General features: G+C 53.3%; 3 protein-coding genes across 6 annotated transcripts; all 3 read left to right on the top strand.

Moving 5' to 3' along the window:
• The first annotated feature begins 7,982 nt into the window (after positions 1–7,982).
• SPMAP2 (sperm microtubule associated protein 2) lies at positions 7,983–19,601 on the top strand. Its single transcript, XM_058537789.1, is given in 9 exon segments — positions 7,983–8,030; positions 8,032–8,360; positions 8,782–8,898; positions 9,163–9,234; positions 9,688–9,749; positions 10,510–10,579; positions 11,793–11,910; positions 15,039–15,198; positions 19,170–19,601. Coding segments are annotated over 9 exon segments (1,215 nt in total). The 3' UTR covers positions 19,409–19,601.
• A 12,737-nt stretch (positions 19,602–32,338) lies between these two features.
• On the top strand, positions 32,339–68,208 carry MIER2 (MIER family member 2). Of its 3 annotated transcripts, none has more exons than XM_058537763.1 (14): positions 32,339–33,089; positions 39,845–39,935; positions 41,303–41,445; positions 46,894–47,019; positions 47,583–47,706; positions 48,247–48,317; positions 48,750–48,819; positions 61,491–61,642; positions 62,702–62,783; positions 62,869–62,963; positions 65,011–65,135; positions 65,245–65,372; positions 66,417–66,846; positions 67,236–68,208. In XM_058537763.1, exons 3-14 carry the CDS (start codon positions 41,311–41,313, stop codon positions 67,255–67,257), a joined length of 1,560 nt encoding a protein of 519 aa, XP_058393746.1. In that variant the 5' UTR covers positions 32,339–33,089; positions 39,845–39,935; positions 41,303–41,310; the 3' UTR covers positions 67,258–68,208. The 3 variants fall into 3 exon arrangements, with proteins under 3 accessions (XP_058393746.1, XP_058393745.1, XP_058393744.1); XM_058537761.1 differs by lacking the exon at positions 32,339–33,089 and adding an exon at positions 66,991–67,023; XM_058537762.1 differs by lacking the exon at positions 32,339–33,089 and having other exon boundaries at positions 39,367–39,935.
• Positions 68,209–75,264: 7,056 nt separating this feature from the next.
• PLPP2 (phospholipid phosphatase 2) lies at positions 75,265–87,528 on the top strand. 2 transcript variants are annotated; one of them, XM_058537730.1, is made up of 6 exons: positions 75,265–75,343; positions 78,603–78,754; positions 78,977–79,254; positions 82,868–82,925; positions 83,134–83,310; positions 83,391–87,528. In XM_058537730.1, the coding sequence occupies exons 2-6, from the start codon at positions 78,719–78,721 to the stop codon at positions 83,538–83,540; spliced, it is 699 nt and encodes a 232-aa protein (XP_058393713.1). In that variant the 5' UTR covers positions 75,265–75,343; positions 78,603–78,718; the 3' UTR covers positions 83,541–87,528. The 2 variants fall into 2 exon arrangements, with proteins under 2 accessions (XP_058393713.1, XP_058393712.1); XM_058537729.1 differs by having other exon boundaries at positions 75,293–75,384.
• The last annotated feature ends 40,747 nt before the right edge of the window (positions 87,529–128,275 follow it).

Raw genomic sequence — 128,275 nt, 5'->3', positions numbered from 1 at the left:
AATCATGGTCCGTCCACTCAGTGCACTCCCCGGCGATGAGAACGAGCACGGGCGAATCTCACAGACGTACTTCTGAGCTTAAGAGGCCAGACACAAAAGAACGCAAATACTGAAAAATTCCGTTTACATCAAGTCCCAAACCAGCCAGAAGGAATCCGTGCTGTTATGGGTCAGGATGGTGGTTATTCTCGGAAGGAGGGAGTTGGGAAGGGAGAGCAGATGGCAGGGGCCCGAGGGGGCTTCTGGGGGCTGTGACGCGGGCGTGGTCGCTGCAGAAATCCATCCAGCGCTGCATTTAGGACGCATGCTATTCAACACGGAGAAGTAGAAAAAATACCAAGAGGGAGGGCCCAGCATCTGCCCCTCTGTCTGGAGCTGGGTGAGGATGCACGGACCCCAACTTCGGTGAGGAGGGGAGAGACTCCTATTTTAGAAAACCCCGGGCCTCCTGGGTCTTTGTGGAGCCAGGAAACCAAACTCTGGAGTTCCCGGTCTGGCCCTCCCTCTGCCGACTCCAGGGCCTCTGTGGACCCGCAGGGAACAGTCCTCCCGCCCCCACTCAGCTGGCGTGCAGGGAGCCTGTGGGCGCTGATGTGAGCTTCCCGCTAGCCCCTCGGCCGTACCTCCTGCTGGGGTCTCACCGCGTGGGGGAAAGATGGTGTCTCCTCATAGGGTCGGAGAGACCAAACCCAAGGGTAGCGTCCTTTTCAGGGTCGGAGTTTCTGAAATAGGAGTGAAGGATGTTGCTATTTTAGACAAGAACAGACGGCGTGCGTTTCGTCCTGCTGTCCTGCTAACTGGACGTACCACACCTGGTCTCACTGATGTGGGGGACGCTCCTGCCCACCGGGGACCCTGGGTGACGTGTGGGGACATCTGTGGTTGTCACGACTCGGGGAGCTCCTGCATCGGGTGGGTGGGGGCCAGGGAGGCTGCTCCAACCCCCACAGAGGATGACCTGCCCCCACCCCAGAGAACGGTCCAAACGTCCAAGGTCGAGATGGAGAAGCCCGCCGTGTGTTAACAAAGCACACAGCAGATGGAGACCCCCCACGCCGCCTCCTCCAAGCCTCTTCTGAGAAGCAGTACCGTCCACCCCCCTCAGATCCCGCAGGCCTTGCCAGGTCCTCTGTGGTCTTCGCCCCCTGAGTGGGGGAGGTGGGCGGGGCCCCCACGTGGACTCACTCCCAGCTCGCCGGCCGCTCCCGTGTTGAAGAACTTAGTCTGGTCTCAGGGTGAGGGGGGTGTTCGCTGCTGTGAACGGGGAACGGGGCTGTACTCCGGAATTCAGAGGTGGAGTGTTCGGGACGCAGAAGCCGTGTTTCTGCTTCCTCTGCACGTCCCTTCGCCGAGGTGATGGGTACTGCGGTCCAGCCGCCCAGGGGCAGGAAGGGGACCAGACCCCTCGGCTTTTGGCACAAAACGGCTGCGAGGCAGACACCCCGGTGCTGCGTCCAGCAACAGGCCCTTAGAGCTCGAGGGACAGCGTCGTCCGGGCAGCCGGCCTGGTCCCGGCGGGCTCGCCCACACGTCCGGGTGGGGGCCGCCGTGACGCCACTGTGCCCTCGTGTCTGTCTCCTGGTCACGGGTGGAGACAGACGTTTTGCTCCAGAGAATGAACAAGAGCGTGCGGATGGAGGGTGCGGAGCCGGGCCTCTGTGCAACCTCCCGTCACAAGGTTTGGAAAGCATGGCGCCGTGGGAGGCTCTCCGGGAGCCGAGAGGGGAGAAGCCGGGTGTTTCTCCGTCTCCCCTTCTTGTATAGACGGCACCACCTCTGTGGCTCCAGCCCCCGGACAGGCCCGGGGGTCCCAGCTCCCGCCAGTGGCCTCTGCTCAGCCCCTGATGACACCGTCCCTGCTGGCCGTGGCTCCCTGGTGTGGGTTGTCTCCCCGTCCCCTTCTGTCTTCTCACCTGCGGGGACAGCTTCTCCCCTGGAGCCTCCGGAAGGAACCAGCCTTCCGCTGCCCACTGCCCTGACTCTCGCCCACCGAGGCCGTGTCAGACCTCCGACCCCAGAACCATAAGAGAATAGAGCCGTCTTATTAAACCACTACATCTGGGGTGATTTATTGCAGCAGCCGCCGGAGACTCACGCTGCACCATTGGGTGCCGGGTTCCAGGGGAGCCGGGCCCAGCAGACCCACCGCCTTCCTCCACGGCTTGCAATAAAGTGACCACAAATCTCTAAAACCGGGGAAAACTGGGAACTGCCCCTGGGAGGCCCATCGTCTGGGGGAGACACTTCCACTGAGCAGGAGGGCGGCTGGAGGAGGACGCACGGCCTCGATCCCCCCCTTCCATCCTGGACCACCGTCACGATTCTCACCACGTGCGCCTGGACCCTTGCGGGTGATACGTTTCTTCAAATCAGCCCATCGACCCATTTCTTCGACCCAAATAAATTCGTGCGTAAAGGGGTGTACCGTCTCTGTAAATGGAAAACCGGTACAACTTGCCATAAAAAGAAAGAAGATGTTAAAAAAAGAGAAGAAAGTGCAAAACTAGTGGATGACAGTCTGAAGAGGGAGGACAGAGGATGTGCACAGTCTCAGCGTATCTGCCCAAAGATTTGTTATTAATCTCAGCGAGAAAACCTGGTACCTCACGGCGGAGAAACCTGAAGAGGCCACCCCGTCAGAGGATGGAGATGAATGTCAGCAGCGATGAGACTCGGGGACCCCACGACCCCCGGGGAGGACACGGCGCCAGCTGTAAAGGGCGTGATTGGGACACCTCCTGAGAGCTGAGTAAGAATTCCTGATTAGATGGGAATGTTGTATCCACGCTGTTTTTCTCTGATTTCGATAGTCACGCTCTGGTTACACGAGAGAACATCCTCGTCCTAGAAACTCACGCTGGAGTGTGTAGAGCTGATCAGGGGCCGATGCCCGAAGTTGCCTTCAAATGTGCAGGAGAAAATGGAGACGAAGACACAGCGGGGAAAATGTTAACAGCCGTGAACCTGTGAAGGGTCCACGAGTCCTCGCCGTGCTCCGGCAACTTCTCTAGAAAGTCTGCAATGGTTTCAAACCACTGCAAAACAAACGCAGAAACGACGGGTGCAGACAGACACCCGTGAGAACAGAGTGAGGGGAGGAAATTCTTGCCCCGGGCCTGGGCCGCTCGCTCCATCAGAAAAGACCCCCCCAAACCGGAGGAGGCGGAAGGGCGTGAGCTCCAGGCCGAGCCGACGTAGCCGGGACCCTAATAAAGGGAAGGGAGCAATTTCTCGTCACCATATTTGATGTCCACTCTGGGCCATTTCCCGAGAGAGGCATCCTGAAGAAGCCTGTCTGCGTCCTGCTTCCGGAAACACCTTGTGGAAGGTGGGAGCCACAGAAGGTCGCTGAAGGAGGGAAGGGCACAGCTGTGGCTGGTCAGACCCGGGAGGCCCTGCTGCATCCTAGTCTCTGGTCGAGGGCAGCGAGTTTTGCAAGTGCGGCCCCAGCTGGAGGCAGCCTGGCCTGAAGGCCGTGGGTCCCGCGGGATCCGGGCGACGACAGCCTCTCTGAGCCCTGTTTCCTCCTGCGGGGAATGGGGACGACGATGCCGAAGCCCGTCTCGCAGGATGGACTGTGGGGGCGAGCTTCAAATAGCCCAGGCCGGAGTCCTGGGTCCAACGTTACCGCTCGGCGAGGGGACCACCGTGCCCTGGAGACGGGCGGCATCTCGTGGCCGCGCATGGTACTGCTGGCGACTGAGAAATGCTTCCTCCCGCCGGTAAGGAAATCCCACAGCGGGCGGGCCCTGGTCTGGGCACAGAGTCCAGGCCCCATCAGATTGTGACAAATGCCGTGAAACCACAGTGAAGTCCCCATTGATTTGGGAAGAAGGAAGCCCTGCCTTAGATGGGTGGTCAGGGAGGGCCTCTCGGAGGAGGTGATGCTTTGGGTGACTCGAGACTCTTTCATGTGAGAATCGAGGGGCAGGCAAGCGCCCAGGCTGGGGGGCGGCGGTGGGCCTGGTGTGCGTGACAGACGGGAGGCGGCTCGCGGGGCTGCAGGGTGACGAGAGGGAGGGGAGATGACACGGGCAGGGAGAGGGTGTGAGCAGGCCAAAGGGAGAGGACGCTGGGGCAGCGGACCCACTGGGGCGGCTGTGACACACTCACTTGGGACCCGACGGGGGTGGGTTCAGTTACGCGTTGTCACTTAACAGGCGGCCCCAGGCTGGTGGCTCCACTCCATGAAGATTGTCCCGGGCTCGGCGGGACAATCTCGGTTCCACGCAGTGTCTGCGGGAGCTGGGACGTCGAGGACGGCATCTTCCCTCACGGTCCGGCTCCTGAGCCGGAGGGTCTGGGTCTCCTGCCGCCGGTGGGCTTCCCCACAGCGTGGTGGACTCTCCCCTGGGGACGGCTCGCCCGACAGTGCCGTCTCTGGAGAGGAGCGGCCGCGGGATCCAGGAGGAGCGGGCGTGTCGGGGGACGCGGGTCCCGGTCCACATCCTCCCTCCTCAGGCCTGTTCCCCCACGTGAAATGAGTGAGCGTGTCAGGCGCCGACCAGAATCGGGGTGCTTTTCTCTGCAGGCTGCTCGATCTGGAGTTATTTAAAAACAGATCTGGTGGAGGAGGTCTCAGGGACTGGAGAGGGTTGTTGGACTGCTCCTTCATTTCTTACCCCCCTCTCTTTTCTTTTGTGTGGATCTCAGTGCACAGAATTAGGTTAACAATCACGTGTTATTCCTAACATACGCTCATCATGGGTCCACACGTGACCCTCTGGTATCTCATCATCACGTCGTCTGCCCACGGGGTCCTTTACTCCTTCATAAAGGAAAGGACCCCAGGAGGTCGTTACCCAACCCGAGAATAAGAACAAAGCAGAACTGCCCTCACGATCGCCCAGCAACACCGTCCCTGCTCTCTCCGTGCAATCTTATCACGTGCACATGCGCACGCGTGGACTTCATTTTCCTGATTATTTGTGGCCCCCAGTATCTGCTCATGTTTCCATGTAACTTTTCCGCTGCGAACTGTCTCTTCATGTCTTTTTCCTATTTTTCACTTGGTTTATTCTCTTTCTTATGGACGTGTAGAAGCTCTTTATATATTGTGGGTGCTAATTTTTTATGTGTGTGACAAACGTCTTCCCATTTGTGGCTGGAGTTTTCATTTTATTTCGACGTCTTTTGATGATCAGAAGTACTAAATTAATAGGGTTGAATATTGGTCATTTATGATGAGTGCGTTCTCGTCTTGTTAAATAAAATCCTTCTCTACCAAAGGGCAGAAGGATGGCTACCTTATTTTTTTTCCGTAAGTTTTAAAGTTCTGTTTTGACATTCAAGTCTTGGGTTCCTGTAGAGTTGATTTCTGTGCGTGGCGTGAGGCAGGTGTGATAGGAACAATGACGGCCCCAGAGACTCCACATCCTAACCCGTGGGCCTGGGAGCATGTTCGCTCACGTAGCAGGGGGACCTGCTGACGTGGTCACGGTTACAGACCTGGAGGGTCCAGGCGGCCTGGGTTAATCGTGCGGGTCCTCAAAAGCCGAGGCCCTTTCCCAGCTGTGCTCAGAGAGATGAGGAGGAGGAGAGAGTGGACTGGAGATGAGGCCGGGGCCACGGGCCGAGGAACATGGGCGCCTCTGGAGGGTGCGAACAGCCCCCCGCTGACAGCCGTCAAGGAGATACCCCGTCCCCCACCTCGAGGAGCTGATTCTGCCAACAGCTGAGTGAGCCGGAACGGACCCTCCCTGGAGCCTCCAGAGGGAACCAGCCCTGCCAACGTCCTGATTTGAGCCCAGCGAGACCCACTTCAGACTTCCGACCTCCAGAGCTGTCAGATAATAAATTCCTGCTGTGTAAGCCTCTAAGTTTGTGGGGATTTTTTTTTATGCAGCAATACAAAAACAGTCCAGTGGGGATTCGATTTTATTTTCTGCTGCACGCGAGCCCCAGGTCCCAGCACCATGCGAAGAGCGTCCCTCCTCTCCCGCCACCTGCCGTCCCCTCTGTCGCCCATCGAAGTTCCCCACCCCCTCAGCCTATTCTGGTTTCCCTTTATCTTCTGCTCGGGACAACGTCGCCCACGTCCAGAAATCCCCAGCCTGGACTCGCTCCTTGGCTGTGAGCTTTCTTGTTTTTCCGCGAGTCTGGGCAGCACAAATGGACCCTCTGGCTTCCCCTTCAGGGGCTGGCAGGGCTCTGACCTCTGTGTGACCCCAGGTCAGGGCCTGGCTGGTTTGGGGCAGCGGGAGGGTGATGCGGCCGGCCGGGAACGCCCCTCTCTTGCAGAGTCATCCCAGGAGCAGAGCGCAGAGCGACCCCGGCCTTGGCGAGCGCCCGTGGACCCCAGAAATGGCAGATACGGCCTTCAGCTCATCTGAGTTTCAGCGAGCTGCCTTTAGTGGCAAAGCGAACTCGTCGTTGAACAAAGATTTCTTGTAGGACTTGCAACAATGACAGATCCGTCTGGTTGCAACCACGTGGATTCATCTTTTTGTGGAAGGCGCCTGCCCATCTCAGTCGGGTTTAGCTGGGGAGGGACATAAGTCAGCGGGCGCAGGTGAGGGTTGGGACCCTTCGGGCCAGTGGAGGGGGTTTCCCAAGGGTCTCCCAGATCTGACCAGATGCTCAGAGGCCCTTCTGCCTGGAATCCTCCAACAGTCCCTTCCCTCTCCCCCTTTCCTGACGGCTGAGGGCGAGTCCCAGCCCAGAGGGGCGGAACGAGGAGCTGGAAGGGGCTCTGCAGACGGCGGGTGATGGACTTGCTCCAGCCCTCGGGACGGCCAGCCTGTGCCGGTGACGCCATGTGCCCAGGGAGGGGAGAGGCCCTCGAGGAGCTGCCCGTGTAGACTCGGGGGCAGGGCTGGTCAGGAGGGCCCAGGCCGCCGGACGGCCACGGAACTTGAGTCTTGACCGGTGAGCAGGAAACAGCCAGGTGAAGAAGGGGAAGTTGTGCTGGGCAGGGGCCCGGGGTGGCAGAGGCAGGGGATGCAGCTCCCGGGACATCCCTTGAGGAATCCCCTGAGGCTGGAGCCTGGCGTGTGGGAAGCGAGGATCCTTCGTAACGATCACTTTGCTTTGACAACATAAGACAGTCTGTTCTGAACACCTGCTGAAAAGGTGTGTGTCAGTCAGGGGGCTTTTGGCCGCAAGGAACAGAAAACCCGCTGCAACAACTTAGTCCTAAGAGATGAATTATGTCGAGTGACGGGAAGCCCAGATACAGAGAAGGCTCCAGGGCTGCTAAGTTCAGAGGCTCAACAAGGACACCAAACACCCATCTCTCAGTTCAACGTCCTCAGGCCTCATGGTCACAAGGTGGCTGCCTGAGCTCTAGACATCACAGACAGTCCCAAAAATGACCAAGAAGAGACGGCATCCCTTCCTCATGTCTCCTTTCAAGAGAGAAGAAGCCGCCCCTCCAAGCCCCCTGCAGATCCCCCTCAGGTCTCATTCCTAAGCTGACCCTGGTGAGCTATGACACCAGGACCGACTCCTCCGTTGGAGCACAGATGGGGTCTCTTACTACGAAAACATGCAGAATGGGGTCGGGTACGTTCCAGCACGGACCCTGCCCCCAGTCTAACCATTCATTCAACACCTCCTCCCCAAGAGCCTCCTGCAGGCTGGGCGCGGCTCCAGGCACCGGGACACACGGAGGACGGAGGACGGAGGCTCTCGGCCCCTGGTGTGGGGAGGCGGCTCTCCACGAGGCAGAGACAGACACTGAAGGAGAGAACAACATCGTTTTAGGTGATGCCAAACGCCACGGAGAAATCAGGACGCTGGGATGCAGAGAAACCCGGGGATGCGGCTGCCTTTCCAGGGAGGAGCCCGGCCGGATGTGTGTGGGCAGAGGGACCAGCCAGTGCAAAGCCCCGAGGTGGGTGCAGGCCGGCGGGCAGAGTGACAGGAGAGGACAGAGTGAGGGGCTGAGTCCAGGGTCGGGGGGGCGGCCCCCGTGATGAGCTTCTGTGACGTCAGGTGAGGGGCAGCCGTGGGCGCTGGGGGTGGAATGCGGCTGACGGAGAATGCGGGCGGCCATTCTCTCGTTGCCGGGCGACCACAGACACGCTTGGGTGTTGGGGGGCAAGGCCGCAGGGCCGGGAGGCCCAGTCCATGGGGGACCACTGGCTGAGTTCGCTCCACAACCCCCGAGGCTCGAAGGCTGAGGGTAGGTCAGAAGGGGGGCAGGACGATGACGCCCTGGGCCCCCGCAGCACCGCGTACGAGAGCCGAGGGTCCAAGGACCCGGACGGCAGGGAACAGGGATCCCCAGACCAAGAAGAGGAGGTTCCCCCGGAGGAGGTGACCGGGGAGGCGTTCCTGGACCCCCAGGACTCGGAAGACGCCCTCCAGGAGCTGGAGCGAGTCCTGCAGAAGGACGAGGATGGCATGCAGGAGATGAGGTGGGTGGCGGGCTCGGGGGGCAGTGGGGAGTGGTCTTTGCCGTGGTGTCCTGGAGAGAGCCAGGCGCTCCCTCCCAGCAGATATCCTGGTGCTGACCCTCCCATGGTCCCTGGGCCTCCTGGGGGCCCCTTTGTAGCTCAGTCCCCCCACCCCGGCGCCTGGCATACAGTCGGCACTTCACACGTGCTTGTGCGATGAGTAAACGTCTTACTTTGTAATCACAACCGTCCAGGGGTGGGAGCCAGTCTCTCTTCCGAGGGAGCCGAGGGGACCTGGCCGGTCACACGTCCGGCTGGTGGTGGAGCCAGGGTTTCAGTCCAGCTCTCGCCCCTCCGGAGGGCGAGGAGACCTGGGGGGCGGGTGGGAGCCCAGGAAAGAGGGGTGCAAACAGCTCCGACCTTACGGCCCACTCTCCCACAGCCGGCTGTCCATCACCCAGAGGTCCCCGGGCGCCGCCACGGCCCGGGGGAGGAGGAAGAGGAGACGGCTCTTCGAGCTGGCGAAACCCAAGCCCAACTGGCAGGTCCTGAGAGACAGGTGAGGCTGGGGGCGGCCTCACCGGAGGCTGGGGTGGGCCGGCGAGGAGGAGAGCAGCCCCTGGTGTCCCCTCCGCATTCTCCCCGGGGCCGCCCGGGTCCCCGTGCTCGGCCCCCTTCTCCATCGTCCCCCGCGCCTGAGGCAGCGAGCAGTCAGGCGGCCAGAGGGGGGACTCGCGGGGCACGGGGGCCCGTGGCGGCCTCAAGTGCTGGCGGAGGAGAGGAGACGCGGGAGAAAAGGCGGGGGCCGGCCTGTCTCACCCAGGCTGGGATGCCGCTGTAAGGGCTTTGCCTGGATCTCCCCCTGCATGAAGAGCCTGCAGTTCTGTGTCTACTGGTGAGTCCCGGGGCGCCTCCTCCCTCCGTCTCCGCCCACATCAGGCGCACAGCCAGGCTCCAGGGGTCCCCACACTTGACCACCCTCCCCGCCCCTCCAGGGACAAGCATGGGGGGCTCCCTAAGGCCCCCGGTGCTGTGGACTCCGGCCCTCCCAGCCGCGCAGGGGTCTGCTCCCGCGAGGTGGCCCTGGGCTCTTTGTTTCCCAGCTCCCGCTTCTCTGAGCGTCAGCCTTGCTCAGAATAACCCCCATTTCCCCGTGGCTCTAAGAGTTCCCCCAGCCCCCGTCAGGGCTGCCCCCTCCTGCTACTCCACGTTCCCTCCTTCCTCCTCCAGCCTCCCCGCCCTCGCCTCGCCGCCTCCCTCCTGCGTGCGTGTCTGTGCGGACGGGGCGCCCTGAGTTCTGTTTCAGAGCAGCCCCCCTCACCCTGAGCCACACCTGGCTGTGTTCCAGGCCCTCCACGTACTGGACGGACAGGTTTCTGGAGGACACCACCCTCACCGTCACCGTGCCCGGTAGGTCGGCCCTACCACTGCCTCCACCTCCCCGTCAGGGGCTGTGCCAGCCCTGGTGCCCGGCCACCCGTCTGTGTGGGGTCCCCCCATCTCCCAGGAGTGTCTGTCCCCCCCCAGACTTCAGGGGTCTCATCTCTGGACTCTGTCCCCTGAGGAGCAAGAGCCAGCTGGAGGCTGGTCCTGGGGTGAGGGTGTGGGGCAGACTCTCCGGGGGGACCCCAATTTGCACCAAGAAGGGGGTTAGTGTTGACTTAACAAAAGGACCCTTTGTCTTCCCTTCCACAATGGTTTCCGCACTTTTTGAGAGCAATGGATCCCTTCAAATAAAGCATTTCAAGAAAGCTCGTTTTTGGAGAGAAGTGACAGGGCAGATCCCCTCCCGGGGGTTTTAGAATCACCCACAGTGAACACGAGGCCCCTGGAAACCCTAGGCGTCTAGTAACTTCAGACCCAAACCCCCTTTCCTGACGGGCGGGTCGTTGGAGCGGCCCGAGCCCTGTTGAGGAACAGACGGGCCTGAGCTCCCAGTCCAGCCTGAGGCTCCCATCCCGTGTGCCCCGAGTACAGGGCTTCAGGCCTCAGAGCCCGTTGTCCCCAAAATGGGGACAGCAAGTCGCCCCTCTGCGAGGTGTCTGGCGCTGAGCCGTCCGGCCCGCAGTTCCTCACGGGCGCCTCTCGCTGGAGCCCGTGGACAGAGCTCAGGGGGACAGACACCCCGGGGCGGGCGGGTTTTCAGCTGGCGCTGTCTCCTTTTGCCCAGCGGTGTCCCGCCGAGTGGAGGAGCTGGCTCGACCCAAGAGGTTCTACCTGGATTATTACAGCGGGAGCAGGTAGGAGGGCGGGCGGCCGGCGGGCTGCCGAGAGAAGCCGCTCCCTGCCCTCGATGGGGCGTGGCCGGGGCGGGTCCAGGTCCCGGGTCTCCAGTCCTCCGGGCCATGCCCGACCGGACGTGAGCTCGGCTCTGTGCTCCGAGGCTCGGCTCTGTGCCCGTAGAAGGGGCGGGAGGGGAGATCGTGCGCAAAGGGTGCTTAGCACAGTGAGTGAAGACTGTGTGCAAAGGTGCTTAGTACAGAGTGACAGGGTCCGTGTTCCGTAATGTCACTTGTCACGAGTGTGGGCAGTGTTGGCTCCGAAAAGCCAGCAATTGTAAGACGTGGTTATTTTACGTGCAACAGAGGACACAAGTCTTTATCACCTAGAACTTTCACGCTCATTAAAAGTGATCTTTAGAGCTAATTAGACACAGATTTTCATCCCCTGTCTTGACGTGTACACAGAAAGGAAAATACGACTGGAATAAACTAGCTCGTGTTTCGAATCACTTTTCAGCTCAGAGAGGCTGACGTGTTCCACACGCTGTTTTCATGCCTGTCTTGGTGACAGTGGCTTTACATTTAAGGCCGAGTAGTAGTGCGATCGGGAGGTAATTTAAACGGCAATTAGACTCAACCTCTGCAGGACCAGGAACGTTGTTTCAGCGTAAACAGCTGCCCCCGGCACACACCGGCGACGGTCACGGTGACGGTGGCCTGGCTGACAGCGTTTATAGCCGTATCCCAGCCTCAGAGAGGTGGACACACGGGGAGCGTCGGCCTCAGATCAGAAATGCGGCTCCGTTTCCGGAGCCGAGGCGTCGCTGAGCCGTGATGCTGGGAGGCTCCGGCCCAGCCAGCTCAGGGGAGGTCCACTTTCCTGATTCTGTGGACGCCCCGTTTATCCCGCGCCAGACCCGACCCAGCCCCATGACGGGGTGGGGAGGAGGCCCTGGGAGGGGCCGTCACCGAGGAGCTTGAAGACGGCCCTTGTACATCGGGCGCGGCGGCCTCAGGACAAGGTCGCTCCACCCTTGAGCACACCTAGGGCACCTCCGTCGGGGATCTTTTGTGAATCCCTCCTTGGAGGTGTTTTCAGAACCCTCCCCTTCCCAGTCCCCCCCCCCCGTGTCCCCAGAGTCAGAGCGGGGCTGAGGAGGAGGGGCACACACAGCAGTGCTGCCCCGTGCCCCTGGGCTGGCCGGGGGTCTCAGACGTGGATGTCCCCTAGGACCACGTCCGTCTGGCCCATCCCCAAGGCCACCTCGGTATGCCAGCCGTCCAGTCGCCTGCGGGAACTGGCCACCCCGAGGGTCCGGAACAACATATGGAGCATAAACATGTCCGAGGTAGGTGGCTTTTCCGGGAGGCTCCCCAGTGGGCTGGGGGCCAGAGGCCCAAGGACCAAAGGGAACAGACGCCAGCACAGCAGACGTATAGCGGCTCTCGTGAACCCTCGGAATTTCTGGGACTCGCTCGGGAAGAGAGTCCCTCCTCCTCTTGTCGGCCTTGAAGCCCCCTGGGGTCGTCCTCCCCGCCTACATCAGCTGAGTGGGGCCCAGAGCCTCCTGCCCCCACGCGGGCGCCAGACAATCCCGTTTCAGAGACGACGGAAACGTTCAGTCCTTTCCGCACCACATGCTTATCCCTCTCCCCGTAGAGGGGTCCCCTTCTCCAAGCTCAGGCCAACAGGTGACCTCTGAGAACCCTGACCTTCTCCCCAGGACCCCACGTGGAGGGAGTCCCCCAGCCTGTCGTCTGCGTCCACTTTCTTCCCTCAGCGTGCCCTGTCTGACACTCTCGCATAGGTTAGAGTCCGATCCTGTTGTCTGGGTGGACCACACTCACCCGCTGGAGGACACGGGGGTGTTTCTAGTTTTTGGCGATTGCAAACAAAGCTGCTACGCACACTTGTGCGTAGGTTTCTGTGGGGGACGTTTCCGCATCCCCAGGGGAATTCTGGGTGGGATGGTGGGGTCTGGGGTTCATTCCACAGCCTGCTCTCCAGAGTGGCCGCCCCGTTGTGCGTCTGCACCAGCGTCGCATCATCTGTCGAACTGTTTTTGTCTGTTTATTCATCGACGTAGGGCCGTCCTGACAGACCTGTGGTGTGTCTCGCTGTGGTTTATGTGCATGAAATGATGCATTGGTGGATCTTTTCGGTGGTTGTTTACAGATCGCCCACTTTGGAAAACATTTTTAAAGTAAAGCCAGACATCAAACCATTTCTCTTTTATTTATTTATTTTTTTTGTGAGGAAGATCGGCCCTGAGCTAACATCTGCCAATCCTCCTCTTTTTGCTGAGGAAGACTGGCCCTGGGCTAACATCCGTGCCCATCTTCCTCCACTTTATATGGGACGCCACCACAGCATGGCCTGACAAGCAGTGCGTCGATGCGCGCCCGGGACCTGAACCGGCGAACCCCGGGCCGCCGCAGCGGAGCACGCGCACTTAACCACCTGTGCCACCAGGCCAGCCCCCTTTTCTCTTTTAAACACTTCGGGATGTGTTTCTAATAGACGAGGACGTTTTAAAAACGCAGCCAGAATAACAATGATCACACTAAAAAAATTGAACAGTAATACCTCAATATCAAAATACTCAGTCCGTGTTCAGTTTTCCCAGATGTCCCCAAATTGGCTTTTTGTGGTCAGTTTGGCTGAATCAGGATCCAAAGGAGGGCACCGCCCTTTCCACCTGTCCCTCCTCCGTCCGGCCCGTCCCTCCTCTGACTGGCCATGCACCTGCTCTGTCCCAGCTCCCTGCCTTCCCTTTGCTGTTAAGCCTTCAAGCCCCTGACACCTCGTCTCCTCTGGGCTCCAAAGCCCTCTCTGGCTCCCCAGTACCCCTGGGAGAGTCCAGATTCTCGAGCCGGGAATCGAAGACTCAGCAGGATTCAGCCCTTCTCAACCTCTCGACCCCACAGGAGGAGACCAATGTGGGTTCTAAACGCAGGTCCCTCCACAGGCCTCCTGGCCTTGGCACACGCAGGTCCCTCTGCCCACAAACCTCTCCCACCTGCATCCGGCTCCTCTGCCCTCAGGACCCTTCTCCTCCCCTGCCCTCCATTCCTGCCCCGTCCGCCGGGCACACAACCTCCAGACTCTCACGCCCACCACGCTCCATCCCGGCCCCGGTCACGTGTCTGTGGACGGACTGTACATTCTTCCACCAAGCCGTGAGCCCCCCGAGCGCAGGGACGGCCTCCTGTGGTGGTTGTGGTGTGACTTCAGAGCCCGCCTGGCCCGCGCCGGTGGGGTGGTCATCACCGTTAGTCGATGCGTGAACGCGGCTGTCCACCCCTCCTGGCAGGGCCCCCTGGAAGGCGGGACTGAAACCCCGTTCCTCTCTCCTCAGGCCTGAGCTGGGCGGCCCCAGGGGGAGAGGGGAGGGCGGAGGGAGAGAATATTGATTGGGGCACGAAATTTTCAACCCCAGGATGTCCTTGAAAAGAGCGGTGACCATCATCTTTAAGGAGGACAATTTCAGGAGGAAAGAGACTCAAGTTCAGAGTGACCTTAGAGGTCATTTCAGCCCATCTCTGCCTCCACGCGGGCTCCTGCCGGAGCTGTATGGGGCAGGGGGCGTTTGCAGGACATTAAATACACAAACACGCCGGCCCCATCAGACACGTGGGCACCCGCTCCAGCATCCGGCGGATTTGCAGGAGGGGACTCCTCCTCCTTTTCTCTTTTTTTGCTGAAGAAGATTGGCTCTGAGCTAACACCCGTGCCCATCTTCCTCCACTTTATATGGGACGCCGCCACAGCATGGCCTGACAAGCGGTGCGTTGGTCCAAGCCCGGGATCCAAACCTGGGAACCTCGGGCCACTGAAGCGGAGTGCACGAACTTAACCACTATACCACGGGGCGGGCCCCTAGAAACAATATTTCACAGCTGCGTTGCATCGTATCGTGTGAAGGCAGCACTATTAACTTACCCAGTCCCCTCCTGATGGACAGCCAGCTTGTTGGCTGTGATAAGCAAGCTGAATGATCTGTGCTCACCTCCCCGTGCTCTGCTGTTGGCTTTTCCTTACACGGCGTCAGCCCGTGTGCACATGAACTGTGCTCGAGACGGACAGGCTGCTCTCAAACTACTGGTGCTAATTTGCTCTCCTCCCTGCCAGGCACGAGGATTTCTCTCCTCCCACATGCCTGCCAGGGCTTGGTAGTGTCAGACTTTCGCATTTTTGCCAAATTTGTTGGTGTGGAGTGACATTTTGTGGTTTGAATTTACCTTTCCCTGGTCCACAGAGAGGAGGACGGACCATTTAGGTTACTCTTGTATATGACTAGCCCAGTCCCCTGCTGGTGTTTTGGGTTATTGATTTAGAGGAACTCTTTATATATGATGGCTACCAATCCTTTGCTGAACACATTAGTCTTTTCGTGTTGCTTATGGGGTCTTTTCAATCCGGGGGCCGCTGAGGAATCATGGAGTGCTCTGCTCTGCCCTCTAATTCTGTGTCTAGGTGTCCCAGGTGTCCAGGGCAGCCCAGAAGGCTGTCCCCAGTCCCAGGATCCTCCAGCTGGCAAAGCCCAGGGCTGCAGCCCCCCTGTTGGCAGAGTGGGATCCCGTGCTGAAGCCCAAGCCCTACGTGTCCGACTATAGCCGCCTCGTCCACTTGGCCAGTGAGTGGGGCCCCTGGGGCTCGGGTCCCTACGAGGCTCTGTCCTTCCCCACTGGACACGGACCGTGGGGGGCTGCTTCAGCCAGGTTCCTGCTCCCTCTTCCTCTGGCTCCTCCCGAAACTGCAGACCAGTCGCCCAGATCCCCGGGGACAGTTCCCGCCACAGCCTGAGGGCTCTCCTGGGGGCTGGCAGGGGGTCGCCCCCCAGGGAGGGGCAGAGAGCTTAGGGGCCGTGGTCCTGACCCAGCGGGTGTCTCAGCGGCTCCCCTGCAGGGTGAGTGGGTGCAAAAGAGAAGGTCAGGGGGCCAAGCTGGGGCGCAAAGGCAGCTTTAAAACAGGGGGTCCCTTTCCTCGCCTATGCTTTAGAACAAACGGAACAGCCGGTTCCCCGGACAGAGGTAACATGTGCTAATCGTAGAGAGTCTGGGAGACGCAGAAGAACATAAAGAAGAAGGAATCCCGCCCCCAAAGACAGTGCAGTTTGTGGGTGTCCTTCCGGGCACAGGGGGCATGGACAGAGATCCGCAGTCGTGCACAGCCACGTGTATACGCTCGCAAGTGTCCATCCTTCCCTGCCCGGCCCCTCCCGTCGCGTGTCACACACCCCACGTCCAGGGCACCGAGAACTCCCAAGGGCTCTGCTCTCTGAGCAGTCAGGAGCCCAACCCTGCTCTCGCCCGGCCGCCCCCTCCTGGGCCCGTCGTCGGACCCTGGACCAGAGCCGTCACCTCCGCCCGTTTCCCACGTGGCGCCCGAGGGGTCCTGCTGAACCCGGTTTGGGTTACACCCTCTGCTGCATGAGCCCCCGGGGCCCTGCCTCGCTCAACCCCACACGCCCTGTCGTCTGTCCTCCGGCCTGAAGGCGCCCCGGGATCCTCTGACCCCCACACACTTGGCTGTAGCCTGCCCTCTCGGTGAGGCCCCCCCCCGGGCACCCCGCTTCACTCCACGAGCCAGGCCCACCCGGCCCCTGAGAGCCTGCCCTGCTCTCCTGGCTCTCTCTCCGCGGCGCCTGCCGCCATCCAGTAACTTGACGGTGTATTCTTGCGTCTGTTTACTGTTTGCGGTCTGTCCTGTGCGGGCCCACGAGGTCACAGGCTTTGTGTCTGTGTCCCCTGCTCCGGCACATAAATGCCAGAGGGTTCGACTGGCAGTGCGGTCACTCTGCAGCCTTGATTCCTCACTTCCCCTTCTCCGGTGTTTTTGGTTGTTGATTTCGGGCAGCTCTTTATATAAGATGGTCACGAATCCTTTGTTGAGCACATTGCAGAATACCTTCTCCCAGCCGGTCTCTTTTCTTTCAACTTTGCTTATGGGATCTTTTTTTTTGTTCGTTTATTCATTCATTGATCCATCCTCTCGATATTTGTTAACGGAATGGTTAAATGAGCAGAAACACCTGAAAACAGGTGCACTGCTGTGTTGGACCGTCCTGCTGCTCTCTCTTGCGTACGCCACAAACGCACGTCGGGAGTATGAATAGATGTACGTTCGCACGCACACGCAACGTTCATCTGTGGGTCAGGTGTCCGTGTAAACATACCCCCGTGTGTGTGTGTGTGTGTGTGTGTGTGTGTGTAAGAATCACATCACGTTGTGCTTTTCAAGCAGCAGACTCCCTCCCACTAACGGCTGTGACCAGCGTTGTAAAAAGTGGAATGAGGCAGCTGAGGTGCTGGGCCTCCGTGGGTGTGAACGAGTCCACGGCCACTTTGTGTGTCCACGTGTGCTGCGTGGCAGTGGACTCGGTCACTGCTCTAAGTTGAGGTCAGCAGAGTTCAGGAGCCCGGATGTCCAGGGGCGGACATGCTCCTGAACCCTCACAGAGGAGTTCAGGGAAGCTGGTTCAGGCCTGGTCCTCCCAGCCCCCGACGGCCACTGAGGCCCAGCTGCTCGGCCCCTTTCCTTTGGCTGGGTCCCTGCACAGACCATCTGCCCAGCAAAGCTCTGGTCCAGCCCTGATGGCCTTGCCCAGCCATGTGCCCGGCGTGGGCTTCTGCCTTCCCGGCGGAGGGAGCCCCACTTTCTTTCCACCCAGGGCTCTCCTGAGGCCGGGCTTGTCTGCTGAGAAGGGGACGGTCCTCTCCCACGTGCACAGAGGCTCTAGGCAAAGAGGGGTTCGGAAGGAGGCTGTAGCCCTCAAAACCGAGGGTCTCGAAGCTCCCAGAGACTGAAGGCTGAGGCAGTGTCACCGTGGTCACCTCTCTAGGCCCCGCAGGCCGTGCCTTGCAGCTGTCGCCCCAGGAGGGGTGGCGGAGAGGTGGAGAGGGGGGCAGACCAGGAGGAGGGGCCGGGGCACCAGGAGGGGAGACGCAGGGGCCCGGCTGAGCCGCGGGTCTCTGCTCGTGGGGGCTGCGTGTCCACCAGGGGCCACTCCAGGGACATTAAAATCAACCCATCAGTTGACTTAAGTAAATTAATTGATCTTATTGACATTTAATAGAATGGAACTCCAGCCCCTGGCAGGTGCTCTGCAGTCTCGTGCAGCGGGAGCCATGTCGGCCGGGGCAGAAGGTCGAGAGGGCCCAGCGGTGCACCGAGGGCAGGAGCCCCAAGGGACGGGGGGGCCGAAGCCGAGAAGCTGAGGCCGAATCCTGAAAGGGCCCCTGTCCGGGGCCTGCCCCCTCGGTCCACCCGCCAGGCCCGCAGCCCCGGAGAGGGACGCCTCCCACACCGTCCCTCCCGCCGTCCCCACTGTGACATCAGAGGAGGAGTAGAGGGGTGACAGGGCCACCGAGCCCGTGCTCGCCCCCTCCCCGCCCCCGGCCACCAGGGTGCTTTTGCTATCCCTGTCTGGGACCTGTGGCCATGTGAAATATTTTTTTCTGTACAGTTCACCCTTTTTTTTTTTTAAGATGAAGATTTCTTTTTTTTAATGAAAGCATTTTTCTTTATTGAGGAAGATTGGCCCTGAGCTAACATCTATTGCCTGTCTTCCTCCTTTTATCCTTTTTTTCTCCCCAAAGCCCCAGTAGATAGTTGCATGTCATAGTTGCACATCCTTCTAGTTGCTGTATGTGGGATGCGGCCTCAGCACGGCTTGATGAGTGGCGAGTAGGTCCTCGCCCGGGATCCGAACCCACGAACCCCAGGCTGCCGAAGTGGAGCGTGTGAACTTAACCGCTATGCCACCGGGCCGGCCCCACAATTCACCCTTTGAAAGTGGGCACTTTGATAGTTTCTAGTACATTCACAGAGTTGTGCACCTGTCACCACGATCTGTTTTAGAACATTTTCATCACCCCAAAGAGAGCCCCCCGCCTGTTAGTGCTCACTTCTGTTAAATAAGCAAAACTCAACTGAGTAAATCCTGAAGGTCGAGCTGGCTTTAGTGAGTCATTCACGAATCTGGCAAAGAGAAAGGGGCTCTGAGGACCCACTCAAAGTGGAGACAGAACGGGGACAGGGGGACAAGTGGGTCACGGCGTCCTCCTTTGGGGGCTGGAGAGGGTCAGCCTGGCAGATGAGCTCACTGTGCTGACCAGAAAGCCCCAGAGTGACCAGTTAAAGGCTCCAGTCCTGGGAGGTGGAAACTGCAGCTGGGTTGGGTATTAGGTCTTGGTTTGCAGCTGTGGGCTGCGCACAAGTGACTCAATTTTGGGCCTGTTGTCTCTTTTTTAACAATTCCCCCATCCCCCCCCCACCCCCTGACAACCACGAACCCACTTTCTTTCTGTGGATGTGCCTGCTCTGGACATTTCACATCAGTGGACTCACACACTGTGTGTCCTTCTGTATCTGGTTCTCTCACTGAGCATCGTGTGTTCAAGGTCCGTCCGTGGTGTGGCTGTGTCAGGGCTTCACTCCTTTTCATGGCTGCATTGTATTCCACTGGGTGGACAGGCACGTTGTGTGGATCCGTTCTTCCATCGCAGGACGGGCCACTGGCCTTGGGAGCTTAGACTAGAAGGTTGGTCTTGTAGGAGGAGGGGCCCCAGCCCCTGACGCTGTCCCTCTCTCCTGCCCCTCCAGTGCCCAAGGCCCAGTCGGACAAGTGTGTTCCTGACCGAGATCCGCGCTGGGAGGTGCTGGACGTCACCAAGAGGGCAGTGGCCAGTCCCCGCATCGTCTCCCTGGCCCAGCCCAAGGTGCGCAGGGACCTCAACGAGGGCTACGATCCCCACTCCATCTCCCCGGCCTCCCTGGTGGCCCGGGCGTCCCCTCGCCTCTGCGAGCTCGCCACCCCCAAGAGCATCACCAGAAAAGTGTGAGCGACCCAGGCCCGGCCTCCGAGACCCCGTTCCCAGTAAACGCCCAAGTGCATCCTAACCCTGTGTGTGTGGCTGGCTCCGAGCGCCTGGGCCTGGAGGCGGGGGGTGGCTGGACGGCCAGCACGTCGAGGAGGAGGAATAATAATAATATTTATGTTGGTACCCAGCCTGTGGTTTGTCCGGCCCTTTTATTCTCCACGTCACTTTCACCTGCCATCTTGGGCTTCTCTGAGGCTGGACCTCAGCCTTCCCCAACTCCAGAATTTTCCCTCTGGCCCTCTTACGTCCACACTGGCTCATCCAGCCACGTCCCGGGGGTCCGCAAGCACCTCAGACTCAGAGAGACCTCCAGGAGAAAACCAGCTAACGCCTGTGGCCTGACTTATGATCTTTACAGCAACTCAGTGATGGGGATTGTGATTGTCCCCATTTCACAGAGCTGGAGACTGAGGCTCAGAGAGGTCGGGAAAGACCCACCGTCCCTGTATGAGTTTCCTGCGGCTGCTGTGAGAGACCACCACAAACAGGGTGGCTTCAAACCACACACACTCGTCATCTCATGGTCCTGGATGCCGGGGGGGGGGTGTCCTACACGGGCCTCTGTGGACTAAATCCAGGTTGGGCAGGGCTGTCCTCCCAGAGGCTCCAGGGAGAACCGTCTCCTGCCTTTTCCGGCTTCTAGAGGCCGCGTCCTGGGCTCGGGGCCCCTTCCTCCGTCTGCACAGCCAGCAGCGCAGCGTCTCCCATCTTTCTCTGCCTCTGACCTTCCTCCTCCCTCTGATGAGGACCCTGTGATGACACTGGACCCCCGGGGATCCAGGGTCATCCCCATCTCAGGGGCCTTGACTTAATCCATCTGCAAAGTCCTCTCTGCCACATGAGGTGACACATCCACAGGGCCTGGGACCAGGACGGGGACGTCTTTGTGGCCGTTACTCAGCTGACCACAGTGAGACAGACATCTTTTCTCTCTCTGAAACCCTGGACGAAGTCCCATATTTCGCCGGCTCTGACTGGGCCACTTGGGGACCAGCGTCTGGGTCGGGATCGTGTGATGTGCTGATGGCGAGGCCAGCCCTCTACCAGTGTTCTCTCAGAGACGGAGCCGTGAGATTGAGAATCCAAATTATTACCAGACTCTCAGTTCTCTGAGGATATCAATTCATTCAATGATCAAAAGATCATTTATTGAGCACTTAGAGGAGCAGACCCAGACAGGTGTCCAGAAGAAAAAGGTTAAAAAACCCTCATCCTCTTGAATGACAGGAAGATGCAAATCGACAAATAAGTGATGTTTGAGGAGGCCGGGCACCTCGCTGAGTAAGTGGCTCTTGAAGACGGGCAGGGAGGTGACCCCTCATTTGTTGAATGAAGGGATGGGGTCGCGGACCCTCTCTGTGTTGCTCTGGTGGGCACAACGGGAACAGGAGGGAGAGCTCTGCAGGAGGCAGTTGAAATAAGAACATGAGCGGATCCCCCAAGACTCCAGCCCAGCGAGGTCGTGCGTTCCCATCCCGGAATGGGGCGTCCTCAGTCCGAGCTCGGACTGTGTGGTCAGCTGAGTCCAGCTCCAGAGACGCCCGGGTCCTAACCCCGAAAATCGGGGAATGCATGACTTTATCTGGCAAAAGGGGCTTTGGGGGATATAATGGGATGTATATAAAGGGACAGATGGAGTTAAGGACTGTGACATATGGAGATTATCCTGGATTACCAGTGGGTCCAAGATAATCACTCGTCCTCTTAAGAGGGAGGCAGAGGGAAATCTGGCTTCAGAGAAAGAAGGTGTTATGACCCCAAAGCAAGATGTTATGCCCTGGATTTGAAGCTGGAGGAGTTCGGCCCCAGAAGGAAGCACATCCTCCCCCCGGGGCTCCAGAGGGAGCAGGGCCCTGCCGACACCCGGACGTCTGCCCTGCGAACCTTCTGACCTCCTGATAACAGACGTGCGGAGTTTTAGCTACTCAATTAGTGGTGGTTTGTCACAGCAGCAAGAGGAAACTCAGGCGTGTCAGAAGTCATCAAGGTTGACCGAAAAGGCAGAGTCTGAAGACACTTTCCTGTGACTGCAGTGGGGCCGGCCCCTCAAATGACGCACTTCAAATGACACGCTTCCACCAACACGGGGCGTTGACCTGGGGTTCTCAGCCGTAGCGACCTTCCAAACCAACAAAACAGGACTTTAAACCAACCGAGTGTCCAAAATGGCACGCACGTTCTCTTGCCAAAGACCACCTCACCTTGCAGTGTTCTTGTTCAAGCCGAGAAAAACTTCACGCTGATGGAGCTTTGAAAATTGAAATGTAACTTTAGGGGAGTGACGTTAGCATCAAGGTGGAGGGAGCTATCCCCTCTGTCTCTCCCCCTAAGTTACGACTAAACAGAGATCCACTAACCAGCAGAGGATCCTCCACACAGCACAGCAGGACGCCTGAGAGGTCCACGCAGCCGTGCATCTGGAGGTGGGTGGGCTGGACCCCCGGGAGCCAGTGGGACCAGGAGAGTGGCCCCCTCCCCCTCCCTGGGGGCAGCGAGCCAGGTCAAGGTCCTCACACAGTGGCCAGCATGACTGTGAGTGGAGGTGGGGACAGCCTGGCCTGTGCACAAACACTTGTGGAGTGGCAGTGGCCACCCCATGCGGGTGCCCACTGAGCCATGGTGAGTGGCGGTGGTCTGGCCTGTGCCAACACAGAGTGGCCCGACCGGCACAACTATGAGCAGATGGGGCAGGAACAGGAAAAACAGCCCCCTGCCACCCCTGCCTCTGCCGTGGCAGGTGGAGTCTGTGGCCAGAAGCATCAGAAGCCACAGCAGAAGAGGTGACCCAGCCCCGCTTCACCAGCCAGGGGGGCTGCATATGAGTCCCTGGGTCCCTGGGATCCCACCAGTGACGGCTCCCACTGTCACTGGACCCCACCAGTGATGGCACACCTGTGAACGCAGCACCCCTGGCAGCAGTGCAACCAGCACCCCAAGACAACCTGGGAACAGCAGTGCAGGTGGTGCACGGGACAGCAGTGTGTGAGCCCACGGAGAGCCAGTGGAGGAACACAAGACCCGGGCAATCAGAACCAAAGTAACCGGAGCCTGACCCAAATAAGAGAAGGCCATGACTACCACAAATGTGCCCCAGCAGAGGATCAATTCATCAAACAGCATGAAGATCGACAGTACAGTAACACAGCAGAACAGAAGGAAAATGACAACTCTCCAGAAACCAAACCTGAAGTCACAGAAGATTACAATCTGACAGAGAACTCAAGACAGCTGTCATAGAGAAACTCAATGAGCTACAAAACACTCGGAAAAACAGTTCAAGGAGCTCAAGAATAAAATTAATGAAAGAAGGAATACTTCACCAAAGAGATTGAAGCTCTAACAGAAAAGCCAAACAGAAATTCTGGATATGAAGAACACAATTAATGAGATTAAAAAATAATGTAGAAAGCATAAAAAAAAAAAAAGAGCAGACCCTATGGAGGAGAGAATTAGTGAGGTCTGAGATAGAAGCCTAGAAATGCTTCAAGTAGAGGAGGAGAGAGAACTAAGATTTTTAAAAAACCATGAAATTCTTTGAGAAATATCCAGCTCAATTAGGAAAAGTAACATAAGGCTTATAATCTCCCAGAGGGAGGAGAAGACAGGGAGAAAGGAGCAGAGAGCTTCTTCAAAGAAATAATTGCTGAGAACTTCCCAAACCTGGGGAAGGAACTGGACCTGCAAGTGCAGGGCGCCAATACAACTCCTAATTGCATCAGTGCCAAAAGGCCCTCTCCAAGGCATATAACATTAAAACTGTCAAAAGTCAATGACAAAGAAAAAATAGTAAGGGCAGCAAGAGAGACGAAAATAACCTACCAAGGAACCCCCATCAGGGTTTCAGCAGATTTCTCAGCAGAAACCTTACAGGCTAAGAGACAGTGGAACGATACCTTCAAAATACTGAAAGACAAAGACTTTCAGCGAAGAATACTCTATCTGGTGAAATTACCCTTCTGATGTGATGGAGAAATAAAAGCTTTCCCAGATGAACAAAAGCTGAGGGAGTTCACTGCCACTAGGCCTGCCTTACAAGAAATGATGAAGGGACCCCTCCTACCTGAACAAAAAGGCGAGGGTTCACAAAGCTTTGAGCAAGGAGATCAATAGACAGACAACAATCAGAAAGTTGCAGCTCCCTATCAGAAGAGGTTAGCAAACAATTATAACATAAAGGATAAAGGGAAAGAAAGCATCGAAAATAACAACAAACACCTCCATTTGGTCCCAAACTCACAACGCAAAAAAGAATAATTTGTGACAACAAAAACATAGAAGGGGAATAGGAAGGGATGGAACCTGCTTAGGCTAAGGGAGATAAGGGGCTGTCAGGAAATGGGCTATCTCATCTATGAGGTCTTTGATACAAACCTCACGGTAACCACCAAACAAAAAATTAGAGCAGAGTCACAAATCATAAATAAAGAGAAAACTGTTACAGAAAACCACCAAACTGAAATGGCAGTCAGAAAGACAAGGAAAAAGAAACAGTGGAAATATAGAACAACTGGAAAACAAGAGATAAAATGGCAGTATTAAGTCTTTATATACCAATAATCACTCTAAATGTAAATGGATTGAATTCCTAAATCAAAAGACACAGAGTGGCTGGATGGATTAAAAAACAAGACCCAACGATATGCTGCCTCCAGGAAACACATCTCAGCTCTAAAGACAAACACAGGCTCAGAGTGAAGGGATGGAAGACAATACTCGAAGCAAATGGCAAACAAAAGAAAGCAGGTATTGCCATACTTGTATCTGACAAAGTAGACTTCAAGATTAAAAAGGTAATGAGAGACAAAGAGGGGCAATATATAATGATAAAAGGGACACTCCACCAAGAGGACATAGCACTTATGAATATATATGCACCTAACACAGGAGCACCAAAGTATTTAAAGCAACTATTAACAGACCTAAAGGGAGAAATTGACAGCAACACAATAACAGTAGGGGACCTCAACACCTCACTTACATCAATGTATAGATCATCCACACAGAAAGTCAACAAGGAAATAGTGGATTTAAATGAAACACTAGACCAGATGGACTGAATAGATGCCTGAATGTTCTCTGAACATTCCATCTGACAACAGCAGACTACACGTTCTTCTCAAGTGCACATGGAACATTCTCAAAGACAGACCATATGTTGGGAAACAAGACAAGCCTCAATAAATTTAAGAAGACTGAAATCATATCAAGCATCTTTTCCAACCACAATGCTATGAAATTAGAAATCAACTACAAGAAAAAAGCTGGAAAAGTCACAAATATGTGGAGAGTAAACAACACGCTACTGAATACTGAACAACTACTGGATCAATGAAGAAATCAAAGGAGAAATCAAAAAATACCTGGAGACAAATGAAAATGAAAACACAACATACCAACTCTTATGAGATGCAGCAAAGGAGGTTCTAAGAGGGAAATTTATAGCAATACAGGCCTACCTCAACAAATAAGAAAAATCTCAAATAAACAAGCTTACCCTATACCTAAAAGAACTAGAAAAAGAACAAACAAAGCCCAGAGTCAGCAGAAGGAGGAAAATAATAACAATTAGAGCAGAAAATTTTCTCTTTTGGTCTCTATGTTATTTTGAGAAATATCTCATTCACATCTCATCAAAAAAAAAAAGTAGAAAGGTTCAATGAAACTAAGAGCTGTTCCTTGAGAAGATAAACAAAATTGACAAACCCTTAGCCAGACTCACTAAGAAAAAAAAGAGAGAAGACTCAAATAAATAAAATCAGAAATGAAAGAGGAGAAATTACAACAGACACCTCAGAAATACAAAGGATTATAAGAGAATACCATGAAAAGCTGTATGCTAACAAACTGGACAATCTAGAAGAAATGGATAAATTCTTAGAATCATACAACCTCCCAAAACTGAATCAAGAAGAAATAGAGAATCTGAATGGACCAATCACAAATAAAGAGATTGAAACAGTAATCAAAAACCTCCCAAAAAACAAAAGTCCAGGACCAGAATTCCACCAAACATTCAAAGAAGACTTAATACCTAGCCTTCTCAACTATTCCAAAAAATTGAAGAGGAAGGCAAGCTCCCTAACTCATCCTATGAAGCCAACATTACTCTGATACCAAAACCAGACAAGGACAACAAAAAAAGAAAACTACAGGCCAGTATCACTGATGAACATCGATGCAAAAATCCCCAACAAAATATTAGCAAATTGAATACACACCATGACCAAGTGGGATTTATTCCAGGGATGCAGGGATGACTGCACAGCTGTAAATCAATCAATGTGGTATATCACAATAACAAAATGAAGAATAAAAATCACATGATTATCTCAATAGATGCAGAGAAAGCATTTGACAAGATCCAACATCCATTTATGATAAAAACGCTCAATAAAACGGGTATGGAAGGAAAGTACCTCAACATAATAAAGGCCACATATGACAAACCCACAGCCAACATCATACTCAATGGAGGAAAACTGAAAGCCATTCCTCTGAGAACGTGAACAAGACAAGGATGCCAGCTCTCACCACTCTTATTCGACATACTCCTGGAAGTCTGAGCCAGATCGATGAGGAAAGAAAAAGAAATAAAAGGGATCCAAATTGGAAAGGAAGAAGTGAAACTCTCACTATTTGTGGATGACATAATTCTATATATAGAAAACCCCAAAGAATCCACTAAAAAACTACTAGAGATAATCAGCAAATACGGTACAGTCGCAGGATACAAAAACAACATACAAAAATCAGTTGTATTTTGACACACTAATAATGACCTAGCAGAAAGTGAAGTCAAGGATACAATCCCATTTACAATCGCAAGAAAAAGAATAAAATGTCTAGGAATAAATTTAATCAAGGAGGTGAAAGACCCTATACACTGAAAACTATAAGATATTATTGAAAGAAATCGAAGAAGACAAAGAAATGGAAAGATATTCTGTACTCATGATTTAGAGGAATAAACATAGGTAAAATGTCTATATTACTTAAAGCAATCTACAGATTTGATGCAATCCAAATCAAAATCCCAATGACATTCTTCATGGAAACAGAACAAAGAATCCTAAAATTTATATGGAACAACAAAAGACCCCAAATAGCCAAAACAATCCTGAGAGAAAGAACAAAGCTGGAGGCATCACAATCCCTGACTTCAAAACATACTACAAAGCAAGAGTAATCAGAACAGCATGGTACTGGCACAAAAACAGACAGATCAATGGAACAGAATTGAATGTCCGGAAATAAAACCACACATATACGGACAGCTAATCTTTGTCTAAGGATCCAAGAACATACAGTGGAGAAAGGAAAGTCTCTTCAATAAATGGTGTTGGGACAACTGGACAGCGACATGTAAAAGAATGAAAGTAGACCATTGTCTTGCACCATACACAAACATTAACTCAAAATGGATTAAAGCTTGAATGTTAGACCTGAAATGATAAAACTCCTAGAAGAAAACATAGGCAGTACACTCTTTGACTTCGGTCTTAGGAGCATCTTTTCTAATACCATGTCCACTCAGGCAAGGGAAACAAAAGAAAAAATAAACAAATGGGACTACAGCAGACTAAAGAGCTTCTGCAAAGCAAAGGAAACCATGAACAAAACAAAAAGACAACCTACCAACTGGGAGAAAATATTTGCAAATCATCTATCCAACAAGGAGTTGATTTCCAAAATATATAAAGAACTCACACAACTCAACAACAAAAAAATGAACAACCCGATCAAAATATGGGCAGAGGATATGAACAGACATTTTTCCAAAGAAGATATACAGATGGCCAATAGGCACGTGAAAAGATGTTCAACATGACTCATCATTAGGGAAATGCAAATCAAAACTACCATGAGATATCACCTCACACCTGTTAGAATGACTATAATTAACAAGATGAGAAATAACTAATGTTGGAGAGGATGTGGAGAGAAGGGAACCCTCATGCTCTGCTGGTGGGAACGCAGACTGATGCAGCTTCTATGGAGAACAGTATGGAGAGTCCTCAAAAAATTCAAACAGAAATACCATATGACCCAGCTATTCCACTACTGAGTATTTAGCCAAAGAACCTGAAATCAACAATCCAAAGAGGCTTATGCACCCCTATGTTCATTGCAGCATTATTCACTATAGCCAAGACTTGGAAGCAACCCAAGTTGCTCAGTGGCGCAGCGGTTAAGTGTGCGCGCTCCGCTTCTGTGGCCCGGGGTTCGCAGGTTCGGGTCCCGGGTGCGCACCAACACATCGCTTGTCAGGCCATGCTGTGGCGGTGTCCCATATAAAGTGGAGGAAGATGGGCACGGATGTTAGCCCAGGGCCAGTCTTCCTCAGCAAAAAAGAGGAGGATTGGCTTTGGATGTTAGCTCAGGGCTAATCTTCTTCACCAAAAAAAAAAAAAAATGATGAGCATACAGCCCCCACTGCTGCCTGGGGCTCACCCACTCACTTCCACCACACCTTCTCCGAGGCTCCCCTGGTGAATGACTCAGACCCTCGTCCCTGAGGGGTCTGACGCCCTGTCATCCGGCTTCCGTCAGCCCGTGGGTGCTGTCCGCTTCACGTCAAAACTGGGCACAGAAGGATCCAGAAAGCCCGATGGTGACCCTGCTCCGTTGCAACCCCTTAAACACCGTGCACCCCAGTCTCCTAAACTTTGCCTCTGCTCCCCCTGCCGGGTGCCCTCGCCAGCCCCTCCTTTCCTCCCTACGGCTCAGTGCACACACTGCTCTTTATTTTCTTAGCTTTATTTCTTTTACTTTTTTTTTTTTGGTGAGGAAGATTGGCCCTGGGCTAACATCCGTGCCTATCCTCGTCTATTTTATGTGGGACGCCACCACAGCAGCACGGCTTGATGAGCGGTGGGGAGGTCTGTGAACCCCGGGCTGCTGAAGCGGAGCGTGTGAACTTCACCACCACTACGCCACTGGGCTGGCCCCACATTTCTTTCACTTGTATTTGAAAATCATTCAGGTTTACTGAAAAATTGCAAGAATAAGTATAGTCAAAAAAGCATCCACACACTCTTTCCCAGACTCAGCTGTTAACATTTCTCCCCATGGCTTTATCATTTGCACCCTTTCTCTCTGTCGCTGTCTCTCTCTCCCCGCGTGTGTTTTACAGACGTAAAATATCTTCTTCTGAAGCACTTACGAGTAACTTGCACACATCACGGCACTTACCCTGTCTTAGTTCCTTCGGGCTGCTGTAACAAAAATGTCATAGACCGCGTGGCTTATAAACAACGGAAGTGCATTTCTCACTCTCTGGAGGCTGGAAGTCCAAGATCAAGGCGCCAGCACATTCAGCGTCTGGCGGGGCCGCTTCCTGGTTCATAGTCGGCACCTCCTTGCTGTGTCCTCACGCGGCAGAAGGGGCCGGGAGCTCTCTGGGGTCTCTGTTACCCCTGATCCCATTCATGAGGGCTCTTCCTTCAAGTCCTAAAGACCTCCCGAACGCCCACCTCCTAATGCCACCACACTAGGATGATTAGGTTCCCATATATGCATTTCAGGGGTACACAGACATTCAGTCTGCAGTAACCCGTAAACACTTTGGTGTGAATTTCCTGAGAATAAGAATGTGCTAACCACAGAAGGGTTACCGATTTCAGTGCACTTAACACCGATGCCATACTTTCCTCTAATCCACACCTGAATTTCAATTTTGTCTGCTGACCCGATCATGTTGTCTGTAGCATCTCCCTCTGCACTCGGATCCTGTCTAGGATCACGTATTGCATTTAGCTGTCACGTCTGGAAGGTTTCCACAGGTTAGTCTTTTGCAGCATTAACATTTTTGAAGAATACAGCCCTTTTTTTTTTGGTTTGTTTAACAGAGGGTTCCTTATTTGAGGTCCGTCTGAAGTTTCCTCAAATACGGATACAGCTTGTGCCCTCCAGGCCAGATTAAGTGATACAGTGTCCTCAGCGCACCGCCCCTCACAAGTGACGTTAATTTTTCTCACTTGGCCGAAAGGTTGCCTCATTTCTCCTCTCTACCTGAGAATCAGTGGGTGAGGAGAGGCTTTCAGACCCTAAAAACACCCTTCTCTTCACCTGAACCCGCTTCTCCCTGCGTTTCACATCGGTCAGTGATTCTTGTCAAAGCTCTCTCCCCGGAGTCTTCCCGCTGCCCTAGGCAGACTCAAGCCCTTTTGCTTGGCTGCTGCCACCTGTTAGGACACGAAGCCCCACTCTCGTCGTATCTGCTGATGCGACTCCTGCCTCCCTGGAGCCCTGGCTGCCCAGCACCCCGCTGAGGGCTGGGGGTGGTGGTGGGGGGGAGACACATCACATTGATTGAATGAATGAATGACCAGCTGTTCTCTGTGTCAGTGAGGACTCTGGGTCACAAGAGCCTGAAACCCCATTCGCAGCCTGCAAGCCTACACAGGGAGCGGGGGCTCACTGACCCAGGGGACTGGAGAGCACAGTGGTGCTGCCCCCTCCCGCTGGCAGGTCCTGGGGGCTGGGGTAACGCTTTCCTATCGAGCATCACATCGTGCAGGGTGCATCTGGACTTCTCAGCACTGTGGTGGCTGACAGCTGGGAAAGGAACGGGGCTTGGGGGTCCCCTGACTCTCCAATTCCCTTCCTCCTGGCCTCAGCAGGAACCACCATCCGCTCACTTGCGCCAGCCAGAAATCTGGGGGCTGTCCCCCACGCTCTCTCCCCCTTCAGTCCCTCCCGGGAGCTCGTGGAGCCCACCGTCCCCACCCTCCCTCCGCTTCTCTGTTTCCAGCCGCCACCTCGGTCACAGGCCACACAGCGGCCAGCTCGGGCCACCTGGGGCTTCGCTGTTCCTCTCTTGCTCTCTCTACACCCGCCCTGTGCTCAATGCACTTGTCAGTCTGAAATCTAAAATGCCACCAAGCCCTGTTGGGACTCCAACTCCCCTCCAGCGCCCAGCACAGGTTCAGAACTGCAAACGGCCCGTAAATACGTGACCAATCAATAACGAGGGCCTTCAGAGCCAAGCGGGCCCGGTTCCCGCCCACCTCCCCTGCCCGCCCAGGCACGGACGCCCGAGTCCAGGGCGGCCACGTGTCTCAAGGCGCATGGTCGTAAGCTCCCCAAGCGACTCTTTGGCACCCTAGATGGATCATCACTGGTGCACAAGTGCAGAAAGTTCCAGAGCCACGCGGAAGTTCCAGAACCTTCAATCCTGGCTCCATCACTTATGCATTGGGGGTCGGTCCCTCTGGGCCTCGGTTTTCTGATCTGTGACATGGGGGTACTAATGCTATGGGGCCATGGGATTGGTAAGAGGAAACGGGACCAGCGTGCCCTACGCAGGTGTAGCTGCCAGGTGTTAGCATTCTCCCTCCGGCATCCCCCACCGCCCAGGCCCGGGCCCGGGCCAGGGGGCCCGGACCCTGTCCGCCCGCCCGCGCACCCACGCCGGCGCAGCCGGTCCGCGAACCTACTACGACGCGGACCCTGTCCGCCCGCCCGCGCACGCCGCCCGCGCACCTACTACGCGCCCGCCCGCCCCGCCCCCTGGCCCCGCCCCTGGCCCCGCCCGGCGCCCCCGCCCTCCCGGCGCCGCAGCCAATGAGCGCGCGGCCCCGCATCCGGGGATCCCGGCGCGGCCGCCGCCTCCCGCGCACACACGGCCATGGCGGAGGTGAGCGAGCGGGCCGGGGGAGCCGGCGCCCGCCCCCGCTCCGCGGCTCGGCCCGCCGGCGTGTCGGGGCTCCGGGCGCGGACCCCGCGGGGCAGAGGCCGGGCCGGTGCCGCGCCCGTGTGCCGAGGGGCGCGGGGCTCCGCGGCGGCTCCCGGCCCCTCCCGCCGCCACATCGCGGGCTGCGGCGCGCATGCGCGGGCGGGCGCGGGCGGGGGGCGGAGTGGGCGGGGGCCCTGGGCGGGGGCGCACGGACGCGGGGTGGGCGCCCGGCCCGGTCCCCGCGCGGCCGCGCCCCCGGGGTCCGCGGTCCCCCCGCCCCTCCCCCGCCAACTTTGCGCGGCGCTCGGCCGGGCGGCCGCTGCCCGGGGACCCCTGCGGACCCCCGCGGCCCGCGCGAGCCCCCTGCGGCGGGGGCGCCCTCCCGCCGCTCCCGGGCGGGCTCCGGCTCGCGGGGCGCTGGGGGTCGGAGCAGACCCCGGCGCCGGGGTTCCTTCTCCGTCCGCGATCGGGCGGCGACCCCTGGCCCGAAACGCTGGGCGCCGGCCCAGTGCTGGGATTCGGAGGGTTTCCGACTTGGGGACCCGCGGGTGGGCGCTGGGATGCGCGAGCAGACTCCCCGGGGCCGTCAGGGCAGAGACGGGCGCCGAGAGCCTCCTGCAGGTCCAGCCGGGGGCGGAAAAGTTTCCACTTCGGGAAGTTGGACGAGACCGTGCGACCCCCCTTCCCCCTCGCAGCCTGGGTGCGGGTGGGGTGACACGGTGCGCCCGCCGGGGCGCGGTGCGTGCGGAGGGTGCAGCCTGGACACGTCGCGCGGGTCCGCAGACCCAGCGAGTGGTCGTGGTCCGGGGGTGGGCCCCTGAGGCCGAGAGGAGAGGGTGCCCACCCAGGGGTCTGGGGTGTTCGGCTGCTCACGGGGCCGCATGGATAGTTTATGTCTGAGCGCAGCGTGGGTGCGCCTGCAGGGTGGGCCTGGCCACTCTCTCCCACCAGTGACGTCCTCGGGGGTAGCCATAGGCCCTGCACGTGCACCAAGGAGGGTGCAGGGCCTGACTCACCTGCCAGTCCCTGCCTTATGCTGGGTGGCTGGATCCAGAGGGTTCTTGGAGAGTTGGTTCTCCTTTCTTTGGGGGCATTTAGGGAAACTGAGGCCTCCTGTGGGCAGTGGCTGGCGTTGTGGGTTGGAGACAGAAGCCGAGTCTAGTGATGGCCCAGCAGGGTGTGGTAGTCAAGTGTGTGTGTCTGTGTGCGCTCCTGGCCCTGGGCATCGGGGGCCTTCTTCCTGGGCCCCAGGTGGCATCTGGGCAGCACTGTTGGCCTGGCAGGGATCTGTGTGTCGTGGGTGGACGGGATCGGCTCCCCTGCCAGCCTCTCCTGAGGGCTGCCGGGCTCGTCTGTTGACCCTGCCTTGCCCAGTGCCGAGCCCTGGCACCCTCGCGGCCGCCAGGTGCCTGGGGCGCTCCTGTCACCCCTGTTGACAGTTTGGGGTGGTGCCCTCTGAAGTGAGTTGAGTTGGTTTCCCGAGAGAAACCCTGTGTGCCTGGCTTCATTTGGGGCCCTGAAAGTCTGGCTGGGAGCAGAAACCTGACGATTCCGTCCTCAAGGGCCCGAGAGTCTGGGCAGAGAGGCTGGGCGGGAAAGGGCCAGCGCGTGTGCGAGGCCCAGATGAGAGGGGCCGCGGCCAGCCTCCGCCTGGGAGACTCTTGTGGCTCTGGAGCCTCTTGCTCTGTGTGACCTTGGGCAGGTCCCAGGAGGTCTCAGCTGCGGTTTCCTCGTCTCTGAAAGGGGAAGAGCCTAAAGGTCTCGGAAGATCTCGGTTCGGTGGCTGCGCAGAGAAGCTGGACCCTGTAAAATCACTGGCGACCAGCTGTCTCAAACTGTAGAGGTGGTGATGTGTAAGCTAGCAGTGACCCTTGCTCAGTGTCACCTGCCTGATCTCCGTTGTTGCCAGGATAGCCACCCGCACCCTGAGAGAAGACAGGGTGCTCTTTTCTCCTCGGACGCCAGGTTCGTCTCTCGAGGAGCCGAGTACACTGTCTTGTGATTAGAAGACGTGGCTCTCCGTTGTACTTGGGATAAAGTGCGTCCCTCCCTCCTCCCCCCGCCCCCGTGACCCCCTGCCCGCTGGTGTGGTCCCGAGGATCCCCCCCTGCCCCCTCGGGACCCTCCACGTCCACTTGTTTGTTGTCTGTGTCCCCAGCCAGGCTGGTAACTCGTGTGGATGGAGACAGGCGGAACCTGCTTCTCGATTGGCTGCCGTGCACCGGGCGCCTACCACCCCACCTAGCCCAGGACAGGTTCTCGGTGGACACTGGTCGGGTAGAGGCGGGAAGTGCTGGGGGTCCAGCCGGGGACAGCACCTCAGCCGGGGCGGGTGGAGGTGTCGATGCATCACGGAGGGTTCTTGAAACCTCAACGGTTTTGTTATCTCTCCTGGTTCTGGGGTTGCCTGGGCTCAGCTGGGCAGTTGTCACTCAGAGTCCTCACAAGGGCTAGTGGCCGGGGCTGGGGCTGGCCCCAGGGGAGGAAAGCTTCCTGGCTCCCGTGTGGCTGTCGATGCTGGCTGGGACGCCTCTGCCAGCCTGTCCGTGTGGCTTGGGCTCCCTCACAGCGTGGCGGCTGGGTTCCAGGAGTGACTGTCCCAGCACATCCCAGGGGAAACCTGAATTGCATTGTATGACCTTGCCTTGGAAGCAAATGGAGGCCCTTCTGCTAGTCACAGGCCCGGGCGGATGCACAGGGAGGGGCGCAGGACCCTGCCTCTCGAAGGGAGGCACATCCACGCACTTGGAGAGCCTGTGGGGTGGACATTTGGGTGCAGCCGTCTTGGAGGAGGGATCTGCCCCAGCATCCTTGTGGGTTGAGCTCGGAGGAGTGGTAGCTAGGAGTCAGACGCTGCCCGGGGGGCGAGGGCTCCTGCCTCTGCGTCTGAGAGGCCAGGGACCCCCCGAGACAGGATGGGCAGTCCTCCTGCTGGTGAGCAGGCTGCCTCTGCCACTCGAGGGGCCTGGGCAGGACCCCAGGCCAGGGCCCCTCTCTGCTGGGACCGAGTCTCCAGAGCGTGGCTTTCCTTCCGTCTGGTCCTCCTGCCGTGACTCGTCTTTCCCCGAGTGCCCTTGGCCAGCTCACCATCCTTTTCCTTCGTCCCCTCGGCACAGCGGAGGGCTGTGATGGATGGAAGCATCCAGAGTGTTCTGAACGAGGGGAAGGAGAGCCCCAGGAACTCCATGACTAGTGGGCTTGCCCCTGAAAGTCGAGGTTGGCGCAGGGGGAGGCGGAAATCCATGCAGTCTGTTCCTGGGTCAGTTTTGAGGAACTCGCAGTCGCCTGGAAGTGGATTTGGGGGTCCGGAGCCCCGTGGGGAACAGGCTGCCGTTCCTGCCGCTCCCCGCTCTGCTGCTCTGCCTGAGCTCCCGCTCCGACGGAGGGCCCGGTGCTCAGACCCTGCAGGCCCGCACGCCGCCGCCCCGAGGCCGCACCGCGGGTGGACGCAGCAGGGCTGTGCCCTGTTTCTCGCTCTGGACAGCGAGCGTCCAGTCAGCCTCTCTTAGTTTCCCTGCGTTAGTCGGGGCCCTTGGTTGCAGGAGACGGAAAGCCGGCTCTGGTGGAGAGGGAGCCCAGAGGGTCCTGCAGGGGCCGGGGGGTTCAGAGGGCACTGGGGCCTGGGCCCGGGGCAGCCTGCTTGCTGATGGCAGCCTGCTGTTTTCTGGAGGGAGGCGAGGCCGCCTCTGCCGGCCACAGGCTGACCCAGGGCACCGGGTGCCCTGCCCTCCTCGCCTGCTCCCAGGTGTGCTGCCCCAGCCCCGCCCGGCCGCTGGCTCCCTTTCCCTCCCTCTGCGTTCATCGCCTCCTGCCTCCCTGGGGCTCAGCTTCCTAAAGCCGATGGGCGGTGAGGCTCCCACTCGGCAGAGGCCCCCCCCACCCTTCCTCCCCCACCAGGCTTCGCCCTCCTCCTCTGCGCCTGGTCCTCGCCAGCCCCCACCCGTGCTACTGCAGTGCCCCGTCTGGCTCTGCCTCGCAGCTCTCGTGGCCTCACCGTCCGTTGGTGGACTTTCATTATGCTGCACATGGACTGAGGGGCTCTAAGGGGTTTCGGAGTCGCAGAGTCTGGGTTTGAGTTTGTAGTTGTATCACTTACTTGCTGTGTGAGCTTGGATGAGTGACTTGATCCCTCTGAGCTTCGATTCCCTTGTTTTTCTTATGAAGAGAATGCTTACACAGCCTCTTGAGGTTTTCCTGAGGAACCACTGAGGAAATTCTTACTAAACTTTTTCTAAAGTTTTAAACTTCATTTTATTAAATATTCTAATCTTTTTTTGGCAAACAGCTTTAGTGAGGTATAATTCACGTACAATACAATTCACTCATTTTAGTGTGTACATCAATGGTTTTTAGTGTATTCACAGAGTTGTACACCCATCACCAGTCAACTTTAGAACATTTTCACCTCCCCAAAAGAAACCTCATCACTCCCCGAAGCTCCCCATCTCCCCAGCCCCTCGCAACCACTGACCCACGTTCTGTCTGTGGATGTGCCTGTTCTGGACATTTCACATCAATGGAATCACACACCGTGTGTCCTTCTGTGTCTGGTTCTCTCACTGAGCGTCGTGTGTTCAAGGTCCATCCACGGTGTGGCTGTGTCAGGGCTTCGCTCCTCTTCGTGGCTGCGTAGTGTTCCATTGTTTTGTTTTGGTTTGTCTTGTCATCAGCTGGTCGACATTAGGGTTCTCCCTGCCTTGAGCTTGGCGAGTAATCCTGCTGTGAACGTTCGTGTGCGAGTTTCCGTGTGGACGTACATTTTCTTTTCTCTGTGTGTTGGAGGGGCAGAGAAGCTCACTTTCCCCCTTCCCTCCTGGGGTCTGTGGCCGGGCCCTGTGATTTAGACGGACGAAAGACAGGTTCACGAGAGAGAAACAGGCAGAGATTATTAGCACGTGCAGCGCCCATCAGGAGGGAGAACTCAGCGATGAGTACCCCACGGGGGTGGTGGGGCTGGGCCTTCCCCAGCGTCTTGATGAGAGGACTTGAGGTCCGCAGAGGAGGATGCGCAGAGGGAGAGGGCTGTGAGCGTCCAGGGCGGCGAGTGTGGGAAGCTCCGCGTGCTGGGAGCTGGTGGAAGGCAGGGCTGGTAGGCAAGGCCTGTTTGTGCCGCCTCGTGTCCGGGACGGGGTGGTGCTCCCCTCATGTTCGGGAAGTGGGGGCGCCCTCACGGTTTGTGGTCGGCTGTCAAGCAGGTGGGGGGCAGGGAGCTCACCCTGTGTCTGCTTCTCTCAGTTGCCCTCAGCTCAAAATAATCCTCACGCCAGAGCGAGGTGTTTTGGGGTGGCGTACTCTGAACCCCTTCGGTATATGCCCAGGAGTGAAATTGCTGGGTCGTGTGGTAACACTGTGTCTCCTTTGGAGGAACTGCTGGGCTGTGTTCCAAAGTGGCTCCGTTTTACATGCCTGCCTGGAGCGTCCACATCTTCCTAGCCCTCATTATTATCTTTTTTTCTGTGAGGAAGATCGGCCCTGAGCTAACATCTGCCAATCCTCCTCTCTTTGCTGAGGAAGACTGGCCCTGGGCTAACATCCGTGCCCATCTTCCTCCACTTTTTACGGGACACCGCCACAGCATGGCCTGACAAGTGGTGCGTAGGTCCGAGCCCAGGATCCGAACCCGTGAACCCTGGGCCGCCGTAGCGGAACGCGCGCACTTAACCACTACGCCACCGGGCCGGCCCCGTCATTATCTGTCTTTTTGATCATAGCCGTTCTGTGATTGTGAAGTGCCGTCTTATTGTGAATCCCTGACGTTGAGCAGTTTTTCACGTGCCTGTTGGCCGTTTGTGTGTCTCTTTGGAGGAATGTCTCTTCGGATGTTTGCCCATTTTTACGTTGGGTTATCTTTTTATTGATGAGCTGTAAGAATTCTTTATAAATTCTAGATCCTAGCTGCAAAGTCCTTTTGCAGCTCTGTGATTTGCAAATATCTTCTCCCATTCTGTGAGCTGTCTTTTCACTTTCTTGACAGTGTCCTTAGAAGCACAAAAGTGTGTTTTTTGGTGAAGTCCAGTTTATCTGTTTTTTCTTTCGTTGCTTATGTTTTGGGTGTCTTATCTAGGAAACCAGTGCCTAGTCCAGGGTAGCAAAGATGTATTGTGTTTTCTCCTAAGAGTTTTACAGTTTTAGCTCTTGTGTGTAAGGTCTTTGGTCCATTCTGAGTTAACGTTTGCGTCTGGAGTGAGGGAGGCGTCCAGCCCTGTTTTTCTGCATGTGGCTGTCCAGTTGTCCTGGCACCGCGTGTGGAAAAGACTCCTCATTTTGAAGCCTGGGGTTGTCTTGTCACCTTTGTTGAAATTCCCTAGACTGCTAACGTGTGGAGTTTTTCTGGATTCTCAGTTCTGTTCTTGATCTAAATGTTTAACTTTTTGTTTTGATTCCTGTGGCTCTGTAGTAATTTTGAGGTCAGGTGGTGGTCTTCTGTTTTTAAGATGGTTTTGGTGATTCTGGGTCCCTTGAGTTTTGATGGGATTTGTGGAAACCGTTGGTTTCTGCACAGAAGCCGCCCGAGGTTCTGATGGGCATGCGTGGAGTGTGTAGGTCGTCTGGAGAGTGTTGACGTCTTAACAATATTGTCCTCTCAGTCGTGATTATAGGATGTCTGTCCATTTATTTAGATCTTCTTTAATTTCTTTCAACTTGTTTTTGTACTTTTCAGAGTATAGGTTTTCAACTTCTTTTGCTAAATCTGTTCCTAAGTATTTTATTCTTTTTGATGCTGTTGTACATGGAGGTATGTAAATTTCTTAGTTACCTTTCTGGACTGTTCGTTGCTGGTGTGGGAATAAACTTGATTTTTGCGTGTTGATCTTGTGTCCTGCAGCCTTGCTGAACTCGTTTATTAGTTCAAATGGTTTTTAGTGGATTCTTTAGTATCTTGTATGTCCAGGATCATCTCCTCTGCAGAAAGAAGCCACTTTTGTTCCCCCTTCCCAATCTGGGTTCCTTTGGCTTCCTTTCCTGCCCTGGCCGGAGCCCTCAGGACCGCGTTGAGTAGAGATGGTGAGAGTGGGCATCGCGGTCGTGTTCTTGGTCTCGGGAGCATCCAGCTCTCCCCGTAAGGGTGGCGTTGGCTGGGGTTTGGGGAGATGCCCTCTGTCGGTGAGGAAGTTCCCTTCTGTTCCTAGTGTGTGGAGCGTTTTCATCGTGAAAGGGCGTTGGCTTTTGATAAATGCTTTTTTGCATCTGCGGAGATTTTAGTCTGTTGACGTGATGTGTCTTGTTGACTTCAGGGTGTTAGACAGTCTCGGGTCCCGCGTGGGCCGCACTGGTCGTGGTACAGTCTCCTCCGTGTGTTGCTGGACTCTGCTGGGAGGTGATGTTGGTGTTCGTGAGAGATGTTGGTCTAGTTTTTTGCTGTTATGAACTTGTGAACATCGTGATAATGGGAGCTGTTACAGTGCTTTTGTTTGCCTTTTTAAAAACTTTGAGGTATAATTTATATAGCACGAAATATACCCATTTAAACTATTTAATTCACTGGTTTTTAGTATGTTTACAAAGGTTTGAAACCATTACCACTATCTAGTTGTAGAACATTCTGTCACCCCAGATGAAGCCCTGTCCCCATCAGCAGTCACTCCCCATCTCTTCCTCAGCCCCCAACAACCATGCACCCACGTTCTGTCTGTGGATGGGCCTGTTCTGGACATTTCACATCAATGGACTCACACACCGTGTGTCCTTCTGTGTTTGTTCTCTCACTGAGCATCGTGTGTTCAGGGTCCGTCCACGGTGTGGCTGTGTCAGGGCCTCACTCCTTTTCGTGGCTGCGTCATGTTCCAGTGTGTGGGTGGACACGTGTGTGGATCCGTTCACCTGTCGATGGGCATTTGAGTGTTTCACCTTTTGGCCGTTATGAATCATGCTGCCATGGACGTGTGTGTTTAGTATGGACGTATGTTTTCGGTTCTCTTGGGTCTATACCTAGGAGTAGAGTTAAGTGCTGGGTCATTTGGTAACTCTGTGTTTGCTTTTGGAGGAATCACCAGATTTCTCCACAGCATCTATTTGCCTGTTTTTTTTTTTTTTTGGTGAGGAAGATTGGCCCTGAGCTAAAATCTGTGCTCATCTTCCTGTATTTTGTATGTGGCCTGCTGGCACAGTGTGGCTTGATGAGCGGTGTGTAAGTCCGCACCTGGGATCTGAACCCGTGAACCGCGAGTCGCCAAAGCGGAGCACGCGAACTTAACTAGTAGGCCACCAGCCAGCTAACTAGTAGGCCACCAGCCAGCTAAGTTCCTGGAGGCCGGGACCCTGTGAGGGGGCCGTTGTGTCAGGCACGGCCGTCAGTGCGTGCCAGCTGGGTGTGTGCAGCAGGGCTGTGTGTGGGCCTGGGTCGCCTGGTCCCTGTGTCCCGGGCCTGTGATCACCGTGGCTGGTTGCCGGCTGTGCCGGGCTCATCACGGGTGCTGTTTCCCCACCTGGAGATGGGGGCTCGGGGCTCCGGAGCTGCTGTGTCAGCCAGCGTCTCTGCCCCCTCCGCGTGCGTCCCCTCCGCGTGTGTCCCCCTGGAGCAGGGGAGTCACTTCAGTGACCGCACGCCTGGTCCCCCCCTCGGTGCTCCCTCCCAACCCTCGGAGGAGCTCGTGTTACCCCCCTCCCTCAGGTCACCCCGGAGCTGGGCTCTGACCCGTGCTTGCTGTCAGGCGCCCTGCTGTCATGCCCGGCAGCGGGTCCTGCGCCGGCTGAGCTGACCTGCCTCTCTTCCCTCACAGGCCTCCTCGCTGGAGAGGCAGCGTCCTCGCGTGGCCGCCTGCCTTGCTCACAGCCTGTGCCCCGGGGAGCCGGGCTTGCAGACGACAGCAGGTACCTTCCCTGCACCTCCCTCCCCCTGCCCGGGCCCGCCAGGCCTCTGCGGTGGTCAGAGACAGAATCTCGCTCAGCATAACGGAGCCAGAGACCATGCAGTGGCCCCCAGAACCCGGGGACGGACGGAACACGCGGGCAGAGCCCGGGGATGGACGGGGACGTGCCGGCAGAGCCCAGGGACGGACGGGGATGGACGGGGGGCACGGGCAGGGTCTGGGGGCAGATGGGGACGTGCGGGCAGGGCCCGGGGACGGACGGGCGCGCAGAGAAGCCAGGACTCGTCTCCCCGGTCTCCAGCAGGCCTGTCAGGCACCTGCGCTGAGGCTGAGGGCTGGGGCAGCTTTGAAGGAGGTGGCGGGGGTCTGGTCTGAGTGGGCCCCCTCCCGTCCAGCCCCTGCCGTGTGCCTTGGACCCAGTGGAGGTCCAGCGTGGCTGTCAACGGCTCTCACCTGGGGTGGCTTCAGCCCTGACGGTTTCTTTTGTTGTTTCTTTTACAATTCGACTTACTGAAGCCCAGTTGTGGGGAGAGCAGTGAACACGTCCTGGTCCTGTTGGGAAACCCCGGATCTGCACCATCCGCTGGCCGCTGGGCCGTGGCCCGTGCCCTGTGCCCTGTGGGTTGGAGGAGGGGCTGGCAGACTGTGGGCCGCCTGTTGGCGTTCCCTGTGCTGTGCCCATCCCTACAGTGACTCTCGAGGGGGATGCACAGCATCCCCCTGCCTGGTCCGTGCTGTATGGGCACTTCCCACCACCCTGGACTGGTGTTCATCTCTGTGGTCCCCTCGCTCTCTCCCCAAACCCCACAGGCATTGGTGGGCGGGAAGACCCAGCATCCCCAGGACACATCCCAGAACATCCCCAGAAGTGGCTTTGCGTCAGCCGGCTGTGCTCTTCATTCTTTCAGGAGTTCCCACGTGGCGAGTGGGCCACGCTGACCACCACCGTGCACAGACTGACATGCACACGCACACACGGCCTCATGCATGCACGCGTATACTTACACACACAGCCTCACGCACACATTGTACACGCACACACGGCCTCACACGTGCACACCCAGGTACACACATACATCAGACACACGTGTGCACCTGTACGCAGGCACACACACACACATATACAGGCTGACACAGCCTCACATGGCCACACACATGCACAGATCCATGCAGCTGCACACATGCATGTGTGTGCACAGCCTCACACACATAAGCACATGCACATATACACACGTGGCCGCCCACTGGGGCCTTGTCTCTGCTGACAGCTGTGCCGCCGTGGCTCCCTCTGCCCCGGCCAGCTCAGTCTCCGCATGGGGGTTGGGGCTGGCGGGTGAGGCGCTCACTCAGGCTGTGTCTCCTCCACAGTGGTGTCCATGGGCTCTGCGGACCCTCAGTTCAGCCTCGCAGAGATCCTGTCACAGAACTGCGGCCTCCAGGAGGAGTGCAGGGAGGCCACGAGCAGCCCAGAGAAGCAGGAGGAGGAGCTGGAGAAGGATTTCATCTCCCAGGTATGTGGGGAGCTGGTCCCCCGTCCGGTGGGTGGAGCCCTCCTGGGTAGGTCCACGGTTTCTCCATGTGGCTGAAGTTATCTCCAGGCCGCTGGGACTCCACAGTGACCAGTGCTGCCCACACGTGTCCGCAGAGCCCAGGCCCGGTGCTTGGAGCTGAGGCCACAGGGGACGACAGGCCAGAGCGGGTCCTGCCTTCCCGGGGCTCGGGGACCCCAGGCCAGTGCAGGCTAGATGTGAAACCCCGTTCTCAAACTCTTTGGCTTCAGAACCCCAACGCTTTTAAAAATTATTGAGAGTCTCAAGAAGCTTTGTTTATGTGGGTTATACAATAAACCCATTGTTAATAGAAATAACCTTTTTATGAAAATGAAAAAATAACTATTTTCCAAAAACAAAAAAATGAGAAGAGTAGAATCATTTTGCACTTTGTAAGTGTCTGTGAGTGCAGAAGCAGATGTGGGACCTCTGCTGCTGTCTTTGAGGCAGACGTGAGTCCGTTGGGATGTGTTCTTTGGTTGAAGCGTAAGTCCAGCCTCGTCAGGTCTGTTCTTGGAGAAGGGAGGGGACTCGACCGTTCCAGAGAGTGGTGGATGTTATTTGATACTCCACGAAACTCAGCTGGTGCTAGTTTGTGAAGGGTGGTCTCTACAGCCGTGTCCAGTGAACTCTGTGCTTTCTGGCTTTGTTCACATCCACTGGTCCTGAGCTGAGGGCGGGTCTGGTCACCGCACTGCTGAGATGTTTGCAGAATGCTCCCCAACCTGGGGGCCTTCCAGGTGTCGACAGAGTTCACAATGTAAAATCTAGAAGACATATATTTGCTAATACTGTGAGCAACAGATATTTACCTCCTCACAGTTCTGGGGCCAGAAGTCCCAGATCAGGGTCTGCAGGGCTGTTTCTGGGAGGGCTACTGTCCTGGGTTAGGGGGCTGCCTCCTTGCCGTGTCCTCACGTCGGGGAGAGAGCGAGCTCTCCGGTGGCTCTTCTTGTGAGGACAGTGATGCTGTGGGATCAGGGCCCCGTCCCCAGACCTCATTTAACTTCATTCCCTTAAAGGCCTCGTCTCCAAATACAGTCACACGGAGGGGTGAGGGCTTCTACGTGTGAATTCTGGGGGACACGACCATTGTAGATCTCCCCAGACGTCTTTGAAGTGTCTGGAGTTCTTTTAAGGAGTGATTACTTGCCGTTTTTTAGCTGGGTGCTGGTTTGGTCTCAAACCCAAAAAAAGTCTTTTCTTCGAAAAGAAAAAAACATCTTAAAAGGGTTCAATTCAAAGTTAAAACTTCTGAAAACTAACAAAAACATCAGCTATCTACGAGCTGATTACCTCGTCTAGATTTTCTTCAGATATAACTTTCTAAAACTAAGGAAGAGGAGGAATGTGGTGGCTGAGGGAGAGGCAGAAACCCGTGCCGTCTCACGTTGCCTTTCCGGAGGGCGTCCGCAGTGTATCAGGTTCACATTGTCAGGTCCAAGTTTCAGAAAATCAGATTTTTTGCCCGAAACCTGGATTTGTGCCCTGGCAGCAAGCACGGTCGGTCGTTTCTTCTGGAGTGGCAGCCGTGTGGTCCCCGTCCGAGGCCCGTCTGCTCGTGCCGGCCAGGTGAGCGCGGCGTGTGCGGCCGCTCTTCCGGGCGAGACGGGCGGCCCTCGCGGCGCGGACGCGGCGCCCTTCCTGAAGGCAGCACCTCCCTGTGCCTTCTTCCCGTGTCCTCCGGCGGAAGGCTGAAGCCACGTCTGCTCGGAGATTTAACAGAACCAGTGAGTTTAGGCAGCGTGTTCGTAAGCGAGCTGGCGTCTGTGACGCTGGGAGCGGGTGGCGGCGAGGAGCAGCCTGACGACGTGCACTTGGGTGCTCCCCCCTCTGCGGGGCGCCTCCGTTCTGCTCTGTCAGTGGGGTGCCAGCGCAGCGGGAGCGGGAGCAACATCCCAGTCTCAGCATGAAGGTCGCCTCGCCTTGAGTGCCCCCAGCACGCCCGGGGACCCGGGGTTTTGGGGCTGCCGTGTTGACCCCCACAGATGCGTGCTGGAAAGCGTGGCCGGTGTGATGAGCGTCCTCCACTGTGGGGCCTGTGAGAAGGCGACTTGGTTTGGAGGGGACGGGTGGGGTCGCCACCCAGAGGAGGGCGGTGAACAGACCGGTGCCCTCCCTGTGGCCTTGAAGCCCCCAGGAGAGGGCGGGCAGGATGGTGGGGGGCACGTGCTGGCAGGAGGGAGCGTCCAGGAGGCTGGAAGCCGACAGCGGCCACAGGGGTCAGGATGAGCGTGGCCAGCAGCTCTGGAGCAGAGGCCGCGGTGTCCGGAGCCTCCTCCGTGTTCCAACGGTGATGGGCTTGCTCTGGCCACTTATTGGTCAGCGAGGGTTGCCGGGGTCTCCGTCTCGGGATGAGGGGACCCCTCTGCTTCGTACACTGAGGGCTCTGTAAACCCAGAAGAGCTCATGGATCTGAGCGGATCCCTTCTCACATTTATCAGGATGGTCAGTTTTTCCTTCTTGTTTGTTGATGTCATGGGTTGTGAGCATAGATTTCCAGAGTGAAGCTGGCTCGGGCCCCGGGCGGGGAAGCATTGCTGGGCAGTGCGGTGTGGACCGGGAGGCCAGTCCTGGCTCCACCTTTCAGGGCTGGTGTCCTTGGGCCAGTGGCTGACCTCTCTGGGCTCACAGGTCTCCTCTGTGCCTCTGTGGGGGCCGTAAGGGGGTCCTTGCCGGAAGGTGTGGGCCTGGGGTCTGGCTGGGGTGAGTAGTTGTGTGATGAGAGACCGGGTGGCGGTGGGTGACTGTATCAGGGAGGAGGACGCGCACTGAGCCCCAGAGCAGCCCCTCCTGACAGGGCTCCGTCCCCCAGAGCAGCCCCTCCTTACAGGGCCTTGTACCCCCAAAGCAGCCATCTTTTTCTTACCCCTGTAACTTTATTGAGATAATAATGGTTTATAACGTTGTGAGAATTTGGGTGTACGTTATTGTTTATCATTTTCTGAGTAAACCTCATCGTGGTCATCCCAAGTGGTCTAACCATTGTCTGTCGCTGCACATCTGTCCCTCACCCCTTTCACCCGCCCCCCACCCCCTTCCTTCTGGTAACCACTGATCTTTTCTCTTTATCCATATATCAGTTATATTCCACATATGAGTCAAGTCATGCAGTATTTTCTTTGTCTGTCTGGCTTATTTCACTTAAATTGTTTCCTCCAGGTCCATCCATGTTGTTGCAGATGCAACGATTTTGTCTTTTTTTATGGCTGAGTAGTATTCCATTGTATGTATACACCACATCTTTATGGAGTCATCAGTCGGTGGACACTTGGGTTGCTTCCATGTCTTGGCTGTAGTGAACAATGCTGCAGTGAACACAGGGGTGTGTACATCTCTTTGGATCATTGATTTCAAGTTCTTTGGATAAATGCCCAGTAGTGGGATAGCTGGAGTGTACGATATTTCAATTTTAATTTTTTGAGGAATCTCCATACTGTTTTCCTTAGCGGCTGCACCAGTTTGCACTCCCACCAGCAGTGTGTGAGGGTTCTCGTCTCTCCACATCCTCTCCAATGTTTGTTGTTTTTTGTCTTGGTAATTATAGCCATTCTGATGGCCGTAAGGTGATATCTCATTGTTTTGCTTTGCATTTCCCTAATAATCAGTGATGTTGAACGTCTTTTCATGTGTCCGTTGGCCATCCGTATATTCTCTTTGGAAAAATGTCTGATCAGATCTATTGCCCATTTTTTGATTGGGTTGTTTGTCTTTTTGTTGTTGAGTTGTATGAGTTCTTTATATATTTTGGAGATCAACCCCTTGTCAGATACATGATTTGCAAATCTTTTCCCCCAGTGGGTGGGTTGTCTTTTCGTTTTGTTCATGGTTTTCTTTGCTTTGCAGAAGCTTTTTAGTCTGATGAAGTCCCATTTGTTTATTTTTTCTTTCATTTTACTTGCCCAGTCAGACGTTATTTGAAAAGATGCTGCTACAATCAGTGTCAAATAGAGTACTGCCTGTATTTTCTTCTAGGGGTTTTATAGTTTCAGGTCTTACATTCGTCTTTAATCCATTTTGAGTTAATTTTTTTGTATGGCATAAGATAAGGGTCTACTTTCATTCTTTTGCATGTGGCTGTCCAGTTTTCCCAGCACCATTTATTGAAGGGACTTTGCTTTCTCCTTGTATGTTTTTTGCTCCTTTGTCAAAGATTAACTGACCGTAGATGTGTGGGTTTATTTCTGGGCTTTCAATTCTGTACCGTTGATCTGTGTGTCTGTTTTTGTACCAGTGTCACGCTGTTTTAATTACTGTAGTTTTGTAGTATGTTTTGAAGTCAGGGATTGTGATGCCTCCAGCTTTGTTCTTTCTCTCAGGATTGCTTTGGCTATTTGGGGTCTTTTGTTGTTCCATATAAATTTTAGGATTCTTTGTTCAGTTTTCATGAAGAATGTCATTGGGATTCTGATTGGGATTGCATTGAATCTGTAGATTGCTTTGGTAGTATAGACATCTTAACTATGTTGATTCTTCCAACCCGTGAGCATGGAACACCTTTCCATTTCTTTGTGTCTTTTTCAGTTTCTTTCAATAATATCTTACAGTTTACAGTGTATGTGTCTTTCACCTCTTTGGTTAAGTTTATTCCTAAATACTTTATTCTTTTTGTTGTGATTGTAAATGGGATTGCATTCTTGAGTTCTCTTTCTGCTAGTTCATTGTTAGTGTATAGAAATGCAACTGATTTTTGTAAGTTGATTTTGTATCTGCAACTTTGCCGTAGTTGTCGATTATTTGTAATAGTTTTCTGATGGATTCTTTAGGGTTTTCTATATATATAGGATCGTGTCATCTGCAAACAGCGAGAGTTCACTTCTTTCTTTCCAGTTTGGATTCCTTTTATTTATTTTTCTTGCCCAGTTGCTCTGGCCGAAACCTCCGGTACTATGTTGAATAGAAGTGGTGAGAGTGGGCACCCTTGTCTTGTTCCTGTTCTCTGAGGGATGGCTTTCAGTTTTTCACCATTAAATATGATGTTGGCTGTGGGTTTGTCGTATATGGCCTTTATCATGTTGAGGTACTCTCCTTCTGTACCCATGTTGAGAGTTTTTATCATAAATGGATGTTGGATCTTGTGAAATGCTTCCTCTGCCTCTATTAAGATGATCATGTGGTTCTTATTCTTCCTTTTGTTAATGTGGTGTATCACACTGATTGATTTGCAGATGTTGAACCATCCCTGCATGCCTGGAATAAATCCCACTTGATCATGGTGTGTGATCCTTTTAATATATTGCTGTATTCGGTTTGCCAGTATTTTGTTTAGGATTTTGAGCAGTGCCTCCCAATGGGCCCTGTCCCCCCGGAGTGGCCGCCCCCGACGGGGCCTGGTCCCCACAGAGCGCCCCCCCCCGACGGGGCCCCGTCCCCCCGAGTGGCCCTTGGTGATGGTCCTGTCCCCCCCAGAGCAGCGACATGCCACTCGACGAGCTGCTCGCCCTCTATGGCTACGAGGCGTCCGACCCCATCTCAGAGCAGGAGAGCGAGGGCAGCGACGCCACAGCCCACCTCCCGGACATGACCCTGGACAAGGTGAGAGGTCCCCTGGGACGGGAGGGGGGCGATCCCGGGAGGGTGGGACAGGTGGGAGCGCCGTCCCTGCTGTGAGGCCGCGGCTGCTTCTTAGGTCCTGTTCCCCACATCCAGAGTCACAGCCGGGGCCAGCCAGGGAGGGGGTGGGACCAAGACCCTGCCCACTGGCTGGAGGAGGAGCAGAGTGGAGCCCGGCCTGGGGAGACACAGCTGGGGGAGCGGAACCAGGGAGCCCATTCCCGCGTGGCCCTCGGGTCCTGCAGGTCCTGGGCGCGGTCAGGAGGGGGCTTGTGCCAAAGCTGCAAACCCAGCGCCCAGCAGAGAGAGCAGCGACGGGCCCACTGTCCCAGCCGCGGGTGCAGGCACTGCCCCTCCCCAGGGCGCAGGGGTGAGGCCTGCCCTCGCCCGGTCTCTGCGTCTGCAGGGCGGGAAGGACAGCTCTGCCTGAGCCCTCGGTGCTCCAGGGGAGGCTCAGCACGGCCGTGCCGTCACTGTGTCACTGTTGTGTCCTGTGGAGATGATTGAAAGTAACTGCAGGATTGTTCTTTCCTTTCTCGTTAAAGGAACAGATAGCAAAGGATCTGCTCTCAGGGGAGGAAGAGGAAGAGACACAGTCCTCAGCTGATGACCTCACCCCGTCCGTGACCTCCCACGAGGCCTCCGACCTTTTCCCTGAGCAGAGTGGACGTAGGTGTCCTGCCCCCCTCCACTTGGGCAGGGCTCTCGTGGTGTGGACGGAAGGCCCCGGGAGAGGACTCGTGCCAGGCCTCGGGTGCCCTGGGGGTGCCCTGGCTCCGTCTCAGCCCTCTGGGGTTCCCCTCTCCCCTGCCCTGCCCGGAGCTGATCCTGGGTGGCTTTGGTTTACACGAGGAGGGGACGCGTTGTTCCTGTGGCTGAAAGCCCATCAGGTCCAGGGCAGCGTCCTCAGACCATCCTCCCCCGCTCTGTCTGCCTCTGCGGCCGTGTGGCCTGGCAGCGTGGGGTGCTGGGGGCCTGGCACCCGCAGCAGAGGGGGACCTCCCGAGTCCCCGCTCCTGTGCCCGTCACGCACCGTCCTCTGGCCAGGGCCTGGGTTGTGCCGCTTCTCAGGAAGGGCTCAGCGTGGGGGTCGGGTGGATGGAGAGTGGGCCGGAGACCCGGGGTGTCCCCCAGCCTGGAGGGCCTCCTGGTGCCGCGGGCGTGCCTCTCCCGTGCCCCTGTCCCGAAGCCTGCTTTCTGCCGATGCAGACAAAGAGCCCGGCTCCTCCGCCTCATCCGACACCGAGGAGGACCCTCTTCCCGCCAACAAATGTAAGAAGGTGCGTGCCTCTGACCCCACAGTGCCCTCAGCGTGGACCTCCACCCCGTCCGGGGACAGGGGCGACGGCACGGCTCCTGAGAGGTGGGCTAGGCTGGGACTTGGCCTCGCTGTTGGGCCCTGGAGTCCGTGCTGCTGCTGGCCCAGCGATGTGTCCCCGAGGTCCTGTCCTGGGGGCTCTGGGCCGGGCGTCAGGACACCTGGGTCCTCAGGCCTCAGCCCCCTCGCCACACGACTGGCCGCACCAGACAGATGGACGAGTGGAGGAAGACGCTGTCATGCACACACCAGGCCTCTGCCTCCCATCCCTGAGACCGCAGGACTCGGTGTCTGTGGGCAGAGTTCGCCGACTGCCCCTACCCCCCCGCCCTGTGCTCTGGGCAGTGGCCGGGCCTCCGGTAGCGCTGACTCTCCTGGGCCCTTGCCTTTGCAGGAGATCATGGTTGGGCCTCAGTTCCAAGCCGACCTTAGCAACCTGCACTCAAACCGCCGCGGAGAGAAGAGTGAGTGGGGCCCGGGCAACGGGGGGACAGGAGAGGGAGGGGTGAGAACCCCACTCCGTCCGGGAAGGGCCTTGCTGCACGTCTAGCCAGGGCCCGTTTCCGGATCCTTGGAGGGGATCCCACGGGCCCGGCCCAGGTTGGGTGCCTGCCTGCACCGCCCTGAGCTTGCAGGGTGCCCAGCGGGCTGAGCCAGGCGGGAGGAAGTGGGAGACTGTCGCCCTTGCTGCCCGTGGGCCCGTCGATGCCCCCCCCCCGCCCCCCCCCCGCTCACTGTCCCTCAGCCCGGTCCCCTGCTCCCGCCACCCGTGCAGCTGGTAGCCCCTTGCCTGCCCTTGGCTCCGGCCACCCCGTCCTCCCTCCCTCCCCGCCCGGGGCTGCTGCTCCTGTTCTCGCTGGTGTGCTCACTCTTCCCCTCTTAGCCTGCAGGTCTCTCTTTTTCCTGGTTCAGGGCTGGTCCCAGACGCCCTCCAGAGACCTGCGTACCTCTGCCCTGCCCTGTTCTCTAGGGCACTGTGTCCTGGACTCCATGTCCGTTTGTCAGCCTCCTAGAGGGTGTAGCGGGCCTGGACTCGGCGTCCACCTGTCGGCCCCCTAGAGAGTGTAGCGGGCCTCTCTTGTTCTTTGAGGTTGGAGTTGTCGCCTCCGCTTACAGGTGAAGAAGGTGGGCGGTGAAGTCCCCTGCTTATGGCCTCTAATCTTGTTTTTCTTCCCCGGAGCCCCTGCAGGCCCTGGACTGGCACTCCTGGCTCAGGGGGCTTTTCCAGGATGGTTCAGCAGCTGGGTTTGGGGGTGGGATGGGACAGACAGGGCAGTCAGGGACCCTCAGTAGAGAGAGTCAGGCCTCCCGGGGCAGAGGCGGGCCGTGGGCTGGGTGGGATGTGCTTGCTCCCTCGTGGGCAGTTTGGGGAAAGGATGGAGGCAGGACGGTCACGGGGCAGTGGACGTGTCTGTGACTCTGCAGACACACGGGACCCTCCCCCAGTAAAGGCCCCCTCAGGGGCCAGCCTGTGCTGTCTCTCCTCCGTGCTCCACCCGTGAGATGAGGCCCGTCACATGGCATGTGCATCCCTGTGCTGTCGTGTCCTGTTCCCCCGTGTGGCTGTTCTGCGTTGGCCGTCTTTTCTGCTGTTGGTTGATGTGATGATGGCTTCCCGTCGTGGTTGTCCACATCCCTGTGTGTCTCAGTGGACACGTGCACTGGTTCCTGGAGGGATGGCTGGCACTTGGGGGTCTGTAGGCACTGCTGAGCAGTCCCACAGCACATGTAGGGGCTCCGGCCGCTCCGTCCTCGCCAGCACGTGATGCTGGTGACTTTAGCCCTTGGTGAGCGTGGAGCAGTGTTTCCTGTGGTTTGACTGCGTTTCTCTGAGAGCCGTGTGTCGACTGGCCGCTGGACGTGTCTGGTGACGTGCCTGCTCAGACTTCTTTCTCCCCATTGTCTCCGGGCGTCTGTCCTGCTGACCTGTGGGAGTCCTTTCTGTCCGGACACAGGGCCTCTGTTGGCTCTGTGCACGGCCAGTGCCTGCTCCCTGTCCGTATGTCTTCATGTGAATAAGGTCCAGCTCGTCACTCCTGGTTTTAGCCGTGATGTGTTTGCCTGCTGGCTGAGGAGTCGGTGCAGGACTTGAAGACGTCCTCCTGTGTGCCTGTTGCGTTGACGGCCCTGCTCTGACCTGAGTTGGTTTTGATGTGTGGTTGGAGGCGGGTCAGGTTCATTTCACTGGAGCCACGTTGTGGGGTTTCCATGTGGCCGTCTCCTGTGTGCTTGCTGACGCTTATTGGTGCTGTTATAAAAGATATTTTTTTTTTTTGATTTTGATTGATATTTTAATGGTTTCTAACATTGTGAAATTTTGGGTTGTACATTTTTGTTTGTCCATCACCCCATATATGACTCCCTTCACCCCTTGTGCCCACCCCCAACCCCCACTTCCCGGGTAACCACAGTCCAGTTTTCTCTGTCCATGTGTTGGTTTATATTCCACATATGAGTGAGATCATACAGTGTTTGTCTTTCTCTTTCTGGCTTATTTCACTTAACATAATACACTTCAGGCCCATCCATGTTGTTGCAAATGGGACGATTTTGTCTTTTTTTATGGCTGAGTAGTATTCCATTGTATATATATACCACATTTTCTTGATCCAGTCGTCAGTCGAGGGACACTTAGGTTGCTTCCACTTCTTGGCTATAGTGAATAATGCTGCAATGAACATAGGGGTGCATAAGCCTCTTTGGATTGTTGATTTCAGGTGCGTTGGATAGATTCCCAGTAGTGGGATGGCTGGATCATAGGGCATCTCTATTTTTAATTCTTTGAGGAATCTCCATACCGTTTTCCATAGAGGCTGCACCAATTTGCATTCCCACCAGCTGTGTATGAGGGTTCCTGTTTCTCCACATCCTCTCCAACATTTGTTGTTTTTTGTCTTGGTGATTATGGCCATTCTAACGGGCGTGAGGTGGTATCTTAGTGTTGTTTTGATTTGCATTTCCCTGATGATTAGTGATGTTGAGCATCTTTTCATGTGCCTATTGGCCATCTGTATATCTTCCTTGGAGAAGTGTCTGTTCATTTCCTCTGCCCATTTTTTGATCGGGTTGTTTGTTTTTTTGTTGTTCAATTGTGTGAGTTCTTTATATATTATGGAGATCAACCCCTTGTCAGATGTATGTTTTGCAAATATTCTCTCCCAGCTGGTTGGTTGTTTGTTCATCTTGATTCTGGTTTCATTTGTCTTATAAAAGCTCTTTAGTATGATAAAGTCCCACTTGTTTATTTTTTCTTTAGTTTCCCTAGTCTGGGTAGGCATGTCATCCGAAAAGATTCCTTTAAACCCAATGTCAAATAGTGTGTTGCCTATATTTTCTTCTATGAGTTTTATAGTTTCAGGTCTCACCTTCAGGTCTTTGATCCATTTTGAGTTAATTTTTGTGAATGGCGATAGCACATGGTCCACTTTCATTCTTTTGCATGTGGCTGTCCAGTTTTCCCAACACCATTTATTGAAGAGACTTTCCTTTCTCCATTGCATGTCCTTAGCACCTTTGTCGAAAATTAGCTGTCCGTATATGTGTGGTTTTATTTCTGGGCTTTCAATTCTGTTCCATTGATCTGTGTGTCTGTTTTTGTACCAGTACCATGCTGTTTTGATTACTATTGCTTTGTAGTATGTTTTGAAGTCAGGAATTGTGATGCCTCCTGCTTTGTTCTTTTTCTTTAGGATTTCTTTAGCTATTCGGGGTCTTTTGTTGCCCCATATAAATTTTAGTATTCTTTTTTCTATTTCTGTGAAGAATGTCATTGGGATTCTGATTGGGATTGCATTGAATCTGTAGATTGCTTTAGGTAATATAGACATTTTAACTATGTTTATTCTTCCAATCCACATGCATGGGATATCTTTCCATTTCTTTATGTCATCGTAGATTTCCCTCAATAATGTCTTGTAGTTCTCATTGTATAGGTCCTTCACCTCCTTGGTAAGATTTATTCCTAGGTATTTTATTCTTTTTGATGCAATTGTAAATGGTATTATCTTTTTGAGCTCTCTTTCTGTTAGTTCATTATTAGCATATAGAAATGCAACTGATTTTTGTAGATTGATTTTGTACCCTGCAACTTTGCTGTAGTTGTTGATTGTTTCTAACAGTTTTCCAACAGATTCTTTAGGGTTTTCTATATATACAATCATGTCATCTGCAAATAGTGAGAGTTTCACTTCTTCGTTACCTATTTGGATTCCTTTTATTCCTTTTTCTTGCCTAATTGCTCTGGCCAAAACCTCCAGTACTATGTTGAACAGGAGTGGTGAGAGTGGGCAGCCCTGCCTCGTTCCTGTTCTCAGAGGAATGGCTTTCAGTCTTTCCCCGTTGAGTATGATGTTAGCTGTGGGTTTGTCATATATGGCCTTTATTATGTTGAGGTACTTTCCTTCTATTCCCATTTTATTGAGAGTTTTTATCATAAATGGATGTTGTATCTTGTCAAATGCCTTCTCTGCGTCTATTGAGATGATCATGTGGTTTTTATTCTTTGTTTTGTTGATGTGATGTATCACGTTGATTGATTTGCGGATGTTGAACCATCCCTGCGTCTCTGGTATAAATCCCACTTGATCATGGTGTATGATCTTTTTAATATATTGTTGTATTCGGTTTGCCAATATTTTGTTGAGGATTTTTGCATCAATGTTCATCAGCGATATTGGCCTGTAATTTTCTTTCTTTGTATTGTCTTTGTCTGGTTTCGGTATCAGGGTGATGTTGGCCTCATAGAATGATTCAGGAAGTGTTCCATCTTCCTCTATTTTTTGGAATAGTTTGAGGAGGATGGGTATTAAATCTTCTTTGAATGTTTGGTAAAATTCACTGGAGAAGCCATCTGGTCCTGGACTTTTATTTTTTGGGAGGTTTTTGATTACTATTTCAATCTCTTTACTTGTGATTGGTCTATTCAGATTCTCCATTTCTTCTTGGTTCAATTTTGGGAGGTTGTATAAGTCTAAGAATTTATCCATTTCTTCTAGATTGTCCAATTTGTTGGCATATAATTTCTCATAGTATTCTCTTATAATCCTCTGTATTTCCATGGTATCCGTTGTAATTTCTCCTCTTTCATTTCTAATTTTATTTACTTGAGCCTTTTCTCTTTTTTTCTTAGTTAGCCTGGCTAAGGGTTTGTCTATTTTGTTTATCTTCTCGAAGAACCAACTCTTTGTTTCATTAATCCTTTCTACTGTTTTTTTGGTCTCAATATCATTTATTTCTGCTCTGATTTTTATTATTTCTCTCCTTCTGCTGGCTTTGGGCTTTGTTTGTTCTTCTTTTTCTAGTTCTGTTAGGTGTAATTTAAGGTTGCCTATTAGGGCTTTTTCTTGTTTGTTAAGGTGGGCTTGTATTGCTATGAGTTTCCCTCTCAGGACCGCTTTTGCTGCGTCCCATATGGTTTGATATGGCATGTTATCATTTTCGTTTGTTTCCAGATAGTTTTTGATTTCTCCTTTAATTTCATCAATGATCCATTGGTTGTTCAGTAGCATGTTGTTTAATCTCCACATTTTTGTCACTTTCCCAGTTTTTTTTTCCTGGTTCATTTCCAGTTTCATAGCCTTATGGTCTGAAAAGATGCTTGTTATGATTTCAATCTTCTTAAATTTATTGAGGCTTGCTTTGTTTCCCAACATATGGTCTATCCTAGAGAATGTTCCATGCGCGCTTGAGAAGAATGTGTAGTCAGCTGTTTTTGGGTGGAGTGCTCTGTATATGTCTACTAGGTCCATCTCGTCCAGTTTTTCATTTAAGTCTAATATTTCTTTATTAACTTTTTGTCTGGATGATCTATCCATTGCTGTAAGTGGGGTGTTAAGATCCCCTACTATTATTGTGTTGTTGTTGATTTCTCCTTTTAGGTTTATTAATAGTTGTTTTATGTACATTGGTGCTCCTATGTTGGGTGCATATATATTTATAAGTGATATGTCTTCTTGATGGAGTGTCCCTTTTATCATTATATATTTCCCTTCTTTGTCTTTCTTAACCTGTTTTATCTTGAAGTCTACTTTGTCTGATATGAGTATGGCAACACCTGCTTTCTTTTGTTTGCCATTAGCTTGGAGTATTGTCTTCCATCCTTTCACTCTGAGCCTGTGCTTGTCTTTAGTGCTAAGATGTGTTTCCTGAAGGCAGCATATTGTTGGGTCTTGCTTTTTAATCCATCCTGCCACTCTGTATCTTTTGATTGGAGAGTTCAATCCATTTACATTTAGGGTAATTATTGAAATATGAGGGTTGAACGTTGCTGTTTTGTCACTTATTTTCTGGTTCTTTTGCATTTCCTTTGTTTCTTGTCCCATTTGTTTTGGACTGCCAATTCAGTTTGGTTGTTCTGTCTTATGATTCTTCTAGTTTTCTCTTTGTTTATCATATGTGGTTTTAATTTGATTATTTGTTTAGTGGTTACCTTGAGGTTTGGGCGAAAAATCTTCTGTATGAGATAGTCCATTATCTGATAGCCTCCTATTTCCTTATACTAAGTCAATTCAGTCACTTTCCTCTTCCCCTTCTAAGTTGCTCTTGTTATACCTTATTCTATCTTGTGTTGTGGCTGTGTGTTTACAGTGATGAGGTTAAATTTATTTTTGGTGAATTTCTTCCTTTGATCTTTGAGTTTAGTATTTAAGTGGTTGCTAACCTATTCCGGTAAAGATCTACTATTTCTCTGATTTTGTCTACCTACTTTTCTCCTTACTCCAAGCTTTGTGTTCCCTTTCTCTTCTTGTTTTCAGGCCTGAGGGCCTTCTTGAGTATTTCTTGTAGTGGCGGTCTCGTGGCCATGAACTCCCTTAGCTTTTGTTTATCTGGGAGAGTTACTATTTCTCCATCATATTTGAAGGATATTTTTGCTGGATAGAGTATTCTTGGCTGAAAGTTTTTGTCTTTTAGTATTTTGAATATATCATTCCAGTCTCTTCTAGCCTGAAAAGTTTCTGTTGAGAAATCCGCTGAGAGCCTGATGGGAGTTCCTTTGTACGTTATTTTTTGTTTTTGTCTAGCTGCCCTTAATATTGTTTCTTTGTCGTTGACCCTGGCTAGCCTTACCACTAGGTGTCGTGGTGAAGGCCTTTGTCTGTTAATATATATAGGAGTCCTGTTGGCTTCGCTTACTTGTATTTCCTGCTCCTTCCCCAGATTTGGGAAATTTTCAGCTATTATTTCCTTGAATAGGCTCTCTGTTCCTCTTTCCCTCTCCTCTCCTTCAGGAATACCTATAATTCTTATGTTACATTTTCTAATAGAGTCCGATATTTCTCGGAGTCTTTCTTCATTTCTTTTTAGTCTTAGTTCTCTCTCTTCTTCCATCTGGAGTATATCTGTATTCCTATCCTCTAAAGTACTAATTCTTTCCTCCATATTGTCAGCTCTGTTCTTTAAAGATTCCAGATTCTCCTTTATCTCCTCCATTGTGTTCTTCATCTCCATCAGCCCTGATAGGTTTTTCTTTATGATTTCAATCTCTTTTGTGAAGAAACTCCTAATCTCATTTAATTGTTTGTCTGTGTTGTCTCGTATTTCGTTGAGTGTTTTTATGATAGCTATTTTGAAATCTCTGTCATTTAGTTTATGGATTTCTGTGTCTTCGGGGTTGATTTCTGGGTGCTTGTCATTTTGTTTCTGGTCTGGTGATTTCATATATTTTTGCATTGTGGTTCCTGTGTTGGTTTTGATTTTCCTCATCCTGGAAGTCTCTGGTTGCAATTTCCACCTGCCGCCGCTGTGTGGTGGTAGAGGGCTGTGTAGTCTAAGCCCCCTGCGCTCTGCCCCAGTTTTTCTGCTGCGATCCGCAGTTTTGTTTTGTTTTGTTTTGTTTCTTTTCCCCACTGCGATCCACGGGTCCAGTCCAGTTTATTCAGGTCTGCCTCGGACCGCTAGATCTGGTCGAGCTGCAGACTCCGGGTTGCGGGGAGGGGGGAGCTCTCTCTTTTGCCCTCTGGGTCCCTGACGTGGGAGGCTTCTCGTTTGCCCCTCTTTATCCGCTCTCTGGGTTGCTCAGATGTTGATGGTAGCCCTGTGGCTCCTCTGAGCCCTCTGTGCGGGAGTTTCCCACTGGCTGAGAGCGCCCGAAGAGCTACAGTTTCCCGCCGAGGGCCGCCCCTCCCCCCTCTCTGGGAGCCACGCGGACCGGATCGCTGATCTGATGGGGAGGGAGCGGAGTTCTCCTTACCTCTCCCCACTTCCTCCGGGGGCGCAGCACGTTCCGCTCTCAGATGTGTGGCAGTGTGGATCCCTCCGCTCCAGCTTTTGACTGTCTGGGATTCCGCTGTTGGTCTGTGGCTGTTACTTTTGTTGTATTTTGTGGGGGAAGAATTCACGGGAAAGCTCACTCCGCCATGATGCTGACGTCACTCTCTAAAAGATATTTTTAAAAATTTCATTTTCTCCTTGATTGTTGTTAGTAGAGATGTACTTTATTATTTTAATTGATCTCGTACGCAGAGACTTTGCTGAATTCACTTACTAATTTTCATACTTGTGAATTCTTTCGTATTTGTTTATGTACACAGTTGTGTTATTTGTGAAGAATAGCTTTACTTCTTTCTTTGTAATCTTGGTATCTTTTCTTTCTTTCTCTTGCCCTACTGTACTGGCTAGACCTCCAGGACAGATGTGAAGGCAGCCGTGATTGAGGGCGTCTGTGTCTTGTTCCAAACCCCAAGGGAGAGTATTCAGTGCTTCCCCGTCATGAGTTATCAGATGAGAAAGTTCCCTCTGTTCTTAGTGGCTGACAGTTTGCCATGAATGAGTGTTGAGGTTTGTCAAATGCTTTTTCTGCCTCTATTGAGATGGTTGCTTTTTTCTTTTACTCTGTTAACATAGTACATCACATGGGTGGGTTTTCAAGCATTGAACCAACCTTGCCTTCTGGAGTAAACTCCGCTAGGTCGTGGATTATGACCTCTTGTGACGTGTGTGTGCTGTCACCCCTCGTCTCTGGGTCTGTGTGTGCGACCTTGCCTGCTGGCTACAGTGGATTTGTAACTCCACAGTGAACGCCTGGGGCACGTTCACGGTCGGTGGGCACACCCGCCTGCAGAGTGGTGACGAGGTTGTCGCCCAGCGCACGCGCCCAGCTGGGCTTGGACAAGGAGACGCTCTGCCTCCTCTTTTCAGCTCTCAGGCTGTAAACACGTGTCTTTTTCGCTTATATTTAGCTGTGTTTTTCACATTTTTGTATTGTTTGTGGGTGATTTTGCTGTGTAAATGGCCCCTGGGCGTTGTGCTGAGGTGCCGTCCAGTGTTTCTGGGCGTGAGAAGGCTGCCGTGTGCCTTCGGAGGAAATGTGCGTGTGAGATGAGCTTCGTCAGGCGGGCGTCAAGGGCTGCTGGTCATGAACTCCTGTTCATGGCTCAGTGATGTGCGTGAAGCAAGGTGTCCAAACAGAAACGCATGTACGACAAGGCCGTGAGTGGTCAGCTGATGAAAACGCTCTGCCCGGAGGCGCTCGGGGACCTGCCCCTGTGCTTCCTCTGGGGCAGCGGGTCAGTGTCCCCGTCGAGGGTTCGCGGGCCTTCACGGCGCGTCCCCACAGCACATAGCAGGAATCGACCTGTAACGTTTCCTCCTTCCCGCGTGTGGTTTGCTGACATCTGGGATGTGGGTGTGTGTGTCCGTGGAGACACCGCTCTGTCATTTCACTTCCCTTTTGTCCTTGTCAGGCCTTGGGGTCGGGGTTACGCTGCTCCCATCAGGTGTGCCGGGAAGCCTTTTTCTACCTTCCGGAAGAACTTGTGTCAGATCGTTACGATTTCTTCTTTAGATGTTGGGAAGGGTTCTCAGGGAAGCTGTCTAGTCTTGGGGTTTGGTTTAGTTTTATTTTGGTGGAAGATGTTTAATTCAATTTGTTTAGTATATATAGGTCTATTTAGAGTTTTCGTTTCTGTTTTGATAAGTGGCATTTTTGAGGAGTTGATCACAGTCACCTGAATTGTTACCTTTATCGGCAGGAAGTTCAAGACACCCTCCTCTTACCTCCTTACCGTGTGTGGGGTCTGTAGCAACGTCCCCTTCTCAAGTCCTGATGCTGGCAGTTTGCGTTTCCCCCTCTCCTTCCCTCTCGATTAGTCCCTTTAGGGTTTATTGGTGTTATTACTCTCTACGAGGAGCTGACTTTGGCTTGCGGATGTTTCTCCGTTGACTGATTTCTAGTTAACTGATTTTCACTTCTATCTTTCTTTCTCTCCTGTTGTATTTCATTTTAATTTGTGCTTCTCTGGTTCACTGCGAGTCTTCTCTGACCCTTGGTGATTTAGAAGGGTTCTGTTTAGTTTCCGAGTGTTGGGATTTCCCAGTTGTCCTTCTGTTCCCGGTTTCTCGCTGAGTTCCACGGTAGTCAGAGCACACTCTGATTTCAGTGCGTGGAACGTAGCCGAGCCCTGCTGACCGCCCGTGTTCTGTCCGTTGGTAAATGCTCCCGTGCTGTTGGCGGTTTAGTGTTTGTGTGGTTTATTTTTTCCTGCCTTTCTGTGTTCTTGTGTTTCAGGTGTATTTTCTGTAAATGGCACGTATTTGCACTTATTTTCTGTCTAGTCGGGTGGTCTTTTGTCTTTTAGTCAAGTGTTTAGTCCAGGTCCGTTTTGGACTGCTTGCTTTCCTCTGATTGTGGAAACAGTCAGGTTTGAGTCTGCTTTCTCACGGTTTCTACCTGTTCCATCTTTTCCGTGTTCCTCTGTTTTTGTTTGTCTTCTTTTTGATCAGTCAAGTAGTCTTATTCTGTTTTCTCCTCCTCTTTGAGCTCACAGTAAGGTTTTAGTTTTTATATTACTTTTTAGTGGTTACCCTGGTTTTCTTTCAAGAAGTACAGTCTTGTTCCCCTTCAGTTCAAGAGCCTGGACACGTGTAACTCGCCGACCCTCCTGCCTCTGTGCCCTTGTCGCTCCTGGTACGTCACAGATGTCACAGGTTACAGCACATAGAGTAAACACGGAGTGTTCTATTGTTTGTTTATTGTTTTCGTGAGGAAGGTCGGCCCTGAGCTAACATCTGTCCCCATCTCCCTCTACTTTATGTGTGGGATGCCACCACAGCACGGCTTGATGAGCGGTGTCTAGGTCCGTGCTGGGGTCTGAACCCACAAACTCCAGGCCGCCGAAGCAGAGCACACGAACTTAACCACTGCGCCAGTGGGCGGGCCCCTGGAGCGTTCTTTCTCTTTATCCGTGGCTCCCTTTGCGGTGCTGGGCATTCCTCCATCTTCTCTTGGGGACTGTGCCCTTCAGCCTGAAGGATTCCTCCTCAATATTTCTTGTGCCAGTCTGATGTGGATGAATTCTTTCAGGCTTCGTTTGTCTGAAAAGTCTTAATTTTGCTTTCATTCTTTGGAGAATCTCTTCACGGGTACAGAGTTCTAGATTTACGGGCTTTTTCTCTCAGCACTTGAGCAGTTTCCCTCCAGTGTCCTTGGTGCCTCTTGTTCCTGTTAAAAGTCAGCTGTCCATCTTAACGTTTTCCTCTGAAATCACTGTTCGCTTTTCCCTGTGTGCTTCTAGCGCTTTCTTTCTTCTCACTCTCTTTCTCTTCTAGTGTTTTGACTGTGATGTGCCGAGGTGTGGTTTTCTTTGTATTTATCCTGAATTTCATGGATCGGTGGGTTGATGTCATTCGTTGGTTTTGGAGAATTCCTGGCCGTCCTCTCTTCTGGTTGACTCGGCCCCGCTCTCCGTCCGCCTCCTCTGCGGCTCACGTGCGCTTCCTCAGGCTCGACGTGCACACGTCGCCTCGTCTGTGTCCTCGCTAAGCTTTGGCTCAGTGTCCTTCTGTTGTTGAACTCTCTCTGATTTCAGCCGTCATGTTTTCTGCTCTGCCCAGCCTGCTGTTAAAGCTCTCCAGTGCGTTCGTAAACTGACACGTCATGTTCCCCAGTCCCAGGCTGTCCCTCTGATTCTTTTGTGTGGATTTCGGTTCTCTGCTGAAATTCTCCAGCTGTCCATCCATTTTGTCCTTTTCCCTGTCTTCTTGAACACGTTAATCACAGTTGTTGTGAAGTTGTGTCTGGTCTCTCTGACACTGGCCGTCTGGATTCACTTCCGTTGGCCACAGTCCCCTGTCACATCCCAGGACAGGTAGACAGAGCGCTGAGTGCGCAGGGGATGCCATTTCTCTCCAGAGAGCGGCCTGCTCTCCTCTCGGGCGACCACCCTGGTCCAGGGTGGGACTCGGCGTCGACTGTGGAGATGGAGGGAGGTGGCCACAGGGACTGTGGGCACCGGGAGAGGCCAGGGCTGCTGTGGTCACAGCCATCCCAGGGGTCGTGGGCTCCTAGTCAGTTCCCCAGCAGAAGAGAGATTCCAGCAGGGGCCATTTTCCTGAGTGTGTTTCACTTTTTGGCCGTAACACTGGGTTTCTTGTTTGCTTGTCTTGTTGAGTTTTGGGTTGCTGTGACTCTCTGCATGAGTGGAGCTGCTCGCCCCGGGGCCTCCCCAGGCCTGGCCCTGAGCTGGCCCTCTGCCTCCTCCCTACCGTGTCTGTCCCCACAGCTGGAGGCCAAAGTCCACTTCTCAGCCGTCTTTATGCATCTGCCGCCCCCGGGCCGGACCTCCCCTCTGCGAAGCACACTCGCACGTGGCTTGTGTGATGCCACAGTCAGAGTGGGCGTGGCAACAACATGAGCTCTTGCCTGAGTGAGACTGCCGCGACCTGGTCTCCTTGTCGTTATCGAGTCTGGGCTCCCATGCTGCTCCCTTGGGCCTCTGCATTTCAGTGCTCATCTCTCTCAAGCCAGTGCACCTCCCTGAACTCATTACCTACAGCCCCCTCCCCAGAGGCCATGCTCAGACGTCTAGGCTACTTGCTGCCTCCTCCAGGTGGCTACGTTGATTCCCTGGCTCAGTCAGTGCCCCACTGACCTCCTATGGTTTGGACATTGCCCCACCACCCTGGGCCTAGTGACCTCCCGACCTCCAACTGGGTGCCCGGAGCCAGCCCTGGAGGGACACGGATGTGGGGGTCCAGATCACAAGAACTGGGACCAGCAGATTAGTTTCTGTCGTCTGGAGGTGCTGAGATGGCCTGCCCTGGAGGGTGCTTTTGAGGAAATGGAGGAGGAAGCGTGTGCTTCTGGCATTGTGTGCGGGGACCGCGTGCCTGTGACATGACCCCGATCCTCTTTCTGCAGTGTATGAGAATGAAGACCAGCTGCTCTGGGCCCCCAGTGTCCTCCCCGAGAGGGAGGTGGAGGAGTTCCTGTACCGGGCGGTGACGCGCAGGTGGCACGAGGTGGCTGGGTCTCAGCTCCCAGAGGGCGAAACCGTGAAGGACAGCGAGCAGGTGAGGCTGCCACGTCGGGGCAGGAGGGCTCTGGACGCTGTGGCGCTCCAGCCAGAGGTCGACACCTCAGACGCCTCGGGACACGCAGGGCAGAATCGGGGTCAGGCAGGAGGGGCGTGGGGAATGAAGAGGCCACACCGGTGGAGGGAGTGGGGGACCTGCCATGGGCCAATGTGGTCATGTGGTGGTGGATTCAAACTAAACCACTTGTTGTGGGGGAAATGGTGCTGTGAGTGCCTCGCTCCTGATGGTGGCGTGAACATCCCTGATATCCCCACCTGATGATGGTGTGAACACCTCCAATGTCCCCAGCAATGGTGGTGTGAACACCCCCCACCCTGATATCGCCTCCTTGTGGTGGTGTGAACACCCCCGATATCCCGGCCCAGGTGGTGGTGTGAACACCCCCCATATCCCTGCCCAGGTGGTGATGTGAACACCCCTGATATCCCCACCGATGGTCATGTGAACACTCTCCATATCATCTCCTGATCATGGTGTGAACACCCCATATCCCCCTGGTTGGTGGTGTGAACACCCTTGATATGCCTGCCGTAAGGGTGGTGTCACCACCCCTGATATCCCCCATGATGGTGGTGTGAACACCTGATACCCCCATGATGGTGGCGTGAACACGGCTGATATCCTCCATGATGGTGGTGTGAACACCCCTGATATCTCCCACGATGGTGGTGTGAACACCCGATATCCCCCATGATGGTGTCGTGAACACTGCTGATATCCTCCACGATGGTGGTGTGAACACCCGATATCCCCCATGATGGTGGCGTTAACACCGCTGATATCCCCCATGATGGTGGTGTGAACACTCTTGCTGTCGCCGTCCAGATGCGGCTGTAAACATCTTTGCTGTCTTCTCTGATGGTGGTGTACGTACCGCCATGATGTCCCCCCCGATGGTGGTGTAAAGTCTTCTGATACCCCATCCAGATGGGGGTGTAAACATGCCTGCTATCCCCTCCCCCCGGTGGTGTGAACATCGCCTGCTCTTGCTCCTGGAGTGAGCAGGTGGGAACAGTCCGTGTGGCTTCCCTGCAGGCGCTGTATGAGTTGGTGAAATGCAATTTCAACATCGAGGAGGCTCTGCGGAGGCTGCGGTTCAACGTGAAGGTGATCCGAGGTAAGCGTGCAGCTCTGGCTCTCCCCACCCCTTCCTGCTACCTGTCCTGGACACTGCTGACCCCACTGTCTTTCCCTTGGTGCAGACGGGTTCTGTGCGTGGAGCGAGGAGGAGTGCAGGAACTTTGAGCATGGCTTCCGAGTGCACGGGAAGAACTTCCACCTGATCCAGGCCAACAAAGTGAGGACACTGCCCCCTGTTCCCGCTGGGCCCCACGTGGGGCTCCTTGGGCTGGGAGGGGCTCAGGAGCCTGGGCACACATCCCCTTCACCCACCGCGAGAGGTCGGGACTCACCTTGCCGGGTGCACGGAGGCTCCGCAAGGTGGGGCTGGAGCCCTAGTTCCTGCCTCAGGCTTGTCCCAGGCCTGTGGATGTCTCGTCCTAGTTTTTTCTGCTGACGGCGGCTTGGCTATTTGATGAACACCTAAAGAAGGCTCTACTCTAAATTAGTTTAGGAGGTGAATTTTACTAGTTGGTTCCTGTTTTCACGATCCACTGTTGCAGTCATCGCCAATGCCTTGCCATCTCTTTAGAGCAGAGCCCGTTGGCTCGCTGCCCAGTGCTGATCCCACAGTAGTGACCCCTAGCCTGGACTCACTCTCAGCTCCTTGCCAAGGCACAGGTCCTTCAGCCACGCGTGGCATGGCTCGTGACCAGAAGGGCATTAGAGTGCCGGGTCCCCCTGTCCTTAGTCTGAGTTCTGCTGTCCTCCCTGGACCTAGTCCCCCTGTCCTCACTAGACCTCAGTGCCCCGTCCCTGCTAGACCTGAGTTCCCCTGTCCTCCCCTCACCGTCGGTTCCTCCCCCAAACCTGGGTCACCCCTGGTCTCTGCATGTGCTTTGTGAGGTCACCTGTCCATGGTTTCCCACACCATGACACCCAAGCTGACCTGTTGGCAGAGCCCTGGTGCTTCTGGCCTGTAGACCAGGACGTCTGCCTGGCCTCACTTCTGGGCTCTGTCTCAGACCTTAGTTTTCCTCTGTCTCTGCGTATCCCTGTCCTCACCCGTGTGCCCTCTCTCGTGCCCTTCAGAACACCGTGCAAGTGCTCGTGGGTCAGCCGGGGAGAAGCAGGGCGTGGCTGCAACCGGGCTCCCGTTCGGGGTCTGTGTGCCTCCCCTGGGGGGTTGCCACGAGGCCTTTGCGGAGCTGGTGTCAGGACGGCGTCGGCGCCTAGTGCCACGCGAGGCAGCCGTTGATCGTGCTGCTGGATCAGCGCCTCTCGGCCCGACGTGCCTGCTGCTCGCTCTGTTTCCCCTGCAGGCGAGGCTGCGGGTGTGGCTCCGTGTCCTCAGCTCACTGCCTGATTGCTGTGCCCGGACCCCCTTCTGGGCACCGCCTCCGCCCTGCGCTGTGTTTCCTTCCGCAGGGAGCTGTGTCTCTTCCTTTCGGGCAGGGTTGACGCACGAGGGGTCTCATTAAGGAGGCTGGACCATCCACATGCGCCCTGCCCCCGCTGGCCCCCTGACCCTCTCCAGGGCTCTGGGATTGGGTCCCTCATTCTGGGAAACAGCGGTGGGGTCCTCATGCTGTTGCCAGCTCTGAGCATGGCCCTGGGCTTGCTGTGGGGTGACTCTCCAATGTGGGAAGATGCACCGAATCACCGCAAGAGGTTTTGCCCAGTGATGTGCAGCTCCCTGCCGGACACACGTTTGTCCCTCTGGGATGCTCTGGGTAGAGGCCTTTGGCTTTTCTATGCCGTGTTATGAGTGTGACCTTGAGTGTAGGGAGAACAACCCCGTGTGTTCTCAAGCAGCATCGGTGACGCTCTGTGTTCCGCGGGAGAAGCGAGCCTGGCTGGCTCGCACGTCGTCTTCTCTGGGCTGGGCTCCGTCTCCCAGTGTCGGTCCCTGGGGTCGTTGTTCCCCCCTCTGCTGGGCCTGTGAGAAGCGGGAACAAGGTGGACACTGTTGTCCTTGGGGCAAGGGAGGTGGACAGTGGACATGTGGGCCTGGAGGGAGAATGGCTCCCACGCCCCAGGTGGGGGGCTCCCTGAGATGGGGGCGCCATCGCATGAGGGACGGGGGCCAAGCCCCGGAGGTGGGCCGGCCTGAGCCTCAGATGGGTGGGGGCGGGTGCAGAGGGCGCAGGGGCCACGGCGGGGTCTGCGTGTCCGAGAGCGGTGGGTGCCGTGACCCGTCCCTGCTGTCCTGGAAGGCGAAGGGGGGCCTGGCCGGTGGGGACGGCGGGGCTTGGGGGCCGAGATGACCCCGCACCGTCCTGCAGGTGCGCACGCGGTCTGTGGGCGAGTGTGTGGAGTACTACTACCTGTGGAAGAAGTCAGAGCGCTACGACTACTTCTCCCAGCAGACGCGGCTGGGCCGCAGGAAGTACGGCCCGTCCGGAGCCACGTGCGTGCAGGCCCCGCTGGAACCGGGCGGGCGGGCGGGGGTCCCGGGGAGGCGCCTCCCGCCGAGGCAGCTGGCCCCCGCAGCCCCTCACGGTGCCGTCTCTCCCCAGTGACGCAGAGCAGGACCTGGACAGCAGTGACCCCGATGGCCCCGGCCGCCCCCACTCCTCACCGCCCCTGCCCCCTGCCGCCGCCGGCCTGGGCCCCGAGCAGGACCCCCTGGCACGGATGCACACCGGTGAGCACGCTGGGCGGGGGCGGGCCCTGCCCTGGGGGAGCCCCTCCTCACCAGGACCCCGACCTGGGCCAGTGGACACTGAGGAGGGGGTGTCTGGGAGCTGCTGGCACTCCTCCCCCATGGGTATCACATGATGTGTCACACGAGATGTCACGGGTTTCACGTGAGGTGTCACGTGAGTGTCACATGGGGTATCACATGGGGTGTCTCAGCATGTCACATGAGGTGTAACGTGTGGTGTCACGGGGTGTCACATGGGGTATCACGGGGTGTCACGTCAGGTGTTTCACAGGGTGTCACAGGTCACATGAGGTGTCTCACGGGGTGTCATATCAGGTCACATGGTGTCACGGGGTGTCACGTCAGGTCACATGGGGGTGTCACGTGAGGTGTCTCAGGCTGTCTCACAAGGTATCCCGAGGCTCATTGGCTGTGCGTGTGGAGGGGAACTGTGTGGGCCCCGCAGCCCAAAGTGGGGCCTCCTCTCTGGGCTCGGGTGGGTGCTCAGTCCCAGCCGCCACACGGGAGATAAGCAGGTGTCTGAGCCGTCCCCAGCATCCCTGGCCCCGCGGAGCAGCATAGGGCCCGGGGCGTGACTGCAGTGTCTCAGGTGACCGCGGAGAGGACCGGGTGGACTCGCGGATTTAGTGTCTCGGGTCCTGTGGTTCGCCTAGAACTGTGTTCACATCCCGAGTGCTGGACTCGCCCATGGACGGAAGCTCCGTGGATCCCACGGGGACCCCGCTTCTGTGCGCACTCGTGCCTTTTTCATTCTCTTGAACTTACTGTGTTCTGTCCTGTCTTAAAAACGGGGGTCGGAACCTTCGGCGCAGGGCTACGTCTGCGTGACTGGGTCCTGTGTGTCACGTGTCTGGGAACGCTTGGGGGCTCCGCAGGCTTTGCTGCCCCAGCGGAGTTGGGCAGGACCCTGCCCGGGCACAGCCTGAGGCTCGGGTGCGGTTTCCCGCTAGTGCGCCTCTTGGGGCAGCGCTGGGTCCTGGGCGCGGGCGGTGCGGGCCCATCTCAGCCGTCCTCTCCCCGCAGAGCCGCCGAGCGTGGACGGTGCAGCCGGCAGCCTCGCTGAGCCCGAGGAGGGCTCCGACAGCCTCCCGTCCTCAGAGCCTGGGCCCTGTCCCTTCGAGCCATTGGACGCGCCTCTGGAGGTGCCCCTGCCCCGGCGGCCCCCCCGCCTGGCCGAGCCGGCCTTCTGCCCCCCCGCCGCTGCCGCCCCGGAGCCCGGCGCCAGCCCGAGGCTGGCTGTAGACTTGGCCCTGCCCGGGGCCCTCCCCGAGGAGCTGCCCCTCGGCTCCAGCCACACGGACGTGGACGGAGAGCCCGAGGAGGCTGTGGCCCCCGCGCAGGTGGCCTTGTCGGTCACCGAGTTTGGACTCATCGGCATCGGGGACGTGAATCCCTTCCTGGCTGCCCACCCAGCGTGCCCGGCCCCCGGGCTGCACTCGGAGCCCCTGTCACAGTGAGTGCAGCCCTCGCCCCGGGTGGAGGAGGGGAGCGGGCAGGTCCCCGGGGCCCGAGGATGGCGTGGCCACACAGAGCAGGCTGTGTGTTTCTTTAGTTTTATTCTCTATTTTTAATTTGGCTTGTTTATTTTTTTGACTAGGTAATACATTCGTATGGTTCAAAATCCAAAAAGGTACCGACGGGGCCAGTGCCAGGCTCCCCCCGCCGCCCCAGCCACCGGCCCTCCCCAGGCGCCAGGACGGCTGCCTCGGAGGCGTCTGAACACGTGGGAGCACGGTGTGCGGGAGGCGGGCGGGAGCCTCGTGTGGGCCCGGCGCCCAGGCGGCGTGGTCTGTGGGCCTGGACTGACCCGTCGGTCTCTCTCTTGGTCTCTCCCCCCCGCAGCTGTAACGTGATGACCTGTTGATCGCTGGCTGCAGGTGGGCGTGTGTGGCCCGGACTGGACTTGGGGCCACCGCGGGGCCTGCCTCTGTCCGTCTTCCCCACCTTCCTCCTCTTCGTGGGCCGCGGGTACCGCCTTCTCTGCTCAGAGCTCTGCAAGGACCGGGGTGACCGGTGGCCGGGCCGCCGGCCCCATCCCTCCCCACACGGACGGCACCCTCAGCGCCTGACACGCCGGCTCCGCCGTGGGACCTGTCTGGCAGCGGGGTCGGAGGGCCTGGCCCCGTCCGGCCAGCAGAGGCGAGGAAGGCGTCGCTGCCCATCGGGGCGACAGGGAGATGGGGCCGGACACCGCCCCCACCAGCAGCCTCCGCCCGGGGCACCCAGCTCTCTGCGTGGCTCCGTCTCCCTGCCCCTGGCCGGGCCGCAGGCTGCCGCAGCCCAGGGGTCGGTGGGCAGCTGCTACTCGGTGCCAAACCCCGCGGGGCACAGAGCCATATACCTCGACGTCGGCCCGCACCCCTGCCCGCTCTCTCCACTTCAGGAAAAGACGCACTTTACACCCTCTCTCCCTCGGGGCCCCAGCAGGCCCGGGCGTGGGCTCGGGGAGACCGGTGACTCACACCCCCTTGGTACCAAGGCCCCGGCACCGGCCACACCGAGGGGCCGGGCTCTAGCCTCTTCCCCAGCCCCGAAGTCATATTTCTGTTACACTCCCCGCCAAGATGGCTTGGGGTCCTGGTTCTTCTCCTGCCTCCGTTGTTTATTTATGGTTCTGTTTACAAACTGGAGTGGGGTCCTCCGGGGGGCAGGGCGGCGCTCCCAGCCCCCGGGTGTCACCAGGGCACACGGTGGCTCAAGCCCCTGCTCCAGGAGGCGACTTAGCCCTCCCTCTCGCCTCACGAGGACCACACTGTGAAGTGACAGCTGCCTTGGACCCCTCGCTGTTTTATTTATTAAACTTGGTTTGAAGCCCGGGGAGCCTCCTGGTGGACTGGTGGGCGGGGTGTGTGGGCGCCGGGGACTCAGGCTGTCACGTGTGGACCCTGTGCCGGCCACAGTCACAGGTCCGGGCTGAGTCATGCCGGAGACGGTACGGGGTTGTGGGGCGGTGGTCCTCGTCAGGATGACGGCGCGAGGGCGGTGGCCAGTTAGAGGAGGTGGCGTTGAACCTGAAGCCTGGAGGGGCGTGGGCGCACTCTGGGCAGAGCCGGCATGGTCACACACAGGCCGGGCAGGGAAGGGCTCTGTGTCCCAGGAGAGGCTGGGCAGGCGGCCGGCAGGCGTGATTCCGGGTCTGAAGCCCCTGGAGGGCGGGCAGGGCTCAGTCACGAAGTTGGCGGTGCTCACAGCTCCCTGTGGTGACGGCGGACAGGCTGGTGGGGGCCGGGACTCGGCCGGGAGGGGACAGCCAGGGCCCAGGGAGGGGAGGCCGAGAGGAGGGCCTGCATCAGGGACCGTCGTGTCCAGGTGTGGGAGAGCGTGGTCTGGATTCGGGGGTTCGTCCTTGCAGAGCCGGTCGTGGGGCTCGGGTGAGAGGAGCTGGGAGCGACTTGCATTGGAGGCTTTAGTCCGTTTCCGTGTTCCTTCAGTGCCTCAGAGAGGGCGCCCTGACGGCTCCCGTCTCGCTGGTCCCGGGCGTGTGAGCAGGACGCCCCTGGTGTGTGCACACGGGTGCAGCCTCCTTCACTCCCTCACGCATATCAGGCTACCGTGTCTTTTCGTGGCTTGAAGGCCCGTTTCCTCTTGGTCCCACCGTCTGGATGGACTGCGGTCTGCCTGCTCACTCGCCCACCAAAGGGCGTCTGGGCCGCATCCAGGTTGGCGGTCGTGGGTGAAGCTGCTCTAAACGTCCACGTGCGGGTTTGCGTCTGGACAGGAGTTTCCAGGGCAGCATCATATGGTGACGCTTGTTTAGTTCCGTGAGAACCCGCCAGCTGACTCTGCATGGCTGCTCTGTTGTGCGAGACCCTGTGGCTCCGGGACCTCAGGTGTAGGGTCGTCGGCGGGTGGACTCGGGTTGTTCCGGGGGGTGTGGGGCAGCTTGTTTGACCGTGGGGGTCTGGGCGTCCCGGCGGTGGCCATCCCCGTCCTCAGGGCCACCTTGGGGTCTGGTGCGCGTCCGCCTGCATGCGTCTCAGTCTGAGAGGGTCCCGCATCCTCGTTTTGAAGCCCTTGTCGTCGGATGTGGGATTCTGGGTGACTCTCTTCTTGCGGTGTTTTGAACATGTTCCGTTGACTCCTGGCTTCTGTTTTCTGGTGAGAAGTTTGTCCTTCCTGCCTGTGTCCCCTAAACGTGACGCGTCGTCTCTTCTGACGGTGGTCCCCCTGCAGCTGGGCCAGGCCGCGTTCTCTGCTGGGGCTTCCTGGACCCCAGGGCCGGTCCTTCCACTCAACTGGGCCGCGGTTTCTCCCTCTCCCTGTGGGTGCGGGATTCTCTTTCAGTGGAGGCTCCCCGACCTGTCCTGGAGGTTCCAGACGGCCGTGTGGCCCCGGGGTCTTGGGCTCACGTCCTGGTCTCCTGGCTCCAGTATTTGCTCGTGACTTTTTCCGTTTGTCTACCCCAGTTCTCCATTTCTACGCCTTTTTCTCTGCGTTCTTCAGCCTCTTTGTGGCTGTCTGTCTCAGCGTCCAGGTTGCTTCTGGATGTCCTCCTCTTCATTGTGGGTCCGTTTCTCCCGTGTCGCCCGTGGTTTGACACGAGTCCTTCCCGTGGCGTCGGCTCGGATCGTCCACGTGCCCTGCCCGGCTGTCCCGTGACCCTGGCCGCAGCGGCCGAGGCGGTGTCCATCCTCCTCAATCTTGAGGCCGTAGGCCCTTCGCGGTGGACCGGTGAGGGAGGTCCGGTCCCGAGCGCTGGTGGCTTCAGGAGCAGAGTCCAGGAGTCGGGCGTCGCCATGGTGACGAGATTTTGCTGCTTCTCTTCTCTGCTCCCTTGTCCCTTTGTTCTCAGTGACTTCCCTTCGTGGTGACCGAGGCGGCCATGGGAGGCTCCAGGCCTTCGACCTTTGGTTTGTGGTCCTGGCAGAAAGCACGCGTCTTTCCCAGGGTCCCCACAGGAGCCCTCGGGTCAGATCTGTTCTCCGTCTTGTGCCCGTCACTGGACCAGTGACCGGCCGGGCGGAGGGGTTTCCGATGGGGCACCGTGGTTATCTGCCCCGCACACTGGTGGGACGGGCCTCCAGGGAGCACGGTGCTCTGGGCAGAGGGTACGTGTGCAGGAAGGTGTGCCCGCTGCGTGCGGGGGCTGGTGGGCAATGCAGCCGGGACATTGGTGACCTGGGGGTCGTGTGCTGACTAGTAAGTTTCTGTTGCTGCTGATGGCGTCTGCGGCTTTGACCGTACGTTGGACGCTGTGTGGAAACACACTCGATGAGGAGTGGACACTGCCCTGCCCGGGAAGGGCTTCTCGGCAGCCGAGGCGACGTGTGGTCTCGCCTCCCCTCTGGTCAGCTGTCTCGATGGTGGAATCAAGCCCTTCCCGCCAGCCGGGCGTCTCTGGTTTCTATCCAGACACGACAGGCGGGCCCCCGCTCCTCCACATTCGGCAGCCGCTCCAGGACCTCGGGTCCCCTGCAGGGACGGCTCCTCCTCGGCGTCCACTAACCCCGGGACAGACGCCGTGCTGTCCTTGGCTGTTGGTTACTGTTTCTGGTTTACGCGCTGTTTGCAGGGTGGGAGTGGAGATCTCTTGTGGCCCCCTGCAGACAGGCCTGTGCTGGACAGTCAGAGGTGCCCGGAGGAGCCTGATTCCAGCCACTCCGGGCCTGAAGGAGCCAGGCAGCCGCCAGGGCGTCTGGAACTGGACTCACCAAGGCACCTTTGGTGGTGGGAGTGGGGGCGGGAGAGGGTTGCCAGGAGCTGGCCGACCTGGGCTGGCACTTTTCCCCGAGCCCTGGCCTCCTTGGCCAGGCCGAGTGGGAAGACGCCAGGCTCTGGAACACGACTGGGCCCATCCAGCCCTCACCCCCTGGTTCAGTCCTTGTTTTCTGGTGTGTGGCTCCTGGGAGGAACGGCCTGGCGAGATCCAGGACACCAGTCAGCTCTGAGCGCAGACAACAGACGTGAGTATGGGTTCCGCAGTGCTTGGGACGCACTCACACTATAGGATTTGTTGCACGTCTGGGATTAAATTGAACTGAGCCTCTATATTGACTTGTGAAATCCGGCAGTCCGGTTCCTGGGCTGCGGTGGGCAGGGGCATCGAGATGGTGGGCGCCTGGCACGGTGGGCCCATGAATGTCCAGAGGGCGGGCCTGGCTGTGGCTTTGCCTCATCGTCCAGCAGAGGCCGCTCCTGTCCCACCTGGAGGCCGACCAGGGCCAGTGGCACCTCCTGGTCTGGGCTCAGTTGTGGGTGGGGCTTGGCCAAGACCCCCCTGGAGTAAAAGCCCCCCGCCCCGAGGGGATCAGGGAGGGTGGGGGTCGTGGCTCAGGGGCAGAACCCTGGGGGCACTGCGGGGGTCAGATGCCCCCGCTCACACGGGGGCAGAGAGCTCCCAGCCTGCCCTCCCCGCACAGGGAAGACTCGGGAGACGGCTCAGCCCCTGCCGCGGTGGACCGTCCCCAGTGGGTAGGATGCAGGTCGGGGGGTTGGGGTCACAGCCTCTCTCGCTGCCTGTGTCGCTTCTCCTCGTCAGCTGTAATGGGTCCAGGGTCAGTGGCTCTGCAGGGGGTTTCAGGGCTGCCCGTCACGCTTCTTGTTGGGGTGCTGGTTTGGGGGCAGGGACAGAGGCCATGAACAGGGAAGGGGTGTGTGAATGTGTGACCAGCGGGTGCCCGGGGGGACGGAGGCAGATGGCGACACCTCCGCACGAAGGCAGCTCCTGCCCAGGAAGGTCTTGTCTGCTGTGGGCCTGGGGTTCCAGCATAGGCAGAGCCCCCGGAGAAGGGGTCGCCCCGAGAACCTCAGGCTCCGTTACTCACAGCTCCCTCTGTGTTCATGAGCATCGATTGAGCGCCCACTGTTTGCAGGTCCCTGCTCTCCTGCAGCTCAGGGTGGGGCAGGCACAAGGGTAAGTGAGCACGCAGACTTAGACGGGGTGGGGGCTGGGGAGGGGACCGTGCGTTGTGGCCATCTGTGTGAGGCGGCAACTTTGCTCAGGACTGAGAGTTCCCAGGACGCCGGCTCTCGTGCTGAACCTGGGGGTCACCCCGTCCCCATCCTGACTGGGAGGTTGGGCAGCACTTCAGGATCGCGAAATCCTGGCAGCTAAAGGCAGTCCTGGGGTTCTGAATTCACCGATGCTGGATTCTGATTTGAAGGCAACCCCCCCGGCACCTGTCCCGCTGTTTCTGCTCAGTTAAGCCTCCAGGGGAGCCTCCTGCTGAGCTCGGCGGGGTCAGGCCGTTCACAACCTCGGTGGGCAGCGTCCTGCACCGAGTGTGCAGATGGGACACTGAGGCACCCTCCACCCACCCCCTTCCCCACTCAAACGCCCTTCACAGCGCCGGGTACAGGCTCAAGTCCAGGACCCTCAGTGGGGGTGGGGCCCCACATCTGGGAGGCGCCCCCAGGGTGACCTCGCCCGGGTGGCACCTTGCTGTGCTGGGCCCCTTCCTGCTCTCTTCCCAGGCATCTCCCCGCAGTCTTCACAGAACTGGAGCCCATCAGGTGGCAAGGACTGAGGCCACAGGGGACAATAACTGACAGCCCTCTGAGCCCTGAGCTTCACTGCCGGGGGGGGGGGGGGGGGGGGGGGGTGCCGGGAGGACGGACCCCTGGGCACCAAGCAGGTGACCTGGTCTCTAAGGAACGCAGGCGAGGCCGGTGCCCACTTAGGGGCTCGGTTAGGTGGGTTCAGTCCCCTCCCAGTTATGCCACCTGCAGGTGACAAGGACCCATCCAGCCTGGCTCCCAGCCCAGGCTCTGTCCTGGAGCCGCCCGGCTGGCCTCAGGTCCTCCCTGGGAGGGGCTGAAGCCGATTCCAATTGAGAAGCTCCTGGAGTGTGAGGAGGCCCAGCCGGCAGATGCAGGCGCCCTGACCCAAATCCTGGCCCTAATCCTCGTCTTCGCTGCCCTCCTCGGTTTTAATCCCCACCCTGTCCAGGTATTTTTAAGGCCAGGGTGAGACTGAGGTCAGTGGGAGGGTATCCTCGCCCCTCCCCTGCCCCCGGTGGAGCCCCGCCCGCACACAGTAGACGCTCCATCAAGAACCCACGTTTCCTTGACCCCGGTCACCACAGTGTGGACGGGCTGTCGAGACCACCGAGGGCGGGGTCGCCCGATTGCGAGGTCAAAGTGGAAAAAGTGCGCTAATAATGACGCCGCAGACACGAGGTAACGCCGCCTCCAAGCGCCGCGGACGCCCCTCGCGGTGTTTATCAGGAATTCTCAGGACTCCACTCGGTGTCCGTGCGAGAACGAAGGACGAAGCGGGAGTGGCCGCGGGGAAGCCGGTGGGCAGCGCCGGGTCCAGCCCGAACCGGCCCGTTGCGACAGCGCCACCCCCGCCCAGCCTCCGGGAAGACCCTCCCGGCTGCCTCGGAAGAAGTCTGGCTGTGCCCCCCTCCTCGGGTTTGCGGTAGGGAGGGGGGTTGGGGATGTGCTTCCCACGCCAGCTCTGCGCCACACCGCAGACGGAAAATCCAGGTCCAGAAGCTTCCATGCAGAACCCTGTCATGTCCCAGGGTGGGCTGAGTTATTTCGAGTGTGCGGGGGCAGCGGGGGGAGTGTCCGCCGGCTCAAGGCTCCAGGAGAGCTGTTCGGGGCGCAGGACACGTGGCCAGAGACACCCCAACCCGCCGTCGGCCCAGGGCGGCGGAGCCACAGCTGCGTTGCGCGCTGCCCCGACCTGGGGTCCACGCCTGGGCTCCCCGGGGGCCCCTCCCCCAGTGCGGGCGCCTGTCCATCCTCCCGGTCGAGTCCCAGCTGCTCCACCTCGGGCCCGGGGCTGCCCGTCTCTGGACCTGAGTCCCTTCATCTCTCAAAAGGGCCGAGCAACATCCTCCATCTCGGGATCGTCGGAAGGCGTGGGGTGGTGAATGTGGTTCAGAGATCAGGGCGGTGGGTCGTGGGTTCGAATCCCAGCCCTGCCTCTTTCCGCTGTGTGACCTTGAGGAAGCGACAGTCTCTCACGTGTCACGTGTCTGCCAGGTCAAGGCAGGGCTCCCCAGGACGCGGGGACATTCGCCCAGGCCGCTCAGATGGTCGCAGCCCTAAGGACCCAGTGTGGCTGTGTGGACACTGAGAGTGCGTGTACTGGGCCCCTCAGACCTCAGTGTCCCCAGCCTGGGTGGGGACCCTCAGGCACCTCCCAGCCCAGGGCTCCCTGCGACCTGGTGGGGTGCAGGGCGCAGAGCTCAGCCCTGGCCCTTTCCAGCGAGTTCCTACCTCCGGGCCCCTGTTTGCTCTTCCGTAAAGTGGGGCGGTGAGCGGCGCCAACAGCCTCGGGGGTGTTGAAACGCCGGGGACCGCAGGACCGCCGGGGTTTCAACCATGAGGAGGAAAGGACATCATCCGCGTGAAGCCCCGACACTCCGTCAGTTTTAAGGCACTTCCTGAATTCAGAGGTATTCAATGGACACGACACAGGTGCCACTCCCCGATGAGGAAACCGAGGCTCCGAGAGGACCCCGGAGGGACATGTCCTCCTTCACACACCAGTGTCCTACCCTCGTCCGTTGTCACCTCGACGCCCAACCCACCGCCCGCCCCCCGGCGACACGGCCGGCCCAACCCGGGGTGACCGGGGTGCGCGCCCGTACCCGGGCGCTCGGGGTGACCCTGCACTCAGCCTCCCGGCCTGCGGGGAGGGGAACTGCTGGGCGCTGACGACCTCCCCCCCGCCGCAGCTCAGAGACCCTCCGCTTCCTCTGCACCCGGGGTCGAGTGTAGACCCGGGTCCCCCCGCCGCCCCGCACGCGCTCTGCGCCCCCGCTCTTCCCGCACACCGGGGGCGGGGCGGGGGCAGAGTCCGCGCGCTCCCCTCGCCGCCCCGCCCGGCCGGCCGGCCCTGCCCTCCCGTCCCCTCCCCTCCTTTCCCGTCCCTCCCTCCCCGCCGGCCAGGCTCCGCGGCCATGTGACCCGCGGCCGCGCCGGGACGCGACGGGACGCGCTGGGACGGCGTCGGGGGTCGCGGGCGCGGCCCGGGGGTGCAGCATGCAGCGGAGGTGGGTCTTCGTGCTGCTCGACGTGCTGTGCGTGCTGGTCGGTAAGAGCCGCGGGGACCCGGTGCGGGGGGGCCCTTCCCAGGCCGCGCCCTGGCCCCCGAGGGTCTGCAGGGCGGCGGGGGGCTGCGGCGCCTGCACCCCTCGGAGCCCCCGGGGGTGGGGAGCCCCGAGGAGGCCCCCCGGCGCCGCCCCGCGCCCTCCCGGCCTCAGTGTCCTCGCCGCCGCGGGCTCGGGGGAGTCACACGGCGCCGCGCGGGGGTGGCGTCCCGGCCCCGGAGCAGGAAGTCGCCGCCGCGCCTCCGCCTCCCGCTCCCGGCCGGGCGGGCGGTGATTCACGGGGCGGCGGCCTGGCGGGGGCACCCCGGGAGGCCCTCCCCCACAGACCGGCCTCCCCCCCGCGGGGCGCGGGGCGGCCACCCCGGGAGGCCCTCCCCCCCGAACCGGCCTCCCCCCCGCGGGGCGCGGGGCGGCCACCCCGGGAGGACCCCCCCCCCGCGACCGGCCTCCCCTCCCCGGGGCGCGGCACGGGCAGCCCGTGAGGAACCCCCCCGGACCGGCCTCCCCCCCGCGGGGCGGGCGGTGGGATTTGAACCCTCCCCGCGGGGAACCGGCCCGGCCGCCTTGGACCAAACCTGTCGGGCGGGTTTGGGGCAGGGCGGGGGGAGGGGAAGCCCCAGGCCCCCAGGGTCACGGAACAAAGGCCGAGTGTTTGCTCCGGAGCCTTGCGGACAATGGCCCCGAATCGTATCCCGGCCGGGGGAGGGGCCCCTCGGGCCTAAATCCGCACCCCCCAATCTGGTTCCTGGTCCTCCGTCGGGGACGGAGGGGGCCGGGGGACGGAGTGGTCAGCCCTGACAGATGGCAGAGGCCAGGCCCGCCTCCCATGCCCCAGATGAGACCTTGGGAGGGGCCAGGTGGCTTCAGGGAGAAGTCCCCCGGGGGAGGGGCGGCGCCCGCCAGCCCTGGGCATCATTTCCTGAGCACTTGTGTTATTTATTTGAACACATGTGGGGCGCTTACTGTATGCCAGGCACAAAGCAACATGCAAATAATTAAACCTTTTCATCTAGCCTGTGAGGGAGGTGCTGTTATGATCCCCAGTTTTGGCCCAGAGAGGTTCGTTTGGCAGCTGGAGGTCACACAGCAGGGGGAGGCTGAACTGAGATTAGGTTGTGTGCTGCTGCTGTTTGCCAGGTGCTGGTGGCCCAGGCTGACCCGGCTCCCACTCCAGAAGCTTCAATACATAACCGTTCGGTGTTAGATGGTGACAAGGGCCCCGATGAAAACGCTGGGGGTGACTCGAGGGATGGGGACGTCTGAGCCAGAGCCTCCCACGCAGAGCAAGGGGCCGATTCCAGTGCTCCGAGCTCTGCTTCCAGAATCCCAGGAAAGCCCAGCTCTTGGCCGACTCGGGGTGCCCGAGTTTCCAGCGGGAGGGGCTGGGCCTGGGGGACAGGACTGGGGTCTGACCTCCCCGCCCAGGCACCTGTGTGAGCCGCGCCCCCTCCCGCTGCGGGGATGGGGCTCGGCTTGATTTCTCAGCGTCAATAGCCCCGCCCCCAGTTCTGCAGGCATGACCCCAGCCTTCTCCCAGTGTCCCCAGCTCTGCAGGCGTGACCCCAGCCTTCTCCCAGTGCCCCCACTGCAGGCGTGACCCCATTTTTCTCCCAGTGCCCCCACTCTGCAGACGTGACCCCATTTTTCTCCCAGTGCCCCCACTCTGCAGACGTGACCCAGCCTTCTCCCAGTGCCCCCACTCTGCAGGCGTGACCCAGCCTTCTCCCAGTGCCCCCACTCTGCAGGCGTGACCCAGCCTTCTCCCAGTGCCCCCACTCTGCAGGCATGACCCCAGCCTTCTCCCAGTGCCCCCACTCTGCAGGCGTGACCCAACCTTCTCCCAGTGCCCCCACTCTGCAGGCGTGACCCAGCCTTCTCCCAGTGCCCCCACTCTGCAGGCGTGACCCAGCCTTCTCCCAGTGCCCCCACTCTGCAGGCGTGACCCAGCCTTCTCCCAGTGCCCCCACTCTGCAGGCGTGACCCCAGTCTTCTTCCAGTGCCCCCACTCTGCAGGCGTGACCCAGCCTTCTCCCAGTGCCCCCACTCTGCAGGCGTGACCCCAGCCTTATCCCAGTGCCCCCACTCTGCAGGTGTGACCCAGCCTTCTCCCAGTGCCCCCACTCTGCAGGCGTGACCCCAGCCTTATCCCAGTGCCCCCACTCTGCAGGTGTGACCCAGCCGTCTCCCACTGCCCCCACTCTGCAGACGTGGCCCCATCTCCCGACCTTTGCACTGGCTGTCCCGTCTACCTGGCACTCCTCCGCAGATGTCCCCTGAATGTCCCCATTTTCTTCCTCACTTCCTTCAACTGCTGTCTGTGTGGCCGCCCAGCATCCCGCACTGGCGCCTGCAGCCCCTCCCCGATCTAGTTGTCGTTCAGTTTTCCTTTGTCCCCAGCGCCCTCAGCTCTGTGGGCAGCCCTGGTTTCTTCACTGAGCCTCCCTCAGACTCAGCAGCGAAGGGTCGCTGGGGGGTCCCGGGGCCCTGGGGTCCAGCTGGGTGGGAGCAGGAGTTGGCCCTGCCCTCCTCCTCCTCTGGGACTCAGGTCCCAGAAGAACCGCTCCATTTTACCCTTGTCACCTGCTCTGCGGGGACAAAGGATGCCCTGAGAGGAGGCGGCCTCCCTTCTTTTAACGGACGCTCGTAAAGCCCCTGCCGAGGCCGCTTCGGGGACTCAGCCCTGAGCAGACAGACCCCTTTGGGTGCTCACAGATGGGTGTGTCATGACACATGGGGACAGGAGACTGCAGAACAGAAATTCCCTTCTAGGGGGTGATACCAGGGCTGGGGTGGTCAGAGCAGAGGGAAGTCAAGCAAAGATGTTTTGGACAGAGAGAAGGACATGTGCCAAGATCCTGGGGTGGGTGCTTGCTGGGTTTGTTCAAGGAGCAGAAAGGAGGCTGGAGGGCAGTGCGTGAGGGGAGAGGGTGAGAGATGTGGGGTGGGGTTTGGACGATGGGCCTGGGGGGGACTCTGGTGTTTCTCTGAGGCTAAAGGGGAACCACACGGGGGTTGTAATGGGGGCTGCGGCCTCCCATTTGCCGTGGGAAAAGCTCCTTCTAGCTGTTGGGTGGGCATGGAGGTGAGGAAACCAGGAGGGCGGTCGAGGCAGGGGTCCGAGTGCCAGGTGGAGGCTGGTCTCTGTGGCCCCGGGCTCTGCTGGTGGGAGAACCATGTGGCCACCGGCTTCTCTCCCCGCCAGCCGCCCTGCCTTTCGCCATCCTGACGCTCGTGAACGCCCCGTACAAGCGAGGGTTCTACTGCACAGATGACTCCATCCGGTACCCCTACCGTCCAGACACCATCACCCACGGGCTCATGGCGGGGGTCACCATCACCGTCACTGTCATCCTTGTAAGGCGGGAGGGGCTTGAGGGCGGGGTGCAGTTCTGCCCTGGGTGGTGGTTGTGGGAAGAGGGCCCCCTTCGGAGTCCCCAGCTCCCCGTCGGCCTTGGGGAGGCCAGGAGTCCCACACCCCTTTCACTGGGAGGCCCGAGGCCCAGCAAGCCCGGCCTGGTGGAGACCCCACGGTCGCGGCTCCAGCCTGGCCGTGAAACCCCTGCTGCTGCCTTGCAGGTCTCGGCTGGGGAGGCCTACCTGGTCTACACGGACCGCCTCTACTCCCGCTCTGACTTCAACAACTACGTGGCCGCCATCTACAAGGTCTTGGGGACCTTCCTGTTCGGGGCTGCGGTGAGCCAGTCGCTGACAGACCTGGCCAAGTACATGGTCGGCCGTCTGCGCCCCAACTTCCTGGCCGTGTGTGACCCGGACTGGGGCCACGTCAACTGCTCGGTCTACGTGCCGGCGGAGCAGGTGTGCAGGGGGAGCCCCGCCAGCGTCACAGAGGCCAGGTGGGTGCTGGCGCGGCCGCCTTCCCTCTGGGCGATGCCAGGGGAGCCCCAGCCAGACACCCCCCCCCCGGGGGGCGAGGGGGCTGGAGACGGGCCCTCAGGAGCTGGATGTTGAAGAGGACGGGGGGAGGGGGTACAGCAGGGCGGGGCCGGGGCTCTGGGGCCTGGAGTGGAGCCATCAGTGTCGTGGGGTGGCCCCTCAGCGTCAGGACCCACCCTTGTGCTTCTCTGTCCTCTCGCCGTCTCTACTGATAAACTTTTAGTTAATTGGCGTTCTTATCTCTCTTTTTTAAAAATTGAAGTTCACATAGCATAAAATTGACTGATCTAACTATTTTAATGTGTATGATTCATTGATTTTCAGCACACTCACAGTGTTGTGCAGCCATCCCCCTTGTCTTATTCCAGAATGTTTTCATCACCAAAAAGAAACCCTGTGTCCACTAGCTGTCCCCCCTCCCCCAGCCCTTGGCAACCACTGACCCACGTTCTGTCTGTGGATGTGCCTGTTCTGGACCTTTCACGTCAGTGGGGTCACACGCCGTGTGTCCTTCTGTGTCTGTCGTCTTGAATGCTTCAAGTTCACCCAGTGTGGCTTCTGTCTTCTGTGTTTTGGGGCTCTGTTGGTAGGTGCGTACGTCTTCGTAATTGTTATGTCTTCTTGATGGCATAACGACGTTCCAGTTAGCGACGGACCACGTAGACGACAGCGGTCCCGTGAGATTATAATGGAGCTGAAAAGTTACTGTTGCCTAGTGGCATCATGGCCGTCGTAGCTGTCGTGGTGTCATAGCTGCTGTGGCATCGTGGCCATTGTGGCATCGTAGCTGTCATGGCGTCGTGATGTCATAGCTGTCGTGGCCGCTGTGGCGTCATGGCGTCATGGCCATCGTGGCCGACGTGGCGTTGTGGCCATCATGGCGTTGTGGCGTCGTAGCACGACGCGTCACTCATGCGTGTGGTGATGCTGGCGTGAACAGCCCTACTGCACCAGTCGTGCGGGGGTGCAGCACAGACACTTAGGTACGGGACACAACCCGTGAGAACGATAAGCGACAACATCACTGCTTCATGTGCTTACTGTCCTGTACTTTTCGTTGTTACTGTAGAGCGTACTCTTTCTGCTTATAAAGAAAAGTTCACTGTAAACCGGTGTCCGTGTTCTGCCGGCAGCAGCCTCGCACGCCTCGTGTTTACTGCGTCTCTGATCGATTGCTTTCTCGTGTGCCTGATTTAATCTCGTGCTGTTTTGTTCATCACGGCCCCTAAGTGCGCAAAATCCGCTGTGAGTGTTGCTGGTAAGAGGCCACGTCCAGTGCTTGGCCTGGAGAAGAAATGAAAAGTGATTAAGGACCACGAAGGTGACAAATCAGTGACGGTTATTGCTCGCCAGTCAGGCATGTCCCGTCCACCACAGCTTGAGGAACAGGAATAAAGTGACGGAAGCTGTCACAGGGTCTGCTTCGTCGAAGGCAACGAGACTAACGAAAATGCGAGAGGGGCCTCTGTCAGACGTGGAGCAACTTCTGTGACCTGGATTGAAGACGAGACACGGAAGCGTATCCCTCCCAGCGCTGTGACGATCACGGCCAGAGCAAAAACGTTGTTTCCAGCGTTGAAAGCAAAGGCTGGACCTGACCACAAGGTTGAGTTTGCTGCCGGCTCCGGGTGGTTTAAAACGATTCAACAATCCTCGTTGCATAACGTGAAAGTGAGCGGCGATGTGAAGGCAGCTGAGGAGTTTCTGGAAACGCTACATAAGCTGGTTGTGGAGGAAAATTACTTGCCAGAGCAAATGTTCAATGTGCATGAAACCTCCCGGATCTGGAAACGGATGCCTGAAGGGACCTTCCTCCATGGGGAGGCCAAGTCGGTGCCAGGTTTCAAGGCTTTTAAGGACGGGATGACACTCCTGCTTCGACGCCACATCGAAGCCCTCTGTGGTCTGGCTCAGTGAGACCCCAGGGCCTTCATGCATATCACAAGCACACACTGCCAGTGTCTCTAAGTCCTGGTGACCCAGCTCCTCTTCCAGGATGCCCTCCTGATCTGCTGCGCCAGCAGAATGCAGCTTAGAGAAGAACATCACTTTCAAGGTCTTGCTTCTTGTTGATAATGCTCCTGGAATCCCCTTTTCATCGGTGAGCTTCATCCCGATGGCCAAGCCGTGTTTCTCCCTCCAGAGTGCGTGCCTGGTCATTTTTTGTTGAAAACTGGGCCTTTTGAGTATGGTAATGGGGTCCCTCTGGGACTCGGGCTCCCCTCCCCGGGGACCGCTGGTGCTGCTGGTTCAGTGACTTTCCTGAACTGATGTTGTGACGTCTGTGTTCGTCGTCGTGTGCGGCCATGAGGTTCTGCTGTGTTCGCGGAGACACCAGCTAGTGACTGGAGAGATTTCCTTCAAAACCTGGGGAAGAACGGCCAGGGTTTGTGGCTGGGCTCTGGGAGCCGTGCCGGGCCTGCCTTCCCCTCGGCCTTCACCTTCGCGTCCTGTCTGCAGCCCGCGAAGGTCGGCTAGAGGGCAGCGCTCAGGGCTCCCCTGCCTTTCGTGAGTGGGCGCCGCCCTGGCCTCTGGATTCCAAGCCCTCGTCCTCCAGAGCATCCATTCCCAGCCTTTCCTCCCGAGCTTCTCGGAGAGTCTGCCTCCCCAGCGGCAGTGACGAATGCGTTTGCTGTGATGTTTCAGACCAAAGCCCCTGGGGCGCCCCCTCGGCCCTGGGAGAATGAGCTAGAGAGCAGCGAGTGCTCCGGGAGCCACCACTGGGTCCCAGCCAACAGTCACGCTTCTTTGAAAGTGAGGTCTGTTCTCCCTCTGGTCCCCGTCGCCACTGCCAGTCTGATTCGGACTGTTTTTGCCATTTTTTTCATTGCTTTTATGGAAGGTGCCCCTTTGGGGTTCCCTGCTCTGCTGTTTTCTCTCTCATCCACGGATGTCCTTTGCAAAAACTCGAATTTACGTAAAAAGAAAACGTGGGGGCCAGCCCAGTGGCGCAGTGGTTAAGTTTGCACGCTCTGCTTCGGTGGCCCGGGGTTCGCAGGTTTGGATCCTGGGCGTGGACCCATGTACCGCTCATCAAGCCACGCTGTGGCGGCCTCCTATATAAAGTAGGGGAAGGTGGGCACAGATATTAGCCTAGGGCCAGTCTTCCTCAGCAAAAAGAGGAGGATTGGCAACAGATGTTAGCTCAGAACCGCTCTTCCACACACACACACACACACACACAAGAAAATGTGAAACTTTCATCAGTTAACCACAGATGGAAAATAATCCTGAAGAGAAGCAGTGAGAACAGAACTGGTGTTAGCTGCCTGCTGGCCGAGTGTCCGTCCAGGCTCCATAGTGTCTTGTAGGCGTGAGAGCCCGTGAGCCCCGCCTGAGACTTTCTGTTGCGTTGTCGGAGAGACAAAAAGGGAGTGACTGATGGGCCTGACACTGGCCCCGTGTCCACGTACCATCCTCCCGGTGCTGGGTCTCAGACGGTGGACACGGTGGGAGGGGACAGGGGACAGGGGTGTGAGAGCAGAGGCCGCCGGGGCAGCGGCCTGCTCGCGTGTGGCCCTCGGGCTGTGTCCGCTGCACGGCCCCCTGACCCCTGCGCCCTCCCCTCCCCAGGTTGTCTTTCTACTCCGGACACTCCTCGTTTGGGATGTACTGCATGATGTTCCTGGCGGTGAGTCAGTCTCCGTGACTTGCTTGTTGGGGAACCGTGGGCACGTCACTCCCCTTCCCTGGGCCTCAGTTTCTCCGTCTGTCAAGTGGTTGGAGGTGGTGATGGGGGGGCTCGCCGGTCTGTTCATAGCAGCTGGGGGCTTCTCGCTCCCACCTGTGTGCTGGGCGTGGGGCGGGCTCCTGGCTGATGGCCGCCCTGCGTCCCCCAGCTCTACGTGCAGGCGCGGCTCTGCTGGAAGTGGGCGCGGCTGCTGCGGCCCACCGTGCAGTTCTTCCTGGTGGCCTTCGCCCTCTACGTGGGCTACACCCGCGTGTCTGACCACAAACACCACTGGAGCGACGTCCTCGTTGGCCTCCTGCAGGGGGCGCTGGTGGCCGGCCTCACTGTGAGTTGTCTCCCCTCCCGCAGGGGCCCCGTCCTCCCCCCGCCCTGTCCAGCCAGCCCTGCCCTCCTCTCCTCTCCCAGGTTCGCTACGTCTCCGACTTCTTCAAGATCCGGCCCCCGCAGCGCTGCACGGAGGAGGAGGGGCTGGAGCGGAAAGCCAGCCTGTCGCTGACGCTGACCCTGGGCGAGGCCGAGCACAACCACTACGGCTTCCCCGTCTCCTCCTCCTGAGGCCGGAGCCGCCGGGCGGGGCCCATCCGTGCGTCTGGCCGGGCTCAGGCTGCCGTCAGTGTGTCCGTGGTCCTGGCGGGGCCCTCACCTGGGATGGCGATGAGGGCTCTGGACGGGCTCCAGGTGCCCCCGGCTGCACCCAAGCAGGTCCCACCCACCTCCCCTCCTGTGCACTGGACTGGGGTCGGGGTGCCGGGGCAGCCTGGCCACGGAGGGGACCCTGTGCCCCAGCCCCCTCGGTGCCCCTGTTTTCGTTGAGGTGGGGAGGGACCGAGAGGTCCAGGTGGAAGCTGTTTTTGTAAAATTGATGTATATGTGGGTTTTTAGTAAAATAGAGTTTGCTTGACTGGTGTCAGGGTCTCTGAGGACCGTCTCCCACCAGCAGAGGGGCCCCTGCCTCGTTGGCTCAGCTGAGTCAGGTTAAGTCTACAAGCCCACCCTTCAGTTGCCTGCTCTGCCGGGTCAGGCAGAGGGCAAAGGAGAGACCGCAGGTTCCCCCCACCTTCCCAGGGCCCAGCGCCAAGGTTGAGGGTCAGGTGGGGTCCCCTGCTGTGGAGGGCCCCGAGCAGGAGGCCCCTGCAGGCATCTGGACCCCAGGCTGGCGGCACTGGGAGTGGGGGGTCCTGATTCCATGGTTCTCCCCTCCCCAGCGTGAATAGGCCTCTGCCGAAGGCCCCTCTGATACAGGACCCCCCATGGACGCGCTTGGGTGGAAATTCACGTGTGGGTGAGAGCGTGGCCAGTCTGACCTGCGTCCTCGCCTGCACCCCCCTGAGACTGCGTGCAGGCTGCGCCCTGAGTCCGGGGTGGGGAGGGCAGCTCCCGCGAGCTCCGTGGGTGGAGCCTCCAGGATCGCGGTGTCTGGGTCTGCAAGGTCGCTCGCGGGGTCTGGCCTGGAGCCGGCCTCCCTGTCCCCTTTCTGCTTGGGGATGTGCCCACCCCCAGCTGCACGTACCTGTGGTTCCTGGGGCTCTGGCTGGCCCCTCCCTGTGGCCCTGGAGGACTCAGCCGCGCCGACGCTCCTGTGTCCAGTCCTGCCGACTCCCCTCCGGCCGCATGGACCCCGTGCCCGTGGGACCGCAGACATGTCCTCTCGTCTCTGCCCTGCACCCGTGGCTCCTCCCTCGCCATTCGCAGAAGTGATGTTGGGGAATTGAAATACATAAGGCTAGAAACAAACCTCTAGACATATTGAAAAGAAGAAAGAAAGTCTGTTCAAAATCTCAGTGTGGGAAGACTTCTGTAGTGGGGAAAACAGAGAAAGTGCAAGAGAAGAAACCCTGGGCCAGGCCGGAGCTGTGGTTCGGGAAACGGAACCTCGATGAGTGAGCGACTTCACGACCTGGAGAAGGTGCCTCTGGGGACGTGGGAGCCCCTGACACTGACAGGCGAGGGGCTGGTGTCCCTGAAACTGGCAGGACCTACAGAGCTCACCTTCTCAAGGAGAGCGTAAGTGGTCACTTTAATGTTTTACCAAATGTCTGTGCAAAACGGGTGATTTACTTTGTTAATGTTTATTTGCACCCAGAACCTGTCCTCTTCTGTGTCCCTTGCTGGGTGCTCCTCTCAGGCCTCGGCAGGATAGTGTAGCTCCCAGGGGCCGAGATGGAGAAGGTCTCCACGGCCGCCATGACCTTGCCCCGGTGCCGTGTAGATGGGAGGAACGTGACCCAGACACTGCATAGCATCCGCAGGCCCAGCTTCCTTGAAGGTGTGGGGTGGGTTCCCGGTCGGGAAATCCACGGTGCGGCCGCCCCGGGCGAGGAGCCCGGGTGTCCCAGGACCCAGCAGAGGGCGGTGACGGGCCCCCTGCATGTGAGGAGCACTCATCCAGACTCGGAGCGTGTCTGTGTCGGCCACTCAGCGACCAGGCAGAGCTCCGACGTCTCAGTTCTCACTCCTCACCGTGTCACGCTCCTAAGGTATAAAAACTCGTATTTTCTCTTTTTCTTTTGTCGATTCTCACGGGAAACTCCTAGATGTTTAGTCACGTCAGTATCATTTCTCATGGCGTGTTCTCGATGCCCAACATTCCCCCACCTTCTGACATTGACTGGTCTTTGAAAAGCCCCTCCTGAACGATATTGTAGGTGGGACGTGGCCCTGGGCTTTTGTAGGAATCGCCTACTTTCTGAGGGTGCGTGCCGATGTGTTTAGGAGTGAAGTTTTCTATCTGTAACCGATGATACTTCACAACACAAACGTGTGAAGCCAATATGGCAAAATTGTAGTATGTCTAGTAGTAGTTATGTCTACGTGCTGTGTGTGGGTATTCGTTAGCTCACTCTCTTCACTATAGTTTGAAAAATTTTGTTAATTCAAAGAAGGAAAACTCTGCCTCAGTAAATTATCCTAAGTTGAACGATATTTATGCGTTTCTTATTCCCCAAAGGAATCCCTATTCAAGTTGTAAAACATAAAATTGGAAAACGAGATTGATTTTTTTTTAATGTTAGTTGCTAAACCTCATTGATTTCCAGCAGGCGCGGTGGGGTGGCCGTGTCTGAGCAGGAACAGACCATGGGGAGGGGCCTGGGGGCGTCGGCCCCCGGGGTCCGTGAGGTCTGGGTTCTTCCTGAGGCCTCGAGCCTGTGTGTGCGGCCCTCCCCACAACGCTCTCAGCTGCCAGCACCTCTTCTAAAAGGAGACCGAGAGAGAGAGAGACCTTGAGCTGCAACTTAAAACCCTGTGGTGGTTTTTAAGCCTCTTGAGGATGTTTTCAGCAGCAAGACAGCTTCTGAGTCTCCCCCGCAGGCCTGTTGGCTCTTCTCATGTCTGAGACAGACGTGCTCCCAGATTTCCCTGTCAGCCTCACTTTTAACAGTTGTGGTTTGTGGAATCCAAGCAGCCCGGTTTGTACATATAGTAGGCACACTTTGGGGCGAATCTAGGACACTGGGTAAGAATTTCCACTTGGAAAAAGGCTGGAATCGCCTGACCACAGGCACGCGCTCTCTAAAGGGGCTCAGATCTCCCATCCACGTCTGCTCTCTGCTCCCCCCTCACGGTGTCAGAGACAAACAGCCCCGGCCAGCGGTGCAGCAGGGACGCCACCAGCCGTGGCCAGAGAGGGCCCCACCCGATGCGGACGTGGAAACCGCCCCTCAGCACTCAGCAGATCGCAGGGACCTTAGGGGCCCCTATGGGAATGAGAAGAACACGGTCCATTTTCCTTTCGGAGGAAACGAGAATATTTCTGTGACACTTGAACAGGACACCTTCTTGTGACCTGCTGTCATCACTGCTCTGGATAGTAAACTCTTTATTTTCAGTAAGAAGTGAGGCTGCAAGGTTTTTTTCATACCATGTTCTGTTTTCAACATCACTGCAAGAACCACCCGGAAAAAGGGCTCAGAAGCGATTTCTGGGACAACTGAGGCTGACCTGTCGAGGCTTCCTTCTCTTGGTCGTCACGGCCAGGCCAGTTCCATGCGTTCTGGCTTCCACTTGGACACGTGCGTGAGGATATCCTCTCGTTTATTTTGCTGCCCTATTATGCCTCTGGAGAAGACAGGTTTCAGCTTGGCCCCACCTGACCCTCACCTCCACCTGTGGGAGTGTGTGGAGTCTCAGCAGTGTCCCCGTGCAGAAAGAAAAACATGACGTGGTTTCTGCAGTGACTGCTGTGGCCTTGACCGCAGTGGAAATTGGACGGTCGGGCCTCAACGGTTCTGCAGCCCCCAAGGGAGCTCTCCAAGGTCCCTCGATCGCCGTCAGGGCCAAGGTGGACGTGATGCCCTGCGCTGGGCAGGAGATGGCCGTTCCTGTTGATCTCAGCGGGAGACCCGGAGGCCAGAACACGCCTGTAGTTTCAGAATATCCGCCTGCACGGAGCGAAGAGCGTTAGGGACCAGACCATCCGCCCGTGTGGGGATTATTTCCTAGGCTAATCACAGGGACTGTATGGTGCTTTGTCCAAATGTGGAAGCCGCTACTGACATGTGGCTCTTTAAATTAGTTTAACAAAATAAAAACACAGTTTATCAGTTACAGTAGTCATATTTAAAGTGCTCAAGAGCAGGAGAGGAAGATAAAGAATATAGGTTAATATATTACTCTGTAGGGTTAGGGTCAGGGTCAGGGTCAGGGTAAGAGTCAGGGCTAGGGCTGGGGTTAGGGTAGGGCTAGGGCTGGGGGTGGGGTTAGGGTTAGGGTTTAAGTTTAGGATCAGGGTTGTTAGGATTAGGGTTAGGGTTTAAGGTTTAGGGTTTAGGGTTAGGGTTAGAGTGTTCGGGTTTAGGATTTAGGGTTCAGCTTTGGCTTTGGGGTTCAGGTTTGGTTAGGGTTAGGGGTTAGGGTTAGGTTGGGGTTAGGGATAGGGTTAGGGCTAGGGGCTAGGGGTTGGAGTTAGGGTTAGGGGTTGGGGTTAGGGTTAGAGGGTGAGGGTGAGAGTGAGGCGTTAGGGTTAGGGGTCGGATTTACGGTTAGAGTTTAGGGTTAGGGTTAGAGGTTAGGGTTAAGAGTTACAGGTTAGTGGTTAGGGTTAGGGTAGCATCAAGGTTGGGGTCACGGTTAGGGTGACGCAGAGGGTGAGGGTTAGGTTAGAGTCAGGGTCAGGGGTTGGGGTATGGGTCTGGGTTGGGGTCAGAGTCTGGGTCAGGGTGAGGGTGAGTGAGAGTTTAGGGTTTGGAGTTTAGGTTTAGGGTTTAGGGTTGGGGTCAGGGGTCAGGGTCAGGGTTTAGGGTTGGGGTTGGATTTGGGGATGGGGTTGGGGTTAGGGCTAAGGCTAGGGGTTAGGAATTAGGGTTAGGGTTTAGAGTCACGGGTCAGGGTCACAGCCAGGGCCAGGGCCAGAGGTTAGAGGTTAGGGTTAGGGTTAGGGTTTAGGGTTATGGTTAGGGCTACGGGTTAGGTTTAGGGTTAGAGTTAGGGGTTTGGGGTTGGGGTAGGGATTAGTGTTAGGGTTCAGTTCAGTTAGGATAGGGGTTAGGGTTCGGGTTCTTGTTTGGGTTCAGTTTAGTGTTGAGGGTTAGGGTTTGGGGTTAGGGGTTAGCATTAGGGTTAGGGTTAAAGGTTATGGTTAGGGGTTAGGGTTGGAGGGTGAGGGTTAGGGGTTTGGGGTTAGGGTTAGGGTTTAGGTTAAGGGTTGGGGTCAGGGTTAGGGTTTGGGGTGTGGGTTGGGGTTGGGGTTAGGGGTTAGGATTGGTGTTGGGATTCAGGCTTCGGGCTTGGGTTCAGGCTAGGGCTAGGTCTAGGGCTAGGGCCACAGCCTGGGGTTAGGGATTAGAGTTAGGACCAGGGTCAGGGTTAGGGTTAGGGCTAGGGCTAAGGCTAGGGGTTAGGTTAGGGTGTAGGGTTTAGGGTTTAGGTTAGGGTTAGGGTTAGGGGGGTTAGAGTGAGGCGTTAGGGGTTGGTGTTAGCATTAGAGTTTGGGGTTTGGGGTGTGGGTTTGGGTTGGGGTTAGTGGTTAGGATTGGTGTTGGGGTTTGGTGTTCCGGTTCGGGGTTCGGGCTTGGGTTCAGGCTAGGGCTAGGGCCAGGGCCTGGGGTTAGGGGTTAGGGGTTAGGGTTAGGGCCAGGGCCAGGGTTAGGTTTAGGGCTAGGGCTAGGGGTTAGGGATTAGGGTTTAGGGTTTAGGTTAGGGTTATGGTTAGGGGTTAGGGTTTGGGATTTGGGGTTAGGGTTAGGGCTAGGGCTAGGGGTTAGGGGTTAGGGTTAGGTGTAGGGGTTAGGGGTTTAGGTTTAGGCTTAGGGGTTAGGCTTAGGCTTAGGGATTAGGGTTACAGTTACGGCTAGGGCTAAGGTTAGGGCTAGGACTAGGGGTTTGGCTTTGGGTTAGGGCTAGCGCTATGGCCAGGGTTGGGTTAGGGTTAAGGTTCAGGCTTCAGGGGTTCGGGTCCAGGAGTTCGGGTTCAGGGGTTCAGGGGTTCAGGATAGGGTTATTGAAAAAGGTAGGCATAGAGATTAGGGTTAGGGGTTAGGGTTATAGTGAGGGTTTAGGGTGAGGGTGAGAGCTAGGGCTAGGGCTAGGGTTAGCATTAGGACTTGGGTTAGTTTTAGGGCTAAGGCTAGGTCTAGGGTTAGGGTTAGGGTTAGGGCTAGGGCTAGGGTTAAGCCTAGGGTAGGGTTAGGGCTAGGATTAGGGCTCGGGTTAGGGCTAGGGTTAGGGTTAGGGTTAGGCCTAGGATTAGGGTTAGGGTTAGTGCTAGGGCGAGGTTCAGGGTTCGGGTCTGAGTTTGGGTCAGCGTTAGCATTAGAGGTTACCGTTAGGGTTAGGTTTATGGTTAGGATTAGGCAGAGGGCTAGGGTTAGATTTAGGGTACGGCTTAGGGTTAGGGTTAAGGTTAGCTTTAGGGTTAATGTTTGATGATAGCGCTAGGGCTACGCTTAGGTTTATGGATAGGATGTGGGTTAGGGTGAAGATTAATTCTCCGTTTAGGGTTAGGGATACGAGTAGTGGTAGATGTTGGCTTAGGGCTACAGTTAGGGTTAGTGTTGGTGTTAGGGTTTAGGGCGAGAGTTAACATTAGGATTAGGGCTAGGGTTAGAGCTAGGGCTAGGGTTAGGGCTAGGTCCAGGTCTATCGTTATGGTTAGGGCTATGGCTAGGATTAGGGTTCAGTTTAGGGTTATGATTAGTGTTAGACTTAGGCGCAGGGGTACTGTTAGGGTTAGTGTTAAAGGTAGGGGTAGGGGTTGGGGTAGAGGAGAGGTATGTTTAGGGTCATGGTTAGGGTTAGGGTTAGCATTAGTGTTGTGGCTATTGTTAGGGATAAGGTTAGGGTTAGGGTTAGGATTAGGGCCAGGACTAAGGTTAGGGCTAGGGTTAGGCTTAGGTCAAGGGATAGGTCTGAGGTTAGGGTATGGTCAGGGCTAGGGTAAGGGTCAGGTCTAGGGCTGCGTTAGGGTTAGGGTGAGGGTTAGGGTTAAGGCTAAGTTTAGGGTTAGGCTTAGGTTTAGGGCTAGGTTTATGTCTATGGTTAGAGTTCGGGTTAGGACTAGGGCTTGGGTTGCGGTTAGGGCTAGGGCTATGATTAGGCCAGGGTTAGCATTAGGTTTAAGGTTAGTGTTGGGTTAGGGTTAGGGTTAGGGTTAGTGTTAGGGTTAGGGTTATGGTTAGTGGTAGGTCTCAGATTAGGCTCAGGTCTTGGTCTAGGTTTTGTGTTAGCCTAGGGCTTTGGTTAGGTTTAGGGTCAGGGTTAGGTTTAGGGTTAGTGCTAGAGCTAGGGTTAGGTTTACATTTAGGGGTCGGGTTAGGGTTGGGTTAGGGTTAGGCCTAGGGTTAGAGTTAGGGTTAGGGCTAAGGTTAGGGCCAGGTTTAGGGTTAGGTTTAGGGCTAGGTCTAGGCTTAGGGTCACGTCTAGCGCTGGGTTAGGGTTAGGGCTATGGTTAGGGATAGGGTTTGGGATTGGCCTTGGGTTAGTGATAGGGTTAAGTTTAGATTTAGGGCTAAGGCCCGTGGTAGCGTTAGGGTTAGCGCTAGAGCTAGGATTAGGGTTAGAGTTAGGGTTAGGTTTGGGGTTGAGTTAGGGTTATAGTTAGGTTTAGAGGTAGGGGTAGGGTTAGGGTTAAGTTTGGGTTACTGTTAGGAGTAGGGGTAGGAGTTTGGGTTAGGGTTATGGTTAGTGGTAGATGTAGGGTTACGATGAGCTTTGGGTTAGTGTTAGGGCTAGGGTTCAGTCTAGGTCTATGGTTAGGGTTAAGGTTATGGTTGTGTTAGGTTTAGAGTTAGTGCTAGGGTTACGGGTAGGGCTAGCGTTAGGGTTAGCGTTAGGGCAAGTGTTAGGGTTAGGGCTAGGGTTATGCCTGGCCTAGGATTAGCGTTAGGATTAGGCTTAGGGTTCGGGTTAGGTTTATAGCTACAGTTAGTGTTAGGGCTAGACTTAGTGCTACAGTCAGGGTTACAGCTAGGGCTGGGGCTCGGTTTAGGGTTAGGACTAGGGTTAGGATTAGGGTAGGGTTAGGGTTAGTTTTGGGCTAGGGTTAGGGCTAGAGCTAGAACTAGGGCTATTGTTAGGGTTACGACTAGGGTTAGAGATAGCCTTAGGGCTAGGGCTATGCTTAGGTTTAAGACTGGGGTTAGGATTAGTGTTATGGTTGTGGTCAGGAATTGTTTAGGTTTCCTGTTAAGGTTAGGGGTAGGGGTAGGGGTAGGCATTTGGTTAGGGTTAGGGTTAGAGGAGCAGTAGGTTTAGGGGTAGAGTGAGGGTTGGGTTAGGGTTAGAGTTACGGTGAGCGTTAGGGCTAGGGTAGTGTGAGAGTTAGCATTATGGCTAGAGTTAGGGTTAGGGCTACGGTTATGCTGAGGGCTAGGGTTAGGCCTAGGATTAGGGGTAGGGTTAAAAGTAGGGCTAGAGTTAGGGTTATGGTTAGCGTTACGGGTAGGGGCAGTTTTAGGGCTACAGCTAGGGTTAGTGGTAGGTTAGGGTTACGGTTAGGGTTAGGGTTTTGGTTATGTATAGGTTTAGGGTTAGGGTTAGAGTTAGGGTCGGGTTTAGGGCTAGTGTCATGGTTAGGAGTAGGATTAGGACTAGGGTTAGGGTTAGGGTTTGGACATGGGCTAGTGTTGGGGTTAGGGCTAGGGCTAGGATTAGGTCAGGTTAACGTTAGCATTAGTGTTAGTGTTGGGTTATGGTTAGGGTTACTGTTAGGGCCATCTCTAGGGCTAGGGTTGGGGTTAGGCCTAGGGCTAGGGCCAGAGTTAGAGTAAGGTTTAGATTTGGGGTTAGTGCTAGAGTTAGGGTTAGGTTTAGTTTTAGTGGTAGGGTTAGGGTTAGAGGTAAGTTTAGGTTAGGGGTAGGGTTAGGGCAATGGCTATGGCTAGGTTTAGGGTTAGGAATAGAGTTATGGTTAGTGTTAGGGGTCGAACTAGGGTTAGGGTTATGGCTCCGACTAAGATTAGGGTTAGGGTAGGGCTGAGTTAGAGTTAGGGTTAATGTTAGGCTTAGGGGAATGGGTAGGGTTGGGGTTAGGGGTGGTTTAGGGTTAGGTTTTTTTTTTTTTTTTTTAAAGATTTTATTTATTCATTTTTTTCCCCCCAAAGCCCCAATAGATAGTTAGTTGTATGTCATAGGTTCACATCCTTCTAGTTGCTGTACGTGGGACTCGGCCTCGCGTTGGACGGAGAAGTGGTGCCTTGGGGCGTGCCCGGGATCTGAACCCGGGCCGCCGGCATCAGAGCGCGCGCACTTAACCGCCAAGCCACGGAGCCGGCCCTAGGGTTAGGTTTAAGGGTAGTTTTAGGGCTAGGGTTAGGGCTAGGGCTAGTGTTAGGGTTACAGTTAGAGCCAGGGCTATGGACAGGGCTAGGGTTAGCGTTAGTGCTAGGGCCAGGTCTATATTTATGGTTAGGTTTAGCGTTAGGGCTTTAGATAGGGTTAGTGTTAGGGTTAGAGTTAGGGCTAAGGCTAGGGCTAAGTTTAGGGTCAGATCTAGGGCTGGGATTTGTGTTGGTTTAGGGCTAGGGTTGAGGGTTAGGGTCAGGTGTAGGTACGGGTTGGCTTAGGGCTAGGGTTAGGGTTTGGGTTAGGGTTAGGTTTAGAGTTAGGGCTAGGGTTAGGGCTAGGGATAAAGTTAGGGCTAGTGTTAGGGTTAGTGTTAGGTCTAGCGCTAACGTTAGGGTAGGGCTAGGGCTAGGATTAAGGTACAGTTAGGGTTATGGTTATGGTTAGGGTAGGGTAAGTGTTTGGTTTAGGGGTAGGTGTAGGGTAGGGTCACGGTTCTGCTTAGGTTTAGGGTTAAGGGTAGGGTTAGTGTTAGGGGTATGGGGATGAGTTGTTTTAGTGTTATGGTTAGGTTTAGGATTAGCATTAGTGCTTGTGCTAGGGTTAGAGTAGTGTTAATGTTAGGGTTAAGGTTAGGGCCAGGGCTAGGGTTAAGGATAGGTCTAGGGTTAGGGATAGGTCTAGAGTTAGGGCTAGGGCTATGGTTAATTTCAGGTGTAGGGGTGGGTTAGTGTTAGGTCTAGGGCAGTGGTTAGCATTAAGATTACAGTTGGGGTCAGTGCTATGGCTAGGGCTGGTACTAGGGTTAGGGTTACAGCTAGGGTTATGGTTAGTGTTAGTGATAGTGCTAGGGTTAGGGTTAGGGCTAGGGCTAGGATTAGTATTAGGGTTAGGGTTGAGGTTGGGTTAGGGTTGCGTTAGGGTGAGAGGGCTCGGGGTAGCATTAGAGTAAGGGTTAGTGCAATGGTGAGGGTAAGGACTATGGTTAGTGCTAGGTTTAGTGTTAGAGTTAGGGCTAGGGTTAGTGCTAGGTCATGGTTAGGGCTACGACTGGTGTTGGTTTTATGTTTAGGGCTATGACTAGGATTAAGTTTAGGGTTATGGATGGATTAGGTTTAGCATTAGGAGTAGGAGTAGGGGTAGTGCTGGGTTAGAGTCAGGGTTAGGTTTAGGGGTAGGCGTGGGGGTAGGGGTAGGGTTATGGGTCGGTTTGGATTAGGGTTAGGTTTAGAGTTAGTTGTAGGTGTAGGGGCAGGGCTAGGATTAGTGTTCGGGTAAGGTTTATGGTTAGGGTTAGGTTTGGGACAGGTTTAATGTTAGTTTTATGGTTAGCGGTAGGGTGAGGGTTGGGGTTAGGCTTGTGTTAGGGTTAGGTTTAACCTTAGGGATAGGGGTAGGGTTTGGGTTAGGATTAGGGGAGGAGTAGGTGTAGGGGTAGGGTTAGGCTTAGGGTTAGGGCTTGTCCTAGTGCTAGGACTGGGGTTAGGGTTAGAGTTAGGGTTGGGTTAGGGTTAGGTTTAGCAGAGAGGTACGTGTAGGGATAGTGTTAGGGTTAGGGTTAGGGTTAGGGATCAGGTTAGGGCTAAGACTAGGGTTAGGGGTAGGTGTAGGGGTAGGTGTAGGGGTAGGATTACGGCTAGTGCTAGGAATAGTGTTAGTCTTAGGGATAGATTTAGGGTTAGGTTTTGGTTTTGGTTAGGGTTGGGGTTAGGGTTGCATTAGAGTCAGGTTTAAGGTTAGGGATGGGGTAGGGTTTGAGTTAGGGTTATGGTTAGGGGAGGAATAGGTGTAGGGATAGGGTTAGGGCTAAGGTCAGTGGTAGGGGTAGCGATTGGGTTAGGGTTAGTTTTAGCAGTAGGGTTAGGGTTAGGGTTACGGCTAGTGTTAGAGTTGGCATTAGGGTTAGAGCCATGGTTAGGGTTAAGGTTAGGTTTATGGTTAGGGTTAGGGCTAGGGTTAGGATTAAGGCTAGGTCTAGGGCTGGTTTTAGGGTTAGGGCAAGGGTTTGGGTTAGGGTTAGGGTTAGGGCTAGGATTAGTGTTAGGGTTAGGGTTATGGTTGGGTTAGAGTAAGGGCTAGTGTTAGGGTTCAGGGTAGGGGTAGGAGTAGAGTTAGGGTTAGCGTTAGAGTTAGGGTTAGGGTTAGACTTAGGGGTAGGGGTAGGCTAAGATTTAGGGTTATGGTTACGGTTAGGCATAAGGTTAAGGTTAGGAGTAGGGCTAGGTTTAGTGTTAGGATTATGCTTATGATTAGTGTTAGTGTTAGCCCTAGGGATTGGGTTACAGTTAGGCTTAAGGTTAGGGTTCGGGTTGGGTTTAGGCTTGGGTTAGGGTTAGGCTCCTGGTTACGGTAAGTGTGAGGGCCTGGGTAATGGCTGTGTTAGGGATAGGTGTAGGGTTAAGGTTAGGGGTAGTGATACGGTTAGCTTTGGGAATCGCGTTAGGGTTAGGGTTAGGGTTAGAGTTAGGGCCAGGGCTAGAGTTAGGGCTAGGTTTAGGGCTTGGGCTAGGGTTAGGTTCAGTTCTACTGCTAGGGTTAGTGTTAGGTCTAGGACTAGGCATAGGGCTGCGTTTAGGGTTAGGGTTCGAGGTTGGGCTAAGTGTTAGGCCCAGTTTTAGTGTTAGGGTTACAGTTAGGGTTAGGTCTAGAGCTGGGGCTCTTGTTAGGATTATGGCTAGGATTAGGGTTAGTGTTAAGGTTAGGGATAGGGTTAGGGGTCGGATGAGGACAAGGATTAGGGTTAGAGTTGGGGCTGAGGTTAGGGCTAGGGTTAGTGTAAGGATTGGGTTAAGGTTAGAGGTTGGGGTAAGGTTCTGGTTAGAGGTAGATTTAGGGTTGGGGTTAGGGCTTGGTTAGGGTTAGGGTTAGGGCTAGGGTTAGGTTTAGGGTTAGGTTTATGGCTATGGTTAGGGTTAGGGCTAGGCATATGGTTGGGGTTAGGCTTAGCGGTAGGGTTAGGGCTATGTTTAGGGTTACGTATAGGGGTACGGTTAGAGTTAGTGTAAGTGTTAATGTTAGAGGTAGGGGTAGGTTTGGGGTTGGGTTAGGGTTAGGGTTAGGTTTTGGGTTAGGGTTAGGGTTAGAGTTAGGGCTAGGCTTATGTCTAGGGTTACGGTTAGGGTTAGGACTAGGGCTAGGATTGGGTTTAGGGCTATAGTTAGGGTTAACGTTAGTGTTAGTGCTAAGGTAGGGATAGTGCTAGTGTTAGAGTTAGTGTTAGGGCCAGGGCTATGGAAAGGGCTAGCGTTATCCTTAGGGCTAGGCCTAGGTCTATAGTTAGGGTTAGGGTTAGGGTTAGGGTTAGGGCTAGAGCCAGGGTTAGGGTTAGGGATACGGTTATGGCTAGGGCTTAGATTAGGGTCAGGTTTATGGCTAGGATTTGTGTTAGGGTTAGGGCTTGGGTGGAGTGTTATGGTTAGGTTTAGGGTTAGGGCTAGGGCTAGGGCTAGGCTTAGGGTTAGTGCTAGCATTAGTGTTAGTGTTATATGTAGGGCTAGCGTTTTGGTTTGGGCTAGTATTAGGCTTAGCAGTAGTGTTAGGGCTAGGGCTGGTGTTAGGGTTAGGGTTACCGTTATGGTTAGGGTTTGGGTTTGGCTTAGGGTTAGTGTTAGACCTAGGGCTTGGGTTTTTGTTATGACTAGGTCTAGGATTAGGATTATGCTTAGGGTTAGGGTTAGGGTTGAGTTAGAGTAAGGGTTAGTGTTAGGGTTAGGTTTAGGGCTATGATTAGGTTCTGGGGTAGGGGTAGGGGTTGGTTTAGGGCTAGGGTTAGCGTAGGGCTAGAGCTAGGGTTAGGGTTAGGGCTAGTATTAGGTCTAGGGCTAGTGTTAGGTTAAGGCTAGGTCTAGAATTAGGGTAGGGTTAGGGTTAGGGTTAGGCTAAGTGTTTGGGTTAAGGGTAGGGTTGGGGTAAGGGCACGGTTAAGGTTAGGTTTATGGTTAAAGTTAGGGGTACGGTTGGGGTGGGGGAGGTCTAGTTTTAGTTTACGGTTAGGGTTATGGTTAATATTAGTGTTTGTGCTGGCGTTAGGGTTCTGCTTATGGTAAGTGTTGGGGTAGGGGTTGGATTAGGGTTAGGGTTAGGGTTGGGGTAGGTGTAGGCATAAGATTAGTGCTATTGTTAAGGATAGGGTTAAAGTTAGGTTTTGGTTAGGGTTAGAGTTAGTTTATGGTTAGGAGGAGGGGTAGGGTTGGGGTTAGGGTTGCGTTAGGCTTAGGATTAATTTTAGGGATAGGCATAGTGTTTGGGTTATGGTTAGGGTTAGTGTTAGGGTTAGAGTTAGAGTTAGGGTTAGCTTAATGTTTGTGCTAGATTTAGGGATAGGGTTAGTGTTAGAGTTAAGGTTTGGACCAGGGCTAGGGTTAGGGATAGAGTTAGGGTTATGGCTAGTGATAGGTCTGGGTTTTAGGGTTAGGGCTAGGGCTAGGATTAGTTTCTGGTGTAGGGCTGGGTTAGGCTAGTTCAAGGGTTAGGGATAGGGTTACAGTTAGGGTTAGGGCTAGGGCTAGTGCCAGGGTTATGGTTAAGGCTTGGGCTAGGGTTAGTGTTAGGGATAGGGCTAGACTTAGGCTTAGTGCTAGGGCTTGGATTATTGTTAGGGTTAGGGTTAGTGTTTGAGTTCGGGTTGGGTTACAGTAGGGTAAGGTTTATTGTTAGTGTTAGGCGTAGGGTTCGGGTAGGGGTAAGTGTAGGGTTAGTTGTAGGGCTAGTGTTAGGGTTAGGGTTAGGTCTAGGGCCATGGTTAGGGTTAGAGTTAGGGCTAGGTCTTGGGTGAGAATTAGGCTTCACATTAGGATTAATGTTAGTGTTAGTTTTAGGGCTACGGTTAAGGTTTGTAACACTAACCCTAATCCAACTAGAGCCCTAACCCTAAGCCTATCCCAAAACCTAAAACTAGACCTAGCCTTAACCCTAATAGTATGCCTACACCTAACCTTCACTTAACTGTAACCATAAGCCAACTCTAACTCTAACATTAACCCTAGTCGTAGCCCCAGCCCTAACAGTAACCTTAACACTAGCATAGCCCTAACTCTAACCCTAGTCCTAACCCAAACCCTACTCCTACCCCTACTCCTACCTCTTCAACTGCCCCTAACCCTAACGCACACCCAACACTAAAGCCGGACCTAACCCTAATCCTACACCTAGCCCTAACCTGAAACCCAGCCCAGACCTAACCCTAACACTAAACCTAACCCTAAACCTAAAAATAAACCTAAACCTAAATGTACTCCTATACCTAGCCCTAAGTCGAGCCCTAACGATAACTCTTGCCATAACACTAACACTAATGCTACCCCCACCCGTAATCCTCACCCTAACCCTACACATAATCCAACCCTAACACTAAGCCTAGCCCTAGCTGTAGCTCTAACCCAGTCCTAACACAAACCCTAACCCTATTCCTACCCCGACCCCTACCGCTAAACCTAACCCTAACCCAAACTCAAACCCCCTCCCCTAACCCAAAGCCTAGCCATAACATTAATCCTAGCTCTAGCCCTAATCCTAACCCGGCACTAACCCTAACACTAACCCTAATCCTAACCCTAACCCTAGCCCTAAGCAACACTAACCCTAGCCCCAACGGTAACCCTCACCCTAACCCTAATCCTAACCCTCACCTAGTCCTAGATCTGACCCTAACCCTAGCCCTAGCACAAACCCTAACCCTTGACCAAGCCCTAGCCCTAACCCTAACCTTAGCCCTAACCCTAACTCTAACCCTAATCCTAAAACTAACCCTAACCCCAACCTTAGACCTAACCAACACTAACCCTAACCCTAACCATAACCCTAAGCCTACTCCTTGCCCTGGACCTAACCCTAACCCAGTCCTAGACCTGACCCTAACCCTAGCCCTAGGACGAAGCCTAACCCTTGACCAAGCCCTAGAACTAACCCTAATCTTAGCACTAACCCTAGCAATGGCCCTAACCCTAACAATAACACTAAAGCTATCCCTAACCCTAGCCCCCAAAATAACGCTAACCCTTACCCTAACCCTCAATGTAGCCCTGACCCTAGCCCCAACCATCAAGCTAGCCATAACCATAACCCTACCACTACACCTACACCTCAGCTAACCCAAACCTAACACAACCCTACCCCTACCTCTTACCCTAATCCTAGCATTAACCCTAACCTTACCGCTACCCAAACTCTAACCCTAACCCTAACCCAACCCTAAACCTTGCCCTAAGACTAATCCTAGACCTAGACCTAATCCTAAGCCTAACTGTAGCCCTAACACTAACCCTAATCCCAGCCATAACCCCAACCCTAACCCTTAACCTAAGCTTAACCCTGACCTTAACCCTAACTGTAACCCTAACCTAGCACTAACCATAAACCTATCCCTAACCCTAACATTAATCCTAACCCTATGCCTACAACTAACCTTAACCCTAACCCTAACTCTAAAACTAATCCTAACACGAACCATCATTCTCACCCTAGTCGTAGCCCTAGCCCTAACCCTAGCACTAGCCCTAACCTTATACCTAACCCTAACCCTAACACTACCCGTGCACGTTCCCCTCCACTAACCCTAACACTAATGCAATGCCTACCCCTACCACTACCTCTAATCCTAACCATAATCCTAAGCCAACACTAACCCTAACCCTAATCCTAACCCTAACCCTAAGCCTAACCCTAACACATCCCCAACCCTAACCTTAACACTAATCCTAGCCCTAGCCCTAATCCTGACCTTAGCCCTAGTCCTAACACTAAAGCTAACACTAGCATAAGACTAACGCTAACCCTAGCCCTAACTCAAACCCTAACCCTACCTATACCCCTACCTACCCCAAACCTAACACACACCCAACACTAATGCTAAATCTAACCCTAATACTAGCCCAAGCCCTAACCCTAAACACAGCCTCAGCCATAACCCTATCACTAACCATAGCCCTAAACCTAAAACGAAACCTAACCCTAAGCATAACCCTAACCCTAGACCTAAGCCTAGCCCTAATGATAATCCTTGCCATAACCCTAACCTTAACGCTACCCCCACCTCTCATCCTCACTCTAACCCTACAGAGAACCCAAACCTAACCTTAACCCTAACTCTAGTCATAGCCCTAAACCTATCCCTACCACAAACCATAACCCTATTCCTAACCTTATCCCTACCCCTACCCCTACCCCTAAACCTAACCCAAACCTCTTCTGCTACACCTAAGCCTACCCCTAACACTAATCCCAGCCCTGGCCCTAACCCTAACCCTAACCCTAACCCTGGACCTAACCTTAACCCAGTCCTAGACCTGACCCTAAACATAGACTTAGCCCGAGCCCTAAACCTTCACCAAGCCCTAGCCCTAACCCAAACCATAGCCATAACCCTGGCAATGGCCCTAAAACTAACTCTAACACTAAACCTATACCTAACCCTAGCCCCAAAACAAATGTTAACCCTAACCGTAACCCTCGCCTAGCCCTGATCTGAGCCCCAACCATAAAGCTAACACTAACCCTAAACCTACTCCTACACCTACCCATCCTCTAACCCAAACCCTAACCCAATCCTACCTCTACCCTTTGTCCTAGGTGGTCATATATATATATTTTTGTGTGTGAGGAAGATCAGCCCTGAGATAACATCCGTGCTAATCCTCTTGTACACTTTGTCCTAACCTTAATCCTAACCCAGCATTAACCCTAACCTTACCCCTACCCCTAACTCTAACCCTAACCCTAACCCAACCCTAAATCTTACCCAAAGACTAATCTTAGACCTAGATCTAATCCTAACCGTAGCCCTAGCCCTAACACTAACCCTAATCCTAGCCATAAACCTAACCCTAACTCTAGCCTTAGCCCTAATGCTAACCCTAACACTACCCTTAACCCTATTCCTAACCCTACCCCTACCCCTAACCCTAACCCTAAGGAAAACCCCTCCCCCTACCCATCACCGTAACCCTAACCCTAACCCAACCATATCCCAAACCTTACCACTACCCTTAACCCTGATCCTAACCCTAACCCAAACCCAACCCTAACCCTAACACTAGCTCTATCCAAAAACCTAACCCTAACCATAACCCTAGCGCTAGACCTGTCCGTAAACCAACCATAGAACTCACCCTAACCCTAGCCCTAGCTCTACCCTTAACTTCAAAAATAGGCCTATCCCTAACCCTAATCCTAAACCTCACCAAACCCTGGCCTTAACCGAAACCCAACACTAACCATGTCCCTAACCCTAGCCACAACACTAATGCTAATGTTAGCCTTAACCATAACCCTAAACCTCCCCCTCCCACTCCCCTTAACCCTAACCCTACCATAAACCTACCCTACCCCTACCCCTACACCAAACCCTAACCATAACCCTAAACGTAACCTTAACGCTAATCCTAGCCCTAACCCTAAACCTAATTCTAGCCTTAGAACTAACACTAACCTTAACCCTAGCCCTAACACTAAACCTAGCCCTAATGATAAACCTAAACTTGGGCCTAACACCAAACCTAACCCTAACTCTAACACTAACCCTAGCCATAACCCTAACCCTAGCCCTAACCCTAATCCTAACCCTAAACCTAGACCTAGGCCTAGCCCTAAACCTAACAATAACCCTAGCCCTATCCCTAGACTTGGACCTTAGGCTAACCATAACACTAGACTTAGTCCTGACCCTAGCCTTACCACTAACACTAAATTAACCCTAATCCTAACCCTACCCCTCACCTTTGCCAAGCCCTAACCCTACCACTACCACTAACCCTAACCATAACACTAACGCTATCCCTAACCCTAAGCCTAACCCAACAGTAACATCAATCCTACCCCTACACCTACCCCTCCCCTAACCATAAACCTAACCAAACCCCTAACCCTACCCCTACCCTTAACACCAAGCATAACCCAACCCTAACACTAACCCTAGCACTAATCCTAGCCCTAGTTCTAATCCTAACCCTAGCTCTAGTTCTAACACTAACCATAACCCTAGCCATAACCCTAACCCTTTACCTAGCCCTAGCCCTAACCTTAACCAAAACACTAGCCTTAATTCTAATCCAAACCGTAACCCTAACGCTAACCCTAACCCTAACCCTGACACAAACCCAAACTTAAACCTAGCCTTACCCATGCCCCTAACCTTAACACTTATGCTGAGTCTAAAACTACCACGTACGTAACCCTAAACCTAGCCCCAACTCTACCTCTACCCCTAGCCCTAACCATACACCTAGCCCTAACCCTAACCGTAAGCCTAGCCCTAACCCTAATCTTAACCCTAACCCTAACACTAACACTAACACTAGCCCTAACCCTAACCCTAACTCTACACCTAACTATAACCCTAACCCTAACTTTAACACAACCCTTACACTAACCCTAGCCCTAACCACAGCCCTAATCCTAACCCTAACCCTTATCCTCACCAGACCCCTAAACCTCCCACTAACCTTAATACTAACCCTAACCATAGCCATAATCCTAACAGTAGCCCAAGCCCTAGACCTAAGCCTAAACGTAACCCAACCCTACAATTGACATAACACTTAGCCCAACCCCAAACCCTAACCCTAACTTTAGCCCTATCCCTAGTTCTAGACCTAACATTAACCATAGCCATAGACCTGAACATAACCCTAGCCCAGGCCCTGAACCAAACCCCAGACCTGGCGCTAGCCCTAACCCTAACCTTACCCCTCACCCTAGCCCTTTGCCTAACACTAACCCTAACCCTATTCCTAAACCTAATCATATCCCGACCCCTAAACTTAACCCTAACACTCCCCTGTCCCTAACCTAGCTTTTACCCTAACCCTACCACTAACTGTAACCCAACACTCACCCTAACACAACGCTAAACCCAACCCTAACCCTAACCCTAAGCCTAAACCTAACCCTAAACTTAACCCAATCCCTAGCACTAACACTAACTCTAACCCTAAGCACAACCCTAACTCTAAACCTATGCCTACTCCTACACCTAACCCTATGCCTAACCTTAACACTAACCCCAAATCTTAGCCTACCCCTACCCTTAACATAACCCTACCTCTAACTCTCACCCTAATCCTAAACCTAGCCCTACCCCTATCCTGAACCCTAACAGTAACCCTTACTATAACTCAACCCTAAGCCTAACCTTAACCCGAATGGTTGCCCTAACCCTAACCCAAACACTTGCCCTAGCCTTAACATTAACCCTAACCCTAGCTCTAACCCTAAACCCAGCCCTAGACCTAGCCCTCACCCTAAGCCTAACCCTAGCCCTAACCCTAAGTGAAATCCAAAAGCTAACCCTAACCATAGCCCTAGCCCTAATCGTAGCCACACCATAACCTTGACCCAAATCCTAACCGTGGCTCTAACCCTAACCCCAGCCCTAACCAAGCCGTAACCCTAACTCTAAACCTAACACTTAAACTAACCCTACCCCTACGTCTACCATTACCACTGACCTTAACCCTACCCCACCCTGACCCATTGCCTAAACTTAGCGCTAACCCTAATCCTAGCCCTAGCCCAGACCGAACTCTAAACCTAACCCTAACCACAACCATAGCCTTAACCCTAACCCAAACCCTAGCCACAGACCTGAGCCTAACGAGAGACCTAACCCTAACCCTAACCCTAGCCCTAGCCCTAACCATAATCCTAACCCTAACCCAGCCATAGGCCTAACACCTAACCTAGCCCTACACCTGAATCTAGCCCTAACTCTAAGCCTAACACAAGCCTAAGCCAAATCCTGACACTAATCCTAGCCTTAGCCCTAAACCTAACTCTAGCCCTACCCCTACCCCAGCCCTGACCATAGCACTTAACTCTAACTCTAACCCTAAATCAAATCCCTAAGCCAAAACCTAATCCTAACCCTAGATACAAACCTAATCCGTAACCCTAAACTTAACCCTAATCCTAAACCAAGCCTTAACCCTAACCCTAGCACTAGCCCTAGCAGTAACCCTAACCCTATCAATAAACCTATACATAGCCCTAGGCCTAGCCCTAACCCTAAACCTAACACTACCCTAACCCTAGTTCTAACCCTAAGTCTAGCCCTAAACCTAAACCTAACCCTAGCTCTAGAACTCACTCTATTCCTTACCCTAACCCTAATCATAACCACAGCCCTAGGCCTAACCCCAACCCTAGACATCGACCTGACCCTATCCTGTGCCCTACACCTAACGCTAGCGTGAAACCTAACCCTAACCTTAATCCTGGCCCTAGGCTTAACCCGAAAACTAGACCTAGACCAGACCCCTAAACCTAAGTGCAATCCTAACCTAGCACTAACCCTAACTGTAACCCTAAAACTACCCCTGACTCTAACTCTAACCATAACCCCAACCCTAGCCCTAGTCCTAACCCTACGCCTACCCCTAACACTCTGCCTAACCTTAGCCCTAACCCTAAGCCTAGCCCTATCCCCAAACTTAGCTCTAACTCTAACTCTAATGCTACACCTAACCAACACTCATGGTAACCCTAAACCAAACCCAACCCTAACACCAACCCTAACCCTTGTCCTACACCTAACACTAGCCATAACCCTAACCCTAACCCTAACCCAACCCTAACCTTACCCCTACACCTACTCCTCCCCTAAACCTAACCCTAACCAAACCCGAACCCGAACACTATGCCTACCCCTAACAATAAACCTAACCCTAACCCAAACTTAACCCTAACCCTACCCATAATGCTAACCCTAACCCTAACCCTAACCCTAACCCTAACCCCAAACCCTACGTCTAAGCATAACCCTAACCCTAGCCCTAGCACTGACCCTTCCCCTAACCCTATGACTATCCCTAGCCATCATCCTAACCCTAGCCCTAAACTTAAACCTAGCCCAGATTCTAACCCTAATGCTACGCCTACCCCTGACCCTCACCATAATGCTAACCCAAACCCAACCCTAACCCTAACGCTAACCCTACCCCTAGTCTGAACCCTAGCCCTAACCCTAACTCTAACTCTAACCCTAACCCTAGCCCTACACCTACTGCTCTCCTAACCCTAACCCTATCCCAAACTCTATCTCTAACCCTAACCTTAAACCTACCTCTAACGCAACGCTAACCCCAACCCTATCCCTACCCCTAACCATAAAACAAACCCTAACCCTAACCCAAACCTAACCCTAACCCTATCCCTACTGTTAACACTAATCCTAGCCCTGGCCATAATCCTAACCCTAGCACTAGGCCTAACACTAACCCCACCCTAAGAATACACCTACCCATAACGCTCGCCTTAAGCCTAACCCTAACCCTGACCCTAACCATAACCCTAACCTAGCATTAACTCTAACCCTACTCCTAAAAATACCTCAAACCCTATCCCATCCCTAACCATAAAACTAACCCTAATGCAATCCGAACCCCAACACTACCCCTAACCCTCACCATAAAATTAACACTAAACCTGTCCCAAACCTAACCCTAAACTAATCCTAGCCCTGCCCCTATACCTACCGCTAAAACTAACCCTAAACCTAACCCAACCCTACACCTAACCCTACCCATAACCCTACCCCTACTCCTACACCTAACCCTAACTCTAACCCAACCCTACCCCGACCCCTACCCATAATGCTAACACTAACACAACCGTAACCCTAACCCTAATCCCAGCCATATCCCTCATCCTAGAACCAGCCAGAGAAACAGCCCTAACCCTGACCCAGCACTAAGCCTAGCCCTGACACTAACCCTAGCCCTAAACATAGCCCTAACCACAGTCATAAGCCTAAGCATTGCACTAACACTCACTCTAACAATACCCATAACCCTAACCATCACTGTAACTCTAAACCAACCAAACCCTAACCCAACCCCAACCATAACCATAACCATAACGCTAACCCTAACTCTAATCCTAGCCCCAGTGATAACTCTAGCCCTAGCCCTATTGCTAAGACTAACCATAACCCTAGCCATAATCCTAACCCTAGCACTAGTCCTAGCCCTAACCCTAATCCTAACTGTAACCCTAACCCTAACCACTGCCCTAGACCTAACCCTGACCCAGCCCTACACCTGAAACTAACCCTAGCCACAGCTCTAACCCTAAACCCAGACCTAGTGTTAGCCCTAAACCTAACTCTATCCCTAACTCTAGCCCTAGGTCCAAGCCTAACCCTAACATTAACCCTATCCCTGACCCTGACACAAACACTAATGCTAACCCTAACCCTAACCCCGAACACTAACCCAAACCAGAACCCTAACCCGAACCCTAACCTGAAACCGAACACAACCCTAAACCTAACATTAGCCTTAAATTGAACCCGAAACCTAACCCTAACTTTAACCCTAAACCCTAACCCTAACCCTAAGCATAACACTAACCCCTAACCCTAAGCCTAACCCTGACCCTAGCCCAAAACCTAACCCGTAACCCCAACACTAACCCTAACCATAACCCTATCCCTAACCCTAACACTAACCTTAAACCTAACACTAACCCGAACCCAACCCAACCCTAACCCTATCCCTAACCCGAACCGGAACTCTAATGTGAACCCTAATCCTAACCTGAACCCTAACCCTAACCTGAACCCAAACCCTAACCTGAACCAGAACCCTAACCCTTTCCCTGACCCGAACCCTAACCAGAACCCTAACCCTAACCCTAACCTGAAACCTAAACCTGAGCCTAACTCTAACCCTAACCCTAACCCGAACCTGAACCCTAATCCTAACCCTAGCCGTTACTCTAACCAGAGCCCTAACCCTAACATGAACCCTAACCATAACCCTAACCCTAGTCCTAAGCCTACTGATAACCCTAGTCCTAACCCATCCCTTCCCTAACCCTAGCCCTGACTCTACCACTAGCCCTAACCCTAATGCTAACACTACCCCGAACCCTCCCTGTAACTCTAAGACTAACACAGCCAAACCCTAAGCCTAACCTTAGCCCTAGCCCTAGTCCTAGCCCTAACCCTAACCCCAACCCTAAATCTAAACCTACACCTAGCCCTAGCACTAACCCTAAACCTGACCGTAACCCTAACCCTATGCCCAGCACCAGGCCTTACCTGAAACCTAGACATGGAATTGCTCTTAAACCTAGCTCTACCCCAACCCTATCTCTAACCCTAACCCGAAAACTACCCCTAGGCGTAACCCCAATGCTAGACGTATACCTGACCCTAATCCTACCCATAGCTCTACCCCTAACCATAACCCTAACCCTGGCCCTAGCCCTAACCCAAGCCCTAAACCTAACTCAAATCCCAACACTAAACCTACTCTTACCTGAACCCTCATCCTAATCCTAACCCAAACCTAACACTAGACCTAGTCCTAAAGCTACCCCTATCCCTAACCCTACCTGTAACCTTAACCCTAGCCCTAACCTAAACACAAACTCTAACCCTAGCCATAACCCAAACCCTAACACTAACACTAAACCTAACCCTAATCCTAAATCTAAATGAACCCTAACCCTACCCCTACCCCTACGCCTAGACCTAGCCCTACCCCAACAAATAACCTTAACCCTAGTCCTAACTGTAACCCTACCCCTACCCCTAACCTTAACTCTAACCTACCCCTACCCCTACCTCTAACCCTAACTCTCACCCAACCCAAAACCTAACCCTAGTCCTACACCTAACCCCAACCCTAGCCCCAGACCTGACCCTAACCCTAACAGTGACCTAATCGTAGCACTAGCCCTAACTCCAGCACTAGCCCTAGTCCTGACCCTAATCCTAACCCTAGTCCTAATGCTAGCCCTTTCCCTAACCCTAGATTTAAACCTAACCCTAATGCTAACCTTAATCATAACCATATCTGAAACCCTAACCAAGCACTAACCCTAACCGTAGCCCTAAAACTACCACTAACCCTAACCCTAAGCATAAACCTAACCCTGGCCCTAGTCCTAAACCTAACCCTAGGCCTAACCCTACCCCTAGCACTAAACATAATGCTAAGCCTACCCCTAACTCTAGCCCTAAATTTAACCAGAATAATAACCCTAGCCCTAACTCTAGCCCGACCCCTAACGCTGACCCTAACACTAACCCTAAGAGTAGCCCTGGTCCTAACCCTAACCGTAATCCTAACCCTAACCCTAACGCTAGCCCTAGACCTAAACTTAACCCTAGCCCAGCGCTAAACTAACCCTAACCCCAGCCCTAACCCTAACACTAACCCTAACCCAAACCCTAACACTAACACTAACCCTAGCCCTAGCCTTAACCCTAACCCTAGTCCTAGACCTAACACTAAACCTAGCCCCAGCCGTAACCCGAACCCTAGCCTTAGCCCTAGCCCTAAACCTAACCCTAGATGTAACTCTAGCCCTGGCCCTAACCGTAACGGGAACCCTAACCCTAATCCTAACAGTAACACTAATCCTAACCCTACCCCTACTCCTACCCCTACCCCTACCACTAACCTTAACCCTATCCCTAACCCTAAACCTACACCAACCACTAACTCTAACCCCAACTCTGACCATAACCCTACCCCTAACTCTAGCCCTAACCCTCACCCTCACACTCACCCTTCACCCTCACCCTAACCCTAACCCTGATGTATTGAACCTAAGGGTGCAGGGCTTCTAGAGTGATAACACACAGGAGGGCCCGTGGCACAGGTCGGGGAGGTGGGGAGGGAACGCCCACCCACTTCTCCTCCAGTCCCCGAGATCCCCGACCTGAGTCACCAGCGCCACCGCCGCCTCCGCCAATGCCATCTCACACCCAATCCCGCTTTCCCCACCACGCCCAGCACCTCCCCACCACTGCCCGGGGGCCAACACCACTACAGTGTGGGCCACTGGCCACTGGCAAGCGTGAAGCGGGGTCCCTAGTCACCTCTGGGGTGTGCCATCCGGACCTGGCTGCATGGGAAACGGGTCAGATGGTGGTGGCGTGACAGCAAGATAGCCAGGGAGGCCGGAGAAAGGATGAGCCCTGAGTCCTGCTCCGAGTGAAGTGTGGTGGCATCCCTCAGTCTGTGGTCCCTGAGATGGGTCCCGCCCTCAGACCTGGCCAGGGGCAGCCCATTCCCAGGCACCACCTCACAGTGGACATGCCTCTCCCTGTGCATCCCAGGAAGCTCTTGAGCGCCTCCCTCACCACCAGCCCTCCTCCACTTGCCACTACCAAGACCGTCCTCCTCCCTGGAGGCTGGGCAGGCCCAGTAGGGCAGGGACCCGGGTGTGGGAGGCCACCAGATCCCAGGTCGGGCACACCAGTTGCCTGGCAGCTTCCTCCTCTGACGGGGCCGACCACAACCCAGAAATCTTGCAGGCCCCAGGGCTCTTTACTCCGGAACTTGTCCCCCTGACAGGTTCCTTGCTCAGGTGGCTGTGCCAGCCGGCCTCCTTTGGACAAAGCAGGCAAGCCAGTGTGGGCTCCTCTCCCTCATCATGGCACACGTGCACTCAGGGAGCGAGCAGCAAGAGAGCCTATCTCGTGCCCTCAGTCGAGGCTTTTTCCCAAGGATCTTGCCCAAGTGTGTAACTTGGGAGGCCAGTCTTTCCTGACTCCAGAGAAGGTGTTGAGACCTGCCCAGTGGGGTCCTCTCTCCCTAGGCATCCTGCGTACTGAGAACACTCACTCCTTGGGCATGCCTCCTAGGCCTTCAGACTTGACAAAGCACTGCCTCCCCCTGGAGTCAGAACTTGCGGGCGTGACATGAGGCTGTGTGTTTTTTAGTCAAGTAGAAATCAGGCCCAGGGTGAACCAGGCGTTGGAGGCAGAGCCTTGACCTCCCCCCGAGTCCGCTTTTGGCAAACAGGGCCAGACCGCCACTTCCAAAGAAGCGAAGTGGCGAGCTAAGCAGAAGAGTTACAGGGCAATGTGAGACACAGCTGAAACAAGTGTGAAACCAGTGCAGCTTCGCCTGTTCCCAGCCACCGCAATAGAGTACACCCACTTGCTCAAAGCACCACAGGCCCATCGCTCAGGCACCACAAGGGTCATTGTGAGGCTGGAGGCCCCAGTGGTGGCGCATGGGTGGTTGGCCTGATGGGATTAACCCAAGGCTTCTACCTCTAAAGGATCACCTTCACATAACACTTTGAGGACTTTACAGTACAGGGCGTTCAGACAATTCTCACTCACGTTCATTAAAGAACGCTCTGTCTGAACAAAGCTTGTAAGTACCTGTTTAAGAACCTCTTTGTATATGAGACCCCAACTTTTCTCTACAGCTGTGACAGAATGTCTGTCACATCCATCCATGAATTAACACTGTGGACAAACACTCTTGCTTCTACCTCATAAGTATCATCTTCATATAACCCTTTGAGAACATTGCTGTACAAGGCATTCAGATAGACTCTCACTCAAATTCAATAAAGAATGCTCTGTGTTGGGCCGGCCCCATGGCTTAGCGGTTAAGTGCGCGCGCTCTGCTACTGGCGGCCCGGGTTCAGATCCCGGGTGCTCAGTGATGCATTGCTTCTCCAGCCACGCTGAGGCCACATCCCACATACAGCAACTAGAAGGATGTGCAACTATGACAGACAACTATCTACTGGGGCTTTGGGGGGAAAAATAAAAGGAGGAGGATTGGCAATAGGTGTTAGCTCAGAGCTGGTCTTCCTCAGCAAAAAGAGGAGGATTAGCATGGATGTTAGCTCAGGGCTGATCTTCCTCACCAAAAAAAAAGAAAAAAAAAAAGAATGCTCTGTGTAAACCCTACTTGTAAGTAGCTATTTAGGAAGATCTTTGCATGTGAGTTGTAATCTTCACTACAGCTGAGCTAAACTATGTCTAACACCCATTCCGGGAAATAACATGGTGCACAATCACTCTTTCTTCTTGCTGTTAACCGTCATTTCCTAAGCAGTTTTGAAACATTACAGTTCACCTTCTTCAGAAAGCATCTCACTCACATTCCTTATGGACCGGTCCTTCTTTTTTTTTTAAAAGATTTTATTTATTTATTTATTTTCCCCCCAAAGCCCCAGGCGATAGTTGTATGTCATAGGTGCACATCCTTCTAGTTGCTGTATGTGGGACGCGGCCTCAGCATGGCCGGAGAAGCAGTGCGCCAGTGCACGCCCGGGATCCGAACCCGGGCCGCCAGCAGCGGAGCATGCACACTTAACCGCTAAGCCACGGGGCCGGCCCTGGACCGGTCCTTCTTAACCCAGCTTCTATGAAGCTGTTTAGGAACATCTTTGCATATGAGTTCAAATAACTTACTGCAGCTGAGCTAAACTATGTGTAACACCCATTCCTGAAAATAACTTCGTGCACAATCTCTCTTTCTTCTAGCTGTTAACAGTCATCTTCCTAAAACAGTTTTGAAACATTGCAGTTCATCACATTCAGAAAACATCTCAGTCACATTCCTTACAGAATTGTCCTTCTTAACCAAGCGTATAGGTAGCTGTTTAGGAACATCTTTCTATACGAGTTGAAATCATTACAAAAGCCGAGCTAAACTACGTATAACTCCCATTCCTGGATATAACTTCGTGCACAATCGCTTTTTCCTCTAGTTGTTAAGGATAACCTTCCTAGCAATTTTGGAAATTTGTAGTTTAAGGGCATCAGAAAGAATCTTACCCACATTCCTTAGAGAAGCCACGTTCTGAACCCGGCTTGTAAGTGGCTTTATAGGAAGATCTTTGCGTATGAGTTTTAATCTTCAGTACAGCTGAGCTAAACTAAGTCTAACACCAGTTTCTGGAAATGACTTTGTGCACAATCACTCTTGCTTCTTGCTCTTCAAGATCATCTTCCTAAAGGAGTTTTGGAGCATCGCAGTTTAGAGAGTTCAGAAAGCATCTTACTCACATTCCTTACAGAATGCTCTTTCTGAACCTGGCTTTAACTAGCAGTTTAGGAACATCTTTGAATAGTAGTTGTAATCTTTACTACAGCTGGGCTAACCTATGTATAACACCCATTCCTGGAAATCACTTCATGCACAATCTCTCTCGCTTCTATCTCTTAAGGATCATCTTCCTGAAGCACTTCTGAAACATTGCAGTTCAGGGTCTTCCTAAAGCATCTCACTCACATTCCTTATGGAAAGTTCCTTCTTAACCCAGCTTGTAAATAGTTGTTTAGGAACATCTTTGTATGTGAGTTGCATTCATTACTACAGCTGAGCCAATATGTGTATAACACCCGTTCCTGGAAAGAACGTCGTGCACAATCACACTTTCTTCTAGCTGTTAAGGATCATTTTCCTAAAGCAGTTTTGGAACATTGCAATTTATCGCCTTCAGAAAGAATCTCCCTCACATTCCTTAGAGAAGGCACTTACTGAAGAAGGCTTGTAAGCAGCTGTTTAGGAACATCTTTGTAATGATTTGAATCGTTAGTACAGCTGAGCTGAACTCTGTATAACACCCATTCCTGGAAGTAATTTCATGTTCAATCACTCTTTCTTCTAGCTGTTAATGATCATCTTCCTAAAGCAGTTTTGAAACATTGAGTTCAGCGTCTTCAGACAGCATCTCACTCACATTCCTCATGGAACTGTCCTTCTTAACCCTGCTTATAAGAAGCTGTTTAGGAACATCTTTTGATATGAGTTGAAATCATTACAACAGCTGAGCTAAACCATGTATAACACCCATTTCTGGAAATAACTTCGTGGAGAATCACTCTTGCTTCTAGCTCCTAAGAATCATCTTTCTGAAGCAGTTTTGATACATTGCAGTTGAGTTCCTTCAGAAAGAGTCTTACATTCCTTGAAGAAGGCACTTTCTCAACTCAGCTTGTAAGTAGCAGTTTTGGAACAACTTTACAAGTGAGTTCCAATCTTTACTACAGTTGAGCTAAACTATGAATAACATCCATTATAGGAATACCATAGAGCACAATCACTATTTCTTCTACCTGTTAATGACCAACTTCCTAAAGCAGTTTTGAAACGTTGTAGTTCAGCACTTTCTTAAAGCATGTCACATTCCACAGAGCACGCTCTTTCTGAACCCGGCTTGCTTACGTAGCTGTTTAGAGACTCTTAGCCTGTGAGTTGTAATCTTTAGTTCAGCTGAGCTGAACTATGTGTAACACAATCTCCTGGAAATAAATTGGTGCACCATCTCTCTTCTTTCTAGCTGTTAAGGAAAGTATTCCTAAAACAACTTTGGAACATTGCAGTTAGGGCCTTCAGAAGGAACTTCCATGCTTAGAGAAGGCACTTTCTGAACCGGGCTTGTAAGTAGCGTTTTAGGAACAAGTTTGTATATGAGTTCCAATCTTTATTACAGCTAAGCTAAACTATGCATAACACCAATTTCTTATATCTGACCACCCTCAATATTTGATCACACTCGTGTGTTATCGCCTTCACATCTGGACACCCTCACGTTAGATCACCATTATATCTGAGCATTATCATTTCTTTTTTTTTTTTTGTAAGGAAGATCAGCCCTGAGCTAACATCCATGCCAATCCTCCTCTTTTTGCTGAAGAAGACTGGCCCTGGGCTAACATCCATGCCCATCTTCCTCCACTTTATGTGGGACGCCACCACAGCATGGCCTGACAAGCGGTGCATCGCTGTGCACCCAGGATCCGAACCCAGACCACCAACAGGGAAGTGCGCGCACTTAACCGCTGTGCCACGGGGCTGGCCCCAGCACTATCATTTCTGACAAACCTCATAACTGGGCACCCTCATATCTGATCTGTTGAGAAAGTCCATTCCTTGCAGCTGTTTATGATCATCTGAAAATGTCTTTTCAAACATTGACTTTTACAGCCTTCATTTAGCTCTAACATGTAATGTAAGAATATTTTCACAGAACTCAGCTTGCCAGGAGCTACTAATATGAATGCTAGTTTGTGTGACATCACTTGCTTGCTGTGTCTGTTCCTTCACTCATGTTTTGTGTGACATCTCTCTGTTATGTGCGATATCACGCCTGTTGTGTTGTATGATATCACACCAACAGTGTGACATCACTCACACTTATATGTGACATCAGTCATGTGTACTTAGTGATATTACTCACATGTTTATGTGTGACATCACTCCCATTGTTGTGTGTGACATCACACCAATAGTGTGACATCACTCCCACTGCTAGGTATGACATCAGTGACATGTCCCTTGTGACACAACTCACCTTTTAAAGTGTGACATCACTCCAATTGTGTGCATGTGACATCACTCCCATTGTTATACACACACATGACACGTGACACACATGGTTATAGGTGACAACACAACACTTGTATGTGAAAACAGCCTCATTGTGTGTCACGTCACATCAATTGTGTGTGACATTAACCTTAATTAGCATATGATATCCCAGCCATTATGATGTTGGTGTCACTCCCAGTATTATGTATGACATCACACAAATTGAGTGTGACATCACTCTGACAGTGTGTTGGACATCACTCGAATGGTGTGTGTGACATCACTCCAATCTTTATGTGTGACAACACACCCATTTTGGGACATCACACGCCTTGAGTGTGATAACACTAGGATAGTCTGTCACATCTCTCAAATTGTGTGATATCGCTCCCATTCTGTGTAATGGCAGTCATATACATAACTGTGATGTGACATCCACTGTCATGTATGAAATCACTCCCAGGTTTCTGTGAAATCTCTCACATTTTGTTCTGACTTAAATCCTACTTGTGTGTTTTGTGTAACTCTCATTGTTATGTGTGAATTCAGACTCATTTTCCTGAGAGACACCACTCCCATTTTCTGTGACATCACCAAGGTAGTGTGTGCCATCACTCACATTGTGTGTCTGACATCACTCAATGTGTGTGTGACTGACATCACACCAATGGTGTATGTGTGACAGGGCTCACATTTATGTGTGAAAGCACACTCATTGATATGTGTGATACCATTCACTTTTTTGAGACATAAATCACATTTTATGTGTGACATCACTCCTAATGTGTGTGTCACATCATTCACATATGTGGACATCACAACAATTGTGTCTGACATCAATCCAATTTAGCATATGTAATCACTATTTTTACCTGTGATGATACTCCCAATATTCCATGTGACTTCAAACAAATTGTCGAGGACTTCACTCTGCTAGTGTGTGTGACATCACTCACGTGGTGTGTCTGTGACTTCACTCATATTTTGTGTGACATCTCTCTGTTATGTGTGATATCATGCCCACTGTGTTATATGACATCATACCAATAGTGTGACACCACACAAAATTATGTGTGACATCAGTCATGTGTAGTTTGTAATATTACTCACATGTTTATGTGTGACATCACTCCCATTGTTATGTGTTACATCACATCGATAGTGTGTCATCACTCCCAATGCTATGTGTGACATCAAACACTTGTCCATTGTGACATAACTCACATTTTAAAGTGTAACATTACTCACATTGTGTCCATGTGACATCAATCCCATTGTTATGTGTGACGTGACACACATGGTTATGGGTGATATCACACCACGTGTGTGTGGCAACATCCTCATTGTGTGTCACATCGCATCAATTGTGGGTGACATCCACCTTAATTAGCATATGATATCCCAACCATTATTATGTTGGTGTCACTCCCTGTATTATGTATGACATCACACCAATGGAGTGTGACATCACTCTGATAGTGTTTGACATCACTCCAAACGTGTGTGTGTTACATTGCTCACATTTTCTGTGTGACATCACTCCAATCATTATGTGTTACATCACACCCATTTTTGGACATCACACACCTTGAGTGTGATACAGGTAGGTTAGCCTGTCAAATCTCTCAAGTTGTGTGATATCACTCCAATGGTGTGTGACGTCAGTCATATTCTTAACTGTGATGTGACATCCAATGTTGTGTGTGAAATCACTCCCAGGTTTCTACAAAATCTCTCACATTTTACTCTGACTTAAATCTAACTTGTGTGTTTGTGTAACTCTCATTGTTATGTGCGAATTCACACACATTTTTGTGAGAGAATCATAAGCAGGAGTGATGTCACACGATTGGTGTGATGTCATACAACACAACAGGCGTGATATCACACCTAACAGAGAGATGTCACTCCACATATATGAGTGAAGTCACAGAAACACCATGGGAGTGATGTCACAACACTAGTAGAGTGATGTCCTCAAGAAATAGTGTGACATCACATGGAATATTGGGAGTGACATCACATATAACAATAGTGATTTCATATGCTAAATTGGATTGATGTCAAACACAATTGGTGTGGTGTCAACATATGTGAATGTTGTCACACACTATAGGTGTGATGTCATACATAAAAATGTGACATGTCACAAAATAGTGAATGGTGTCACACATATCAATGGGTGTGTTTTCACACAGAGGTGAGGCCTGTCACACAGACACCATTGGTGTAATGTCACACACACATTGAGTGATGTCAGACACGCAATGTGTGGGAAGGCACACACCAACCTGGTGATGTCACAGACAATAGGAGTGGTGTCTCTCATGAAAATGAATGTGAATTCAGACATAGCAATGAGAGTTACACAAAACACACAAGTGGGATTTAAGTCAGAGTAAAATGTGAGAGATTTCACAGAAATCTGGGAGTGATGTCATACATAACTGTGGATGTCACATCACAGTTAAGAATATGACTGCCATCACACACAATGGGAGTGATATCACACAATTTGAGAGATGTGACAGGCTATGCTAGTGTTATCACTCTCAAGGTCTGTGATGTCCCAAATTGATATGATGTCACACATAACATTTGGAGTGATGTTATACACAAAATGTGAATGATGTCACACACACACATTGGAGTGATGTCAAACACACTATCAGAGTGATGTTCCACTCAATTAGTGTGATGTCATATGTAATAGTGGGAATGACACCAACATAATAACGGTTGGGATATAATATGCTAATTACTGTTCTTTTCACACACAATTGACATGATGTGACACACAATGAGGATGTTGTCACCCACACACAAGTGGTATGATGTCACCCTTAACCATATATGTCATGCCACACATAACAATGCTAATGATATCACATGCACACAATGGTAGTGATGTCACACTATAAAATGTGAGTAATATAACAAGGGACATGTCCCACCATAGCAGTGGGAGTGACATCACACTACTGATGTAATGTCACACAAGACAATGGGAGTGATTTGACACGTAAACCTGTGAGTAATATCACAAGGGACAAATTATTGATGTTGCACTTTTATGGGAGTCATGTCACGCTACTTGTGTGATGTCATACAACACAACAGGCAGGATATCACACATAAGAGAGAGATGTCACACAAAATATGAGTGAAGTCACAGACACACCACGCAAGTGATGTCACACACAATAGCAGAGTGATGGCCTAGAAAATTAGTGTGAAGTCACACGGAATATTGGGAGTTACACCACATGTAACAACAGAGATTCCATATGCTACATAGGACTGATGTCACACACAGTTGGTATGATGTGAACATATGTAAATGATTTGACACACAAAATAGGAGTGACGTCACACATAATAATGTGAAATATGTCACAAAAAAAGTGAATGGTGTCACACATATCACTGGATGAGTTTTCACACACAAATGTGAGCCCTGTGACACATACACCATTGGTGTGATGTTACACACACATTGAGTGATGTCAGACACACAAAATGTGTGAAGGCACACACCAATGTGATGACATCACAGACAATGGGATTGGTGATTTCAATGATGAAAATGAGCGTGAATTCACAATAACAATGAGAGTTACACAAAACACGCAAGTGGGATATATCAGAGTAAAATGTGAGAGATTTCACAGAAAACTGGGAGTGATTTCATACATGACAGTGGATGTCACATCACAGTAAAGAATATGACTACCGTCACACACAATGGGAGTGATATCACACAATTTGAGAGATGTGACAGGCTATCCTGGTGTTATCACACTCAAGGTGTGTGATGTCCCAAAATGGGTGTGATCTCACACATAACGATTGTCTTGATGTCAGACACAAAATGTGAGGGATGTCACACACACACCATTGGAGTGATGTCAAACACACCATCAAAGTGTTGTCACACTCAATTGGTGAGATGTCATGCTTAATATTGGGAGTGACACAAACATAATGATGGTTGGGATATCATATGCCAATTAAGGTTGATGTCACACATTTGATGTGATGTCACACACACAAGTGGTGTGATGTCATCCATAACCATGTGTATCATATCACGCATAGTGATGGGAGTGATAAAACATGCACACAATGGCAGTGATGTCACAATTTAAAATTGTGAGTTGTCACAATGGACACATCAATGATGTCACACTTAGTGGGAGTATGGTCACACAATTCATATGATGTCACACACAATGGGGAGTGATGTCACACATAAACAAGTGATTCATATAACAAAGGATACATGACTGATGTCACACATAAGTGTGAGTGATGTTACACTGTTGGTGTGATGTCATACAACACAACAGGTGTGATATCTCACATAACAGAGAGATGTCACTCCAAATATATGAGTGAAGTCACAGAAGCACCATGGGTGTGATGTCACAACACTAGTAGAGTGATGTCCCTGAGAATTAGTGTGACGTCACATGCAATACTGGGATTGACATCACACATAACAATAGAGATTTCATATGATAAATTGCACTGATGTCACACACAGTTGGTGTGATGTCAACATATATGAATGTTGTCACACACAATAGGTGTGATGTCATACATATAAATGTGACATGTCACAAAAAAGTGAATGGTGTCACACATATCAATGGGTGTGTTTTCACACACAAATGTGAGCCTTGTCACACATACACCATTGGTGTGATGTCACACACAAATTGAGTGATGTCAGACACTGTCAGATGTCAGACACGCAATGTGTGTGAAGGCACACACCAACCTGGTGATGCCACAGACAATGGGAGTGGAGTATCTCACAAAAATTGAGTGTGAATTCACACATAACAATGAGAGATATACAAAACGCACAAGTGGACTTTATTTATTTATTTTTTAAATTTTATTTATTTATTTTATTTTTCCCCCAAAGCCCCAGTAGATAGTTGTATGTCACAGCTGCACATCCTTCTAGTTGCTGCATGTGGGACGCGGCCTCAGCATGGCCGGAGAAGTGGTGCGTCAGTACGCACCTGGGATCCGAACCCGGGCCACCAGCATCGGAGCGCACGCACTTAACCGCTAAGCCACGGGGCCTGCCCACAAGTGGACTTTAATTCAGAGTAAAATGTGAGAGATTTCACAGAAACTTGGGAATGATTTCATACATAACAGTGGATGTCACATGATAGTGAAGAATATGACTGCCGTCACACACAAATGGGAGTGATATCACACAATTTGAGAGATGTGACAGGCTATCCTAGTGTTATCACAATCAAGGTGTGTGATGTCCAAAAATGGGTGTTATGTCACACATAATGATTGGAGTGATGTCACACACACCATTGGAGTGATGTCAAACTATCAGAGTGTTGTCACACTCAATTTGTTGTGATGTCATACATAATACTGGGAGCGACCGCTCACATAATAATGCTTGGGATATCATATGCTAATTAAGGTTGATGTCACAGGCAATTTATATGATGTGACACACAATGAGGATGTCGTCACACACATAAGTGGTGTGATATCACCCTTAACCATGTGCGTCACGCCCCACATGACAATGGGAGCAATATCACATGCACACATTGGGAGTGATGTCACACTTTAAAATGTGACTTATGTCACAAGGGACATGTCAATGATGTCACACATAGCAGTGGAAGTGATGTCACACTTTTGATGTGATGGCACACATGAACGTGAATAATATCACAAAGGACACGTGACTGATGTCACACATGTGGGAGTGCTGTCACACTATTGGTGTGATGTCACACAACACAACAGGCATGATATCTCACATAAGAGAGAGATGTCACACAAAATATGAGTGAAGTCACAGAAGAGACCAGCTGAGTGATGCCACACACACTAGCAGAGTGATGTCCTGGACAACTAGTGTGACATCACACAGAATATTGGGAGTGACATTACAGATAACAGTAGCGATTTCATAAGCTAATTTGGATTGATGTCACACACAATTGGTGTATGTCAACATATGTGAATGATGTGACAGACACAATAGGAGTGATGTCACATGTAAAAATGTGATTTATATCATAAAAAAGTGAATGGTGTCACACATATCAATGGGTGTGTTTTCACACACAAATGTGAGGCCAGTCACATATTCACCATTGGTCTGATGTCACAGACACTAGTGATATCAGACACACAATGTGAATGATGGTACACACTACCTTGGTGATGTCACGGACAATGGGAGTGGTGTCTCTTACGAAAATGAGTGTGAATTCACACATAACAATGAGAGTTACACAAAACACACAAGTAGAGTATAAGTCAGAGTAAAATGTGAGAGATTTCACAGAAACCTGGGAGTAATTCCATACATAACAGTGGTTGTCACATCAGAGTTAGGAATATGACTGCCATCACACACAATGGGAGTGATATCACACAATTTGAGAGATGTGACAGGCTATTCTAGTGTTATCACACTCAAAGTATGTGGTGTCCCAAAACGGGTGTGATGTCACACATAACAACTGGAGTGATGTCACACACAACATGTGAGTGATGTCACACACCATTGGAGTGGTATCAAACACACTATCAGAGTGATGTCACAATCAAGTGGTGTGATGTCATACATAGTAGTGGGAGTGACACCAACAATAATGTTGGGATATATGTAAATTAAAGTTGATGTCACACACAATTTATCTGATGTGACAGGCAATGAGAATTCTGTCACACACACACAAGTGGTGTGATGTCACCCAAAACCATGTTGTCACATCACACATTACAATGTGAGTGGTATCACATGTGCACAATAGGAGTGATGTCACACTTTAAAATGTGAGTTATGTCATAAGTGACATGTCACTGAAGTCACAATTAGCAGTGGTGGTTATGTCACACTCTTGCTGTGATGTCTTGCATAACAAAGGGAGTGATGTCACACATAGACATGTGAGTAATACCACTAAGGACACCTCACTGATGTCACACATATGTGGGAGTGATGTCACGCTTTTGATTTGATGTCATACAACACTAAAGGCATGTTATCACACTACTGAATGAATTCACACTCATTTTTGTGGGATAGACCACTCCCATTGTCTGTGACATCACAAGATTGGTGTGTGCCACCATTCACATTGTGTGTCTGACATCACTCAATGTGAGTGTGACATCACACCAAAGGTGTATGTGTGACAGGGCTCACATTGGTGCATGAAAACACACCCATTGATATGTGTGACACCACTCACGAGTTTTTTGACATAAATCGCATTTTAATGTGTGACATCACACATATTGTGTGTGTGACAACATTCACATATGTTGACTTCACACCAGTTGTGTGTGACATCAATCCAATATAGCAAATGAAATCACTGTTGTTACATTTGATGTCACTCCCAATATTTTGTGTGATGTCATGCTAATTCTCAAGGACATCACACTACTAGTGTTGTGACATCACTCTCATGGTGTTTCTGTGACTTCACTCACACATTTGGAGTGACATCTCTCTGTTATGTAAGAAATCACATCTGTTGTGTTGTATGACATCACACCAATAGTGTGACATCACTCACACTTATGTGTGACACCAATCAGGTTTTGTTTGTTATATTACTCACATATTTATGTGTGACATCACTCCCATTATGTGTGACATCATATCAATAGTGTGATAACACTCCCACGTCCATGTGTGACATCGTTGATGTTTTCCTTGTGACATAACTCACATTTCTAAGTGTGATATCACTCCCATTTTGTGCTAGTGATATCACTCCCATTGTTACGCATGATGTGACACACATGGTTATGGGTGACATCTCAACAATAGTGTGTAACATCCTCATTTTGTGTCACATCATATGTGACATTTTATGTCACACATATGTGTGTGACATAAACCTTAACTAGCATAAGATATCCCAACCATTATTATGTTGTTGTCACTCCCAGTATTAGCTATGACATCACACCCATTGAGTGTTTCATCAATCTGATCATGTGTTTGACATCACTCCAATAGTGTGGGTGAGATAACACATTTTGTGTGTGAAGTCATTCCAATCATTATGTGTGGCACATCACATACCTTGAGTGTGATAACACTAGGATAGACTGTCATTTCTCACAAATTGTCAGTATTCTGTATGAAATCACTCCCAGGTTTCCATAAATCATAGTGGAAGTGATGTCATGCACAAAATTGAGTGTGACTTCACACATAGCAATGAGAGTCACACAACACGCACACCATGGGATGTCTGTCAGACAAAATTGTCAGAAATTTGAAACAAACATGAGTGATTTCACACAACAGTGGATGTAACATCACAGGTGAGAATATGACAGTCATCACACACAATGGGAGTGGTATCACACATAATAATCAGAGTGATGTCACACAGAAAATGTGAGGGATATTCACAGACACACAATGGGAGTGATGTCACACAGAAACGTGAGTAATATCACCAAGGACATGACGATGTCACACATAAGTGAGGGTGATGTCACACTATTGATGTGATGTCATACAACACAACAGGCATGATATCTCACATAACAGAGAGATGTCACTCCAAATATATGAGTGAAGTCACAGACACACCACGAGAGTGATGTCACAACACTGGCAGAGAGATGACCTCGAGAATTAGTGTGATGTCACATGGAATATTTGAAACGACATCAAACTTAATAGCGATTTCTTGTGCTAAATTGGACTGATGTCACACACAATTGATGTGATGTCAACATATGTGAATGACGTGACACACAGGAGTGATTTCATAGATAAAATTATGAGTTATATCACAAAAATATGTGAATGGTGTCGCACATATCCAGGGGTGTATTTTCACAAACAAATATGAGCCCTGTCACACATACAGCATTGGTGTGATGTCACAGACACATTGAGTGAGGTCACACACAATGTGAGTGATGGCACACACTACCCTGGTGATGTCACAGACAATGGGAGGGGTGTCTCTCACGAAAATGAGTGTGAATTCACACATAATGAGAGTTACACAAAACACACAAGTGTGATATGTAAGAACAAAATGTGAGAGATTTCACAGAAACCTGGGAGTGACTTCATACATAACAGTGGATGTCACATCACAGTTAGGAATATGACTGCCGTCACACACAATGGGAGTGATATCACACAATTTGAGAGATGTGACAGGCTATCCATGTGTTATCACACTCAAGGTGTGTGATGTCCCAAATTGGGTGTGATGTCACACATAACAGTTGGAGTAATGTCACACACAAATTGTGAGTGATGTCACACACACCATTGGAGTGATGTCAAACACACTTTCAGAGTGATGTGACATTCACCTGGTGTGATGACATACATAATACTGGGAGTGACACCACACGTAATAATGGTTTGATATCATACGCATATTAAGGTTGATGTCACACACAATTGATGAGATGGAACACACAATGAGGAGGTTGTCACATACACAGGGGGGTGATGTCACCCATGACCACGTGTCTCACATCACGCGTAACAAAGGGTGTGATATCACATGCACACATTGGGAGTGATGTCACCAGTTACACGTCACAGATAGCAGTAGGAGTGATGTTACAGTATTGATGTGATGTCACACACAACAATAGGAGTGATGTCACACATAAACATGTGAGTAATATCACAAAGGACACATGACCGATGTCACACTTAAGCTGTTAACAGTCTACACTCAGGTTTCTATCTCATGTATTGAAAGAGCTCTCCTGCTGAACTCAGCCTGCCAGTAGCTCTAGGGAGCAGTCTGTAATGAGACCTTTTATACTTTTCACTACAACTGGTACAGATTATCTGTAACATCCATTCAATGAAAGTACAGTGTGAAGAAAAACTCCTTTTTTTATCTGTTTATGATCGTCTTGAAAAGTCCCTTTTCAAAGGTTGCAGTTGGCGTCTTTCATTCAGGCTTTCTCTTACATGGAACGAAAGAATGTGCTCATTGATCTCAGTTTGCCAGTAGCTGTTGGGAGCATCTTCCTATGAGAGGGTTTAAACTTTTCACTACACAAGGAAGAGAATATCTCTAATATCCATTTATGAAAAGCACAGTGTGGAGAAAAACTCTTGCTTGTACCTGTTTAGCATCTGCACTGAAAAGTACTTTTTCAAACATTGCAGCTCACGACTTTTACTCAGGCTCTCTCTCATATTAAATGAAAGAATGTTCTTACTGAGCAAAGGTTGCTATTAGCTGTAAGTAAGATCTTCCCATGAGAGCTTTTAAGCTTTTCACTACTGCTGGGAGAAAATGTCTATAACATCCATTGAAATAATATACACGGTGGAAAAAAACTCATTTTAGTTGTTGAGGATCATCTTGATGAGTGAACTTCTCAATCATTGATCTTCATGGCCTGCACTCAGGCTTTCCCTCAAATATAATGAAAGAACACCCGTTCTGAACCCAACAGCCCTGTAGCTGTAAGTCAGCTCTTCCTTGGAGGGCTTTTAAACTTGTCACTACAGCTAGGAGAGAGGATCTGTAACATTCATAAAATGAAAGTCAAGTGTGCAGAAAATCTCCAGCTGCTGGGTGTATAGGATCCTCCTGCAAATTGCCTTTTCCATCATTGTAGTTAGCGACCGTCACTCTGGCTCTCTCTCCTATGTAATGCAAAAAAGTACTTGCTGAACTCAGCTGGCAGGGAGCTTTAAGCAGGATCCTCCTCTGAGAGCTTGTAAACTTGCACTGCAGCTGCAAGAGAATATCTGTAACATCCATTCCATGTAAGTTCTCTGTGGAGGAAAACACTTCCTTTTAGCTTTTTAGGATCACATCGTAAAGTGCCTTTCATTTTTGCAGTTGATTGCATGCACTCAGGCTTCCTTCCTGATATAAAAGAAAACACACCTGCTAAACCTACTTTGCGAGTAGCTGTTAGGAACACCTTGCTAGGGCCGGCCCCGTGGCTTAGCGGTTAAGTGCACATGCTCCGCTGCTGGCGGCCCGGGTTCGGATCCCGGGCACGCACACCGACGCACCGCTTCTCCAGCCATGCTGAGGCCGAGTCCCACATACAGCAACTAGAAGGATGTGCAGCTGTGACATACAACTATCTACTGGGGCTTTGGGGGGAAAAAAAAAGGAACACCTTCCTAGGAGAGTTTCCACTTTTCACCACAGCTCGGAAAGAAGCTGTATCACATCCATTCAATGAAAGTACACCATGAAGAAAACCTCCTCTTGTAAGGGTTTATGATCATCTTCTTAAGTGGCTTTAAATACACTGCAGTTCAATCTGCACTCAGGGTCTCACTAGCATATCATGCTGATCACTATGGCTTAACACAGATTGCCAGTATCTGTTAGTAACATCTTCATTTGAGAGGATTTAAAATTTAAGTACAAATGGGAGAGAGTATCTATAACATCCATAAAACGAAAGTCCAGTATGGATAAAATTTCTTGCTTGTATCTGTATATGACTATCCTGATAATTGCCTTTACCCACATTGCAGTTAACGAGCTTCAATCAGGAATTCTTTCCCATGTAAAGCAAGAAAGTTCTTGCTGAACTCTGCTTGCAAGCACTTTACAGTTGGACCTGCCTCTGAGAGCTTTTAAACTTCCCACTGCAGTGCGGCAAGTATTTCGCTAACATCCATTCCATGAACCTACTCTGTGGTGAAAAACTCTTAAGGTTAGCATTTTAGGATATGTTAAAGTGCCTTTTCCTCTTTGTTGCTCATTGCCTGCACTGAGGCTCCCTTCCCAACCGAAAGACAACTCACCACTGCTCAAACAAGTTTGAAAGTAGCTGGTAGGAACAACGTCCTGTGACAGCTTTCCAACTATCACTACAGGTGGTGCAGATGATCATTACCATCCATTCAATAAAAGTTGACTGTTCAGAGCAACTCCTGCTGGTAGGTGTTTAGGATCATCTTGAGAAGAGACATTTAGTACACAGCAGTTCAATCCACTTCCAGGGTCTCACGAATATATTATGACAAACACTCTAGCATAACACATGTGGCCTATATCTGTAAGTAACATCTTCATCTGAGATGTTTTAAAATTTCAGTACAGCTGGGAGAAAGTATCTATAACATCCATAAAATGAAAGTGAAATATGGAGAAAATCTGTGGCTTGTCTCTTTATAGGATCCTCCTGCAGATTGCTTTTCCATCACTGCAGTTAATGACCTTCACTCAGGCTCTCTGTCCCATGTAATGCAAGAAAGTGTTTCCTGAACTCACCTTGCAGGAATCTTTAAGGACGATCTTCCTCTGAGAGCTTGTAAACTTTTCACTGCATCTAGGAGAACATATCTAGTACATCCGTTCCAGGTAAGTACTCTGTGGAGGAAAACACTTGTTTTTTGCTTCTTTGGATCATATTGTCAATTGCATTCTCATCTTTGCATTTCATTGCCTGCACTCAGCCTTCCTCCCCAATGTAAAGAAAAAACACCACTGCTAAACCTACTCTGCCAGTAGCGGTTAGGAACACCTTCCCATGAGACTTAAAACTTCACCACATCTCAGAAAGAATGTCTATCACATCCATTCAATGAAAGTACACCATGGGGGAGACTTAAAACTTCACCACATCTCAGAAAGAATGTCTATCACATCCATTCAATGAAAGTACACCATGGGGCCGGCCCCGTGGCTTAGCAGTTAACTGCGTGTGCTCTGCTGCTGGAGGCCCGGGTTCGATCCGGGGCGCGCACTGACGCACCGCTTCTCGGGCCATGCTGAGGCCGCGTCCCACATGCAGCAACTAGAAGGATGGGCAGCTATGACATACAACTATCTACTGCGGCTTTGGGGGGAAAATAAATAAATAAATAAATAAATAAATTTAAAAATAAAAGAAAGTACACCATGAAGATAACTTCTGCTTGTAACTGTTTAGGATCATCTTCATAAGTGACTTCAAATACACTGCAGTTCAATCTGCATCAGGGTCTCACTAGCATATCATGACGAACACTATTGTTTAACACACGTGGAGAATATCTGTTAGTAACATCCTCATTTGAGAGGTTTTAAAATTTCAGTACAGCTGGGAGAGACTATATATAAATACATAAAATGAAAGTCCAGTTTGGAGAAAATCTCTTGTTTATACCTGTATAGAATTATCCTGAATATTGCCTTTTACATCATTGCTGTTAACGAACTTCACTTAGGAATTCTCTCCTTGTGATGCAAGTAAGATCTTGCTGAACTCACCTTGCAAGTATCTTTAAGGAGCACCTTCCGGGCCGGCCCCGTGGCTTAGTGGTTGGGTGTGCGTGCTCCGCTGCTGGTGGCCCGGGTTCGGATCCTGGGTGCGCACCGACGCACCGCTTCTCCAGCCATGATGAGGCCGCGTCCCACATACAGCCACTAGAAGGCTATGCAACTATCTACTGGGGCTTTGGGGGAAAAAAATAAAATAAATAAAAATTAAAAAAAAAAAGAAACTGGCTTTAAAAAAAAAAAAAAAGGAGCACCTTCCTCTGAGAGATTTTAAGCTTTCCATTGCAGCTGAGAGAGAATATCTATAACATCCATTCCATGAACGTACTGTGTGGTGGAAAAGTCTTCCTTTTAGCTTTTTTGGATCACATGGTAAAGTGCCTTTTCCTCTTTGCCGTTCATTTCCTGCACTGAGTCTTCCTTCCCACAGGAAAGACAAAACACCACTGCTCAACGAAGTTTACCAGTAGCTGCTTGAAACATTCCTAGGAGAATGTGCAAACGATCACTACACGTGGTGCAGATTATGATTACTCTCCATTCAATGAAAGTTGACTCCAGAGAAACTCTGCTTGCAGCTGTTTGGGATCATCTTGAGAAGAGACTTTGAATACACTACACTTCAATCTGCATTCAGGTTCTCAGTAGCGTATCATGACGAACACTATTGCTTATCACAGTTGGCCAATATCTGTAAGTGACATCTTCATATGAGAGGTTGTTAAATTTCAGTACAAGTGGGAAAGGGTATCTATAACATCCATAAAATGAAAGTCAGATGTGGAGAAAATCTTTTGCATGTATCTGTATAGGACTATTTTGAAAATTGCCTTTTCCAACATTTCAGTTAATGACCTTCACCCAGGCTCTATCTCCCAAGTCATGTGAAAAATGTTTGCTGATCTCAGCTTGGAAGTATCTTTAAGGAGGATCTCCCTCCGAGAGCTTTTAAACTTTTCACTGCAGCAGGGAGTGAATATCTATAACACCCAATTCATGAATGTACTCTGTGGAGAAAAATTCTTCATTTTAGCTTTTTAGGATCATATTGTAAAGTGCCTTTTCCTCTTTGTTGTTCATTGTTGCACTGAGCCTCCTTTCCCAATGGAAAGACAAAACACCACTGCTCAATGAAGTTTTCCAGTAGCCATCAGGAGCATCTTCCTAGGAGAGCTTTCAAACGATCACTCCAGGTGGTGCAGATTATTGTTATGACGAACTCAATGAAAGTTGACTCTTC

This window comes from Diceros bicornis, unplaced genomic scaffold (assembly GCF_020826845.1).
Source record: "Diceros bicornis minor isolate mBicDic1 unplaced genomic scaffold, mDicBic1.mat.cur scaffold_67_ctg1, whole genome shotgun sequence".
NCBI lineage: Eukaryota > Metazoa > Chordata > Mammalia > Perissodactyla > Rhinocerotidae > Diceros > Diceros bicornis.
Note: the sequence above shows the minus strand (reverse complement) of the source record. Positions and strands in the feature narration are given on the sequence as shown.

Coding starts and splice junctions, on each gene's coding strand:
- MIER2 (XM_058537763.1), top strand. CDS start 41,311: ATGGGCTCTGCGGACCCTCAGTTCAGCCTCGCAGAGATCCTGTCACAG. Junction 65,373..66,416: donor CCTGGCACGGATGCACACCG/GTGAGCACGCTG, acceptor CTCTCCCCGCAG/AGCCGCCGAGCGTGGACGGT. Junction 66,847..67,235: donor CACTCGGAGCCCCTGTCACA/GTGAGTGCAGCC, acceptor TCCCCCCCGCAG/CTGTAACGTGATGACCTGTT.
- PLPP2 (XM_058537729.1), top strand. CDS start 75,333: ATGCAGCGGAGGTGGGTCTTCGTGCTGCTCGACGTGCTGTGCGTGCTG. Junction 75,385..78,602: donor CGTGCTGTGCGTGCTGGTCG/GTAAGAGCCGCG, acceptor TCTCCCCGCCAG/CCGCCCTGCCTTTCGCCATC. Junction 83,311..83,390: donor CGCTGGTGGCCGGCCTCACT/GTGAGTTGTCTC, acceptor CTCCTCTCCCAG/GTTCGCTACGTCTCCGACTT.